Source organism: Podarcis melisellensis (genome assembly GCF_964234715.1).
Source record: "Podarcis melisellensis genome assembly, chromosome: 10".
Lineage (NCBI taxonomy): Eukaryota > Metazoa > Chordata > Lepidosauria > Squamata > Lacertidae > Podarcis > Podarcis melisellensis.
The window spans coordinates 15,750,338-15,894,516 of NC_138542.1; the positions used below are offsets into that span (position 1 = coordinate 15,750,338).

The 144,179-nt window shown below is 45.0% G+C and overlaps 1 protein-coding gene and 1 long non-coding RNA gene across 6 annotated transcripts; both read right to left on the reverse strand.

The window, feature by feature from the left end:
- Positions 1 to 1,513: 1,513 nt before the first annotated feature.
- On the reverse strand, positions 1,514 to 111,917 carry GRAMD4 (GRAM domain containing 4). Of its 5 annotated transcripts, none has more exons than XM_081929144.1 (20): positions 111,898 to 111,917; positions 78,281 to 78,491; positions 65,439 to 65,559; positions 45,510 to 45,630; positions 32,295 to 32,356; positions 28,042 to 28,174; positions 26,632 to 26,657; positions 24,330 to 24,421; positions 22,822 to 22,913; positions 21,591 to 21,639; positions 20,648 to 20,719; positions 18,937 to 18,980; positions 18,725 to 18,834; positions 17,109 to 17,263; positions 14,591 to 14,608; positions 9,408 to 9,555; positions 8,801 to 8,894; positions 5,886 to 5,970; positions 3,453 to 3,521; positions 1,514 to 1,691 (listed from the first exon to the last, which is right to left on the reverse strand). In XM_081929144.1, exons 1-20 carry the CDS (start codon positions 111,900 to 111,902, stop codon positions 1,590 to 1,592), a joined length of 1,809 nt encoding a protein of 602 aa, XP_081785270.1. In that variant the 5' UTR covers positions 111,903 to 111,917; the 3' UTR covers positions 1,514 to 1,589. The 5 variants fall into 5 exon arrangements, with proteins under 5 accessions (XP_081785270.1, XP_081785271.1, XP_081785268.1 ...); XM_081929145.1 differs by lacking the exon at positions 111,898 to 111,917 and adding an exon at positions 110,797 to 110,903; XM_081929142.1 differs by lacking the exon at positions 111,898 to 111,917 and adding an exon at positions 105,335 to 105,499.
- Positions 111,918 to 127,552: 15,635 nt separating this feature from the next.
- On the reverse strand, positions 127,553 to 136,617 carry LOC309379750. The gene is made up of 2 exons (XR_014172634.1): positions 136,287 to 136,617; positions 127,553 to 128,008 (listed from the first exon to the last, which is right to left on the reverse strand). It is a non-coding gene; the product is annotated as an uncharacterized lncRNA (long non-coding RNA).
- Positions 136,618 to 144,179: the final 7,562 nt, after the last annotated feature.

Here is a 144,179-nt window from a genome sequence, read left to right on the forward strand (position 1 = left end):
ACAAAATCCACAGAAATTCATTTTCCTGCACCAAGTGCACTGTTTAATAACCAGAACCCCTATTGCCTTTTTAAAAAGAAAAATGAATACAAATTTTAGGATGGAGCAAGTGGAGGTGTATGTGCTTAATCCTTTCCCCAACGGAACTGCTTCACCCTCTCCCTCCCGCTGGGGTTCCAGTTGCGTTTTTGCCCTTTGCTGATGAAGGACTTGGGAGCTCACAGGGTAAGCAGCCGAGGAAATGCTCATGAGATGGAAAATGCAAGTGCAGAAAGGGTTAAAGATCCCAAATTACTTCTCTGCTCACAATCTCCAAACCTGTGAAGCTGCTCGTTTAAAAGTAACAAAATTGGTCCACTGGTAATCCATTATATATATGCATTTGCACATAACATGGAGTTAGCGCTTGAAAAATCGGGAGTCCATTCCTAGTTCATCTCGATTAAAGCCTTCCGCGTCCGAAGTGTAATTGAATTAAAAAGCAGAGAGGAAGCCTGCAAGAGGCAAGAACGATCAGCAATGGAAAATAAATTGGCATGTTAGTGCATAAGGGGAAAAACACCACCCCACACTCCCAAACATACTACTATATTGAGGAGAGGGGAGACCAAACATTCTGCTGTGTGAATTTGATGAGCAAAGCTGCCCTCAGAGAGTGAGCCTGGACTACAGGAAACCAATTTTCACAACTTAAAAAAACCACCTCATTAGAACAAACGTTTTAAAAGAAGAAAGTAGAAAATCAGTGAAACTGTAAAGGCAGCACAATGCCAATTTATTCTTGGTGGGGCAAGGGAAATGAAGTTCCTAAAAATGGAGATTTGTCACAAAAATGACAAGTTTTACTAAAAGGTGCCTTCTTTTTGAAAACAATGGCTTCCTCTGATTTATCTTATCAGGGGATGAAAGAGCAGGCCAACTTTCACTGTGAGACATTATTATTATTTCTCAGCGCAACGGACTCCAAAAGATGGGAATTCTTTGATAAGGTACAGGGGTCTTAGCAAGAAAGTTTGCTCAGACGTATAACTACAGGTATTCCATATGCTCGAATAATATTATTTATATTTATCAAAAGCTCTCCAGAATTCGTTTATCAGGGCTCCCCAAAACACGCTGTTAATACGTTTTGCAAAGTCAGGCTGCCATTCTGTACCCAGTTACGTGGCATTACTGAAATCGACAATAATTGGACTGTGCGCAGAACCCTTTGCAGAGATTGTACCATCACGCCCTGGGATTTCGGGGTAGCGCAAGCCAGCTTCTATGGCCTGCCCCTCGAGCTAGCTTTGCCAAGGATCTTCCTAAGCTTTTTAATGTCCGTAAAATAAACATTAAAAGTGCTTGATGTGCAAGGCTAATAGTGATGATAGCACTTTCGCCGTGTTTTTTATTTTTCTGTTTTTTACAAAAGCTTTTTTTAAAAACAAAGACATGGAAGGCGTATATAAAATACACTTGTGTGTAACGTAAGACATATGCATCAAAGAAAATTATTGCAGAACCGATGAAGGATGTTCCACCTTTTTATTCACTACCGAGTGAGTAAAATTAATAGAAGTCTCCCCAGGAGAACCCACGGTGATCTACTAGCTTTCGCTGGTGGATGCTGCAGATGTTATCTTGATATACTGGTTGAAAATTGTCTCGAAAGCTTCGTCTCTGTGTACCATGGCACCAAACACCAAAGGCTTGAAGGGGGGGAGGAAGAGAAAAGCAGAAGAGTCAGTAACAATAATGACTGAAATACGGAGATCTCTAGTGCATCGGTAAAAATTAACTGTGCAATCCTATACAGTGGTAGCTCAGTTTTTGAACAGCTTAGTTCACAAACAACATGGAACCCGAACGCTGCAAAACTGAAAGCAGGTGTTCCGGTTTTCGAATGTTTTTGGGAAGGCGAACGTGCTCCGTTTTGCACCCCCCAGTGTCTCCTGTTGCGCTGCTAATTTGCGTCCCCCTGTGTTTCCTGTTCCACTGCTAATTTGCGTCCCCCTCCCATTGTAATTCAAGTCTTCCGTTTCTGATTGCAGTGTTCTAAGGTGATATTTGGAGCTGATGTTTGCTGCTTTTGTTGTTGCTATTTATTTTGCATTTTTTGTTTTGAGGCTTTTTCAGTTAATTTGTTTTTGTGACTGTGAGGATCCCAGTTCAGCTACTGATTGATTGATTGATTGAGCGACTTTGGAAATGGATTAAAAAAAACCCCATCTAAACAATGACTATCATCAGTGCAGATAAGAAAAAAAATAATTTTAATTTTTATCATCTACAATACTGTCTTATTTACCGTATTTTTTTCTCTATAAGACTCACTTTTTCCCTCCTAAAAAGTAAGGGGAAATGTGTGTGCGTCTTATGGAGCGAATGCAGGCTGCGCAGCTATCCCAGAAGCCAGAACAGCAAGAGGGATCGCTGCTTTCGCTGCGCAGTGATCCCTCTTGCTGTTCTGGCTTCTGAGATTCAGAATATTTTTTTTCTTGTTTTCCTGCTCCCAAAACTAGGTGCGTCTTATAGAGCGAAAAATACAGTATTTTATAGTAAAGTATATTGATTATTGCTTACATTTTATGGATCAATGGTCTTGTTAGATAGTAAAATTCATGTTAAATTGCTGTTTTAGTGGTTGTTTTTAAAAGTCTGGAACAGATTAATCCGATTGGCTCCTGCAGCCAATCGGAAGCGTGGAAGCCCCTTCGAACGTTGGGCTTCCCAAAATAGTTTGCAAACCGGAACAGTCACTTCCAGGTTTGCGACATTCAGGAGCCAAAATGTTTGGGAACTAAGCTTCCAAGGTACGACTTCCAAGGTACAACTGTATTGTTATTATGCTATAAGAGAGAAATAATAGGGTGCAGCAAGGGGGAGAAATTAAAAAAAAAAACTACCATGAAAATCAGGGGAAGTCAACAAAATAAAAGAAACAATAATATGCATTGGAGTGTATTTGTGTATTGTTGTTTTTTGAAAATTTAATAAACTATAATTGGGGGAAAGAAGAAGTCTCACTGAATTCAATGGGACTTATTCTCAGGTTACGTTCAAGTCATTCTTACCAAACACCTTCACTAAATACGTTTCTCATCATTAACTTCCCCAAATCACCATACTCTTTCCATTACTACTGACAAAGAACGTGACTCGCTATTCCCTTTCTGCTCTAAAACACTCGCTGTGGTGGATTTTTGTTAAGACGGCCCATGCATATGCAAGCTAAAAAAGGACCCGAAACGTTTTCGCTTTCCCTGAAATGACTAATGACTAAATTCCCTTTCGTTGCAAATTGCAGCACAGATGCTTGCAACAACTTTTTAAAAAAAAGTTTAGTAAAGGAATCTGTGTGGCTCAAGTTAAGTGCTCCAAAAACAGACAAGGTCATCAGAGCATTAATATTTCAGCCGGCAGAATTGATGGTGCAATACACGTTAAGATCCTTTTATTTGCTTGCTCACTTTTTGCGTAGACGGCGTTGATACCGCAATCCCCATTCCGGATCCGGGAAGGACGGAAAGCACTTTGTACTGAAAAGAAGAAAGAAAAAGGAAATATTTAAATACTGAACCGGTGGAGGCAACATGGGAAAGGCTCCAATCTGGCCAGGGCTGGAGACCTTCTCAGGTCGATAGCACAAAAGGGAGGGCATTAAAACAAGAACATCAGCAGAGGTTATATTTTCTGAGAATCCTCCGGAAAAACAATCTCTCAAAGGACCTGTTGATGGCATTCTACCATTGCACTGTGAAGAGCGTACTAACTTATGCCTTCTGTGCGTGTGGTTTGGGGGCTGCATGGCCAGGGAAAAACAATGCTATCCAGGGTTGTAAAGACTGCAGAGAGAATTATCGGGTGCACTCTTCCCACCTTAGATCAAATCTATGCTGCCAGGTGCCATAAGAAAGTGGCAGAGATAGCACATGATAGTACGCACCCCGGAAATGATCTCTTTCAGCTTCTGCCTTCTGGAAGAAGGTACAGGGTAATAAAGGCCAGGACTAGCCGCCTGAAAAGCAGTTTCTACGTTAATGCAATTCTGGTTCTAAACGCAGCATAAGGGGTCTCTGTAGTATAGTGTATTTTAAAATGGGGTTTTAGAGTTTTTAGGGGGTTTTGAATGTTTTATGTAGTTTTTATGTAGTTTTATGTAGTTTTTCAATTTCATTGTTCCACAAGGGACAATGACAATAAAGATATCGCATCGTATCGTAACATCATAATACTAGGAGAGGGGTGGACAACCCCTCTGCAGGCTTGAAGGCCACTGTCACTCCTGGACAGCCTCTCTATACCCTATACCTGGAGGTCTCAGGGAGGTTCACAGCAAGACCACAACATATAAAATCAAACCAAAAGCAATAACCCAATAACAATCCCCCCCCCAAAGAGCAACATTTTAAAATCGTATAGGATGTCAATCAGATCAACAAAAGGCCTGGTTAAAAAGTTAAAAAGTTTTTGCCTGGCACCTAAAAGTGTATAATGAAGGCACCAGGTGAGCATTCCACAGATGGGGAGCTACTGCAGAGAAGGCCCTGTTCTCATGTTGCCACCCTCTAAACCTCTCTGGGAGGGGGCACACAAAGGAGGGCCTCAGAAGATGATCTCAGGGTCCGCGTAGGTTCATATGGGAAGAGGCGGTCCTTGAGGTATTGTGGTCCTGAGCCATTTAAGGCTTCATAGGTCAAAGCCAGCACTTTGAATTGGGCCCGGAAGCTAATTGGTAGCCAGTGCAGTTGGACCAGGATCGGTGTAATATGCTCAAACTGTCTTGCTCCGGTGAGCAACTTGCACCAGCTGGAGTTTCTGAACAGCCTTCAAAGGCAGCCCTACGTATAACACATTGCAGTAATCTAACCTTGAAGTTACCAGAGCAGTAGGTGGAGCTAGGCATATGAAAGGTATCTTTTTGTATGGTAGTTTTTGTATCTTTTTGTATGGAGAGCTAGGCCAAAACTCTCAAGGAGAGTCCAAAGCAGGGCTGGTGAGGCTTGGGTGGCCTGGGAAGGAGTCCCCAGAGCTAAACAGAGAGGCCTAGATGGCTCCATTTGGCTCTCAGGCCCAAAGTTCCCCATCACTGTACTAAAAGGTAAAACGTAAAGGACCTCATGGCAGTTAAGTCCAGTCAAAGGCAACTATGGGGTTGCAGCACTCATCTTGCTTTCAGGCCAAGAGAGCCGACGTTTGTCCACAGACAGCTTTCCGGGTCATGTGGCCAGCATGACAAAACCGCTTCTGGTGCACAGAGGACCATGACGCAAGCCAGAATGCACGGAAACACCATTTACCTTCCCACTGCAATGATGCCTATTCATCTACTTGTACTGGCATGCTTTCAAACTGCTAGGTGGGCAGGAGCTGGGACTGAACAACGGGAGCTCACCCAGTCGCAGGGATTCGAACCACCGGCCTTCTCATTGGCAAGCCCAAGAAGCTCAGTGGTTTAGACCACAGCACCACCCACATACTTGGGTCCAGTGTGAATAAAACATTGCATAATCAATCACAAGACACTCATCATTTGAATGGCGATGGCCATCAACTTTGGGGGAGCTCTGCCCCCTCAAATATTTTATGGAGGTCCCTAGGGGATGGCTCCTAGGGCAGGATCTGCAATGGCCCAGAAATATGCTGGGAAAGGTAGTTCCTGGGTTAGTTAGCTCAGACAAGTATTTCAGAGTTGTTGCGCTAAGGAGATCCACATGATCTGAAGGTTCTACAGATCATGACAAAGAAACACAAAACAATGACCAGAAGGGGCTTCCACCTCTGTACAGAGACTGGATCTAGGTGCCAATGTGATGTTCAAATGTTTTGCCTCAAGATACAGGAATGCAACCTTCATCCTTATTATTTAAAAACAGCATGTTAAACAGACACCATGGACCTACCTTTTGAATATCTGTAATATCTGTCAACTTTATAACTTTATTTCTTTTAGATGAACCAGATTTGGAACTTTCAAAGCACAAATAACTGGACAAAAGGGAAGGAAAACATTACATATTATATAGATGTTTGAGGACCAAAATGATTCAAATCCTTGCCAACTAACTTCAATTTTTAGTTTAAATACAAACAGCTTTGCAAATCAACGAGGAATAATTAAATTGCCAGACAAATGGGGGGGAAAAAATGAAAGAGCAGTTACACCAAATCGAACAACTAAGCTCTATATAGTTTTAGAGACTATCATACACTGACATTACAACCAAAACATGTGCAAACACAATGCTAGAAGCAGCACATATTAAATAACCTTCCATAAGGAATTCCACACAGATATATCGCTTCCATTCATCAGGAAAGATTCAAGTCTCAGGAATATCCTCTTTCTCACCACTAGGGGCTTTTAGTTGATTTTTTTTTTAAAAAAAAGGATTGACATACCCACAGAAATCAATTGGCCTGCCCTGAGTGTGACAATGTTTGGTATCACCCATAACTTGAAGCTCTGTCTGTTTTGTGGAATATTGAAGATTACAGATGAGGTAAAAGTACACCCCCTTTTGCAATAAGGGGATATTCTCACCCCTGTGAAGGCAAATAACGACCCAGCACAAAATAAGGCTCAACTGACTACAGTTTGGGTGCTGCTTTTTTGCTTTGAAATGCTCTTTTTCCTAGCAAGAGTGACACCGTAAATAAGTTCTGGCTAAGGGGTGACTCTAGTGAGAGCAAAAATAAGCTGTTTCTGTTCCAAATTAGAAGAGGCCTGGTTCAGGGCCAACGAGGCTCATGTGGTGGCCTTGGGAGGAGCCGGTGAGGGGGTTTCAGCAAGTTTATGGGGTGAGAATATTGGGGCTCTATGGTGTGTACTTTAATCTATCATATAGAGGGGCAGCCAGGAGAACAACTCACTTGCCCTGGCATTAGCCAGCAGAGGAAAAAATCCCAGGGGAGGAGATAGGTTTAAGATTCCCAACTCTTCTATGAGTGCAATTTGCAGAGCCCTTGGGATCGAGCCAGACATATAACATGTCACTTTAATAATACTTTAGAATGGCAGCAACACTTCCTGGAGAGCTTTGTCTGTCACGTAGCCTAACACCAGCACACAGGTGTAACAAAGAAAGGCTTCTGGAGAAATTATTTCAGCTTCCCAGAATGCCCCCTTTCACGCCAATAAATTTTTCTTATAAGTTCATTTGGCTCAGCCCTCCGTCTTCTGATTCTGAAGTATATGAATGTGTAGAACTCCGAGATCTGCCTAACATGTGCATGGAATGGCACCAAGAAAACGTATTCTAGAAACACATCACGTTCACCGAGTTCGAAGTCTGAAGCACTTCTCCTCAGACTGCAGAAATCCAACCACTACAGGTCATTTCACTTTTACCTGTCTACTTTTGAGAAAGGTAAGGAAAAGCTAAAGGACCCCTGGACGGTTAAAACCAGTCAAAGGCGACTATGGGGTGCGGCACTCAACTCCGCTTTCAGGCCAAGGGTGCCGGCGTTTGTCCACAGACAGCTTTCCAGGTCATGTGGCCAGCATGACTAAACCGCTTCTGGCACACAGAGGACCGTGACAAAAGCCAGAGCGCACAGAAACGCTGTTTACCTTCCCACCAGAGCGGTACCTATTTATCTACTTGCACTGGTGTGCTTTCGAACTGCTAGGTTGACTGGAGCTGGGACAGAGCAACAGGAGCTCACCTCATTGCAGTGATTCAAACCGTCGACCTTCCGATCGGCAAGCCCAAGAGGCTCAGTGGTTTAGACCACAGCGTCACCCGCATCCCATCAAAAAGGTAAATTTCCCTTGGACAGTGAAGTCCAGTCAAAGGTGACTATGGGGTTGCGGCGCTCATCTTGCCTTCAGGCCCAGGGAGCTGACGTTTGTCCACAGACAACTTTCCGGGTCATGTGGCCAGCATGACTAAACCACTTCTGGCGTGGTCAACCACGGCTGCGCAGATGTTACTGGCCCAGAGATGGAAAAAAGATAAAGTCCCAACCAGAGAAGAATGGCAGATTAAGTTGATGGATTATTCTCAAATGGCAAAAATGACCGGAAGAATCAGAAATCAGGAAGACCAAAATTTTAGTAAGGAATGGGGAAATTTTTTAATTTAGCTTAGACCATTGTAAACGGTTAAAATCGTGAGTAGGATTGGAATAACACTTGCCATTTAATGATGATTTTTGGATATAATGGAGATGTAAAAGATTTGGATTATTATAAAAGATGCAGGAGGATTAACAATAGGACCCACAAAGGGGAGGAGGGAAGTCCAGGAGATTCCTTGGAATCTTGTTTTTATTATGTATGTTGGATATCTGATTGTAAAACTATAATTTGAAAAACCAAATAAATAATTATTTTTTTACAAAAACCCCACTTCTGGCGCAATGGAACACCATGACGGAAGCCAGAGCGCACAAAAACGCTGTTTACCTTTTGAGAAAGAACTTCATTGCACCCAGGATATTACAGCTACACTTGGGTGACCTTTCTGACCCATTAAATCCAACTCTCTTATTATTTCTTGAGGAGACGCCTACTATTTAATGAGTTGGTTCTACCTCATGTGAACAGTGAATGAATCCTGTTGCAACAAGTTCTGGCATTCTCATGAGGGGGAAAATCCACTGAGGGCTAGTTTGCACGCCGTGTATATTTTTCTTACATTTATTTACGGTGACACGTGTGAAATACCTTTAACCTTCTCCCTTGGTTTAATGGCACTTGCAAAAGGAGTTGCACTGTGTTTTTCCCTTTGAAATTTACAAAACTGCTGGTGCTCCCAGTTAGTCAATTTTTTCTCAGGCTGAAAACTCCGTTACAAATCGCATAAAGACTTACTTTTCTGTGACGTAAAGCACTCCATTTCTAATGTAGTCTGTGGGCATCTTCCTGTCTCTGTTAATTAAGCAGCAGCGCCAGCCATTCTCACACACTGTCAAAAGAAAACAAACACATTATACTTCATGCAAGAAATCGAGGGGCCAAACCTTCACAGTGGCAGCCCAGGAAAAAGACATTTCCCCCCCAAAAAAGAAAACGGGACACGGACATGTTTTGTTCAATTATGGTGACAAATCTTTCTTTAAAAGCAACAAGGCCATGTACCAGAATTCCAGAATGCGTACCAAAACTTTTTCTAAACCCTGAAGTATTTGTTTCAAGAACTGGGTTAAGTTACTTCTCTCGCAGGATTATGAACCTTTCCTGCCCTCTCAAATTCGTGCTACCACAAAAGGCAAACCAAGCGGCAGGCATCAGGTTCGCTCAAAGAATCTTATGGATGTCAGATAAAAAATTAATTTGGCCTCTTGCTCACAGGACCTAACAGCAGATAACATTACAGGGCAGTTCATTTTCTCAGTACCGCCGCACTGCACGCAATTCTTTTTTTAAAAATGCGCTTCTATTTACGGCCAACGCCCGTGTATTACGTATGCGCCGCTACCTGACAAAGGACGTTCGTTTTCCGACAGATTAAATACTTCATAGAAGTTGCCTCTCTTGGTGGTGTGAAATCGGCTGCTGTCGTCGTCTCTGCTTACTCCCGTCGGGGCGCTGGAGCCCACGCAACTTCGCGACGTTGCCGTTTGAAGCTGCAAGGAAATAAAATTGGATTACCGTTAATGCACGGCAGGTGCATAAAGCGCACGGGGCGGCTTTGCAATTTTATGCAATCCTTATAAAAACAACAACATCCTGCCTTTAATCTTCAGTACGTGCATTTATGGCAGGGGGAAAAAACCAAGGCTTGATACCCAACACAACTGTGTGTCTTGCCCACGTAGACCAGTGTTGTAAAAGGTCGGGAGTGGTGTTCATCAAAATGCGGATGATACCCAGCTCTACCTCTCTTTTAAATCAGAACCAGTGAAGGCAGTGAAGGTCTTGTGTGAGTGTCTGGAGGCGGTTGGAGGATGGATGGCGGCTAACAGATTGAGGTTGAATCCTGACAAGACAGAAGTACTGTTTTTAGGGGAGAGGAGGCGGGAAGGTGTGGAGGATTCCCTGGTCCTGAATGGGGTAACTGTGCCCCTGAAGGACCAGGTGCGCAGCCTGGGAGTCATTTTGGACTCACAGCTGTCCATGGAGGCACAGGTCAAATCTGTGTCCAGGGCAGCTGTTTACCAGCTCCATCTGGTACGTAGGCTGAGACCCTATCTGCCTGCGGACTGTCTCGCCAGAGTGGTGCATGCTCTGGTTATCTCCCGCTTGAACTACTGCAATGCACTCTACGTGGGGCTACATTTGAAGGTGACTCGGAAACTACAACTAATCCAGAATGCGGCAGCTAGACTGGTGACTGGGAGCGGCCGCCGAGACCATATAACACCGGTCTTGAAAGACCTACATTGGCTCCCAGTACGTTTCCGAGCACAATTCAAAGTGTTGGTGCTGACCTTTAAAGCCCTAAACAGCCTCGGTCCAGTATACCTGAAGGAGCGTCTCCACCCCCATCATTCTGCCCGGACGCTGAGGTCCAGCGCCAAGGGCCTTCTGGCAGTTCCCTCATTGCGAGAAGCAAAGCTACAGGGAACCAGGCATATGGCCTTCTCGGTAGTGGCGCCCGCCCTGTGGAACGCCCTTCCAGCAGATGTCAAAGCAATAAACAACTACCTGTCATTCAGAAGACATCTTAAGGCAGCCCTGTTCAGGAAAGTTTTTAATGTGTGATATTTTACTGTATTTTTGGTTTCTATGGAAGCCGCCCAGAGTGGCTGGGGAGGCCCAGCCAGATGGGCGGGGTATAAATAATAAATTATTATTATTATTATTATTATTATTATTATTATTACTCCACGTGAGCCAGAATTAGATGAAATCTAGCCATTCAGAATTATCAGGTGGTACAATAAAACTTTGGGATGCGGGTGATGCTGTGGGTTAAACCACAGAGCCTAGGACTTGCCGATCAGAAGGTCGGCAGTTCGAATCCCCGCAACGGGGTGAGCTACCATTGCTCGGTCCCTGCTCCTGCCAACCTAGCAGTTCAAAAGCACCCCTAAGTGCAAGTAGATAAATAGGTACCATTCCGGCGGGAAGGTAAACGGTGTTTCTGTGCGCCGCTTTGGTTTGCCAGTAGCGTCTTAGTCATGCTGGCCATATGACCCGGAAGCTGTACGCCGGCTCCCTCGGCCAATAAAACGGCCAACCCCAGAGTTGTTCACGACTGGACCTAATGGTCAGGGGTCCCTTTACCTTACCTTTACCTTACTCTTTACAATAAAACTGGACTATACCACTTCTTACTGCAGACATGTGAACTGCGTACAGTGGTACCTTGGTTTTCGAACGTAATCCATTCCGGATTTCCGAAACATCTGAAAACTGAGGCACAAAGGGCGGCCTGCAAATTCAATAGAGAAAACTGGGGGAAAATCTCAGCGGGAGCTGTTCTATTTCTGAGGCGCGTTTGAAAGCGGAAGCATCGACTTCCGGGTTTTCGGCGATCGAAAACCGAGCTACCACTGTATTAGAAAGCTCCTGTACTGTCTGTGTGGAGCGTGTCCATGTGTCACAACTCTTGAGAAATCTGGTGCATCGGGAAGAGAAGCTATTTTGCAGAAACTTTTTTTTTCTAAATGCAGAAAGGTCTTACAAAGTGAAAAGAGTGAGAACATGCAGCGCCAGACGTTCAGTCAGAAACAGCGCCATTTCAGGTGTATTGTATTTTACTAAAGGCTGGCTGCGATCCTAAGCGGCACGTGCAAGCAAGGGGCTGTTCAGGCGTGCTTTTATTGTAAGCCACCCTGATAAAACGGGGCCGAACCGCAGGGTGTCATCGCAATAAATGATAAAAAGACGTTCCCATGTGGTCTGCCATCCTGGCCCTGGCAAGGAAAGAGATCTGCTCAGCTTTTAATAAAATAAATTGTGTAATGAACACTCAGGCTGCTATCTCGATGTTCACTCGTATATTACGCCCTCAAACTCTAAGGAATGTGAAAGTTTTGTTTAACCATTGGCATCTTAAAAGCTGGCGCAATAACTCCTAATTAAGTAAATTCTGCTCGAATGTTTCAGTTATGCACTTTAAACCCTGCTGATTTCTTTGCTGCGCAGGGCTCCTCTGAGAGAGAGGGGTGGGGGATAGACATTCATTTCATCAACATCATATGACCATCTCAACTTGTCTGGACTGCAATCTTTAACGCAAAGCTTTTTTTAAAAAGTTCCAGTAGAATTGCAACTGAGAAATGAGAATATGGTGAACAGGTCATTCCACGCCAAATCAAAAACCACAAAAAACCACCCTTCTTATTTTTAAAACATAACAAGTTCATAGTAGCCCATTCTAAAAAAAAAGTATGATACATGTGTTAGTTTGCGTGTTATGGCTTATTGAACCTACCAAGGTACAAAATGGCTAAAATTCACTTTGCATGGTCGGCGACCCTTTTCTGTAGCACTCAATACAATTTTTGTACATTATTTTGAAAGAGAACAAAATTAGCTTTATTTTGATACCAAAATAAGCGCAATTGGTTCAAAAATAAAGCGAAACAGGTTTTTTTTTCTAAATTGACACAGAAATTGCACTGGCTTAACTCACGCAAAAATAGATTTTTTTAAAAAAATTCTCCTGTGCCCAGCTTTGGACAAAAAAAAAATCTTTAAAAATTAATTTGAGGTTATCTCATAAATTTCTATTGAAGAAAATCTGGGTTGTGAGAGCACAGCTGAGTATTAAAATCAGGTGATTTGGCATGGAATGACCCAAACACATCCCCCAACAGCCATATTGGGGACAACTGGGCATACCATTAGTCTACTACAATGTTGCTGTTCCTATTGATTGATTGATTGATTGAGTGAGTGAGTGAGTGCCCTTTGCCCTAAGGTCCTAGGGCAAGTTAAAACGATTAAAACACCATCTCAAGAGCAGCCTAAAACAGGAGGTCATCACGGAAATAAGGTGGATCCTCAAAACGTGCTTCTCACGATGCCAAACGTCAGGCGTAAACAAGTGTCCTTCCACATCGTCACAAAGCGTTTTCCAGAAGGTTCTGAATCCTTTCAAGCACTCCAACCCCTCATTATGGGCATTATGGGCACATGCACCCGCCGGACAACTGGAGCTCCGGACTTCCTGGCAGCGGCATTTTTCTCGCCGCCTCCCCTTGTTCTCTCAGAACGGCAATGGCGCCCACCTGAGAGGGACCGGAACTGAGTTCCGGCGAGTTCCGCCTGAAAAAAGCCCTGTCCCTTGGATGCCAGCCAGAGGAGGAGAGGACATGAACAAGCATGTGGCCCTTAATTATTGCCTCCTGTTTTGGATTCTCTCGCTTGGATCCCCTGCTTGGTTTGTCCTCCCAAAATTGGAGGGCTAGCTCTGAAGCAAAAACCTATAATCGGTGCAATTCAGAATGCTGATCTTCCACGGTTCCAAATCCTGTACCTCAAGGACCACCTCTCCCCATATGAACCAACCTAGACCATGTGATCATCTTCTGAGGCCCTTTTTCATATGCCTCCTCCACAAGAAGTCAAAAGTGGTAAGATTCTATGCACCGTATTTTTCGCTCCATAAGATGCACCTGACCATAAGACGCACCTAGTTGGTTTTTTTTTGGGGGGGGGGATGCAAGGAAAAAAATATTCTTTAAAGGGAGCGCTGAGCAAAGCCTGTATGCATCCCAGGCTCTGATCAGCGCTCCCTTTCACGAGCCGCGTGGAGCATGTGTGTGGCGCTTGCAGGCCCCCAAGGGCCACACACACACTCCACATGGCTCGTGAAAGGGAACGCGGCTCTTGGGGGCTTTGGCGGGAGATGGGGGAAAGGACAGAGCCATGTGCTCTGTCCCTCCCCCCACCTCCGCAAGAGCCGCACGCTCTTTAAAGGGAGCACGGCTCTTGGGGGGTTTTCCATTCGCTCCATAAGACACACACACATTTCCGCTTACTTTTTAGGAGGGGGAAAATGTGTCTTATAAAGTGAAATATACTGTATTTTTGTGTTTTGATATCGTATGAAAGGTGGCATAGAAATTTATATAATAATAATAATAATAATAATAATAATAATAATAATAATAATAGAGAGAGCCTTCAGGTGTAGGACAGGCTCTGCACTGAAGAGTGTCACTTCCAACTCCCCATAGCTCAGTGGTGGCTAAACTTGTACCTCCAGCTGTTTTTTGGACTACAACTCCCATCATCCCTAGCTAACAGGACCAGTGGTTAGGAATGATGGGAGTTGTAGTCCCAAAACAGCTGGAGGGCCAAGTTTGGCCACCACTGCCATAGCTGGAGATAGCATATCTGTCCCCAATCTCCCTCACATAATTCTGTCTGACTCTGAACATCAGAACAGGATCCTTTCGCTAGACGGCATTTAACAAGCACATCAAAATAACTCCTTCGACTAGATCTGGAAATATTATTGCACACAATTAATTCAAGATCATTCAGCTAGCAGGAGCCACACTTACTATGCATTTCCAAGAAACTACAAATTAAAACCAAGCCATTAAATATATGCAACACACACAAACATACAAAGTAGCTGTTAACTAAATACACAAGCTTACACACACACACAAACACACAAACACACAAAAGGCATCAGCTCATTATGAACACAAATGATCCAATTGAAAGAAAGAAAGTGTTGCACGCTAAGATCCGTACCTTTTCATGCCCTGACAGCTAGCAGGAAAGGAAAAAACAAACAAACACAAATGTGACAGTGACAAAAGAAAAAAGCGAAATCTATTTAACTGTATAATATACAGAATAAAAAACATGAACTGAGTGAAGTTGCAAGGTTGTACATTCCAAAAGACTACACACAATGATTGCAATCTTAAAGGGAAAAGGAAAAAAAAAATTACTCCAATGTATCAGTGGTTAGAGCATATATTTTCAATCCATTAAAATTAAATTAGCCCTTAACTAGATTTACCATTTCTGGCTCTTAATCTGTTTAACAGTGGGTGTAACTTTGCACTTCATTTTGTTTATAATTTGGTATTAGCTGAGAAAGTACGGCAGAAGGTTAATTCGGTGTAATGTAGATAATGAGTTCTCCATAGATTCCTTTGATAGACCAAACAAAAAGAATATATGCATATCGGCAAAGCAGCTCAACTGAAGAAAAGCTGAACATTCAGAAAAAGAGTGCGATACAACCCCCTCGTGACTGGACCACGTAAAATTATGGGTGGGAAAAAGCAGTTGAAGGCTCTGTCAGATCAAAAGTGTCGCTGGAATGTAGAAGGCTTGCACCTTTGAGAAATTCAGGGAGAAGACTTTGAATGAAGTACTGCGCACTCCGTATGCAAGAACATGCTGGATTCTTTATTGTAGGGATAGAGAACTGGATCCAGCCAGATTCCAGGGGCCGTTTTTACATGTGACGTCAGGCGATTCGAAGACAGGGCAGCTGTCTACCTGCTCCATCTGGTACTCAGGCTGAGACCCTACCTGCCCGCAGACTGTCTCACCAGAGTGATGCATGCTCTGGTTATCTCCCGCTCGGACTACTGCAATGCACTCTACGTGGGGCTACCTTTGAAGGTGACCCGGAAACTGTAACAAATCCGGAATGCAGCAGCTAGATTGGTGACTGGGAGCGGCTGTCAAGACCACATAACACCAGTCCGGAAAAACCCACATTGGCTCCCAGTACGTTTCCAAGCACAATTCAAAGTGCTGGTGCTGACCTTTAAAGCCCTGGAAGGCCTCGGCTCAGTATACCTGAAGGAGTGTCTCCACCCCCATCGTTCTGCCCGGACACTGAGGTCCAGCTTTAAGGGCCTTCTGGAAGTTTCCTCACTGAGAGAAGCAAAGTTATAGGGTTCCAGGTAGATGGCCTTCTCGGTGGTGATGCCCGCCCTGTGGAATGCCCTCCCATCAGATGTCAAGGAGATAAATAAACAGAAGACATCTGAAGGCAGCCCTGTTTAGGGAAGTTTTTAGTGTTTGATGTTTTATTGTGCTTTTAATTCTATTGGGAGCCGCCCAGTGTGGCTGGGAAAACCTAGCCAGATCATCATCATCATCATCATTTTTAAAGTCACAGCTACAAAGGAAGATTCTTTTTTAAATTCAAACTGAGATGCAAAGGAAGAACCGGCAAAAGAGCAGGCAGTGTTTTTCTCTTCTGCAATCTTAGCGCTGTGGCGCTTTTCACACTAAGATTGGAGATAAGTGCCTGCCTGCTCTTAGACCACAAGCGGCAGCAGGCAGAGGTTTATCTCAAATCTCAGTGCTAAGCACCACAGCGCTAAGATCAGGGACAAGAGAGCCTTTATCTCAGATCTTAGCACTTAGATGGGAAATGACCGCTCTCTGAGGTTCTCCACAGCTGCTATGTTTTCAAAACAAGAAAACCTGTCATCTGATTGGTAAAATTCTGACAGGCCTGCTGCTGTATCTCTTATTTTTTTATCCGAATGTTTTGAATCGGCCCTTGATTCAACTGAGGTCTCATAAGAGGAGACTTCAAAGTTCAGACACTCAACGCATAATACTTGGGGTCAGGCGACGTTTTAAATCATGTAATTGCCTTAATCTGGGTTTCAAAATTGTACTTAACCCTCCCTGGTATCTTTGAACGAAGGGCAAGCTGTAAATCTCAATAGACGAATACACACTGCTAGAAACTGAGCAAAAACAGTTGACCTGCCCCTGTTCCTTTACCATGGTCATAGTAGAAGAAGAAGAAGAAGAAGAAGAAGAAGAAGAAGAAGAAGAAGAAGAAGAAGAAGAAGAAGAAGAAGAAGAAGAAGTCTGCCATTAAGCAATGGCTGTGGGCAAGATCAGAATTCCTGAGGGTGTGTACAATCGCTAAGGACTTGGTGGGGATTATATTTGCTGTGTTATATTCTCACGACTGAGTGAGACTGGGATCACGACTACTATCCTATGCTGTGAGTGATTTGCAGGGGGTTGGTCTAGATGACCCTTGGGGTTTAGAACGTCACCCGTTAGTCTTGGAGCACCCAATATCTACATTCACGGGGCCTTCTGCTTTTTAAGTGGGGGAGTTGTCAACTATTCAAATCCAACTGGTATGTGCATATTGGGTCCACAGCCTTAAAAGCCAGCCAGCCCCTCTATGTGCTCTAGTCACTGAAGTCAAATGGATATCGTTCGGTTACGTGAAAACAGAACAGAACAAAACAAAACATCAAACTCTATTTACCCGTCTTGATACTGTAGCATTGGCTCTCTCTTTGAGCTGGGGATCTGTGGGCAAGTTTAACCATATGATGTAAGGGGTATCGTACTTTGCTCGTAGCCTCGGGCACCGCTTGAAGACAAAGTCGATAAGGAAAAATTTGATTCCTGCATAAAGTCCTATGTAATTGGAAAGAAAGAAAGAAAGAAAGAAAGAAAGAAAGAAAGAAAGAAAGAAAGAAAGAAAGAAAGAAAGAAAGAAAGAAAGAAAGAAAGAAAGAAAAGAAAAGAAAAGAAAAGAAAGGTTATCAGCGAAATATCAGCTTAACCGGAATTGTGCTATCGATACAGTCATTGTACAACCAAAACGAAGATACAGTCATAACTCATGTTATGTTTGCTTCATGTTACGTTTATTCAGGTTGCGGCAACCCGCGGCGACCCAGAAGTACCGGAAAGGGTTACTTCTGGGTTTCGCCACTCGTGCATGCGCGGTAGCGCTAAATTGTGCTTTATTCATGTGCACAAGCACCAAATTGCGCCACGCACCTGTGCAGTTGCGGGCTTTTCACGTTGCGAATGGGCCTCCGGAACGGATCCCGTTCGCAACCAGAGGTACCGCCGTACTTCAACCCTTGAATAAAAGGCCAGAAACTATAGGGTCTGCAAGAGATGTGAGCCTTAGAAATTCAAGTGGCCACACAACTGCAAAAGCAGAAGTTAAGGCTGATTTACAGCAAAGCAGCAGCAGCGGTGCAGCTATGGACCTCTTTACCTTGGCCATCTTGACAGCTGAAAAATAAGGTTTCCATGACCTATCTGGAAAGAGTTAATTAATGCAGGCCTGTTTGGGGTGGGTGGTTTTAAATTGTATTCCTTACAATGTTATAACCCACCGTGGGCAGGCAAAAAACCCAAAACATAATTGAAATTACTAGCTGCCCTCTATCACTTCAAGTTTGGATATTGCTGTGTACTGTATGCTAGCATTTTCTGTGCTGTATGGTTGTTTATATGGCCAGCTTAATGATTTTATGCTTTAATTTTATTTGTAAGCCATATTGAGAGGATGGTTCTAGAAGCATTTAAAATAAATTATTCTCAGAAGGGGTTACATGCATCTATGGGACGCGGGTGGTGCTGTGGTCTAAACCACAGAGCCTCTTGGGCTTGCCGATTGGAAGGTCAGCAGTTCGAATCCCCGCGACGGGTTGAGCTCTCATTGCTCTGCCCCAGCTTCTGCCAACCTAGCAGTTCGAAAGCACACCAGTGCAAGTAGATAAATAGGTACTGTTGCAGCGGGAAAGTAAACGGTGTTTCCGTGTACTCTGGTTTCCGTCAGGTTGCGCCAGAAGCGGTTTATTCATGCTAACCACATGACCCGGAAAGCTGTCTATGGACAAACACTGGCTCCCTCAGCCTGAAAGCGAGATGAGCGCTGCAACCCCATAGTCGCCTTTGACTGAACGTAACCATCCAGGGGTCCTTTACCTTACATCCATCTCCAAGCAAGTCTGGCACCACGCATGTATTTTTTTAAGCATGCCCAATTAATGGCTCATAATGGAAACTTGGTCCTGGTCAAGATAGATGTGAGCTTCTAGGACCACAGAGAGCGGCAAGAAATCTGAAAAGTGTTACCCATTGAAAGGCCGATGATCCTGTACGGAATACAGCAGGATGCTATAAACGCCGCCCACAGAGCAATGTACAGCTTTTGCGTAACTTCAGGCTGCACCCACATAAACAAGCTGTGAAAGGGAAAAGGAACAGAGAAATAAGTGAGACATTGCGGCACTTTGTTCTCTCTTCCCCATTCAAATATGCTGAAAATAAATACATTTAAAACTCACTTTTTGATTTTTTCCAGTATATCTGACATCTTGCCAAACAAATTCTGCAATCGAAATAGGCGAATGTCAGCTCAGAATATATCGCAGTGCAACTTAAGTTAAAGTTCTATTCTGGGTATAAAGCCATCGTTTTAAATTTTAAATCAGTTCCATCTCATTGCAAAGGTGGAAGAAAATCTTTATTCCAGTCACAAGTATGGCACTCATAAAATCTTCACATTCCAGAAATTGCTGCTTGCTCCCCCCCCCCCCCGGTGCCTTGTATTTTAGGAACCATAAACTACAGATTGCCCAATGGGCAGAATTGCGAATCCTGTGTAAAAAGATTGCTGTTTTGAGAACGCTGAAAACATCCCTTGAACACTGGAAATGACTGCAGGGAAAATGACCGCATTTACACTAACGTTGAACTCCCCCCCCCCTTTTTTATTTAGTGGTTGTTGGTTTTTGTGTCTTGTGTTTTGTTTTGTTTTTACAAAGTTTGCACATTTACCAAAATATCAATCATACATTTGGCATCAACTTCCTCCGCACCCCCACCTTCCATGGTTCATTTTAGTTACCCATTTCTGCTGCATATTCCAATTAAGCCGTATTATTTCCATTTTATATCAGTTTTCTTTCTGCTGCTGAATTTACTCTAACCCTGCTAACGCCTTTAATTGTTCAAGTATCCTACAAACCTTTTCCAATCTTCCTTTAAAAAAAGCAAAAAACTTTCTTCCTGGCCTCTTATTCTACAAGTTAAGTTTAGCCACTTCTGCATATTCCATCAATTTCATCTGCCACTAACATTTCAAACGCTGTACGGTCTACGCATTGCAAGAGGCAATATTGCGGCATGAAGACAAGAAGAAAAGAGTCTTCTGAAACTGATTTTTCACGTGGGCCAAGCTAACTCTCTTCAATGAGGGTGCACAGGTCAGAGTCACCAAAAGATTTGGGTTTAATTCTCAGTTCAGAAATGAATTTACTGGGCGGCAGCCCTCAGTAGCTAAGAAATACATATACAGTACATTTACGTGTATAAGACAAGGGTTTTTTTTACTCTAAAATCATGTTCAAAACTGTGCCTCGTCTTATACATGGATAGTGAATGGGGTGGACGGTGTGATTGGCTGCAGCTGCGAGTAGGAGCTTGTCAGCGATGATTGTTGGCTGCTAGAAGAGCTGCTTTGGATTGGCTGCTGCTTCTCTAATTGGGTTGGTGATTGGCTTCTGCAGCAAACACTGCTGTGGATTGGCTGTCGCTGCCGCGATTGGCGGCTGCTGTTCTGGGAAGCGCGCGATTGCCAGCGGACAGCTTTTCTCAGTCTTTTCTCAGAGGTTTTTTTGCTGGGGAAGGGTCTGTTTGCGATTGGCTGTTCCCGTGGCAAGCGGGCAATTTTTGGCAAACCCCCCCCAAAAGCCCGAGCCATCTCCCCCCCATATTTTCTAAAATTTGAGTCCCCAAAAATAGGGGGTGTCTTATACATGGGGGCATCTTATAGACGGAAAAGTACGGCAGATAGCAAAAGCCAGGCGTCTGACTAAGAAGCCTGCTGAGAAAGATGCTCCTCAGAGGTGTTTCATGGGATGCAACTAGGTTGGCACCGGCAAATACAGACCACAAAGAACAGATCTGGGAGCTGACAAGAAAACTTGTGTTATGCACCAATCTGAGATCTTACCCACAAATCCTTCCAGCGGGAGGCGCCAGGGGTTACATTACCTGTGCTTTTTGTGCCACGTCCAGAACAAGCTGGAATTTTTCTGACACTGTTAGATCTTCCTTTGGAGGTTCCTGAAAGAAGACCAGAAACGAGGCAACAAGATTTTTTTACATGCCCTTCACCTTTTAAGCAAAAATCAGCTTAGGGCTGTGCCTGTGCTTGGGGCTCGCGTGACTGAATTTTCCACCATGCAAGCATTCTCTCCCCATAAAGAACCAGATGTCCAGTTTTCTACGGAAATATATCTATTTTTTAAATGGAAGTGCATTCCATTACATGGACCACAAGCCTATAGTCTATACTCGGGACTGGGAACCTGTGGCCCTTCAAATGTGATTGGACTACAACTTTCATGAACCCCAGTTGGCATGGCCAATGACCAGGGATGATGAGAACAGCACGGGCTCTTGGCTGAGGGCAGCAAAGTTTGCTTGGAGAACTGCCTCAAGGGAATTAACCTCCCCAGTTATAGACTTTCAGAATAAAGCAGCTCTGGAAAACTATTCACAGTCATACCTCGGGTTACAGACACTTCAGGTTACGTTTTTCTGGGTTGTGGACTGCCAAAACCTGGAAGTACTGGAACGGGTTACTTCTGGGTTATGGCGGTCACGCATGTGCAGAAGCGCTAAATCGTGCTTTGCGCATGCACAGAAGTGCCGAATCGCAACCCGCGCGTGCGTAGATGCGCCGCTGCAGGTTGCGAACGTGCATTCCGCACGGATCACGTTCGCACCCCGAGCGTCCACTGTGAAAGCCATTTTCTCATGACTCGATGCCTTCAGTGGTGTGTTGCTAAGTGCAATATTTGAGTTTTCAATGAAAAGCATAAAGGGAAGTTTGTGGCGCAACATCCCTGAATACTAATCATAAAAAGCTGGTAGAGTCAATGATTACAATGAGCAAAATAGATAAAACGTATCTAGAATTATTTGGACTTACAATGGGCTCAGAAACTTCAGGCACAATACTCCACTGTATTCTCCACCCTCTAAAAATAAAAAGAAAAACACTTTAATTAAACGGACTAGCTTTTCCATAAGGCTCAGTTCACAGAGTAAAAGTAATGCTTAAAAAAAGCAACTCGTGTGGGTAGCAGACAACATCTTTTCAGATCTATTTTAATTATTTCCCCCAAATGCAACCACCCAGTTTGTGTCATGCAGCCTCACAGAATCATATGGTCTTGAATATTCAAAAGACTACCATAGATTACAAGTATGTAAATAATGCTTATGTTTGTTCTTAACCAACCAAACACCCTATCAACTACACAAAGCCATAATTAACATTAAAAAAAACAACAACCCACACTCATCAATCCTTTGACAATCGGCAGTAATTATGGCATTGCAAGAACGTTCCTACACAAATAATATCCATTCTGTGTAGATTACTGCATTTGGCTTTTTAATTAGGGATTAGCATTCTGCTGGTTGTTAACAAAAAAAATATGATACTTGGCATTTTAGCCTTCCTGCATGTAAATAAAACTAGCCCACTTCACAGGAGGCGGGTTTCGTCGGTACAAAGTTCATCAGGAGCACAGTGCTGGGTCCTGAATGTCCACATGGAACTGGGAACCCTGCAAGAGGTTCCTTTCTGCAGACATCCACCTTCTCCAGAAGTGGAGAAGACATGCAAAAATGGAGGTTCCCTAAGCACAACAAACGTGTGAAGAGGGCTTCAGGGACTCAGTGAACAGGATGAAATGTGCTTGCTGATGCTGAAGCAATTTCAGTTCCTGCACAAGTTTATTAGACCTGTGTTGATGTAAGAATCTGATGGCACACAGGCAGAAACTGTCATGTTCAGTAGATTTGCATCGTCACTTTTCCTGCTTTTAGAATAATGTTCTGGGTGGGGACTTGTCTCAAAAATCAACGTTCTGTAGAGTTCCCTTCCCTCTGCTACAACCTGCAGAGGAGCTGCAGTTGTGGCAAATTGCTTCTCCCTAGGAAGTCTGGCAGATGATATAGAACCACAGAATCATACGAGTTGGAAGAGACCACGAGGAGCATCTAATCCAGTGTTCCCCAAACTTGGGTCTCCAGCTGTTTTTGGACTACAACTCCCATCATCAGAAGGACCAGTGGTCAGGGATGATGGGAATCGTAGTCCCAAAACAAGCGACAAACTGAAACCTCAATACAGAAGAAAGTTGAGATATTACCTGGCTATGAGGTAATTTAGGGATAACCTCAAAATTGCTAAAAATAAGAACATAGGAATGGCCCAGCCATGCCATACAGCATTCATGTAGATCTATAGTCAGAAGAAGAAATAAAGAATTACAAAAGAAATAATAATGATGCTTTCATGCAATACCCATGCCGAAAACAATCTCCCAGGACATCTGTACTGATCTGAGATGAATCAGACTCTCTTACATTGCAATTCTATGCATATTTACCTGGAAATGAGTCCAGCTATGTTCAATGGGGTTTACTCCCAGGTAAACATGTATAGGAGAGATGGGGAACTTGTAGTGCAGTAGAATCTGCAGAGCCCTAATTCCATTCATCCCTGGTTGGGGTTCAGCTGGAGTCTGAAAGGCTACAGGTTTCCATCAAATCAATTTATACTTTTGAACTGGCATCAACGCTCTGAAATCATGCAGATGGCCAATCATTTTCACTTGGAAACACACACACACACACACACACACACACACGATATTATACTGACCCTACAAAGTGACATTCCTGCTTTTTCCCATTCTGTAATTAATGCCCCTTGAAGAAAATGCAGGTTTCTGACATTTTTTCAGCTTCCACTGCAACAAGCTCTCCTCACAAGCAGGCCCAGAACGGCTGCTGATTATCATGAAATGCCATTCCCTGCGCAACAATTTACCCTCTCAAAATCTCCATTGCTTCATTGAACTAATATTCTCAGTGTATTCTGAAGTCTGTGGTTACTTAAAGGCTTCTGCACAAAAATCGTGCAATTCGGCTTTGCTTGAACAATGGAGTGCAAGTGAGAATTGCAGATTAAAACTAGTTGCATAAAACTGGTATGTACAAGAGGCGGCTACACCTTGAAATACTCTCCCAGATATGTTAGGTTTCTAGAAGCAGGATAGTATTTCTGTTTTGTTTTGAGGGGAAAGACACATTATTCTATCAAGAGGCACAACCTGGCAGGAGACCCAATAAGACCCTGCAAACTCTTAAAAACCATGCCAAACCATATTCTTAAACCCACATTTAAAGTATATTTGAAACAGGGTAAACCAGCCCAGGTGGCATTCTCCATAAAAGCTCTTTGTTAAAGTGGAAGACAATCTGCTCTCTCTATATTATCAGCCCCATCGTGTTCCTTTAACGGATGTTAAGAGATGTTGTTACAGTAATCTGGAAAACTAGACACTACGAATGAACCAGAACAGCAAACAGGTAAAATCAGTGTATCTTTTAAAAATGGGCAAGCATTGACAAACAGAGAAACTTTTGCAACTCTACACAACCGACACTCCAAGAGGCACGTTTGGTGTCACAACACACGACACTGTAATGCTGATTTGTGTATGTCATTCTGAGTGTTGTTGACTTCCAGGATTCATATTTATCAAGCCAGCTTTAACATTTAGAATTGGGTAGAGTTGCTTCCCCCCCTCCCCCAATAAACTGAGCCAAGTTCATGTCTGTAAGTTCACCTGAACGAGAAAGGACAACTTACAATAAAGGCAATAGCAGAAGTATAGATAGAATACCAGTCTGATAAGGCAGAAAGATTCTTCACAAAATTTGTGACGGGTTTGGCACCTCTCTCTAGGCAGAAGAGAAAATAAACATACTCTAAGCAGACAGCAATGCTTCCAAAGACATAATACTTTGAATTGGAAAGGGGAGAGGGGACCACCCACACGGGCCCAATAGTTGCCTGAACTTTTTAACATCCCTTTCCCTTGGGATTAAAAGCAGAAGCGATGTGTGTCATTGACTTAGAATGTTTCCGCAGATAAGTGGTGTATCTTGTTATTAAACACATTCTCCCATAGTCCTTATTTAGGCATGGCATCTTGCGGTTTCTAGGAATTCAGGAAGCTAAGAGCTGATCAACACACGCATGAGCATCACTCGAGTTATCGCTCTGTGAGCAGCTGCTGTATACGCAAACAGCCTCCCTGGGAAGGATCACACTCGAGGTGAAATAAGGCCGTGTGGGTTTTTTATCCGCTTCCTACATGCAAATCACACCTTCGTGTTCTCCAGAGATGAATCTGCCCGTATGAAGCTGCTTTCAGGTAAGGTAAAGGTAAAGGGACTCCTGACCATTACGTCCAGTCGTGGCCGACTCTGGGGTTGCGGCGCTCATCTCGCTTTATTGGCCAAGGGAGCCGGCGTACAGCTTCCGGGTCATGTGGCCAGCATGACTAAGCCGCTTCTGGCGAACCAGAGCAGCGCACAGAAACACCGTTTACCTTCCCGCCAGAGCGGTACCTATTTATCTACTTGCACTTTGACGTGCTTTCAAACTGCTAGGTTGGCAGGAGCAGGGACTGAGCAACAGGTGCTCACCCCGTCGCAGGGATTTGAACCGCCGACCTTCAGATTGGCAAGTCCTAGGCTCTGTGGTTTAACCCACAGGGCCACCTGCGTGCCTTCAGACTGCACCCTAATTTAGGAAAGGAATGGCACAGTAGCAAAATATTGTTTTGCAAGAGGTCAAAGGCAGCTCAAAATATGGGCAGGACTGCAACCACAGATCCTGGTCAGTCCAATTTCATCTCCATGCCTGTATTAAAAGGGGAGGTTACAAACAAGGGCAAAGGCTGCATTCTGGCCATTCTTGTGGCGTGAGATGCCTCTGTGTGAGGCCTGCGGAATTTCAGATTAATCTTAAGCAACTCTAATTCTCATATACTAAAAAAACCCAACCCCACAAACATTTGACTTGCAGAACTGGTCCAGCTCCATTTGCCTGATAAGGAGCTTTATAAAACTAGACTGAAGCCAGCACATAAATCAACTCAGCGTGATCATTTTGGAATCGAAAAATAAACTGATTCTGCACAATGAGTCTTAATGGCTTGGCAAACAGTAACAGAATTACTTAACGATGGAACACTTGATTAATTAAACTTTGTTCCATAGTTAAGACTCATTTGGGCAGAATAAATCAGAACAAGACTGCTGCTCCCTCTTCACCAGGCCCCTCGACTCTTGTTCAATGACTAGGTATGGTGTGCCTATCCTTAACTCAGTTTCCCGTGACAGCCACAACATGAAACTGTGGTTTAATAGCTCCTTACAAGCTAGGATAAACCATGGTTCACTGACCCAAAAGCATGACGTCTGAATTGGGCCTATGAGTCCAATTATCACTCTAGTTGTCAGATAAATATATTCAAAAGAGTTCAAGCTTCTATTTCTGTTCAACAGAGCACAACAATAAGCTACTATTGGGAAAACGTTAAGTTCTAGGGATTAGCTTGAGAGCTATTTTAAATTAGACAATTAATTAATCCTGTGAATTAGATACACTGCAAAAAATGAATATTCACAGTTGTCACATCATGCTTGTTACATTTTAGATTTCTGTAACTTTGAATATTAATAATATACTTTATCTAACTCCATGTTATATGTGACACTGAGGTAACAAAATTATATGGGTTTTATTGCTACAAGATCCACTTAAATACCGTATTTTTCGCTCTATAAGACGCACCAGACCACAAGACGCACCTAGTTTTTGGAGGAGGAAAACAAGAAAAAAAATATTCTGAATCTCAGAAGCCAGAACAGCAAGAGGGATCGCTGCACAGTGAAAGCAGCAATCCCTCTTGCTCTTCTGGCTTCTGGGATAGCTGTGCAGCCTGCATTCACTCCATAAGACGCACACACATTTCCCCTTACTTTTTAGGAAAGAAAAAGTGAGTCTTATAGAGCAAAAAATACGGTATTTCTCAACACTGTTTGCATTTTATATACAAATACCATATTATATACACGTAAGAGCAACGTTAGATACTTACTTAATCGTCTCATATTTTCTGTGAGCCTGGAAAATGAATAGTAGATCATATGATATGTTATCTTTGAGGGACAAACATATTTCTGTTACTACCCCATATTCAACACAGATTATTCAAAAATTGTGTGTGTTGTGTCAGAACTTCGGCATGTATATTTTTATCCAATTTCAATGCTGCCCTTCACCTGAAAATCACAGAGCAGTTCACAACATAAAACTACAAAATGAGAACACAAAATACATTGAGAAAGAATGAAAACAAAAACCAAAAACCCTCCTCCCACAAACACATTAAAAAAGGGCATAGAATGCTAATCAGCCAAAACAAAAGGGCTGGTTAAAAAGAAATGTTTTGGCCTGGTGCCTAAAGACATTTAATGAATGTGCCAGGCAAGTCTCCCTGGGGAGAGAATTCCACAAGCAAGGAGCCACCACAGAAAAGGCTTGTTCTAATAATAATAATAATAATAATAATAATAATAATAATAATAATAATAATAATTTATTATTTATACCCCGCCCATCTGGCTGAGTTTCCCCAGCCACTCTGGGCGGCCCCCAATCGAGTGTTAAAAACAATACAGCATATTACACTGAACCTGGTCCGACTGCACTGGCCACCAATTAGTTTCTGGGCCCAATGCAAAGTGCTGGTTTTAACCTATAATACAGATCAGGACCGCAATACCTTAAGGACCAGCCTTTCTCCAAATGAACCAGCTCAGACCCTGCAATCACCACATGAGGTCCTTTCTGTGCGCCTCCTTCACAAGAAGTCTGGAGGATTGCGACCAACCCTGAAAACTATTGGTATAGGGCAGTATACACATTTAATAAATAGCAATAACACAAAAACAGACTTATTCTGCGGTAGCTCCCCGCTTGTTGAATGAGGCTCACCTGGGGCCTTTGTTACAAATCTTTGTTACAATCTATGGACTTTTAAACTGTGGGGCTTTTATTTTTTGTTTGCTTGTTATTATTGTTTTTTGTGACTTTTTTTTTACTGTAAAGCACCCTGTGATCCTCAGATGAAGGGCAGAATATAAGTTTAATAAATATATTTTTTTAAAAAAAATGGCTAGAGAAATTTATACACGCTAGAAAATCATTGAAATAAGTCACAGAGATAAGTTTCACAGCTATCCTACTGAGTGTTCCCCACTCCCACCCCAAAGTTGGATTTCCCAAGCTCTTAAAAACAGCAGAATATGGAAAACCTGAGAGGGCAATATTTTTGTGTGGATGCCCCATAAAGGGTGAGTGAACGAATCGCGGCTACTCCACAGTTAATTCCCAGAGTTGAAGCAGCCTCTAACCCTTTAGCAATTGTCCCTGTTAATTTGTTTTTTTAGCAGATGGTATCATTCAATTTTTTTTTTTTTTAAACTGATACTCCCGTGTGACTTACCTTCTAGCACTAAGTGGTTCTTCTGTTTCAACAGTGTTTTCTTCGGGCTGAAACCTGAAGTCTTCAATATATTCCCCAAATTTGTCATAGACCCACTTTTGAACCCGTGAACACATCATGTTGCTGCGTTTATCTGCCGATAAAAAACCAACGTTTTAGTTCTAAGAGGTCAGTTGAGTACAACATATGCAAGCTAAAGCAACCGTATTAACAGGTCTTCACCGTGATACGATGCCCTAGAGCCAATGGGGTAGCCAATGGGGTATTGCTGGACTACAATTCCCATCAGTCCCAACTCCCATCAGCCCCAACCTGCATGGCCAATGGTCATGGATGAAGGGGGTTGTAGACCAATAAGATATGGGGGGCCTCCTACAGATTCCCCATCCCTACTCTAGGGATTGAACTCTTCCATCGATGGAAGGTCTGGTCACATGATTAACTGGTCCCACCCATGACTGAATGTATTCACACACAGAGAGTCCAAAGAAGATTGGCAGATTAAGTTGATGGATTATGCCGAAATGGCAAAATTAACTGGGAAGCTCAGGAACCAAGAAGACGAGAAATTAAAAAAGAACGGGAAATGCTTATAATATACCGTATTTTTCCATGTATAAGACGGTGCTGTTTGTTTTTAAGAATTAGGCAAAAAATGGGTGTTGCCCTATACACGGATAGTGAATCCACAGGGGAGGACGTGTGATTAATGGCAGCAGCAAACAGGAGATTGGCAGCGTCGATTGGGCGGGTGATTGGCAGCCGTGGCGAGGCAGGCAGGTATTGGCAGCTGCGTCAAGTGGGCGGGTGGGCTGTTGGTGGCGGCGAGTGGGCAGACAATTGGCGGCTGCGGTGAGGAGTGTGATTGGCAGTGCCTGTCGCAAGCGATTGGCAGTGGAGGGCAGGCGAGTGAGTGATTGGCGGAAGTGACCTCCCCCCAAAAAAGGCTAAACAACTTAATTTCTTAATTTTGGGTTAAAAAAAAATAGAGGTCATCTTATACATGGAAAAATATGGTATATACAGAATCACTGTAAACAGTTTAAAACATTAGCAAGATTCTAAATACACTTGCAATGTAATAGAAACTACAGATAATTTAGATGATGAAAACTTTGGAGAAGTACTGTTATGCAGATGAAAGTAAGAGGACCTATGGTTGGGATGGGGGGGAGTCAGGCAATTCAGAGCAATCACGATATGTATGACATTTTGATGTAAATTTATTCTCTTTTTTCTTTTCTTTTCTTTTTGAAAACCAAATAAATTTTTTTTTAAAAAAACCCTAGTCTATTTCCATCTGAATCCTAGAGACTCATCAGTAGCAATAGCCTGGGGGCAGTTTTCAATGAGGAACCTGTCCCATAGCCTACAGCGGTAGCCAAATAGTTGGCAATATTGTGTCCTACCAGCCTTGGATCCTGGCATCTTGCCACAGTTTCGAGACTTGACCCTTCTGTGATCCTGTAAAGGTAAAGGGACCCCTGACCATTAGGTCCATCGTGGCCGCCTCTGGGGTTGCAGCACACATCTCGCTTTATTGGCCGAGGGAGCCGGCATACAGCTTCCTGGTCATGTGGCCAACATGACTAAGCCGCTTCTGGCGAACCAGAGCAGCTCACGGAAACGCCGTTTACCTTCCCGCCAGAGCGGTACCTCTTTATCTACTTGCACTTTGACGTGCTTTCAAACGGCTAGGTTGGCAGGAGCAGGGACCGAGCAACGGGAGCTCACCCCGTCACGGGGATTCGAACCACCAACCTTCTGATTGGCAAGTCCTAGGCTCTGTGGTTTAACCCACAGCACCACCATTTCTGTGATCCTGAAGGCAGGCCTAAAAATATGCCTCTAAACCTATCAATGAGTTAGGTTCCCCAGAATGCAAAGGAGGCACAAATGCAGAGTACGATGCCATGGGGATTTCTCTAATATGGTTCCATTTACAGCACCAATGAAAAGAGGCCACACAAGGCAGCGTATTATATGAAAGCACATTGGTAAACTGGGAGAGAGCATCTTGCTTTGCAGGCATGCCTAGCAGGGTCAATACAGATTTCAGGAGAAACCATGGTTTGTGGTAGCTTTTAGAACCGAAACCCAAATGGTTTAGGGTGGTGTGTCTTTTCAGCACAGAGCTTCGTAAGTTTCACTTCCATCTCCACGGCACAGCAGTTTCCGAAGTCTATGAAAACAACTTCTCAACCGTTACCATAAACTGCAGCTCGCAAAACTCAGAATTTGTCAATGTAAACATCATGAGAAACCATGATTTGATTTCCTTAACCATGGTTTGGTGTGATGTCTGAACTGAACCTCTGTATGGCACAATGAAGCAGTCAAAACAAAAATAATTCCATGCTACGAAATACCTTGTTTTCGCTTTTATTTTAATGCATATCAAATTTAAGCCGTAAAATTGAAGTTGCAATGAATGTTTTCACCTTCATCACACCAAAGCAAGCCAACTCTTAAAAGTTTCAGACGCAATCTATTTTTTCCTATACTTTCAAATTTGATTTTAGAGAGCACAGTAGGCAGGGGAAAGGGTTTTGTTCCAAAAAGCAGCGGGAACATATTTCTTAAGGCTTGCATAACTAGTGTTTACAGAGAAAGCAAGTTCTAGAGAGAATAACACATTAAAAGATTGGGAAAACAAAAAAGGGAGCAGCTGTAAAAAGAGAATCACAGGAAAGAGCACAAGATAGGAATTTAAACAGCTTTGCACTACAGCTAATTTAGAGGGGGGAACTTGAAGCAATAACTCATCCATCAATCCGCAGAGGAGTACGTAATAAATATCAGGAATTTGGGGTGGGGGAGGTACTCTGATGTACTTTGCAAGGATAATAGATCTTCCCATTTTCCAAAGATCATTTGTGGAACTTATTCTTCAACAACTGTCTATCGCTAGCCATCTAGAAGTGTGCCATCTAGTAGCATGGAACTCATAGAACAGTATCTGCAAACAGAGAGAATTACATTTTCTGCCACATCAGAGGTCGGGAACCTCCAGCCCACAGACCAACTCTGGCGCACTACAGGGTGCAGTTTTGGCCCACAGGGCCAATGCTCCACCATCACACCCGTCTGGTGATCAGCTGGTGTCACCAGGCGTGGTGGGTTTCAATCCTGCCTGGCGCAGAGTTGCCTACAGGGAACATGCTGGCAAAGCAGACTCCTCTCCCCAAGTGGGGTCAACTTTGGCAGGTGGACAGTCACCAGCTGTCAACATTTTGCAGGTGACTGGCAAGGTGAGTGCTCCCGCCCACCTGTCAAAGTTGGCCCATGGAGTGGGGAGATACAGAACTGGCTCACTAGGCCAAAAAAGTTACCCACTCCTGCACTAAAAATATCTCCTCAAAGGTTACACTCTCTCTCTTCTGGCCAATCTCTCTAGGCCTTTCTCTCTCACACGTTCCTCTGGCTCAGGTGAAAACCTAACCAAAATCCCTAAGCCAGGTGCCTAGTGAGTTTTGTTAGAAATTAGCCAGGTGCCAGGCACGTTTCACGACTGGCACTTGTCCAATTGCAACCACATGGAGATCTCTGGATGCAAGTTTGGCGATTGGGGAAAGCAAAATGTCACTTGGAGAAGGATCTGAACTATTTTCCTTGAAGATTGAATTTGTCTCATTCTGGATTGTTTCAACTGATGTTTTAATGTGCTGTAAACCAGCGCGGGTGGCGCTGTGGTCTAAACCACCGAGCCTCTTGGGCTTGCCAATCGGAAAGTTGGCGGTTCGAATCTCTATGACGGGGTGAGCTCCCGTTGCTCGGTCCCAGCTCCTGCCAACCCAGCATTTCGAAAGCACGCCAGTGCAAGTAGATAAATAGGTACCACTCTGGCGGGAAGGTAAATGGCGTTTCCGTGCGCTGCTCTGGTTTCGCCAGAAGCGGTTTAGTCATGCTGGCCACATGACCCGGAAAAACTGCGAACAAACGGCGGCTCCCTCGGCCAGTAAAGCGAGATGAGCGCTGCAACCCCAGAGTCGCTCGCAACTGGACTTAACTGCCAGGGGTCCCTTTACCTTTTTAAAACCATTTTGAGATTCTCCCACCAACCCCCCCCCCCTTTAAAATATAAAGCCGTATATAAATGATGATGATGATGATATCCCATTGCAAACAACAACCCAGTGCCCAGACATTCCACTGTGGCAACCGAAACCTAGTTTTAAGGGGCCATTGGCAATTAGAGTATATCTGAGTTTCTAACATTGTCCCTAGAGAGCTAGTAATGAGTCAAAAGGAACCTGTTCCATTGGCTTGTGTCTGTGCTTTTGGGGGTTGCGGAGGTGGTGGTGATTCTTCTGTTCTGCAACAAGACAAACAAACAAAAGCAGTAAGGTTAGCATAGCATCTCCAATTCACAAAAACAAAATGAGTATTTATTTCGTATGTGTGTGGGTGTATCTTTATTGGCTTGCTAGAAGAGGAAAGATAATAATAATAATTAATAATAATAATAATAATATAAATAAGTAAATAAATAACATGATTTAAAACGTTGCATGACCCCAAATTAAAAGTATTATGCGTCATCTGTCTGTGTCTGAACCTTGAAGTCTCCTCTTATGAGACTCAGTTGAATCAAGGGCCGATTCAAAACATTCGGATAAAAAAATAAGATAGGCAGCAGCAGCCCTGTCAGAATTTTACCAATCAGATTACAGGTTTTCTTGTTTTGAAAACATAGCAGCTGTGGGGAACCTCAGAGAGCGGTCATTTCCCATCTAAGTGCTAAGAGCTGAGATAAAGGCTCTCTTGTCCCTGATCTTAGCGCTGTGGTGCTTAGCACTGAGATTTGAGATAAACCTCTGCCTGCTGTCACTTGCGGTCTAAGAGCAGGCAGGCACTTATCTCTAATCTTAGTGCGAAAAGCGCCACAGCGCTAAGATTGATGAGAAAAATGCGGCCTGCTTTTGCAGTAAAAGGCAATAAGGTTCTTCCTTTGCATCTCAGCTTGAACTTAAAGAAGAATCTTCCTTTGCAGCTATGACTTGAATAATAACAATAACAATAACAATAATAATAATTTATTATTTATACCCCACCCATCTGGCTGGGTTTCCCCAGCCACTCTGGGCAGCATCCAACAAAATATTAAAAATACAACAAAACATCAAACATTAAAAACTTCCCTAAACAGGGCTGCCTTCAGATGTCTTCTAAAAGTCAGATACAGTGGTGCCTTGCAAGACGAAATTAATTCGTTCCGCAAGTCTCTTCGTCTTGCGAGTTTTTCGTCTTGCGATGCACGGTTTTCCATAGGAATGCATTGAAAATCAATTAATGCGTTCCTATGGAAAACGCCTTCCCCCGACCTCTTCTGGCGGGCGGCATTTTAAAATCGCCCGGGACAGCGGAGGACTTCTCCGCTGTCCGGGGCGATTTAAAAGCCCCTGGGAAGGCAGGCAGGGGGGACAAAGGCTTTCTCGCCCTGCCGCTCGGCTTCGGGACATCGTTCCGATGCCGGGCGGCGGGGGGAGGCTTTCTCGCCCGGCCGCCCGGCATCGGAACGATGCCCCGAAGCCGGGCGGCTGGGGGAGGCGTTCCTGCCCCACCGCCCGGCATCGGGACGATGCCCCGAAGCCAGGCGGCTGGGGGAGGCGTTCCTGCCCCACCGCCCGGCATCGGGACGATGCCCCGAAGCCGGGCGGCGGGGGGAGGCTTTCCCGCCCGGCCGCCCGGCTTCGGGACATCGTTCCGATGCCGGGCGGCTGGGGGAGGCGTTCCTGCCCCACCGCCCGGCATCGGGACGATGCCCCGATGCCGGGCGGCGGGGGGAGGCGTTCCTGCCCCACCGCCCGGCATCGGGACGATGCCCCGAAGCCGGGCGGCTGGGGGAGGCGTTCCTGCCCCACCGCCCGGCATCGGGACGATGCCCCGAAGCCGGGCGGCTGGGGGAGGCGTTCCTGCCCCAACGCCCGGCATTGGGACGATGCCCCGAAGCCGGGCGGCGGGGGGAGGCTTTCCCGCCCGGCCGCCCGGCTTCGGGACATCGTTCCGATGCCGGGCGGCTGGGGGAGGCGTTCCTGCCCCACCGCCCGGCATCGGGACGATGCCCCGATGCCGGGCGGCGGGGGGAGGCGTTCCTGCCCCACCGCCCGGCATCGGGACGATGCCCCGAAGCCGGGCGGCTGGGGGAGGCGTTCCTGCCCCACTTCCCGGCATCGGGACGATGCCCCGAAGCCGGGCGGCGGGGGGAGGCTTTCCCGCCCGGCCGCCCGGCTTCGGGACATCGTTCCGATGCCGGGCGGCGGGGGGAGGCTTTCCCGCCCTGTCGCCCGGCATTGGGACATGGTTCCGATGCCAGGCGGCGGGGGGAGGCTTTCCCGCCCCGTCGCCCGGCATCGGGACATGGTTCCGATGCCGGGCGGCGGGGGGAGGCGTTCCTGCCCCACCGCCCGGCATCGAGACGATGCCCCGAAGCCGGGCGGCGGGGGGAGGCTTTCCCACCCCGTCGCCCGGCATCGGGACATGGTTCCGATGCCAGGCGGCGGGGGGAGGCTTTCTCGCCCCGTCGCCCGGCATCGGGACGATGCCCCGAAGCCGGGCGGCGGGGGGAGGCTTCAAAAGCCGTCCGGGGGCTTTTAAATCGCCCCGGACAGTCCCGGGGCGATTTAATAGCCCCCGGTTAGGCAGGCAGGGGGGGCAAAGACTTTTGCCCCCCGCCCGCCTTGGGAAGAGGTCCAGGACCTCTTCCCAAGGCGGGCGGGGGGGGGGGCAAAAGTCTTTGCCCCCCCTGCCTGCCTTCAAAAGCCGTCCGGGATAGCGGGAAGCGCTTCCCTGCTATCCCGGACCGCTTTTAAAATGCTGGCGGTGGGGAGCAAAGCCTTTCGCCCCCGCCGGCCTTCCTGGACCTCTTCTGAAGTCCGGAGGGGGGAAAAAGGCTTTGCTCCCCACCGCCAGCATTTAAAAAAAGGTCCCCGAGATTTCCCTATGGGCTTTCGTCTTGCGATGCAAGCCCATAGGGAAAATCGTCTAGCGAAGCGTCGCAAAACCCGAAAAACCCTTTCGTCTTGCGGGTTTTTCGTCTTGCGAGGCATTCGTCTTGCGGGGCACCACTGTAGTTGTTTATTTCCTTGACATCTGATGGGAGGGCGTTCCACAGGGCGGGTGCCACCACGGAGAAGGCCCTCTGCCTGGTTCCCTGTAACCTCACTTCTCACAGTGAGGGAACCACCAGAAGACCCTCAGAAGAGGACCTCAGTGTCCAGGCTGAACGATGGGGAGATGCTTCTTCAGGTATACTGGGCTGAGGCCGTTTAGAAGATGTACCCTTCTAAGTATCCCTCATCAGAAAAACTAGAAACAGATATGGAACACACCATATAAAATAGCATGCAAGCATTTGAAAAGTACATCCGATATCCAAGGTAAGCGGGGAAAATTGCTGTATTTCTCCCCCACCGATTTTCAGCACTGTAGACATGAGATAACAGCAGCTTCTTGGCAAGAATCAGACTGAATATTCACGTATTCACCAAATGCTTAATGTTCTACGGTGAAAACTTTCACAAAGTCCCTGGTTTGGCTCCACAGTGCTGAAACAAGATCCTGTCAATCAAAAAAACCCTATGTATGTTCTGTGAAGGCAGACCTGGGAAGCGCAACATCATGCTATGGGCAATTTCTATTGCTTCCCAGCACCGCTGAAAGAAAATAAAGCATGGAAACAGAGAAGGCAAGGGCTGCAATAGGAGGGGGAAATGGAGTTACAGGTGGCAGTTGCAGTTCCCAGGTTAATAGGCAGCTGGGAAAAGGAGAAAAAGGCAGGCACACTGGGGCAAAGCGGTGGGGCTAAACCATGAAGAAAGTTTGAAACAGGGAGAGGCAGTGGGTAGTTCTGCAACCCACTCCCCAATTCTTCCTGGAGAGCCCAATTGTTAGCCCGAAGCCTTCATTATACACTTTTAGGCACCAGGCAAAAAACATTCCTCTTTAACCAGGCCTTTGGCTGATTAGACATCCAGTGCCCTTTTAGAATGTGTTGGGGAGGGGGTATTGGGTTACTTTTGTTTTTATTATGCATTTTGTGTTTTTAGAGATTGTGATTTTATGCCCTGAAATCTGCTGGTACAGGGCAGTATAACAACAACAACAACAACAACAAACCTTTATTGTCAATGTACAACCTGTGTACAATGAAATTAACAGAGCCTCCCCCCCAAACACTCAATCTCATTGCACTCTGTGTGCTTGTCGCACAACACCCCAACCCCGAAAGTCAGTTGCACTATATTATTTTCCGTTCAGCAGCCTAACAGCCCACGGATAGAAACTGTTTTTTAGCCTGTTGGTACGGCTGATTATACTTCTATATCTCCTGCCCAAGGGTAGAAGATTAAAGAGGTGTTGGCCGGGGTGTGAATCGTCCCTGAGAATTTTTCTCGGTCTCCCAAGGCAACGATTCCTTGCGATGTCATCTAGCGGGCTCAGGGGACAGCCCATGATATCATGTGCTGTGTTCACCACCCTCTGTAGAGACTTTCTGTCCGTGGCTTTCAAGCTGATGTACCACACTGTGATACAATAGGAGAAGACACTTTCTATTGTAGAAGGAGGTCATCAATTGCTGTTTGACATTGTTCTTTCACAAGACCCTGAGAAAATGGAGTCTCTGCTGGGCCTTCCTAACCACCTGAGTTATATTGTTTTTCCAAGTGAGATCTTCACTAAGGTAAACTCCCAGGAATTTAAAGGAAGAGACTCTCTCCACACAACCCCCTCTGATATACAACAGAACTAGTTCCCCTCTCTTCCTCCAAAAGTCCAACACCATCTCCTTTGTCTTGCTAACATTTAGGTGCAAGTTATTCTCTAAGCACCATGTAGATACTTTTTGAACCTCCTCCCTGTACGCTGATTCATCTCCACCTATAATTAGATCCATTATGGTAGTATCATCTGCAGACTTAATAATTACAGTGGATGGATCAGTTGAAAAACAGTCATATGTATACGACGAGTACAGGTACACATATCCCTGTGGGGTGCCAGTGCTGAGCTTCAGGGAGGTAATGGTTTCAACTGGGACCTACTGCAGGAATATAAGAGCTGGTGCCAAGACAGCTTAAGAAGAAGAGTTTGGATTTGATATCCCGCTTTATCACTACCCTAAGGAATCTCAAAGTGGCTAAAATTTTCCTTTCCCTTCCTCCCCCACAACAAACACTCTGTGAGGTGAGTGGGGCTGAGAGACTTCAAAGAAGTGTGACTAGCCCAAGGTCACCCAGGAGCTGTATGTGGAGGAGCGGGGAAGCGAACCCGGTTCACCAGATTACGAGTCTACAACTCTTAACCACTACACCACACTGGCTCCTGAACACAACCAAATCTTCCATACCTCCCCTAGTTGACCTGCATTTTAAAACCAGGAAGACTCCAACCCATGACGTCGCATCTGCCTAACGTCTTAATTTTCTTAATTGATAAAACGATGTTTCTATCAAGTGCGCTGGTAGCGCCGGCACAAGCCCATTTGTATTTAGTCGCACGGCAATTAAGAGTGGCGGGAAACGTCGCTCAGAGCCGGCCGTGAGCGGCTAATGGCATGTAATTTCACGCAGTAGCAAAGTGCAGGTTTGCAGACTTCCATTCAACTCCAACCCACAGAAACACCCGAGAATCACTGCCAAGGAATTAGCAAGCTTTCTTATTCTTACAGCTGGCGCCCCTGGCGCACTAGCTGAAAAGGAAACTTGACCCAAGATGCACTTGTTATTTACGCGGGCAGGCAGCCTTCAAAGAACACCACAAACAAGGGTCCCAGGCAGGGGCTGAACGACAATCTGCTCTGTTAAGAATGTCCTTTCTAACCTCTCTATCTTTTCAAAACCCTAGACCAGCCTTTCCCATCCTGACATCCTTTGGATGCCGATGGACTCCGACTCCCATCAGACCCAGGCAGCATGGGTCTCTGGGTCAGAGATTATGGGATGTGCAGTCCCAACAACATCTGGGGAGCTAAGGAAGGCTGACCTAGATTCATCAGATGAAGTTAACTAAAATGCAGCTAGCAATGACATGCAAAATGTAAAATCTCTACCGTAAGTGACAGCAAATTCTGCCAATAAGCTACTGGTGGGTTTACTATTTCTGTCCAAACAAAGTTCACTATTTCTGTCCAAACAAAAAAAGAGTGGTCACGTTATATCCAAGTTTTTATTTTTATATTTATTAATACTATTATTATTATTATTATTATTATTATTATTATTATTATTATTATTAATTTCATTTCTATACCACTTTGGGATGCGGGTGGTGCTGTGGGTTAAACCACAGAGCCTAGGACTTGCCAATCAGAAGGTTGGCGGTTCAAATCCCCGTGACGGGGTGAGCTCCTGTTGCTTGGTCCCTGCTCCTGCCAACCTAGCAGTTCAAAAACACGTCAAAGTGCAAGTAGATAAATAGGTACCACTCCAGCAGGAAGGTAAACGGCATTTCCGTGCGCTGCTCTGGTTCGCCAGAAGCGGCTTAGTCATGCTGGCCACATGACCCGGAAGCTGTACGCCGGCTCCCTCGGCCAGTAAAGTGAGATGAGCACCACGACCCCAGAGTCTGCCACGACTGGACCTAATGGTCAGGGGTCCCTTTACCTTTACCTATACCACTTTATATTTTTAAGTTTGTGTATTTGAGGGCACTTACAGTTTCAAGCAGGGCTTTCTTTTCAACCAGAACTCCCCTGAACTCAGTGTCCGGCACCTCTCAGGTCGGCGCCATAATAAAGCAATAATCATAAATAAATAAGAATAAAAATGTGCACCCCAACACCATTGTAACTATCCAACCTCCCAAAATTTCAACACCTCCTGCAATGGGTTGATCCCTTTCCGTTTTAACATTACAAATTTTACAAACACCCTCCACATCTCCTCAAAATCACTTCTCCTGCATATTCCCCATCTTATCTTAATGGGACATGTTAATTTATCATTAATAGCTATATCCCATACCTCTTTATACCATTCTTCCATTTTATATTCTGCTTGCCCCTTCCATTTCCTAGCTATAATAATTTGTGTAGCTGTCAATAAATTCGTGAGCAAGTCCTTCATAGCCTGCGAACTTTGCCATTGCCTTTATAACAGAACAAGGGAGTTCCGGCACCTCATTTTCTAGAAAAACAGCCCTGGTTTCAAGGATATTTCAGCATTTAAATAGGTGCAGAAATAAACTCTGACAGACATGAGTAACCAGAGAAACCACTCCCAAACGTTTTGTACTAAACACATTTGTGTGCTATAGAGGAGCTGATTTTGCCTGGATTTTGAAAGCAAAGTTGGGCCAAATGCTTGTCAGCTTTAGCATCTGCTAGGTTCTGCAAAAGGACCTTTAACCGGTAAAGTTTTAGGGCGGAAATAGCAGACTGCACCAGTGTTGCATTGTGAAAAGCATGGTTTTTAGTTAGGGCTGGGTGATATATTCATATATCGTCCAAAACCGGTTTGAAGTCCATATCGTGATATCAGATTCATAATTTTTGAACTGGCAATATTTCGCGAATCATGGGGTGTGGGTATGTGTGCGCTATGCAAAAATCACGATGTGGGGGAAACCATGAAGCCAGCCAATGCCTCACCACAGTTCCATCCTTATTTCAGAAATTGTGATATATCAGTATATCGTGATGTTTAGTTGGCGATATATCACAGTGTTGAAAACCAGGTATCACCCAGCCTTATGTCAGGGCCTTGTTAGCCCATTTGAGAATCCAGCTCTGCTGAAAACATCAGAATTTTATGGGGTTTTTTGGGGGGTGTGGGTTCAAAACTCTCTGCCAACCTTTTGGCAGACCACCTAAAAAGGAGCTCATGGGCCATAATTGGTTTGCGGACCCCCATATGAGAACCTACTCTCATATTTTTAGCTGTGCAGATTACCTTGTACTAGGTATTACGTAAACAGCCCACAAAAATAACTGAACCAGCATTTGTTTACAAATTAATAACTTGCCTAGGAAATATGGGGATTACACAAAAAAGACCTATTATCCCCCCCCAAAAAAAGTACGCAAATTTAGTGCCTTATCTTCCCCTAATCTACATGCCCATGTAGGTTAGAAAGCTAATGGGATGTTAAAAATATCTCATTACAGGACAAATTATTTCTCAGGATGAATTAATTCTCAACAGTAGCCGTTCTACGTGCAACATCAGTGTTTAATGGCCTGCCAGGCTATAAATAAATGAGAGAGAGAAAATCAGCCAGCCAAGGGTCCTGCTGATTAGTGCTGCAAATTGCTTTTTTTAAAAAAATGTTGAATTTAAATTATCCTGTTCAGCTAAACTTGCATATGGACAAAAGACAACATAAAAGCAAGAAAGCAATTCACTGAAAAAGTGAAATAAAAATAAAAATGGATGCTTCATGTGCTTATCCCACTAGGCAGGAAATGGCACTGTTCCTAAAGTCACAAGAACCAAAACAAGAATATATATTGCAAATACAAAATGGAAAGGTAAAGGACCCCTGACAGTTAAGTCCAGTCGTGAACGAGTCTGGGGTTGCGGCGCTCATCTCGCTTTACTGGCCGAGGGAGCTGGCGTTTGTCTGCAGCCAGTTTTTCCAGGTCATGTGGCCAGCATGACTAAGCCACTTCTGGCAAACCAGAGCAGCGCACGGAAACACCGTTTACCTTCCCACCGGAGCGGTACCTATTTATCTACTTGCACTTTGATGTGCTTTTGAACTGCTAGGTTGGCAGGAGCAGGGACCGAGCAACAGGAGCTCACCCCGTTGTGGGGATTCGAACCGCCGACCTTCCGATCAGCAAGCCCAAGGCTCAGTGATTTAGACCACAGTGCCACCTGCGTCTCAACTGCAATTGCCCCAAATGCAAAGCACAGCTCTGTACTGGCGGGTGCCATCAACCCAACCCCTCCTTTAACTACTGCATTCCAGAATCCAGGCTTTTCAGCTAGAGTATAGAAGAACACTTAGCAATGGTCAGGCAACTGGAAAGCATATTAACATCGGGGAGATATTTTATTGATCTTTCTAAAAGGATGCCCGGGCCACTTAATATTTTAAAAAATATCTGCTCAGCGCACGGCATAAAAACAGCAAACATCTTTAAAGCGAAAGTACAACACATAGCCAGTAAAACAGCACTATAAAAACAGGGCTGTATGCCGAATTTGGCCAAGGCTTGAGCCATGGCACGTCTACGGGGAAGGCTTGGATGAATGGACAGCTGTGGGTCTCTGCAAGTCCAGCTGGGCTGGACCAGAGTGATCTGCAGCTGTCAGTGAGGGGTATCAGGCAGGAAGAAAGGCAGACAGGATGCAAAAACTGTGGGAGGTAATCCACTGGAGCACTCAGGTACAACCAGGGGGCAGGCAGGTGTGGAGGACTCCCTGCTCCTGAATGGGGTAACTGAGCCCCCTGAAGGTTGGGTGCGCAGCCTGGGAGTCATTTTGGACTCACAGCTGTCTATGGAGGCGCAGGTCAATTCTGTGTCCCGGGCAGCTGTCTACAGTTCCATCTGATACGCAGGCTGAGACCCTACCTGCCCGCGGACTGTCTCACCAGAGTGGTGCATGCTCTAGTTATCTCTCCCTTGGACTACTGCAATGCACTCTACGTGGGGCTACCTTTGAAGGCGACCTGGAAACTACAACTAATTCAGAATGCGGCAGCTAGACTGGCAACCGGGAGTGGCTGCCAAGAACAAGTAACATCAGTCCCGAAAGACATACGTTGGCTCCCAGTACGTTTCCAAGCACAATTCAAAGTTCTGGTGCTCACCTTTAAAGCCCTAAATGGCCTTGGCCCAGTATACCTGAAGGAGCATCTCCACCCACATCGTTCAGCCCAGACACTGAGGTCCAGCTCCGAGGGCCTTCTGGAGGTTCCCTCACTGCGAGAAGTAAGATTACAGGGAACCAGGCAGAGGGTCTTCTCAGCAGTGGCACCCACCCTGTGGAACGCCCTCCCATCAGATGTCAAGGAAATAAACAACTATCTGACTTTTAGAAGACATCTGAAGGCAGCCCTGTTTAGGGAAGCTTTTAATGTTTGATGTTTTATTCTGTTTTTAGTGTTCCATTGGGAGCCGCCCAGAGTGGCTGGGGAAACCCAGCCAGATGGGCGGGGTATAAATAATAAATTATTATAATATTATTATTATTGGAGGCAAGTGCTTTCTCGCTCGGACTTGGAAGGTGCAAGGCAAGCAGTCTGCAGCAGAATCACTTACAAACCTCACCCTGCCCTGATATTCTCTCTCTCACACACACACATTTCTAGACTGCCACATCATAAAACATCAGGCAAAGCACTACAACAAAGCACTAAAAACTATGCAAATAATAATTAAAAGTGACTGGCTAATTAAACAGCTGCAAAGGCTTGTTGGCGTGGACTTCAAGAGACAACTGAAAGCAAAAAAAACCCTCAGGATGCCTGCTGAATCTCTGTTGAAACAGGGTAACACTGGATAGTTTTGGTGACACTAAATGCCTACATTCCAGCCGAAGCCGGTAGGGTCCCTATACAGTGGTACCTCTGGTTACAAACTTAATTCGTTCCAGAGGTCCGTTCTTAACCTGAAACCGTTCTTAACCTGAAGCACCACTTTAGCTAATGGGGCCTCCCGCTGCCGCCGCTGTGCGATTTCTGTTCTCATCCTGAGGTAAAGTTCTTATCCCGAGGTACTGCTTCCGGGTTAGCGGAGTCTGTAATCTGGAGTGTTTGTAACCCAAGGTACCATTGTAACGCAAGGAGCAACCAACAGCACTCCAGATATATATAAGGGAAAGGAACTGGAACGAAACCAATAGCTCATTTGTAAAATGTCTACATTGCCTTTCCAAAGCAAGTCACTTGAAGTTGGCTCTTCAGTAGGGTTGCCTTATGTTCAGAATTTCCCGAACATGCTGGAATACTGCAGTCGGAAGCAGTATTTTCTGCAAAAGCCTATAATTTGTTTGTGATTTTGCCAAAAAAAGAAAAAGAAAAAGCTCAACAGCTTTGGCCAAAAATAAAAGTACAGTGGTACCTCGGGTTGCAGACGCTTCAGATTACAGACTCCGCTAACCCAGAAATCGTACCTCGGGTTAAGAACTTTGCTTCAGGATGAGAACAGAAATCATGCGGCTGCAGCGGGAGGCCCCATTAGCTAAAGTGGTACCTCAGGTTAAGAACAGTTTCAGGTTAAAAACGGACCTCCAGAACGAATTAAATTCTTAACCCGAGATACCACTGCACTATCTTCAGCAGAGGCATGTTAGTGACAGCCTTCTCAGTGGTGGCACCCGCAATTTGGAACTTCCTTCCGTCATATAGCTGGCGCCTACCCTTTTAAGTAAGTTTTAGAAGCCAGCAGAAGACCTGGTTATTCACCCAGGCTTTGAGTGGGAATCCAATGCCAGTACTGATGTTTTTAGTTGCTTGGTATTGCAACTTGCCTGCCTTGTTTTTCAAAATAATAAGCCCATTACTAAAAAGTTTTAATTGCAACCCACTCCAAAACTGTTCTGTGATGAAGTGCAGGTGATACAGAAATGCATAAAAGGTTGCAAACCATCTTAAATAAAAGCAAATGAGAGTGCTTATGCGTGGCAGCAAAATAATCGATCCCGAACACAGAGGCTATAGAGCAGGTCTGGGGGACCTCCCCCACCCCCGGATATGCCTAAACTACAAGTCCCATCATCCCTAACCATTGGCCATGCTTGCTGGGTCTGTGGGTGCTGAAATTCAACAACATCTGTAGGGCCAAAGATTCCCCTTGCTTGCTACAGTGGAAATACAGTACTTTTCTGTGTATAAGACTATGCTTTCTTCTGTAAAAACCATGCTAAAGAGTTGGGGTCATCTTATACATGGGGAGTGCATAGGGTGGACGTTTGATTGGTTGCTGCCGAGGCTGTCAGCAGCTATTGTGCACGCTATTGGTTGCTGCTTCAATGGGTGGTGTTGATTGGCTGGTGCTCCGGCAGTTGGGCGGGCGATTTGCAGCTTCTGCCGGCAATGGGACAGACAGGAGTCAGATCTAAACCACAGAGCCTAGGACTTGCCGATCAGAAGGTCGGTGGTTCAAATCCCCGCGACGGGGTGAGCTCCCGTTGCTCGGTCCCTGCTCCTGCCAACCTAGCAGTTCGAAAGCACGTCAAAGTGCAAGTAGATAAATAGGCACCGCTCCGGTGGGAAGGTAAACGGCGTTTCCGTGCGCTGCTCTGGTTCGCCAGAAGCGGCTTAGTCATGCTGGCCACATAACCCGGAAGCTGTACGCCGGTTCCCTCGGCCAATAAAGCGAGATGAGCGCCGCAACCCCAGAGTCGGCCACGACTGGACCTAATGATCAGGGGTCCCTTTATCTTTACCAGGTGAGCGATTTTTGGCAATCCCCCCCAAAAAAGCTCAACAACTCTGGGTAATCCTTTGCAACTCTGTGCTATCTCCCCCCATTTTCTTAAATTTGAGTGCCCAGAAACAGGGGTCGTCCTATACATGAGGTCGTCTTATAGACGGAAAAGTACGGTAGCTCCCATTTGCAAGGAACGCACTGCTAGCAGTAATCACAGTTTTGCTATGCGATAAAACTAGCTCACAACTTGTAAAACGCAGAAGTGACAGAATGCAATTTGCATCAGACAAATGGCTGATCGGACCATTTCAAATCATTTAGACATTTGTTTCGTTGGCAACGTGCCTCTTGCAGCAGATGCTATACCCAGCGCTAGACAATCCCTGAGCATCCTTATAGATAAATCTATGAAAATGATGCTACCGGGCTTGTTTAGTATGTCTTCTTTACATGGGCGTGATAGGAGCTCTTGAAAAACGCAAAGACAAGAATTACTTTCCACTGGGGCAGCCTGTTCTCCCTGTCACATAATATAGGATTCACCAATGCTTAATATATAAGTTGTCTCACAGGCAGACCAATTCATTAGTCTCTGCTTTTCCTACATAGAGGAAACATGAAACCACCCAAAAACACCATGGACTTCACCTCTCTGTGAAGAGAGGATATGCCCACCAAATAATAGATTTGAAGCCAATTGTCACTGCTTAATTAACGGTTAGCAGGCTTTCAATGAAGATGGATTCGGTCTGGTTAACTGCTTTTGTGGCTTCTGACACTACGATGTCCGAATTCACCCAAATGTCACTAATAAGGGCAAAAATGCCACTTAGATGGGAGAGGAGGGCAGCACTTTGAGACCCAACCATGAAATAAATGACACAATGCATCTCAGCTGCTGAATATGACCATGAAAATGTTTTTTTAAAAAAATGAAAGAGATTGGATTTCTATACAGCCTTGTATGGATTCTAGAAATGTCACTGCTTCAAAATCACCGAGTACCAAAATGAAGAAATTTCAGGTTTTATTATTCATCATTCCCAGGGCGAAATCACCTAGAGAACAGCCTGGTCTCTTTTTTTAAAAAAAAAAAAAACCCACAACGCACACACACAGCTGTACTGCACCTTGCAGGTTGCCTTACCTGGTTTTAAGTATTTCATTGACTTTTTGCTCCAGTTCTATCCTTCGTAGACGTTCTTTTTCTAGCTCTTGTTTCAATGTTTCAGCATTCGTTTCTTCTCGCAGCTTCCTGAGCTCCTCCTCTGTTAAAAAAGGGAGGAAAGATAAAATAAGGGAATTGTCCTTGATAAAAAGGTAAAGGGACCCCTGACCATTAGGTCCAGTCGTGGCCGACTCTGGGGTTGCGGCGCTCATCTCGCTTTATTGGCCGAGGGAGCCGGCATACAGCTTCCGGGTCATGTGGCCAGCATGACTAAGCCACTTCTGGCGAACCAGAGCAGCGCATGGAAATGCCGTTTACCTTCCCGCCGGAGTGGTACCTATTTATCTACTTGCACTTTGACGTGCTTTCAAACTGCTAAGTTGGCAGGAGCAGGGACCGAGCAACGGGAGCTCACCCCGTCGCGGGGATTCGAACTGCCGACCTTCTGATCAGCAAGCCCTAGGCTCTGTGGTTTAACCCACAGCGCCACCCACGCCCTTGATAGCCAGACTAAAATCAAGCACCAAACCTAGGAACTTAAAGGCTGAATGGGTTGTTCATGTTCCCCAGGGCTGTACTCAGGGAGAGGAATAGGCATGGACGGTGGAATCAAATACAGTGGTACCTTGGTTCTCAACTGCCTTGGTTCTCAAACGCCAAAAACCTGGAAGTAAGTGTTCCGGTTTTCGAATGTTTTTTGGAAGCTGAACATCTGATGCGACTGTTGGCTATTGTTTCCCAGACACCTGCACCAATCAGAAGCTGCGCCTTGGTTTTCGAACATTTTGGAAGTCAAACGGACTTCCGGAACAGATTAAGTTTGGCGCTTTTGTTTTTGCTATTTATTTTGCATTTTTGTTTTTGAGGCTTTTTCAGTTCCTTTGTTTTTGTGGCTGTGTGCAACCCAGTTCAGCTACTGATTGATTGTGTGACTGCGGAAATGGATAAAAGCCCCCCCATCCAAACAATGACGGATCACCAGTGCAGGTAAGAAATAATAATAATTTAAATTTTTATCATCTGCAATACTGTCTCATTTATTTTATAGTACAGTACATTGATTATTGCTTTCATTATATGGATCAATGGTCTCGTTAGATAGTAAAATTCGAACTTCCTGAATGAATTAAGTTTGAGAAACAAGGTTTAGCCCAAAGATGGAAATTACAAGAATTACCAACGATTGAGGAGTGGCAGATGAAGAAGATCGAATATGCAGAATTGGCCAAAATGACTGTGAGGATTCAGAACCAAGGCGATCAGAAATTCCAGAGATTGGAGTAAATTTATTGAGTATTTAAGAGATTATTGTAAAAACTACACTAGCAGTGTTAAGTTGTGGGTGAACATATCAGACGACACAGTGATTCTTCAAACAGCTCTTGTTTATTCACAGGCCAGAACAGAACTGAACTGAAGGGTTCAGCCAGCCTGCTTATATAGAGCTCCACTAGAACGCAACAGTAACCATTTTCTGTAACTATCCAATCACTGAATGTCACTTTCAATCCCTTATTTGCATATGTGGACCTGAGTGAAAACTATCTACAGTATCCCCCTGCTGGCCCAGGATGAGAACTTCAGTACATAACAAGCAGGACTGACATAAATCCTGCAACATAGGGTAATAATTAGTATTGGACCATAAACAATAGGACTCGATATGTATTAAAGGACATAAACTGACATTAGAAAGGCGTGCATAACTTATGAGGAAACAGAAAACCAGTTGGAGGGAGGGAGGGAAGTCACGAGCTCAGCGGAGCAAATGCATTTGATTGATTATTGTAATGTGGTTATATGTTTTATTAATTAAAATAATAAAAATTATATCAAAAAACATTTGAGAACCAAGGTACCACTGTAGTATTATGTGGGTCATACTTGTGAAGTGAATATTCCTTCACATCTCATAGATAGCTTGCACGCACCCAGCAAAGAATACGATTGGTAATGCAAAGCTCATTCTACAGTAAATGCCTTTGCCATTCTAAAGCCGTGCGCACAGGATTTTTTGTTTTTGCTTTTTGCTTTTTTTTCTAGGAAGGAAAATGCTTCTGACAATACTGGCTTACTAATAATGCAAGCTATTATTGCTTTTAAAGGTCTAGCCCACCGGATTAACGTAGTGCAGTGCTCACGCTAGGTTTATGAAAGGCTTCTTTTGTCCATTTGCCTTCATTTTATTTTTAATGACCTTTTAAGAATTGTTTGCACAGTCACTCAAACTAATGCAGGTGGGTGGGAAATGAAACAGTGGGCGGGTGGGGAATGGAGGATAACTTTGAGTCATCCGAGGGTTTGTACACTCTGGTTTTTAAGGTAATTATTCGGATACCATGCTGGCCTCAAAAGCTTTCCTCATTGTTCTGTGGAGGAAGCTCTTAAAAAAACCTCACAAAAACACCAGAGGAAAGACATCAGGTGATTTTTATGCTACCGTATACTGTGTACCTAATTTGTTTATTATAACTACTTTATTTATTAAATTTCTAGACTACCCTTCATCTGAGAACCACAGGGTGGTTTACAATATAAAAACACAAAAATGTGTAACGTAGTAAGAAACCAAAACAATACACACACCCAGTTTGAAAGATTGTTTAATTAACCAAAGGACTGGGAGAAGAGGAATATTTGTGCCTGGTGCCTAAAGATACGGAATGAAGGTACCAGGTGAGTCTCCCTGGGGAGAAATTTCTAGAAGACATCGCAGAAAAGGCCCATTCTCTTGTTGCTACCCTCCAGGCTGTTCATGGAGGAAACACCTGAAGAAGGGTCTCAGGTGATTATATCTCAATTCTTCAGCGAGATCTGGAAAGGAGATATTCTACTGAATACTTGAACTTCTTCAAGCTTCACATCAGGATAGGATTCTTGTTGGGTTTCTGATAACTGGAGATTTTCCACACCTTTGATAGCTTTTCCTCCACCATTCTAGTTCCAGATACTTTATAACACTGGAACATATCCTACAAATAATGGTTTTTACCCTGGTTCTTCTTGCATTGGTACTGTATTTTACTTTAAATGTTGCATCGTTGCTCCTGAATTTCAGAAGATCATACACGGAAGCTAGATTTGTGTGACATCTAACGTGCAGATTTGCGATACTTAAATATTCTTATATATTCCAAATGATAAGATTTAGTCTGAATGTCAAGGGGAGTCCACAATCTTTTCTCTCCAAACGGGTCACCACTTTCTGCCCTGATGGATCTGGAGTAATGCTTGAAACTGAAAATAATAGCAACCCCCTTAGTCGCCCACAGAATTTCATGTGCTCGCTCTTCCTTAAACCATAGCATGGGCTAAGCAGTTGCACACATACAGAACTCTTTCTGAAACACTTAAGGCAGCATTTCAGAAAGAGGCACCCACATGGTTGTGATGGGAAGAGAAGAAACACTTGTCTTTTGCGCTTAATGCATCTGTGATGAGTAAAACTCAGTGTTTCAACTTCTCCAAACGTGCGCCTTCACCTTCTTGCAATCTGTGAGGTCAGAAGTGTTTAGGAAACAGTAAAAAGCCCCTTCCTTCCCTTAATTTTCTGACCTTTTTACACTAGTACAATGGTACCTTGGTTCTCAAACTTAAACCGTTCCAGAAGTCCATTCCAAAACCAAAACATTACAAAACCAAGGCGCACTTTCCCACAGAATGTAATGCAAAATGGATTAATCTGCTCCAGGCTTTTAAAAACAACCCCTAAAATAGCAAATTAACATGAATTGTACTATGTAATGAGACACTAATCCATAAAATGAAAGCAATAAACAATGTACTGAAGTCACACAATCAATCAGTAGCTGAACTGGGTTCCACAGACACACACAAAGCCGCAAAAATGCAAAACAAATAGCAAAAACAGACAGACCTCAGAGTAACACTCAAAACGGAAGCGTAGCACTCAAAACAGAAGTGTGGCACTCAAAACGGAGCATGTCCAGCTTCCAAAAAAAGTTCGCAAACCAGAACACTTACTTCCAGGTTTGCACTGTTTGGGTTCCAAGTTGTTCAAATACCAAAGCATTTGAGAACTGAGGTGCCACTGTACTGAAGTGTATTAAATTTCAGATAGGAAAGACAACCAGAAGCACTTTGCATGATCTCTCCCCCCCCCCAAGCAACATCAACACAGAACTGTGCAAATCAACTTTCTTGAACCAGATGCCTTCGAAATGTTGCTGGACTATGGCTTCCTTTATTCATGACCAAGTTGGTTGTGGAAGGCCTCCCTGGAAGACCAGACATTGGAGACAAACAGGACCATTATCACCATGCTTTCTTTGTGAGCTGCCAGTAGGCATCTCATTGCCCTTCAACATGAACAGAATGATGGACTGTTGGGCAATTGGCCTGATATAGCAGAGCTTATCCAATCAAACCTCTCCATTCTGAAGGAAATCAGCCCTGAGTGCTCACTGGAAGGACAGATCATGAAGCTGAGGCTCCAATACTTTGGCCACCTCATGAGAAGAGAAGACTCCCTGGAAAAGACCCTGATGTTGGGAAAGATGGAGGGCACAAGGAGAAGGGGACGACAGAGGACGAGATGGTTGGACTGTGTTCTCAAAGCTAGCAACATGAGTTTGACCAAATTGCGTGCTCTGGTCCATGGGGTTGTAGGAGTGCAAATATCCAGAGTGTGGGGTCAGGTGGGATTACTATGAGGAATTATAAAATATGCATCAAGCCATTGTGTCCACGAAGAATGCATTGTGTTGACTGGGTTTGATATATTGACAATAATTTCTGATCAAATCCCACAACCCTCTGCATCTCTGGCCATTTCCTCTACTGCACATATCTCTTGCCTGACAAGTCACGTACACAGCCCAGTTGCTTTGCCAGGCCATCAAAGACAGTGAAATAGCTGTACATTGCGTCCTACACAGGCTGGAGCAGACACTTCATACCTGTGCAATGTTCTGACCAGAATGAAAGATGACAAGATAATTAGCCGTCCACAAACTAATTGAGAGTCGAACCCATAAGCTTAAATTGAGAGTCACCAAAGCAGAACAGCCGGTATGCTATGCATGCAGAGGCCAAGTTAAATAATGAGGCCACTGGCAAGTTTAATGCCGTCAGCTGGCTGCGCGGATCAATGCTACTATTTCCTTGTGTAAACACAAGACAGAAATAGCTTTACTAAGCCCGTGTTAATTATGGCAAATCTCTTTAGAGGCTCTTTCCAAAATAGTATTTTGCATCAAGAGCATTGTATAATTGGTACTGAGCTGACTGATCAAACCTCACACACTGTCCGACTCGTGGGCACAGCCTTCACCTGTAATCAAAGAGGCATTTGCTACTTTTGTTAATGCCATTTACATTCAGAACTAGCAAATGGACATAAGATGATTTCTCATATATGCACCGCCAAATCATAATTTAGCACCAAACCAAAAAAACGAGCCTATCCCTCTCCCCTCATTTGGCATGACAATGAAAAGGAGCGTAAAGGTAAAGGGACCCCTGACCATTAGGTCCAGTCGTGACTGACTCTGGGGTTGCGGCGCTCATCTCGCTGTACTGGCCGAGGGAGCTGGCGTACAGCTTCCAGGTCATGTGACCAGCATGACTAAGCCACTTCTGGCGAACCAGAGCAGCGCATGGAAACGCCGTTTACCTTCCCGCTGAAGCGGTACCTATTTATCTACTTGCACTTTGACATGCTTTCAAACTGCTAGGTTGGCAGGAGCTGGGACCGAACAACAGGAGCTCACCCAGTTGCGGGGATTTGAACCGCCAACCTTCTGATCGGCAAGCCCTAGTCTCTGTGGTTTAGACCACAGTGCCACCCGCGTCTCTCACTTTAAATATATACTCTTATAAAACTGCAGGTTATTACAGTAACCCTGCCAATATCTGTTTACAGTTTATTTGTAAATATCCAATAAACCATTTCCATTTTTTTATTTTAAAAAATTGTTATCCTGATTTCTTATTTTTCCAGTAAGTTTTGCCATTTCTGCATAAGTTTTTGCATCCATTCTTCTTTTGCTGGGATTACTTCTTATTTCCATTTTTTGGCAAGTAGTATCCGTTCGACTTCCAAAAGGTTCGGAAACCAAAGCTCCTGCAGCCAATCAGAAGCCGTGCCGGACGTTTGGCTTCCGAAAATTGTTCGAAAACCGGAACACTCACTTTGATCATTCGGGAACCAATGCATCCGAGAGCTAAGGTACGACTGTATATGTTTATGCTTTTAATTCATTTGTTTATGTAAAATAGAAAACGCAAAAATAAAATTTCTATCTATATTAAAAAATTAACCTTGCAATGAAAAGGGGGTGAATGGACAGGCAGAACAGCCACCATGGCAACGGAGAAGCTTAGCATGGATGGGGCAGAAAGTTGCTGCTATTGCGATGCTTCAATATGAACTGGGGCATACTCAGAGAAAAATCCAGTATGCCAACCATTGTACAGGGAACAGTTTTATTTATAATAATCATAATTTATTACTTATATCCCGCCCATCTGGCCGGGCCTCCCCAGCCACTCTGGGCAGCTTCCAACTGAACATTGAAAACACAATCAAACATTAAAAACTTCCCTAAACATGATAAAACTTCCCTATTTAGCATTTCTGCTCCTATTTCAGGATGTGTCGTGATGCATTACTGGGTTGAATTTTGCGTTAGGTCCGAGGAATACAATGGTCTCAAATGAACCACCAACTTTTCTACGGCCCTCAAGTGAAAATTCCCATGAAGCAAAGCAATCATCCTCTGGGAGGTTAACAGGACTCCGTATGGCGAGATGCCAAGCATTAGGGAGCCAAAAAAGTTAATGTAGGTCAGCACAGCCTGTATCATTATGATTGGTCTCTTCGAGACACTTAGCCTGTTTAACCAATCCATTGGAGAGCAGCATAGTAGATTTTAGCAAAGCCATCCAGGAATCAGCTGAAACAAAGGGAACTTTGAACAAATAAAATGTAATTGGACAGGGCTGAAAAAACGTGCTTACCAAGGGTTGAGGGGTTACGGTGGGGAGATCAGATTTGTATGCCGGAGGAGGATGGAAAATTTATGAAGGTTATGTTATTTATTTGTTTGTAGGATGATACATCCCCTCCTTTTGGCTTAAAAGGAGACCTTGTGGCAGTTCACATAATAAGTGTGTGTGTGTGTATCTTAACCTGAAACCGTTCTTAACCTGAGGCACACTTTCGCTAATGGGCTCTCCAGCTGCCGCCATTGCATGATTTCTGTTCCCATCCTGAGGTAAAGTTCTTAACCCAAGGTACTACTTCCGGGTTAGCGGAGTCTGTAACCCGAACTGTTTGTAACCCGAGGTACCACTCTCTGTGTGTGTGTGTGAGAGAGACGCAGGTGGCGCTGTGGTGTAAACCACTGAGCCTAGGGCTTGCCGATCGGAAGGTTGGCAGTTCGAATCCCCGCAATGGGGTGAGCTCCCGTTGCTCGGTCCCTGCTCCTGCCAACCTAGCAGTTCAAAAGCACATCAAAGTGCAAGTAGATAAATAGGTACCGCTCTGGAGGGAAGCGTTTCTGTGCGCTGCTCTGGTTTCGCCAGAAGCGGCTTAGTTATGCTGGCCACATGACCTGGAAAAACTGTCTGCGGACAAACATCGGCTCCCTCGGCCAGTAAAGCGAGATGAGCGCTGCAACCTCAGACTTGGGGGTCTGGACTTAACTGTCAGGCATCCTTTACCATGTGTGTAACCTACACATAACCTACAGTAAAAATCAGCATAAAGGAAAAGTGTTTTACTAATATTAACATGGCTGGATTTTTTAGTAATAAAAAGGTAACATTTTGGTAATATTATTATTGATATTATTTACACTTTAGTTAGAGATCTTAAAAAACACACAAATGCTAGAGATTGCTTAGCACGCCTTCTTAGGCAGGAAACTCAATGAAAGTGCAGCCACTGAGAATGTCCTCTAGAAAGATGGCGACGAGAACTGCACTTTCAGCACTGGGGAATTTCTCCAAGAAGATCAAATCGGAGCTAACCGAAGACCCCCTAACAGATCAGACTCTCCTAAATGACACAGAAAGATGTGGCCTTTCCCTATCTCTCAGGAGACACCCATGTCCCTTGTCCTACAATCTTCACACCGAAGGTCAGAGTACAAATTTCTTCAGCAACCTGTCCCGGCTGCTACACTTATAACATACGCAAATGGCAATCCCACTTAAAGCGGTGGCTTTTTTTGGCAGGCTGCCTCTTCACACTCCAGGAATAACACGGGTTACGACCAGCACACACAAAAAACAGCAGCAGCGGAAAGTGTCACGGCAAACGTCATTCTGCTCGCCTGCAAATGGACAGGTGGAAAAGCACTATAATGTTTATATGGGCAGACTCCCCGCTAACTGCCATTCTCCTCCCTCAACCGCAGTTGCCAACTCATCAGTGCCAACGTTCACCACAGTCTCCTGAAAGCCAAGGCCTGAAATGGAGTTTGAACTGGGTTTTGTAGCTACGGGAGGGCTGCCTGGGCAGCAATCTTGCATTTATCACGTGGGCTTTGGGGGCAGGGACAAAGGGCAAGACAAATTGCCAATTTCCCCCTTACGCGGGAAGGCTCAAACGCTTAAGAAAATGCAAGGTGCTGAGATATGTGGATTATTATTTTTTTCCAAATTTCTTTATTCTTCCTAAACCAAAGAGAATTACAAACATCAAATTCAGAATCCATATTCGTTTTCTAACATAAACCTATTACATAAATTACCTGAATTAAAATATACCAAATTACTCTAAACTTCTCTTTGCTGTATATAAATATAACACAATTAGAAAATGTATATTATAAGTGATATTATAAATTCCGATATACCCTCCACTTGCCTTCACCCATGTGTGATCTCAATTTTTTACTTCTTCCATCTTGTGTTGTTATAGTTTAATAATCGTTCAATTAATTCTGTTGTTATTTTCTTACTTAGCCCTGCATGTTTTGCACATTATTTATTCATATTTTGATTCCGGAACCATATTTTTTATGTATTCCTTCACTCCATTCCACTCTTTAATTATTCTCTGATTGAGTGGCCTCTAATAATTGCCGTCAATTTTGCCATTTCTACAAACTCACAGGGTTTATTTTGCCATTCTAATACTGGTGGGATTTTCTCCCCTTTCCAATTCATTGCAATCAATATCCTGGCTGCTGCTGTTGCGTAGAGGAATACATTTTTCTTGTCTCTGGCGATGTCATTAGCTAATATCTAATATCTAGAGATATGTGAATATTTGGCCCCCTCCTGACTGTGAGATACTTACGATCGACAGGTTCTCTGGGGCGGTTTAGCTCTCTTTCCCCTGCCAATGGAAACAAGCTCTCTAGTTTAGAAGAAATGCCAAACTGTAAAATAAAGCACACAAACTGAGCTTATTCATGGGGTCCAAAGGAAAGCAGAGTGATACGTTTGGCACCAGCTTATTTGCAGGAGTTGCCGAAGGAGCCATACAGGGCACCATCCAACCATTTTAGTGTTAGAATTCCTGCTCCATGGTTGCAGTCATGGGATTGTTGTCTATCACATGACAATATATGTTTTGACTCCACAGAGTGGGATGCGACGGAGACAGGATGTTTGTGCTACTGTGTTCCGTGAAGTGGGACGATTGTCCTTTGTTCTTTTTTCTCTTTGCTGCCTGATGCTAGAGAGAGAGGGAGCCATGTTGCAGTGCTCCGTGTGTGTTTATATGTAAATAAAGTAGACTAGCCAAAATGCTGAGTTGCTGGGGGCTGTTACGCAACTGCTCCTCACACTTAGGGACTCTGGATTTGGCCCTCCAGATGTTTTGGACTACAGTTCCCATCATCCCTGCCCACTGGTCCTGTTAGCTAGGGATCATGGGAGTTGTAGGCCAAAACATCTGGAGGGCGCAGGTTGGGGGTGCCTGGTGTCCTCCTTAGCCTCTTCTTCTCCTGAAGATGCCCTGCAAGGCAGCAGAGGTTTAGGAGCAGAGCTTTTCTTCAGCTTGATGGGCTACCTTCCCAGGTTGACGAGCCCCATCTGCCCTTAAATTAAGCTGGCTCCCCAAATTTAGCACTGTTCCCTTGGTGAACGATGCAGCAATCTACAGACCACATTCCCAAACTACACGCATTTATATAAAGTAGCTACACACAGGCAAGCGCTGCCTTATTCTCTCCAGTACTGAGAAATGTTGAGGAATGAATAATAATAATAATAATAATAATAATAATAATAATAATAATAATAATTTATTTATACCCCGCCCATCTGGCTGGACTTCCCCAGCCACTCTAGGCGGCTTCCAAAAAAATATTAAAATACTATAATACATCAAACATTAAAAGCTTCCCTAAACAGGGCTGCCTTCAGATGTCTTCTAAAAGTCTAGAGGAAGGCTTATTGGCTTTTGCCATTAATTTGCAAAATTATACAGGATTAGAGGACGCCTCCTGATCACAGTCATAAAAACCAAACTGGTCATGCCACAAATAAGGTGTCGTGATAGAATTCGGACGTAGCTGGTAAGGAGCTATTCAAATTCCCGTGCTTACAAACCACCAAGCATTACTTTTATTTTTTATTTTCCTCACAAGGTGTTTCACTGATACTATTTTACTCATGGGCTATTACAGGAATGATGACAGGTCTATCCCGGAACTTCAGCAAGTCTGGCATCTTTTATACACTAGAGATGTCGCACAAATCCCTCGCCTGTTAAGGGTTTAACAGAGTTCGCGGTGACTGGCTAACCTCTGAAAAAAACCAAGACGTGCTGTTCCCAAAGAGGGGTGAAAAATTTATCAATATAGGCATGAGTACGTGAGAAACAACCTCTGCAAGGGGGCTGGGACCAGTTTTTATAGATCAGTCATCAGAAAAGCTCACTGTAACTGGGAAAAGTGACTGGTGAACATAACACCAAGGCCTTGTTAGCATTGCATGCTTTCTCTCGTGCAAAATAAAGGCAGGCTGTTTTGCCTGTGATGCTCAGAAATCCACATGGGAGTGTTTTGCGCTGGATGTTTCAACAAGCAGCTAATTGCATTGTTCTTCTCAATGCAACAGGAGATTTTGTTTATTTTAACAGAGAACTGTTTGAAAGGGTGCAGAGCGCCCTAACTCACATTTTACTATTGCTAACAACACCACTTGACAGTTGCAATTATTCATCCCAGTGAAACGTCTCCTTTCAAGATTCCTGGTTTTTTTAAAAAAATGGTTTATTAAGGGCAGAATCAGGAGAGCTTTTTCTGCTTCGCAATGACTTAGTTGGAGGCATACAGCTAGCTTCTCTTAAAACAGCAGTATCAGAAGAGACCCACATTTTATGGAGCTTCCGTTCTAAGTACATGCATCCACCAAGATTTCTGCAAGGCAGCCCCCAACAGAGGTTTTGACTTGCAGGTTTCTGGCACCCGGGTGGCGCTGATGGCAAAGCTTTTGGTCTATTTTTGCGGCTGAAGTAGGTGGGAAGAACACTCAGCCCACTCTTACTCAAGGTGGGAGAGGTGTAAAAGGAAGAGGATATCGGAACAACCTTCCACATTTCCCCTTGTGGTGCTAATTTTGCAACCACTAACACAGCATCTTCAGTATTAGGGCTGGGCAATATAGCAATATATCATCCAAAACCAGTCCATATATGGTGATATCGGTTTGACTCCCCCCCCTCTCTTTTATTTTTTAAAAAATGTTTTACAATTTAGACTATTCATTTAGACAACCTTAAAATATCAATGACTTCTTCGCTTTCCATGGTTCGTTTTGCATAGCATAAGTCCCAGCATATTTTATACACAGTGGTACCTCTAGTTGTGGACACAATCTGTTCCGGGGTGCCATTCGCAACTACAGCAGCGCTTCTGCGCAAGCGCGGAGTGCAATAGAGCGCATGAACGAAACATGCAGAACACTTCTGCGCACACGGCGAAACCCGGAAGTGTACACTTCCAGGTTTGCCACGTTCGCAAGCCAAAGAGACGCAACATGAACCTAACGCAACACGAGGTATGACTGTAAATTAAACCATGCAGTATTCTATTGTCACTTCCATCAAAACTTATTTACACTGTTGAATTTATCTTAATGCTGCCAACGTTTTCAAAGGTACACAATTTCCCCTCCTATAATCAATAAACATTTTCCAATCTTCCTTAAACGAATGTTCTTCTTGTTCTCTTATTCTATACATTAGAGCCGGTCGGTTTGACCATTTTTGACCTGGCAATAGATTGTGAATCATGATGTGAGCGGGTGTGTGCTAGGCAAAAATCACGATGCAGGGGAAACCGTGAAGCCAGTGGATGCCTCTACAAAGCTCCATCCTCATTTCAGACATCATGATATACCATGATGCTTAGCTGGTGATATATCATGATGCTGAAAACGAGGTATCGCCCAGCCCCATTCAATACTAGATGGCCTCCGAAGGGGAACAATAGAAGAAGAATGCATGTCTGTTTCAGATCCTTAATGGGCTGTGCAGCTCAAAAAAAGAACACATGCAGAATTAAAACGATGCTGATTTAATTCTGGGAACCAGTGGGAAATGAATGGTCCTGACCCTCACTTTAATACATAGGTGGGGAGCCTCAGGCCCAGGGCCCAAATGCGGCCCTTCAGACCCCGCAAATCTGGCCCCCAAAACTCTCCCCAGACCACGCTCCTCACCAGCCCTGTTTCTTGCCCCTAACTGCAATGTGTCCTGCAATGCGGCAGCTAAAAAAGCCAATGCAATTCTGGGCTGCATCAATAGGAATATAACATCTAGATCAAGGGAAGTAATAGTGCCACTGTATTCTGCTCTGGTCAGACCTCACCTGGAGTACTGTGTCCAGTTCTGGGCACCACAGTTCAAGAAGGACACTGACAAACTGGAACATGTCCAGAGGAGGGCAACCAAAATGGTCAAAGGCCTGGAAACGATGCCCTATGAGGAACGGCTAAGGGAGCTGGGCATGTTTAGCCTGGAGAAGAGGAGGTTAAGGGGTGATATGATAGTCATGTTCAAATATATAAAAGGATGTCACATAGAGGAGGGAGAAAGGTTGTTTTCTGCTGCTCCAGAGAAGCGGACACGGAGCAATGGATCCAAACTACAAGAAAGAAGATTCCACCTAAACATTAGGAAGAACTTCCTGACAGTAAGAGCTGTTTGACAGTGGAATTTGCTGCCAAGGAGTGTGGTGGAGTCTCCTTCTTTGGAGGTATTTAAGCAGAGGCTTGACAACCATATGTCAGGAGTGCTCTGGTGGTGTTTCCTGCTTGGCAGGGGGTTGGACTCGATGGCCCTTGTGGTCTCTTCCAACTCTATGATTCTATGATTCCTTGGGCTTCAGTGCTCCCTCTCGCTTGTCTGGAGGGAGGCGAGACAGTGTGAGTGTCTGCAGAAACCAGCCTTACTGTACAAAGCTGAGAAACAGCTCAGTTGGTACAGCATGAGATTCTTAATTGCAGGGCTGTGGGTTTGAGACCCATGATGGGCGAAAGATCCCTGAATGAAGGGGGCTGGATTGGATGACCTTCGTGGCCCCTTCCAACGCTACGATTCTACAAATGTAGCGTTTACATCCATTGCTCCGCCCGGTTTTGTCTCTGGCTCCACCCACCGCTGGCATGCGGCCCTTGAAAGATCGCACAGAGAGGAACACAGCCTTCGGACAGAAAAAGATTCCCCGGCCCAGCTCTAATGCAAGAAATGTTTCTGCGAGGTGACTAAATTTGGCCCGTTCCAGGACTGCTGGTATGTCCTTTGATCTACAAAGCTCTCAGTCTTTCTCTCTGAACATTAAAGGCTTCCAGTTTTCTATGAGCACCAGAGGCAAAATCATACGCCGCAAACTCGTTCTCAAGAGTGAATTCTTGTGCAGCCAAAATGGCAAAGCGATGCAAAAGAGGATTGCATAGGGCATAGTGCTTTCTATTTTATCTGTGTATTTTATCTATAAGCCACCTGGGTTACCGATCTTGGGGGAAAGTGGGATTATGATGATGATGATGATGAAGAAGAAGAAGAAGACAGAAAAAATATTCAGAGAAAAAAGCCCTAAGGGTGAAATTGCATAGAAACAAATGCATTTTCTATCTTCCACAACGAGTTGCATTTCCCCCCAAAATACAACCTCATTTTTAGGTGGCAATGCAAGTTTCCAATTTTGAAAGGAGGCTCATAACTCTTCAAAGTAATACACTGAAGTCATGTCTTATGAACTTGCTGTTTACTTCCTCTTTATCATGAAAATACTCAAAAACCAGACCAACCAAATCCTGCACCCCCCCCCCATAATACACTAACAGGCTTTCTTTGTTTTCGTTTTTAATGCTGGCTGAAAAATATTAGCACACATGACTCCCTCAACACAGCACTTCACACATTCTTTTCTGCTAAACATTTCCAAGACTTCTCAACAGCTTTAAACACATGCAAAACAAAAAATTTGCTGGATTATATTATCCTACAAAGCTTTTTTCTATCGAAGCTAATCCCTTATGTTCCTTAATATAGGCATTTTTTAAAAAACACGAGGCAGCAGTTTTGAAACACTCTTATAAATAAAATTATAAAGTAAGTACTATACCATGAAACAGGGGGAAATTTCCCTCCTTGCTGCAGTCTCAAGCGTAGTGTTTTGTTAGCATCCTAATTACTTCTGTTTTCTAGCTCGCTTCCCTTTTGGTTCCACAAACTGAAGTAATGGATTTGAACAGCTACAGGTTACCAAATCTCAGAACTCGGGCAGACGATAAGTGACGGTTGCTAGTGAAAAGTGACAACCCGGAAGCAGAAGGGTGAGTGTGAGCAGGCAACTGAAGCTCTAGCGGGAGAAAAGGAAAACAAATATACCCGAGGTAGGCGAATCGCCTCTCTTTTTCCCCTCTCTGTTAAGAAGGCTTTAGGCAGGGTGCCTACGATTTTTCGAGAATGCTATTTTAACACGGCGGCGGTGGCGGATAAAGTGCTGTGTCAAGCTGTCTTCAACAACTGTATATATTACTAGGTCATGCATGGATCAGGTATCTAGACCCGTAGCTGCTCTGATGATATCTGTCAGGCATTTGTTACAGCATTAGCCTAGCACCAAAGGTCCAGAGAAGAGCAAGAGGCAGACAACTGCAGATACACACTATTTACTGGCTCAGAAAGGAATGGGGCAGACCCAAAGCACATCATTTATAGGCTTCTGAATCACGTCGTAGCCTTGAGCAGGGCTAGAAAACTCAGAAATATAGGCTAGGTTCCTTAAACTAAGGTCACAGTCACCGAAACGAAATGTCCAGTTGCTATTTGGGGGGCTTTAAAGTCTTATTTTTCAAACAATGGACTGATTGGGATTTGATTCTAAGTTAATAATATTAGTAAGAATTTTGTTATTTATACAACGCCCATCTGGTTGGGTTTCCCCAGCCACTCTGGCGGGTCCCAACGGAACACTAAAAACAGAATAAAACTTCAAACCTTAAAAACTTCCCTAAACAGAGCTGCCTTCAGATGTCTTCTAAAAGTCAGATAGTTGTTTATTTCCTTGACATCTGGTGGGAGGGTGCTCCACAGGGTGGGCGCCAGCACCAAGAAGGCCCTCTGTCTGGTTCCCTGTAACCTCACTTCTCGCAATGAGGGAACTGCCAGAAGGCCCTCAGCACTGGATCTCAGTGTCCGGGCTGAATGATGGGGGTGCAGACGCTCCTTCAGGTATACTGGGCCGAGGCCGTTTAGGGCTTTGAAGGTCAGCACCAACACTTTGAATTGTGCTTGGAAATGTACCGGGAGCCAATGTAGGTCTTTCAGGATTGGTGTTATGTGGTCTCGGCGGCCGCTCCCAGTCACCAGTCTAGCTGCCACATTCTGGATTAATTGCAGTTTCTGGGTCACCTTCAAAGGTAGCCCCACGTAGAGCACATTGCAGTAGTCCAAGTGGGAGATAACTAGAGCATGCACCACTCTGGCGAGACAGTCAACGGACAGGTAGGGTCTCAGCCTGCGTACCAGATGGAGCTGGTAGACAGCAGCCCTTGACACAGAATTGACCTGCGCCTCAGGCGAAGAACGTCAAGAACTTAAAGAAGAAAGGTCACTTTGATCCAGTGACAGTTCACATACTATATTGGCCTATTCCGACCTCTTTTTCTGTAGCAGCTCAGGCTGCACCGAAAAAGCAATTTGGTTCCATAAATTCAATCCAATTGGGCAGATAAAATACTGCTGATGGAATTCTACAGTGTGTGAAAACAGTCCCGATCCAATGATCCCCAGGCATGTACCTCCAGATGGTGATGACAGGCGCCAGCTTGGCACCCAGACATCTTTACCTGGTGGGAAACGCACCTGGCGCTTGGCTAATTTCAAACACTGGTTGAGGAAACACAGAGGTTAGATTTTTCTTCGGCACCATGGGGGAGGTCTTTGGTGTACACAAAAGGCCTCTACAAATCCACAGGCCAGCAGCTGTCGAGAAACGCCTCTGCTTACGAAGTGTGAAAAACTCTCCTCCTTGCAAAGTACAGTGGTACCTCGGGTTAAGAACATAATTCGTTATGGAGGTCCATTCTTAATCTGAAACTGTTCTTATCCTGAGATACCACTTTAGCTAATGGGGCCTCCCACTGCTGCCACGCCACCGCCGCGCCATTTCTGTTCTCATCCTGAAGCAAAGTTCTTAACCTGAGGTACTATTTCTGGGTTAGCGGAGTCTGTAACCTGAAGCGTCTGTAACCTGAAGCATCTGTAACCCGAGGTACCACTGTATTACAATTACAAGAGCTCTAATTCAAGGCCAAGCGAATCACTTCGAGTGAGGTGACAAAATTCAAAGCACACACAAGTCTAAACCAACATTGTCAAGCTACGCTTTGGCTTGTTTATCCGCTGAAAAGGGAGAAAAAGCAGGCCTTCAACTCAAGGCCACTAGGGCAGCAGCAGACAGAAGGCACAATACAAAGACTTGTTTGAACTAAGCCCATGTGATACAGGTAGAAACTTTCCAGCCCGGCTAGAGACAGCATGCAAAATCCTCAGTTGGATTAGGAAGCATGTGTGCAAAATTTGCATAGTTCAGCTAGCAGACTGGAACATGCAAATCCCCAGGTCGGTAAAGGGCTGAAACTCAGTGGGAGAGCATCTCATATACATGCAGATGGCCGCATGTCCAAACCCCGACATCTCCTGGCAGCAACCCCTCTCCCAAAGTTCAGGGGGGTCCCTGCCAACCAGTGTAGAGCTGTTTCCCAAACTTGGGTCTCCAGTTGGTTTTGGACTACAGTTCCCATCATCCCTGACCACTGGTCCTGCTAGCAAGGGATGATGGGCATTGTAGTCAAAAAAAAAACAACAGCTGGAGATCCAAGTTTTGGAAACTCAGTCCTAAACTAGGTAGAACAATGGTCTGACTCTGTACAGTGGTACCTCTGGTTGTAAACGGGATCCTTTCCGGAGCCCCGTTCACAACCTGAGCAGAACGCAACCCGCGTCTGCACGTGCGCTTCTGCACATGCACTTGATGTCATTTTGAGCGTCTGCTCATGCGCAGGCGGCGAAACCCGGAAGTAACCCTGCTCCTCCCCACTTGCCAAGTCAGCAATCGGTGGGATTTTGTCATTCTATGAAGAGCCGTATGTGTGCCACTCCTACTAATCACCATGCCCTCTGCTGGATTGGAGCCAGATCGTAACTGCCTTGGGTTTCAGGACCAGAAGGGTCAAGCCAGAGGGTTTTTATTATTGTTGTTGCTGCTGTAGTTTTATTAGTTGCTTGCTGCGTAGCGTGCCTCCAAGCAGCCTGCAATTGTAAAACACACACACACCAGAAACCAAAGGAAACAAAGCAGCATTATTCACACACACATAAAAGCTCACCCTGCACCGTGGAGCAAAAGCGAGCAGGGTTAAATCAGAAACACCCTCTTCAAATTGCTCCTCACCTCGTGCTTAGTCACTGTGCAAACTGTTGCCACCCAATGTGTGCACAAGAGGGCGGGGGGAGCACCTTTTCACCCCCCCTGGCATGTTCCCACACCTGACAGGCGACTCTCGCCACCCTAGCCATGTGCCAGGATTGTGTTTATTAAGCAGAGAACAGAGTGCCACAAGCCTCGAGGTCACCAGAATCATCATCATCATCATCATCTTGCCTTGCAACAAACAGCACTCCGTGCTTCCAGGGAAGGGGCCCCACCCCAACCAATATTTCTTGATTGACTGGCAAGCAGAAAGGAAGCTCTCCTCCTAATCGCTCAGTATCGAAATTTGTCTCCCCTACTCAGAACAGGCTGATGTAAGAAGGCGCTAGCTTTCTGCCGCCAGAAATTGGAGATGCTTCCTCACATTTGCCTTGATATGCTGAGCCCGTGGGTTGTTTCTTTGGCTTGCAGCGAGGCAGTTAAAAAAAGAAAACTTGCCTAGTACTCCTACCCATGTAAACAAGCCCTCAGAGGATCTAATTTTATGTACAGTCGCTGCTTTTCACCTTAATTGTGTCTTGTTCAGAATGAGCTGAACAATGGCTACGTAGACGCGTTAAAGCCAAACCATGGTTTAGTGTTACATGCACCGTCAGGAAGTAGTCTTACGGCTCATGCATTTTCCCCTCTCCCCCGCACCCTTTGGCAAGGAGGAGGACTCTGCCGGAGTTTAGTTTTACCTTCCACCTGGGATCGTGTTTTAAAACGAACTCTGGTTGGTTAAAAAAAAATCAACCTTCAGAAAGCGTGGTTGACGTTTCCTTCTTTTGAAAATGGCCAGTTTGTTTTTAAACTATGATCCAATGACATCAAGCTAACATTTTAGGAAAGTCAAACTAAATTCTGGGTCATAGCAGCTCCTTTCTGCTCATGCGTGTAAAGCTGTATCCGTTTCCAGTTTCCACAATCAGACAACTAATGGTGAGCAACTATTTTTTAGATGTTACTTGATTAATTCAAACCTACAGTGGCACCCACAATATCCATCTGTCTTTAACACTGGGGAGAACAGATTATTATTATTATTAATAATAATAATAATAGCCCGCCCATCTGGCTGGGTTTCCCCAGCCACTCTGGGCTGCTCCCAGCAGAATAACAACAACAACAGAAACATCTGTTCACATGTGACACAGTTCTACAGGCTGCTTATTCTGAACACATATACCAATGTGACTTCAGATTGAAACCAAAATACTTTGGTTTTAGTTATCGTAATATAACTGAAGCAGTTTGACCACATTATAAACAGTTTTGCATTATAGTTATCCAGCTTACATACTTCGAGCAGAGGGCTGTGTCCTAACACTTCCATCTTCCATTCACACAAAGGAGTTTCTATTCTTCCCCGCCCCTCCTGCAAGATCCCATGTCACCAAAATCTGCACTGGGAAGGTCCCCTGACTCACTGGAGTGGATGCGGGTCGTAGGAAAGGAAAGGGCACAGAGTAGAAATTCAATATATGCACATGCACACACAATAGAATTTGAAAGCAGGCAGCCACTGTGTTCATAGGACTTGATAGAAAAACCTTGCTATCCCGAAAAGAACCACACTGAGGATTCCATTTGAAAAGGAAATCGTTCTTTTCCCTCCCTGCAAAGCGCACCTCCATCTGACCATCAATAGTTAGAAGCTTCCGAGCTGCAAAGCGCCTGACTTGCTGAAAATAAGCTAGTGTTTGCCATCATCCTTTGCCTAGATAAGACATTTCATCACTCCCTCTCCACAATTAGCCGATTCCTAAACACCTCATCGCTCCACATTTATAAATCTGAACTTTGAAAGAGTTTGCAGCTATCGAAACGAGTGAATTCACGCCAGGTGGTTCTTTTACATTAACAGCTTGTCATAAGATTAGCCAACATTTTAAAATCCACGTTTCCTACACTCCTTCGCCCCCACCCCCTTCCCGGCCATGCACCAGATCATTGCTACATGGGCCACTATCATGCCATAAAAACATTCCTCTGTACTTACGTAGAAAGTGTTTTTCCAGTAAGGCAATTTCCAGATGGCCTTTGATCTCATTTAATCTATCCGACTCCGTTCTGTTGTAATCCTGGACTCCCGAAGCCATGTTGATGGTCCCAGGACCAGCCTACACAGGGGAAAGGCAGAGAGAACAAAAACGTTGGTGGATAAGAAAGCAGCCTCTCTCAAGGGGGTCGTCTGCACACTCCAAAAGGAAAAAAACTCAAAGCGATTCATAAAACGTGGGTGCGGATTATTGTATATATTTTTTAAAAAAAGCAAAGTGCAGAGCAGATCGACAAACCTCTTATTCAGCATTAGCTCTCTGAAACAAATCAATAGGAGCTAAAGAAAAGAAACCGTGCCTCTTCAGTCAGCCGTCTTCAGACACTGCGCATGCTCAGGGTCTCAGAGAGCCATAAGGGAAAGCATTTGAGTTCTGCAGCAAAAATCATCACCATCAAAACTCTTTTCTATTGGGTGGAAAGCACTTTTCAAATTATGGGCATTCCAAGTCAATAGACCTGGTTTCTTTTTCCCCCTCCTTCAAAGAAAGTATTTAAGCAATTATCAGCAATGTAAATTAAAGCATTTGCTGAACACTAGCTGACGCTGCATAAATCCCGTCTCATGTATATGCTAATATATGATGGAGCGAGCTGTAACAAAGAAGGGACTGCAGTCCTCGTGCAAGGCAGACAATAGAGGGGAGCACCCATGTTCGGAGCATATGAGAAAAACCTGGGAAGTTTAAATACCTAGCACGCATTGGACATAACCAGATTCCTGTGCAAAAATAAACAGGGGGAAAGATGCGGCAGTGCAAAGTTCAGGAGGCAGACAGCATTAACTTCCTAGAAAAGAGAGCTATTTTCAAGGAACTGAGAAGCTACATAAAGAGTAAACAAAGGAATATATATATATATATATATATATATATATATACACACACACACATATACATACACACACACACACACACACACGCACACACAAAAACCAGAGGTATGCGTGCAGATATCTTTGATAAAGTGGATTGCTAAACCGCATAAAAATGAGTCGGCAGGCTTTTTTTTCTCTTTTGTTTTTTCTTCTCGTCTTTTAAAAGTAATAAATAGTATTTTTTTAAAAATGAGTTGGCAGGGAGCTAATAAACACATCACTGGGTAAAAAATTATCAAACTACAGTGGTACTTCAGGTTAAGTACTTAATTCATTCTGGAGGTCCATACTTAACCTGAAACTGTTCTTAACCTGAAGCACCACTTTAGCTATTGGGGCCTCCTGCTGCTGCTGCCGCCGCGCCACTGCTGCACGATTTCTGTTCCAATCCTGAAGCAAAGTTCTTAACCTGAGGTATTATTTCTGGGTTAGTGGAGTCTGTAACCTGAAGCGTAAGTAACCTGAAGCGTATGTAACCTGAGGTACCACTGTATGTCAGGATGCAGAGCACCACTAAGGACTGCTTTTATAGTTGTATATTGGTTATCATTTGCCCTGCAACAAATGACATTTCTGGATGCGCACAGTCAACACATATTGCTTGGAAGTAAACAAGGTGAGAATAAAATATTTTTTACAAAAAGAGTGGCTAATTAACTTGGCATTGCCAGAAGACACGCGATGCAACAACATGCTAAAACTAAGCAGGTCAGGGGACAGAAGACCCATTCCTTTGCCCATTGAGTTCCATGGAAGGGAGGAAGGGCATAGCTGTCAATTTACAGATTTGAAAATAAGGGACCAGCAGCCTCGGAAATAAGGGATCAGCAGCCAAAATACAGTGGTGCCCCGCAAGACGAACGCCTCGCAAGACGAAAAACCCGCTAGACGAAAGGGTTTTCCGTTTTGGAGGCGCTTCGCAAAACGAATTCCCCTATGGGGTTGCTTCGCAAGACGAAAAAAATCTTGCATCCCCCCGCGGGGTTTTTTCGCTTTTTTCGCCCTTTTCTTAAGCCGCTAAGCCGCTTATCAGCTGTTCCGCTGATAAGCCGCTTAACAGCTGATCGCTGGAAGCCGCTTGACAGCTGTAGCGCTAATCCGCTAAGCTGTCAATGGGCTTGCTTCGCAAGACGAAAAAACCGCTATACGAAGAGCCTCACGGAACGGATTAATTTCGTCTTGCGAGGCACCACTGTATGGGATTTTCAGAGCACAGGTATGTTCGACTTCTGAGCCCCTCCGAGCCAAAGGCAGAAAGCCCAGCTAGCAGCCAAACGAAGCCTCAAGTGGTGGTTCCCACAGCGCAGCAACCCGGCAAAGGGGATGCAGCAAGGAAAACCACTGTCACCTCTCCGCTGGGAAGCGCTGAGCAAAGGCGAGTCCCCAGGCAACGCGGCCGATTTGATCAGCACAAGGCATGCAAGCTCCACCCCCCAGTCATTCTTAGACTCCTTATTGGGTGAGCAATGCAGCCAAGCAACACAGTTGGAGCCTCCCTCCTCCCTGGCTGGCAGGGAGGGAGGGAGAGGAGCTGCTTCCTGTGAAACCCGGGAAATTTAAGGGACATCATCAATAAGGGACAGCAGCAGGACAGGGCGCTGGGATAAGGGACTTTCCCACCAAATAAGGGATGGTTGACAGCTATGCTCACGGGCCAATTTTGTCGCCAGTCAATTATGTAGCTCCCCTCCAAGCCAATTTCTAATCTGTCTTTCCAACACAAGTTTGTGTGATAGCAGCTACGATCGGCTCGCCACCTTCACTCAATAATAGATTCTGAAAACTTTGGCAGAGTCACATGCAAAATTTACAGATGTAAATTATGCACTGCAAGACAATGCAGGCGTCAAAAATTATAAAATCCCTGCTGCTGACAACTAGAATGGAAGGTATACACTGGGCATGGAGCAAATCTGAGCAACAATCTTTAATAACCCAGAACAAGACAAACAGTATTACTTGTGGAACGATGCCAACGTATGCTAAACCAAATGTAGTTAAATAGCATCGCAGGCATGACTAAAATGCTCTCCGTCAGGTATTACTACAATACAGTAGCTTCTTTCTGAGCCACTCCTCAAGAGCCTGTTCCACAATTTTAAAAGGGTTTTCTGCCATGACACAGTCCCTGAAAAAGTTTCATCCGCATCCATCAGAGTTTTCATGAAAAATCGGGGGGGGAAGGAGAAGAATGCAAACTTTTCTCTCTTAAAATTCTTGGCTCCAACGTCTCAAAGCACATCCATGTTTCGGTTCCATCGCGAAGTTTCCAAAAAAGCAAAAATCCCGACGACGTCACCAGAATTTCCCTGCGTACTTTTTCCTTTCTAATATTTACACAGGGCACAAAAGGCAGGCTTTTTATTGCTAAACACCAGCTGTGTTGCAAAATATTGTAAACCTCCCTTAAAATGTGCACGCTCCTCTAGGGAAGTCACATGGCAATTAAATATAGCCAAGCTGAACCCAGAGCTAAGTGGCAAGGCTTCAGCCACAGAAGGTTTTCCATTAATCATAACACATTTTGTCAGTGCATACTAAATGGGTTGTGCCTATCTTTGGTATTTAATCTTCACAAAAATTGTACTCGATTTTCCAATAGAGTGGTGCCTCGGGTTACATACGCTTCAGGTTACAGACTCCACTAACCCAGAAATGGTGCTTCAGGTTAAGAAATTTGCTTCAGGATGAGAACAGAAATGGTGCAGAGGCGGCAGCAGCAGGAGGCCCCATTAGCTAAAGTGGTGCTTCAGGTTAAGAACAGTTTCAGGTTAAGTACAGACCTCCGGAACAAATTAAGTATTTAACCTGAGGTACCACTGTATTAGAATAGGAATTTGTAACACCGAATGCGATTACAATATTTTCCATCGACAAGCAGCATTGAGCATGCTCACATACTCATTGTCTTTTCAACTGGATCACCTAAGCATATAGTAACTATAAACTCCAGTAGTTTTCTTTTCTTTTCTTTCCAATTATAGCCGTTTTCTAAAAGCAGCTGTTCATCTGCTCACCTGTGGCGAATAATGCTAATGTCTTACAAGGTTGACACGAAACAGTGAGCAGACAAGGTCGGCTAATAGGTTCTTTACAAGGCCGTGTAAAATGGTGCTGTAACTACAGACTTGGCCGAAAAACCGGAACCGCAAATTCCTATTTTGCTGGAATCTGTGTTTAAAGCAGCAAAGGTCGAAGAGTCACCTTTAGAAAACTGTGTGCTCTACACAATAATCTAGAAAGAACTGCATAATGAGATATAATCTCATGAAACTGGATACCATTCAGTTAGCCTGCTCAGGTTCCAACATGTATTAACTTCAATGAGAACAACTTGCATCTTATAGTTGGGCCTTTATTTCTATCCATGTAATGTACATAGTTATGCACCTGAAATAACATTTCATTTCATAGGTAATGCAAACAACAACATGGCCCTTTGTATCGTGTTTTCTAGATGCAGCAACAGATGAAAGAAAAATTGTTTTGAATTATAAATGATCCCAACAATTTGGGGGAAAAACGCACCAACAGTGTGTTCCTGTACGTGTCTACACAAAAGCCAGCCCCCTTGGGTTCAATGGGATTTACTCCCAGGTAAGTAGGCACATGGGACGTGGGTGGCACTGTGGGTTAAACCACAGAGCCTAGGACTTGCAGATCAGAAGGTCGGCGGTTCGAATCCCCGCGACGGGGTGAGCTCCTGTTGCTCGGTCCCTGATCCTGCCCACCTAACAGTTCAAAAGGACGTCAAAGTGCAAGTAGATAAATAGGCACTGCTCCAGCGGGAAGGTAAACGGTGTTTCCATGCACTGCTCTGGTTCGCCAGAAGCGGCTTAGTCATGCTGGCCACATGACCCGGAAGCTGTACGCCGGCTCCCTCGGCCAATAAAGCGAGATGAGCACCACAACCCCAGAGTCGGTCACGACTGGACCTCATGGTCAGGGGTCCCTTTACCTTTAAGTAGGCACAGGATGTCATATGATATGCATCCACACCGGGGAAAGATGTGGACAATGTATAGAACTGTGATAAATATATGTTGGAAATGTAAAGGGAAGGAAGGCACCTTTTATCATATGTGGTGGGCGTGCAAGGCAGTAAAAGCATTTTGGGAAATGATATACCATATTTTTCTGTGTATAACATGCGCCCTATTTGGGGGGACTCCTAATTAAGAAAATGGGGGGAGAATGTCCATGGTTGTTGAGCTTTTTTTAGGGGGATTGCTGAACATCACTGGCTCGCCACTCACACGCATTGGAAAAGCCACTTGCGTGGCGGGTTCCAGCCCCCCCCAGTGGAAATAATGACACATGACACAATTATTAAGGTTAATGGGCTTAATAAGGCCACAACTTTATTGGTTACAGGTGATGAGCGGTATTGGCTTAGGCATTGGTCCTAACCGACTACAGTGGTACCTCAGGTTACATACGCTTCAGGTTACAGACTCCGCTAACCCTTGGGTTAAGAACTTTGCTTCAGGATGAGAACAGAAATCGGGCTCCGGCAGCACGGCAGCAGAAGGCCCCATTAGCTAAAGTGGTGCTTCAGGTTAAGAACAGTTTCAGGTTACATACGGACCTCCAGAATGAATTAAGTACTTAACCTGAGGTACCACTGTATATCCAACTTCAGCCCGTCCGTGTGAAGTCCAGGAAGGGTTAACTACCAGTAGGGGGAGTCCTGCTGATGCACATAAACTAGGAACTCCCCCCAGGGTCACCGCTCGGGGGCGTGCCTTAGGCCCTCACCTCCCCAGGCTTTGGACAGGGCTACGCCCCACAGAATCCTTTATCAGACTACCCTTCAATATGTGGGGCAGGTGATAGTGCTACCTCCCCTCTCCCATCTACAGAGCAATACCAATGCCTAACCACCAATACCAAGAAAGTTGTGACGATTTGCTGCGAGGTAGGCGAAAACCAAGTGGCTGGTGCCAATTTGCCAAGTGGGAAAATTCCTACCAGGCCCCTCAACGGCGACCAACCAAAGTCCATAGCAATGTCAAGGAATGGAAACCTTATAGGGCGGGAGGGTGGGAAAAGCAGGAGCAGCTGGCAGGCGACAAAGAGGGAGATCCCCGGTCGCGTCCTGGTTTAAATAAGGCAGGCCACACCCCCAGAGCCAGCCAATTGGCTGGCCAGGAGGTGACGCGGCTGGGAATCCCCTCACTTGTGAGGGGGCTGAGGCCATGAAGCCCGCAATTTCACCTCCTCGAAATGGCGGAGGGGCTCTATCGTCTGTCCCCAAGCCGGCGGAAGCCAACAACCGCCCGCCCAATTGACGCAGCGACAACCAACCAAGAACGGTCTTTGCTGCCAATAACATGCCCAATAGCCGCTGACAATCTCCAGCTCGCAGCAGCAACCAATCCCATGTCCCCCCAATGCGCTACCCATGTGTAAAACGACCCCCAATTTTCAATGTAATTCTTTGAGAAAAATACATCGTCTTATACACAGAAAAGTAAGGTATGAAACAAAAAAAATGTTTCGAATAACGTTTGTAAAAAAAAAACAGAAGTGTTTTTATTAGGTCTTATAGGTGCAGAAATACCAAAGGAGCAGAAAATACTACTCGTGACAGCAGCGTGGATACTTCTAGCCCAGAGATGGAAAGAAGAAAAGTTCCCAATAAAAATGAAGGGTTAATGAAGATGATGGACTACGCCAAAATGGCGAAAATGATGGGGAGGATCAGAAACCAGGAAGATAAGAACTTTAATAAGGAATGGGGGGAATTTATAAGTTATCTTGGAGAACACTGCAAACAACTGAAAACATTGACAGGATTGTTATAACACTTGTAATTTAACAAGAATATGGTAAAAAAAAAAAATAGGGACGCGGGTGGCGCTGTGGGTAAAACCTCAGCACCTAGGACTTGCCGATCGCATGGTCGGCGGTTCGAATCCCCGCAGCGGGGTGAGCTCCCGTCGTTCGGTCCCAGCTCCTGCCCACCTAGCAGTTCGAAAGCACCCTTAAGTGCAAGTAGATAAATAGGTACCGCTTTATAGCGGGAAGGTAAACGGCGTTTCCGTGTGCTGCTCTGGTGCCGGTTCGCCAGAGCAGCTTCGTCACGCTGGCCCCGTGACCCGGAGGTGTCTGCGGACAGCGCTGGCTCCCGGCCTCTAGAGTGAGATGAGCGCACAACCCTAGAGTCTGTCAAGACTGGCCCGTACGGGCAGGGGTACCTTTACCTTTTATGGTAAAAATAGAGTTTTAAGGGGAAATGGAAGAAGTTATAAGATGCAAATGAAAAAGATTAACAATGGGACCCATGAAGGGGGGGAGGAAAGTCTAAGGATTTTGTTTAAGATTATGATTGATATTTCAATGTAGATATTATCCGAAAAACTGAATAAAAACAATTATGAAAAAGAAAAAAGAAAGTTGTGGATATAACCAGGAAATAAGGTAGGAGCAGGACAGCAGAAACTAACCATACTACTGGAGGAAACATGCCTCAGGCACCTTGTTAAGAAGGATTAGAAAAACCATCTTAAAAAACAGGTCAATTGGCAGCTCTTACGCATGGTGGCTAAACGAACCTCCATTCTCAGAAGCGATTGTAAAATCAGAATTACGGAATGGGAGCCTATGAACCAGGTTATATTAAATGACCAGGGAGAAAAAATAACATTATCAAACCTATAGGACTATAAGTTTATAAGTGGACGGGCAATCGATATTTAGAAAGCAAACTTGGTTTGAACCCCTCAGGAGCTCCTTTGCACTACAGGTGAACTGAAATGGTTGCGACTCAGCTGCCTTGAGCCGCGTTTTAATTCACACGTCAAGGTCACGCAGCAGAGTCAATATAACAGCTCTAGAATCCACTCTTCTTTTTTGTGGCATGGCACAGAGCAGGTTATTTTTAACTCAAGAGGCTGGAACAAGCAAGTCTACAACACTTGAGGAGGGGCCATCAGCAGTCACCAATATCTGCTTATTGTTTTCACCACGTTGCAAGTCTCTGACTTGATTGCGTTAGTGAACTTCAACGGCCTCCAGCAATTCCAGACTTAAGGCCCACCTTCAACACAAGGTCCCTTTTAATCTGCCATGCATTGTGCTTCATTTTACTACATCTGTTTGTCGAGATCTGTCCTTCTACAGAGCTGAATTTATAGAAGCTGCCAGTTGCAGAAGTTTGATGTCTAAACTCGGGTGCATGGAGCCTCTCTGTATTAACTTGTGGCCAAAACAATGGAGACATGAAAGACCCAGAACCAGATCGCCTAACGTTTTTGACATGAAAGCTGCCCTAGAAACCTTCCCGTTTGATCATAGGAAAGGTAGGCCTAGGGCAAACTCTAGGCATTGAGCTCCAGTGCCTCTCCAGCCCCAGGTACTGACCCCCGAGATAGAAAACATACAGACTCTTAAGGGGAGATTTATGTCAGGAAAATGGTGCAAGGAGGAGGGTTAAATCTACCACCTCCCAGTGCATACATGCTCTGATCCCATTCAAAAAGCCTTTGTAGTTGCTTTTAAGTAAGAATGAAAACTATGGAAAATCCAGCCAGGGATTGCCTAGGTCAGTGATGGCCAACAGGCAGATTGTGAGCTACTGGTAGATCATGGATTGGCTGTGGTAGATCGTGGGATCTACCCCTCCCACCCCACCCCCCCAAAAAGTTCAACCAATTTTATTTCCCAAAGAAAGAAAGAAAGCTCAGCAACTTTGACTTTCCAAAAAAAAGCTCAACAACTTTGGTCAATCCAGTGGGTACATCACCACCAGTTATTTTATAGTGGGAGAAGATAGCAGACTCTTGGAAGTTGGGCAAGCCTGGCCTAGGTCTTTCTTATCTACTTCATTCATTCCTCAGTGGGAAAAATGCGCTCTGCAACCAATCAGGGTGATTTTTAATATACTCTTGTTATATTCCAAGGCTGCCCTGGTTCCCTGTGGCTTCTTCTACATTGGACATTATTATTATTATTATTATTATTATTATTATTATTATTATTATTAATTATTATTATTTCCTGTGAAGCATCTCAAAGCAATTTCATAATGCAACAGAAACGTATATAAAATAAAACAATTGCATCTTTAAAACCACTTAAAAGCAATTTCCAATCCATCACAGATACTTGAGTAGGATAAGAATCTCCACGGAGATGGCTTTCGACAGGCACCGAAAGGACAGGGAAGATGGCGCCTGCTTGATCTGTAACAGAAGACCCATTCCATAGGGTGGGTGCTGACACACTAATGATCCTTCATGTGGAGAACTCCAGGCAAGATGGCGCCTGAATGAAGCCCTCTCCTGCAGAGCAAAGTGCAGAGCTTTCATTTATGCTGGTTCCAAGTTGAAGAGGGCTTTGTACATGAATCAACCCGTGTTGGGAAAAGGGACCCTGTCAGATCTTGGAGAGCTGTAGCAAGCAGGGTGGATTTGATTTAAGTCAAATCAATTTAAATCATGATTTAAATCACTAGTCAGTAAGATTTGATTTAAATAATTTTTCCCCCGCAGAAAGACTCATTCTTGCTGGTAGCCTCTTAATATTTGCAACCAGATGAAGGTTTTTTTGGAATAATAAATTTTCAGAGTAATTTTTACAGTTATATCAAAAATTACTGATTTGGTTATAATATTAGAAATACATAGACCGATAATTATGAAATGATGGCGAGGTTTAGTAAGTTAACTGTTGATATTTGGACAACTTTTCTGCTGTACTTTATTGGAAGGAGAAAAGTGATCATTTCCTTAATAACAATTTAATCAATTTATTTAACTAAAACAATAACATTATAGCATATATATCCATGTTTGTTAACTGGTAAACTTTTTTTTAAAAAAAGACTGAGTTTTAGCACACATGAAAAACTTAAACAAATCCTTATTTCGTGATGGACTATAATATAACTTGAAATAGAAAACTATCTTTAGAAAGATTTTTCCTCCAAAATCATTTTATTTTAAAAATCCAATTTAAATTATAAAAAATATGATTTAAATAAAAAAAAAAATCTTATTAATTTTTTTTAAATATGCTTTTTAATTTTAAAAAAATCCATTGATTTTTATCCAGCCCTGCTAGCGAGTCAGAGTAGGCAGCACACAGCTAGGCCAACGAAAAGCTAGGCTTTTCCTCTCCCCCATCTTTCCGTCATTCTTCCCCCTCTTTTCATTCCTCCTCCAGAAGAGGATTACACAGCACCACTAGGATAAGCCACCTCCAATAAGGTCATGACACAGTTGCTGTTGTCAAAATCTTGAAGGCTAAAGGCAACTAGGTTGGGCTCTGATCAACAGCATCCAAATTCATTCCCAATCTGTCGTCCTGCCTACACTGTCAGTAGCTGCCTGAATTAAAATGCCAACCCGCCCATCTTAAAATACTGGGTTAGTTACAGGGTAGTCACATGGGTAACAGGCCGTTTGTATAAGCTGAACACACAACACGCCAGCCCCAGGGATTAGATACCGGCAGGAGCATCTAAAACAAAAGCTGGTGCTGCGGAAGAAGCTAGAAGACCATCTTGGCTGCGAGACCTGCTCCCTGCCTTGCTGTGACTGACTCCAGCTGAAAAAAACTGAGGCTGCTGAACAGACTTTGGGGCTGGGTTGTTCTTTTGGGAGTTTTGTTGGGGGAGGTTGTTGCTGTTAATCAATACTAACTTTTTGTATTTTTATTTTTAGATCTAATTACGATTTATGTGGAAATGGTTCAATTTGGCTGTGCACTTTTCGATGTGTTTTATTTATTGTTTACGACTATAGTGGTACCTCAGGTTAAGTACTTAATTCGTTCCAGAGGTCCGTTCTTAACCTGAAACTGTTCTTAACCTGAAGCACCACTTTAGATAATGGGGCCTCCTGCTGCCGCTGCGCTGCCAGAGCACAATTTCCGTTCCCATCCTGAAGCAAAGTTCTTAACCCAAGGTACTACTTCTAGGTTAGCAGAGTCTGTAACCTGAAGCATATGTAACCTGAAGTGTATGTAACCCGAGGTACCACTGTACTTTTGTTATGTTTGTAATTAGGTACAGTGGTACCTTGGTTCCTGAACTTAATCAGTTCTGGAAGTCCGTTCTTAAACCAAAGCGTTCTTAAATCAAGCGTGCTTTCCCATAGCAATGGGGGACTCAATTTCCAAATGGAACACACTCAACAGGGAGCGAAACAAGTTCTGCTTCCAAGGCAAAGTTCACAAACCAAAACACCTACTTCCGGGTTTGCAACGCTCTTAGTCCAAGTTGTTCATAAACTAAGCTGTTCTTAAACCAAGGTACCAGTGTAGATATTTTTATGTAAGCAGTCCTGAGCATGGCTTTAACGCTTTGAAATGCAGCAAAGGACAAAATGATGATGATAATGAAAACAACGGATCAGATTTAACTCCACTTCCCAGTGGCCTGGTTCAGATATAACCCTGAAATTTACACCCTTCTCTGATAAGGATCTCAAATGTCTAATGAAATCATAGTTAAGCTCAGAGGATAGGTACACAGAGACATGAGTGACAGTAATTTCTCACCCTGCAGACAAGGAGGCAGAAGAGGGAAGTATATTGCCTTCACCATGGACCACTTTGGTCCAGAAATATTCCTGAACAATGGTTGACAAAACTCAAAAAAGCTCTTGAAACATTTCACATCCTGATTTGTGGCTAATTTTTAACTATGGGTTAAATGTGGTGGTGGGGATCTGCGGCCCTCCAGATGTTGTTGAGCCACAAATTTCCTTTTCCCTGATTACTGCTGGTTGCCGGGGCTGATTGGAGCTGGGAATCTAACAATAATGGGAAAAACCACAGGTTCCTCATCACTGAATTAGATGTTCAGATATCATCCGTCCAGAAAACAATCCATAGTTAAAGCATTAAGTGCACATGGGACTAATAAGAAAAACCAAATAGAGCATAATTTTCACTTTACAAACACTTAAAATGTTTTTCAAAATAAGAAAGTGACCACACACAGACACACATCATTAGCGCTAGACAAAAATTCCTTGATTACATCCTTTGCTCTCTTTCCAACCGAACTCCCCTTGAGCAAATCTTTACAGTGGTACCTTGGGTTAAGTATTTAATTCATTCCGGAGGTCTGTTCTTAACCTGAAATTGTTCTTAACCTGAAGCATCACTTTAGCTAATGGGGCCTCCCGCTGCCGCTGCGCCGCCAGAGCACGATTTCTGTTCTCATCCTGAAGCAAAGTTCTTAACCCGAGGTAATATTTCTGAGTTAGCGGAGCCTGTAACCTGAAGCGTATGTAACCCGAGGTACCACTGTATTTTGCTGGCCGGAAATAATGTATTTATTACGGGTTGCAAAATTTGCCTTGGCTGCAAGTAAGTTGAGAGCTAGGCACCAAGACAAGTATCATAAGGGGGAGTGTGAGACGTGGAGTGCTTAACTTATGCAGGTGTGATTTTTGCATTTTTGTATGCTTGCTTTGCTGTTCTTGTTATTCAGTTTTAAATCCTACAGATTGTGACCAATTGTGACAGCTTATAGCTTTTAGCAATAAAAATTCATTCATTTTCATTCATTCATTCATTCAGCCAGGAGTGGCATCTTGCCAGGGCACAGAATTTTGTGGGTGCCCAGCCCCTCCATGTGGAATTTTGTGGGTGCTCAGGCACCCAAGGAATTGGCATGTACTGTATTTTTTGCTCTGTAAGACTCACTTTTTCCCTCTTAAAAAGCAAGGGGAAATGTGTGTGCGTCTTATGGAGCGAATGCAGGCTGCGCAGCTATCCCAGACGCCAGAACAGCAAGAGGGATTGCTGCTTTCATTGCACAGCGATCCCTCTTGCTGTTCTGGCTTCTGGGATTCAGAAATATTTTTTTTCTTGTTTTCCTTCTCCAAAAACTAGGTGCATCTTATGGTCTGGAGCGAAAAATACAGTATGTCAATAGCACAGATACTTACAGGGTCTCTCAATTCATCGCTGTCTTTGCCTGTCGTACGAGGTATTTTCATAGGAATTTCATCTCCACATTCAGTGTCGGAAGCATTAGGAGACTCTGCTAAATCGAGGAACTCATCTCTCTTGTGACCTCTGAACCTTATTTTGTCTAACCTCTTTAGCATGTTCAGCACTGCTCCTTTCTGCTTTATCTTAACATGACGGTTGGAGTCCCTGCAAAACACAAAAGGAGAGACAAGGAAAAGATTATTTTCGGGGGACACAAATGATAAATATTATAATTATACAGAGTGCTCTTATAATCACGCATTGAACGCTTGCGGCAGAAATAGTAATCCCGTTTCTGAAAGAAAGAAAAAACACTCTAGCTTACATTTCAAAATCCTTTTTAAAATTAAAAAAGTGACTATTAATAGAGAAAGCATTTTGTGGAACAATCATTTCCACCAGACGGACAGTATGAGAGCACTGAGGAATAGAACATCACAAAGTTTTGTGTCATTTGCTCGCGGAGCAAAACCCTTACCAATTCTACGTTTCAGAGAGGTTGACAAAATAAATTGTTATTTAGGAAACAGAGCTCTGCAAATCAGCTGGGAAATGCCGGGTTCAAATTTCAACAGTAATGAACTCAATACTGGGACTTTGAATACAGAGATGATGATTTCAACCTTACGGGCTACTTGGTAAAGTTTACTGGGATAATGTATATGGAGTTACTTGATCACTTGAACAAGCTATATATAAATACAAATCATTTTTAAACTGCATTCCCCCCAAAAATGGCAGCAAGGAAGCCGGAAAACTTAGGAAGCAATAACCCTGATACATATTGAATCCTAATACAGTCGTACCTTGGATCCTGAACGCCTTGCAAGTCAAACGTTTTGGCTCCTGAACACCACAAACCCGGAAGTGAGTGTTCCAGTGGCGAACATTCTTTGGAACACAAACATCCAACACGGCTTCCGATTGGCTGCAGGAGCTTCCTGCAGCCAATCAGAAGCTGTGCCTTGGTTTCCAAACGTTTTGGAAGTCAAATGGACTTCCGGAATGGATTTTGTTCAACTTCTGAGGTACCACTGTATTACTAAGCTAGTATGACCTAGAGTGAAACATTAACAATTAGCAATGCACTGGATCGGTAATATCCCCTTGAAACTAGTTAACGTGTTGGAAATACAGCGAGAAGCGTCCCCACCAGTAGCCATTGCAACCTCTTATATTAAAATTGTTAATTGCAACATCTTATATTAAAATTGTTAAGAAAGGAAATTAACGCAAATCAGGGGTGGCTCTTCCACATTTACAGATCTGTGCAAATGTTTTTGCTGTGCCCACGTTGGAGAAGAATTCCCACACTCCCCAACTTACATAAACACACACATGCAAGCTCCTATTACCACAGCATTCCTATTACCACAGCCACACCATACAGAGAAACTCTGCAACCCCTAACGGTGACTTCATCCTGTCTGCCAACTGTGTTAACAGATTCTTGGAAGGGGAAGATTTGAGATTCGAAGAAACAATGCAGAAGTCAACAGATGGAAAAGTCTGCCTTGCAACATAACCACGGAGAAGCTCGCAAGCCGATTCCGTCAGGCTAAATTTGCGCTTCTCCTTCTGGAAGCGGAAACCACACCAAGATTACGACACTTTTGGTGTAAAGGAAATCTGTGCACACTTTAGCTCAGAGGTTTTCAACCTTTTTGCGTCCACAGGTCCCTTGACCAACTACATTCTGGGGGGGTCAGGGGCCCAGTTACGTCACCCCTTGCCTGCAGAGCTGGCAGCCTCTCGCACTTTTTTGAACACACTCCCATGTGGAGTTTTCCTTCAGCCTCCTCTCCAATCCCCTCTCCTTGGGAGTCCTCTGGGCAGCCGCTGTCGCTGCCACTGCCCCTAGTTTTTGAGATGCACCCCACCCCAAAGAGAAGTGCCTTCTCACACTGCCCCACAGGGACCTGGGACTTGTCTGTCCATGGGCAAGGGATGGAGGACTGGCTGGCTGGGCTCCCTTGCCCGCTTACTCCAAGGTCGCCTCAGTTCCTGGAAACCAGCACCCCCTGGCCAACTCCAGAGGCACCATTCGCCTGGGAAGCTTGCACAAACAGCTGTGCAAGTCATTGGGAGGTGAGACACAAGAGGGCATCAGAGGAGGGAGGGAAGGAAAGAGGGACAGAGGCCAGGGTTGCCCACGGCAACCCTGACCATCATTTCAGGCACTCCAGGATTTCCTGCGCTGCTCTGGCTTCCTTTACCTTTACCTAGGGTGCCACGGCACACTGGTTGAAAACCGCTGCTTTAGCTGGTTAACATAAAAGTTCCAAAGGTCGTAGCATGAGCACCGAGGAAGGCAACATGGACGCTGACATGAAACACCACAGCCACAGCTGATAAAGTTGATTTGGGAGGAAACGGAAGAAGAATAAAAGTTAACATTGTGGCTCAAAAACTACACATTCTGGCAACTAGCTTCTGCTTAAAACCAGGTCTCCAGGTCTGACACAATATGTATAAAGGAAGGCGGGGTCCAATATTTAAACCAGAGGTCAGCAAACCTTTTCAGCAGGGAGCCGGTCCACTGTCCCTCAAACCTTGTAGGGGGCCAGAGTACATTTTGAAAAAAATATATATGAATGAATTCCTAGGTCCCACAAATAACCCAGAGATGCATTTTAAATAAAAGCACACATTCTACTCGTGTAAAAACATGCTGATTCCCAGACCATCCATGGGCCGGATTTAGAAGGCGATTGGGCCGGATCCAGCCCCTGGGCCTTAGTTTGCCTACCCATGATTTAGACTATTAAATGAGGCATATTGGTAAATGGGGCTGCATCTGCTACCAGTGTCGAAGCAATGATTCTTCAACATCAACTTCGTTGAACTGGTCGTGTTGTTCGGATGCCTGATGATCATCTTCCAAAGCAACTACTCTATTCCGAACTTAAAAATGGAAAGCATAATGCTGGTGGTCAACAAAAGGGGTTTAAAGACTCTCTCAAGGCAAATCTAAACAGATGTAGTATAAACACCGACAACTGGGAAACACTGGCCTGCAAGCGCTCCAATTGGAAAACAGCCTTTATCAAAGGTGTCATGGGCTTTGAAGACGCTCAAACATCAGTAGGCACTGCTTGGTTAAAAAGAGAAAATCATGTTGTGAAGGCCTAAGCAGTGCGGTTTTCAGAAGGGTGGTTCCTGCCGAAACTCTAGTGGCAGGGAGTTCCACAGGGCAGTGCTTGTCACATTAAAGCCTTCCTCCCCAGGGAAGGCCAACTGAACCTCAGGAGTGTGAGAGAGCTCTTTGGATCTCCCGGGAGATGCAAAGAGCATCCAATGACTATAATATCAACAGACTTCACAAATAAGACACTACACACAGAGAGAGCTTTGAATATCCATCTCACTTCAAGCCATGGTTTTTGAAGACATTGAGCCAAGACTCACCAAGTAATGTGGCAGCGAGTAATGAGATTATCTATCTATACACACACATATGAATCAGCCCTGAACAAAGACGCAAGGTGACGTTCGCTGAGCTCTGAGAAGTGTGGTGCGTTACTAACGTCATCAGACGTGAAATTAAGAAGCAAAACACCATAAGAAATGCGGGCAGGTACCTGCGCGTTTGGTTTATTCCTCAAATAAAAAACAAAAACACCTGAAGAACTGTCTCTCGTTATTTCTTTTTAATCAACTGTCACATTCATGCATACAGGCTCCCATCACATTTACATGTCAGCTAGAAATCGTGACTTCCTGTGAACAAGTGAGTCACAACTGTCTCACACATATATGGATTCACGTCGGGAGGAAACAAACCACAATTCCTGGCTTGCTGTTATCTCCAAGTCAATGCTTGTAGTTTGTTCTCGCTCCCCACAAACCACAATTTGTTCCGCCAGCGAGGAGGAGGCAAACCGCCCATGATGGTGGATGTGTGTTAACTGAGACTTATACCCATGACATGCGAACTAGGCTTCCAGAACGTTGGACAGCTGTTGCGTGGCAAGACCCTCAAGCTGACCCCCCATTAAGATAAATAAATTCACACGGACACGGATATTTTGTTTAAGGTTTTGGGGCAAAAATTTGGCCACAATTTATTGATTACAGGAATGAGAGCGGTATTGGCTTAGGCATTGGCAAGACTATATCTGACTCCTGTCCCCTTCACAGGAAGTAAGGGTAAACCACCCAAAGGGAAATTGCTTCGGGGGAACCCGTCTGCATCTCCCCTGGTGCTCCCAGAGGCCTGGCATGGCTCTAGCCTCTCAAGCGGACTTCGGACAGGCACCAGGCCCAGGACTCCTTTAATGGAATACCCTTGACAGTGGAGGGGCAGGGTATGGCCGACCTCCCCTCCCCCATTCACAATAAGCCAATGCCTAACTGCCCAACCTTACAAAGTTGTGACGATTGCTAAGAGGTAGGCAAAAACCAAGTGGCCCATGCCATTATGCCAAATGGAAAAATTCCTACCTGGCCCCTGACTCAAGCCAGGCAACCAACCAAAGTCCAAAGCAGGGCCAAAGCCTTGTGACATGTCGTGCTTCTGCTTTTATACTTTCCCCCACTATCACCCTTTGACATGATTGGGCAATAGCCCTGGCTAATTGTGGTGCCACCCCGGCGTGCGTGCGATAGTTCCACCCACGCCAGGGTGGGGGGTACCAGGTTGAGAGCCTGCCCGCAACTAGGACCATCTATTAAGATGATCCCAGCTCCCGTTGCTCGGTCCCAGTTCCTGCCAACCTAGCAGTTCAAAAGTGGGTTAAACCACTGAGCCTAGGACTTGCCGATCAAAAGGTTGGCGATGGAATCCCCACGATGGGGTGAGCTCCCGTTGCTCAGTCCCTGCTCCTGCCAACCTAGCAGTTCGAAAGCACGCCAAAGTGCAAGTAGATAAATAGGTACTGCTCCGGCGGGAAGGTAAACAGTGTTTCCGTGTGCTGCTCTGGTTCGCCAGAAGCGGCTTAGTCATGCTGGCCACATGACCCAGAAGCTGTACGCCAGCTCCCTCGGCCAGTAAAGCAAGATGAGCGCAGCAACCCCAGAGTCGGTCACGACTGGACCTAATGGTCAGGGGTCCCTTTACCTTAATCTCTCACCCTCTGTGATAGCCCAGAAGAAAAGAAGTCTCATTTCCAGATAAACAGCTCCTTTTCCGTTTCTTGCAGGCTTCTCCAGATCACAAGTCCCATCTCCTTTGAAACTGACACGGTTTGTGAGTAGCATGTGCACAGCGCCTCAGAAACCCGCTCCACCTGTTGCTTGGTGTGCCTACCTAAATGCTAAAGGCAAACTAGGGACGCGGGTGGCGCTGTGGTATAAAACCACTGAGCCTCTTGGACCTGCTGACTGGAAGGTCGGCGGCTCGAATCTGCGCAGCGGGGTGAGCTCCCATTGTTTTGCCCCAGCTCCTGCCAACCTAGCAGTTTGAAAGCATGCCCGTGCAAGTAGATAAATAGGTACCTCCGTGGTGGGAAGGTAAACGGCGTTTCTGTGAGCTCCAGTTTCCGCCATGGTGTCCTGTCATGTCAGAAGTGGCTTAGTCATGCTGGCCACATGACCTCGAAAGCTGTCTGTGAACAAACGCCGGCTCCCTCAGCCTGAAAAGCAAGGTGAACACTGCACCCCATAGTCACCTTTGACTGGACTTAACTGTCCAGGGGTCCTTTACCTTTTTTAAATAGGTAAAAGGTAAAGGACCCCTGACAGTTAAGTCCAGTCGCAGACGACTCTGGGGTTGGGCGCTCATCTCACTTTACAGGCCAAGGGAGCTGGCATTTGTCTGCAGACAGTTTTTCCAGGTCACGTGGCCAGCATGACTAAGCCAATTCTGGTGCAACAGAACACCGAAACCAGAGCAGCGCACAGAAACGCCGTTTACCTTCCCGCTGGAGCGGTACCTATTTATCTACTTGCACTTTGACGTGCTTTCAAACTGCTGGGTTGGCAGGAGCAGGGACTGAGCAACGGGAGCTCACCCAGTTGCAGGGATTTGAACAGCCAACCTTCTGATCGGCAAGCCCAAGAGGCTTAGTGGTTTCAACAGAAGCCACAGAATTTAATTTGCTGATACGCATCCAGGAATTGACCCCCCCCCCAAAAAAAAGAGTTAGTTTGTTTTTTCAATAAAGTATATAAGATCATAGAAAACTAGGGTAAAATTTATCCAAGGCCACTTTTCATAATGCATACATCAATCATAACCAAATTAGGAATTAGCCAGGTGCATTTTGTGAGTGGCGTGCGTCCAACTGCGACCACATGGAGATCTCTGGATGCCGGGCCAGCAACTGGGGGAAACAAATGTCACATAGAGAATAATCTGAAATATTTTCCTTGGAGATTGAATTTGTTTTGATTCTGGATTGTTCTATTTGATGTTTCAATGTGTTGTGAACTTCTTTGAGATTCTTCTTTGTAATATATAGCAGTATAGAAACGAAATTATTATTATGGTAGTAGTATTTTTATTGCTAAATCCCATTGCAAAAAAATAATAATGCCCAGACACTCCATTGTGGTGATCATAACCTAGGTTTAAGGCGCCATTTGGCAACTAGACTATAGTATACCTGAGTTTCTATCACCGTTCATTAACAACAAAAACTGATTTAATAAACATATATCAGTACAGTCCCCAATTTAATTATTTTATGTAGGCTGCTCTGGAGATCCATCCGGGCCACGAGGCAAGGTAGAAATATTTAATGGAATAATACAGGAAACCCTCTTGTGCAAAGGAGCCTTTATAGGGTCAAGGTTAGGAGTCCTGTAAAAGTGTTCCCTGATCTATTTTTAGGGTGCAAAGGGATCCCAACAATTAAGAGAAAGCCCTTCAGGGAAGCTGCAAGAGGATGTGACTCAACTCGATTTAGCACAGCAGGAGAGCAATAGCAACAGTGGCGTCTCAGTGCTTCTTAAAAAAAATAAATCTCTCAAGTCTTCCCACAAACATCCTACACACAGTCTATTTTGGTCTTCAAAATCTAGAACTTTTACCTATACAGATTATTAAGAGTCATCCTAGCTTATATAAAACATTCATAGGAAGCCATTCAGATATTTGAGAACATCATTCATCTCTTCTATAACACAGAGTTGGTCCAATGTCCATGCAACTGAATCACTGGTTGTACCAAACAAGCAATTTCCTCTTTTAAATGATAAATCCTCTTATTATTATTGTACGTGGTGGCGTATTTGCTCCCTCTATTTCCCCTTTACCTTCTGAAATAGCTTTTTTTTAAAAAAAAAAAAAAGGCGTTGACCTTTTAACATTAAAACTGTCCTACAGAACTCATGTGATGACATGTGGTTTAAATAAAAAGAGTAAAGCCATCTTTGGCTCTTTTATCCTTTTAATAGCACCCAAGTGACAAGCCGGATAAGTGATGAAACTGAGCCATTTTCAGCCTCAAAAGGAGATGGGGCGGGGAGGAAAAGTTCAAATTTCCATATATCATACCAGCAAAAAAAATAAATAAATCAGTACTTCTACACTTAGGGACGCGGGTGGCGCTGTGGGTTAAACCACAGAGCCTAGCACTTGCCGATCAGAAGATCGGCGGTTCGAATCCCCACAACAGAGTGAGCTCCCGTTGCTCGGTCCCTGCTCCTGCCAACCTAGCAGTTCGAAAGCACGTCAAAGTGCAAGTAGATAAATAGTTACCTCTCCAGCGGGAAGGTAAACGGTGTTTCCGTGCGCTGCTCTGGTTCGCCAGAAGCGGCTTAGTCATGCTGGCCACATGACCCGGAAGCTGTACGCCGGCTCCCTCGGCCAATAAAGTGAGATGAGCGCCGCAACCCCAGAGTCGGCCACGACTGGACCTAATGGTCAGGGGTCCCTTTACCTTTACTTCTACTCTTTGGGTATGGACTGCTAGGTTTTTATATACGAACGTTGCTGTTCTGATCCTAAAACGATTTTTGTTTCTGCCAGAAGCACAACACAACACAAATCTCTAACAGACACAACAATTGAGCTGAATTTTAGACTGAAAACCAGTACAGTGCTACCTTGGTTCTCAAATGGCTTAGCTGTCGAACAAATCGGCTCCCAAACGCCGCAAACCCGGAAGTGAGTGTTCCGGCTTGTGAATGTTTTTCGGAAGCCAAACATCTGAAGCGGCTTCCGCTTGAGTGCAGGAAGCTCCTGTAGCCAATTGGAAGCCACGCCTTGGTTTTCAAACAGTTTCGGGAGTCGAATGGACTTTCGGAACGGATTAAGATCGAAAACCAAGGTATATGGTCCTCATAGGCTTCCATTCATTGTTACGAATACCAAAACGATACATGGCCTGTGTTTTGAAGCCCATAGGTCATATGCAGAAGAAATGCTGATGACAGAAGGAATTTTCCCTCCTCCAAGGTAAGGTCCTGGTGGTACAATCTGCAGAAGCCTAGGTTTGGTTGGCATTGCAGGATGAGAAGGGCACCGGTGCTAGTCAGCTCTTGGATTTCAGCAGCAGCTGCCAACGCCATTGTCGGCTGAGCCATGCCAAGGCAAATCACTTGCATTTTGGCAACAGCAGCACACTCTGTTAACAGTGGGAAGCAGAGACTCGCAGTGGAGTCTTCGAGTCACATGCCTGAGCACTGCTTTGCCACTGCTGTGCAGCGCCGAGACATGCCAAAACTCTCAGACGTGTCAACCAAGAGAAACACAGAGGCTGTGCGCGCACACAGGCAATGGGCAACACGATAGTATCCTCACAACAAGCAAGACTGGCTAAGAGACAAAGACAGGCCCAGCAGTGTTAGAAACTCACGATATACGGTATAAGCTAGGTGCCAAATAGCTCCTTTAACCAAGTTTGCAGTCACCAAAATGGAATGTCTAGTTGCCATTTTGGGGCAAGATGGCGGTAAAGTCTTATTTTTCATGACCGTGATGGATTCTCAGTTCAACATCTGGCTAGTTCAGATGACAACACTGAGAGAACTTAAAGAAGAAGGTCACTAGAACCATATATTGACCAATTCCAGCCTCTTTCTCCGAATGGTGACCGCTCCTGACTCAGGGTGCACAGAAAAGGCATTTTGCTTCCACAAATTTAGTCTGATTGTGCAGATAAAATATAACTGACAGAATTCTACAGGATGGGGTATTAGTGTGTAAAATCAGTCCAGATCCAATGATCCCCAGATGGTGGAGACGTCAGGAGCCATCCTGGCAGCCGGGCATCTTCACTTGATTGCAAGAGGCCGACAGTCAGGTGCAAAATGCGCCTGGCCCCTGGCTAGTTTTGAACACTGAGGCCGAGGGTCACACAGTGAGCTTTTCAATAGATGTACCATATTAGCCCGAATATAAGCCGCACCCACAAATAAGCCACAACTTTAACATTCAGCAGCTTGGGGGAGGCTTGGGAGCCGCGGACAGGATGGGCGCCATTACTGGGGGGTTCCTGGGCTGCTTCCAGGGGCGGGGAGCCGCGCCACTTTGCCAGTGGCATAAGGTCTTGAATATAAGCCACACTTTAACTTTTCACAATCAGAATTGGGGGGGAAAGTGTGTCTTATATTTTGGCCAATATGGTACTCATGCTACGACCTTCCAATGTCAAGTTCCCGTCAAAGTTACTCCTTTGTAAGAGGACCTTAACATAAATCAGCGGCAAATGGTATGAGCGAGGAATGTTTTGGCTCAGGAAAAAAACCCCACACGGTGCTACCAAGAAGCAACAGGCAATGTTAGCGCCGTCACAAATTTGGTATACGAAACAAAACTGGCCAAAGACCCATGTCAGAACTGGCAATGCTTGATGCCCTCAGAATTTCAAGGAACAGAGCTCAGGCAGGCAGACTCCTGTAAGTGTGACTTACGTCCAGGAGAAACCCTAAGATCAGCACATGCTCAGTAACAGATGTTATAGGGCTGGCATCTCTGATCCTTGTGCTGACAACCTGTGGTCAAGGTAACAAAGAATGTGAGAGGATGCGACTCAGGACATGGACCAAGCACCTAGCAGCCAGAGCACCTAACCATGGTTAACTATGCTCAGAGATTACAGTCAAACCTTGGTTCCCAAACGTTTTGGAAGCCGAACAGACTTCTGGAACGGATTGTGTTCGACAACCGAGGTTGGACTGTACTCTCATGTTACTTTGAACTATCAACAAACATGATGTTCTTTCCTCCATGCAAGATTCTCCCCTAAGTTATTCCTGAATAGCAGGAGATTGAACTAGACGGCCCTTGGGTTTCCTTCCAGCTCAATGAGTTATTTAAGGCTGAGCTTTCATGTATGAGGGATGCAGGTGGCGCTGTGGTCCAAACCACTGAGCCTCTGGGGCTTGTCAATCGGAAGGTCGGCGGTTCGAATCCCCGCGACAGGGTGAGCTCCCGTTGCTCGGTCCCAGCTTCTGCCAACCTAGCAGTTCAAAAGCACATCAAAGTGCAAGTAGATAAATAGGTACTACTCCATTGGGAAAGAAAACGGCGTTTCCATGCGCTGTTCTGGTTCGCCGGAAGCGGCTTATCGTGCTGGCCACATGACCCAGAAGCTGTCTGTGGACAAATGCCGGCTCCCTCGGCCAGTAAGGCGAGATGAATGCCGCAACTCCCGAGTCATCTACAACTGGACCTAACAGTCAGGGGTCCTTTTACCTTTTCATGTATGAATTGCTCGCTTTGATAACAAAGCAGCCAAATAAATGTACGCTGGTTTTGAGAAAATTCAGCTTTAAAAGGCAAGAGCCAGTCCACCACTCACAGTTTAAAGCTGGTGTCCAACCAAGTCACACTCAGAAGATTTAAGTTAGCCGTAACTTAAGCCAGCTGTTTTCAACAGTCCTGCTCCGAGTATACCATCTTCAAATGCAATCTCTAGGTTACAACTCACCTGTAAGCAAATCCTACTGCAGTCAGCAAGGCTTACTTGCAAGTAGACATGCAAAAGGTTTGCACATACCAACTTCTAATTAGGCCACTCTTTCCACAACCGACGACATTGAGACTTTCTTCTTGGCCGATGCGAGGGCAGACATGGAATTTGAGAAGCTTTGTCTTCTTAGCAGAAGTACCTCGCCACTTCCTTACCCACAAAACCCCACAGGTCATTTTCTTAGTAAAGGATTATGTGTTTCACTTCTTCCGCCTTCTTAGAAGCACCAACGTTCTTGCAGGCCTTTCTCCGGACAAATTTTATGAGCAAACCGCATTAGGAAAACAGCCAGAAGGCTCTCAAGAGAGTTCTTGAGACAGAGAAATCTGAAGGTGTGGAGGCCTAGCTTATTTTCAAAACGTGCATGCACTTTGACAAGGGATTCCCACATCGTGTTTTATTTTACTTGCGTTCATCATATAGCAGCTGAATAGCAGCTTGGGGGGGTGGGGTTAGTGTGTACACTCAGCACCAATACAAACCCTCGCAGCTGCTTTTAGGCAAAGAAAAAGCTATCATGGTATCGTATTATAGATCTTACACATAGTTTGGCCCCAAGACAAATCATGTAAAAGGAGAAGGCTGGATGCTAACTAAGTGCTTATAACCAGGGCTGCAAACACCCTGGACCTTTAAAACACATTCAAAGCACATCCCCCGCCTGCAAAGAATTGTGGGACCTGTAGTTTAAGGGTGCTTAGACTTGTAGTTCTGTGACAGGTAAACTACAGCTCCCATAATTCTCCTTTTTGGGGGAGGGTGCTTTGAATGTGCTTTAAAGGTCTGGTGCGTACGCAGCCTAAGTTTCAACAAAATGCTTTTTCCTCCCTTAACCAGTGCAAATACTGTGAATATTGGGCAAATACTCAGAGTACAATCAGTGAAAGAAATTTCAGTTACTCAGGTTTGCTGATTTCTTTTTTTATACATATAAATTTTTTATTGGGTTTTACACAGTTTATATAGACACACACAATACACAATACAAACATACAAATATAGGGACAAACATGTATAATTTCAAATCCTTAATTTCTTAGCCATTTTCCCTGACTTCCCCACAATGGGCCCACTATGACTATGATTATCCGCATTGAGATCACATTGTTATGTCGGGCTTCATAAACATTGCTGCTGAAAATATGCAAGATAAAGAAATATTACAGAGTGCATCGTTGACTCTGGGTGGGACTGGCATTCTGTCCTTCCTCATTCAGCCCAGAGTTGTCAAAACTTGAATTTTTTGCCTCCTTCCCACACACATCGCTTGTCAAATATGCTCAGCAGATGGAAAATAAATGGAAGAGAATGGCAAGTTACTAGAATACACCTGCCACCCAACTCTGCTGCACACAGAAAGTCTTAAAATAAACATATTAGGGTGTTGTTGTTTTTCTTCCTTGCAACCAACATGCCTGCAAAGTGCCAGGGGGCAGATAAGTGCCCCATATGTTGTTGTTTAGTCGTTTAGTCGTGTCTGACTCTTCGTGACCCCATGGACCAGAGCACGCCAGGCACTCCTGTCCTCCACTGCCTCCCGCAGTTTGGTCAAACTCATGCTGGTAGCTTCAAGAAGACTGTCCAACCATCTCGTCCTCTGTCGTCCCCTTCCCCTTGTGCCCTCCATCTTTCCCAACATCAGGGTCTTTTCCAGGGAGTCTTCTCTTCTCAGGAGGTGGCCAAAGTATTGGAGCCTCAGCTTCAGGATCTGTCCTTCCAGTGAGCACTCAGGGCTGATTTCCTTCAGAATGGAGAGGTTTGATCTTCTTGCAGTCCATGGGACTCTCAAGAGTCTCCTCCAGCACCATAATTCAAAAGCATCAATTCTTCAGCGATCTGCCTTCTTTATGGTCCAGCTCTCACTTCCATACATCACTATTGGGAAAACCATAGCTTCTACTATACGGACCTTTGTTGGCAAGGTGATGTCTCTACTTTTTAAGATGCTGTCTAGGTGCCCTATATATTGTGGCTTAATTCATCCAGGCTGCTGTCTACTGCCCATCCTAGAAAGTTTGGCATCTGTTAGTATTTTCAGCAGCGTAAGTTAGAACTAGATTTAACGGGGGGAACAGAGAAAGATTGGGGAAACTAGGAAGAGGCGAGAGGAAGTGGAATATAAAACGAACCAAGGAAGGCAAGGAAGGGAACCCCCTCAATGATTGTATTTTTGTTTTGTTTTTATTTGATTTTACAAATATAAATTTGCAACAAAACCAAGTACATATCCATATGGAGAGATTTCTCTGAATCGCAAGACTTCTCCTCATCCCCTCCAAGGGTCCTATTGCGAAGGTTCTCAACTGCATATTATTTCATACAGTGGTACCTCGGGTTACATATGCTTCAGGTTACATATGCTTTAGGTTACAGATTCCGCTAACCCAGAAATAGTGCTTCAGGTTAAGAACTTTGCTTCATGGTTTAGAACAGAAATCGTGCTCCAGCGGCACGGCAGCAGCAGGAGGCCCCATTAGCTAAAGTGATGCTTCAGGTTAAGAACAGTTTCAGGTTAAGAACGGACCTCCGGAACGAATTAAGTACTTAACCCGAGGTACCACTGCACTCTATATTTTATATCTGTCCATATTATCCATAGTATTTATTATATTACAAGTGACATTAAAATACTGCTTACAGTGGTCTCCAAAATAAATTATAATTTTTTCTCCATTCTTTCTTGAAGTTTTTGTGTTCTTGGTCCCTGAGCTTTCCAGTCAGTTTTGCCATTTCGGCGCAGTCCAACAGCTTGGTTTGCCATTCCTATCTGGCAGGGACTGTAATTTTGAATGTAATAGAATATGTGATATGTAACTCTCTCTTTTCCTATTTTTCATTACTTTCGGGTTTTACTTCTGTTGAAATGTACCAGAAAAGAAAGTTTAGCATCTACATGTGGGGAGGGGGAAATCACTGGTGCTTGTTAGCTTCAAGATGAGACAGCTACTCACTCTTGCCTGTAGGAAGGTAGACAAGCTGTGCTTGGAGCATGCAAATGAACCAGAATCAAGTTAGTGCCATTCTCCTCCTGCCTGGTCCAGGCTGACTTCTATCAGCTGGGCCCTTCGCCAGTTGAGGTAATCAATGTGTCCCCTCAGGGAAGGCAGGACGCCAGATGGATGCTAATCTGCAGTCATTTGGAACCTACTCAAAACTCGATGCCAATTACCCAGCCAGTTATCAATCTATTTCCAACCTTCTCTTTTCTGGGGGAGATTTTCAAGCAGGTGGTCATTCCACAGCTCCAGGCACCAGTTCAGCCAATACTGTCCCTCTGGTGCCAGACATTCTGGCGTTCAACCAGATATCCATCCATTTATCCAACTGGTCCTTTAAGGTCATCCTACAGTCTTTGCTAATAGGGACGTGGGTGGCGCTGTGGTCTAAACCACTGAGCCTCCTGGGCTTGCCGATCGGAAGGTCAGCGGTTCAAATACCTGCAATGGGGTAGTTTGCAATTGGCACAGGCGCCCCGGAAACAATAGCCGTCAGCCACATCAGACGTTCGGCTTCTGAAAAACATTCAAAAACCGGAACAATTACTGCCAGATTTACAGTGTTTGGGTTCCAGGTTGTCTGAGTACCAAGGCTTTTGAGAACCAAGGTACCACTGTACAGTGGTGCCTCGCTAGACGAAAAGAATTCGTTCCGCGATTCTCTTCGTCTAGCGGTTTTTTCGTCTTGCGAAGCAAGCCCATTGGCAGCTTAGCGGATTAGCGCTACAGCTGTCAAGCGGCTTCCAGCGATCAGCTGTTAAGCGGCTTATCAGCGGAACAGCTTAGCGGCTTAAGAAAAGGGCGGGAAAAGCGAAAAAAAACCGCGGGGGGATGCAAGATTTTTTTCGTCTTGCGAAGCAACCCCATAGGGAAATTCGTTTTGCGAAGCGCCTCCAAAACGGAAAACCCTTTCGTCTAGCGGGTTTTTCGTCTTGCGAGGCGTTCGTCTTGCGGGGCACCACTGTACTAGATACAGTGGTACCTCAGGTTAAGTACTTAATCCGTTCCGGAGGTCTGTTCTTAACCTGAAACTGTTCTTAACCTGAAGCACCACTTTAGCTAACGGGGCCTCCCACTGCTGCTGCGCCACCACTGCACGATTTCTGTTCTCAACCTGAAGCAAAGTTCTTAACCTGAAGCACTATTTCTGGGTTATCGGAGTCAGTAACCTGAAGCATATGTAACCTGAAGTGTATGTAACCCGAGGTACCACTGTAGACTCAAATGATCCTACATACCAAGAGACAAACATATAGCACTAATAAATTCAATGCAGTCGTCCCTCCCCCTGCCACACACACACCTCAAATCTCAAAAGAAGAGGTACATCACCAGCTAAGCTATAAAATAGTAAAACAGCAGTTATTTATTCCAGAGAGTGTAAAAAATTAATGGATGAAAAGCACAGGGTGCAAACCCACTATGAAAAGAGCGTTTAGAAAATGAAAAGAAAGAGGCTCTTATAACAATGGGATGGGACAATAAGAGGAACAAAGTAATTTTGGCCAGACCGATCATGCAAAAGCATTTTGCACGGGACAAAATTAAAGAAAGCAGGACACAAACTCTGGCAGATTCCATGATGCACGACTGTGATCACTGGTCTATAGAAAGAAAAAAATACCAGGGAAATCAAAGGGTCTCACTCCCAACTAAACCTGTTTGGGACTGGACTGCACATCTATGTTACACTTTCTAAATCATTTTAGTTTACATTTAACACTGTTCTGATCCACTGGATTTTAATTGCAGGCATTTAAATGCATGTTGTCATTCATTCTGAAACTGCATGATAAGGGTGGGGGGTGGGAGAGAGAGATGGAATCCATAAATACAAGTATTGCTCTGCCCCTAAATTGCCTGCACATAATTCTGGCATGCGCTCTCTCACTTACAGCATTAACACAGGGTAATGGAATGCAAGTAGCTTTCTTCACTGGTGCCATTCAGAACCGTTTCCAAAGGAATTTTATCTAGCAGCATTCATTTGCAGGCAGTACATAACAGCACTAAAAGCACGCTTTTAGACTATTGAAAAATCTCCATCATTAGTCAACAGGAAAAAAAATAAAACAAGCAGCCTAACAAAAAAAAAAGCGCTAAATGGATGCTCTTGTGGCTATGGGACCTGAAGCTCAGTTATATGAGCTGCTCTTTGTGTTCTTCCACACACAGAGTTTCAGACCTTGTGGCTACAAAAAACGAAAGTGAGCAACCGAAGAGCTTACATAGGGAGGAGACAGCGGCTGCACATTAAGCAAGGTCAGACCAATGCTACTCTTTCGATCCACGGCTTTGGTGCTGAAGCCTCTTCTGCAGAATCCCCCTAATAGTCCCCCAAATGCAGTGGTACCTTGGTTCTCAAACACCTTGGTTCTCAAATGCCTTGGTTCCCAAACGTCAAAAACCAGGAAGTAAGTGTTCCGGTTTTCGAACGTTTTTCGGAAGCCAAACGTCCGATGCGGCTGATGGCAATTGTTTCCGGGGCACCTGCACCAATCAAAGGCTGCTCCTTGGTTTTCAAACATTTCGGAAGTCAAACGGACTTCCGGAACGGGTTAAGTTTGGCGCTTTTGTTTTTGCTATTTATTTTGTGTTTTCGTTTCTGAGGCTTTTCCTGTTAATTTGTTTTTGTGATTCATCTTATGGATCAAAGGCCTTGTTAGATAGCAAAATTCATGTTAGATTGCTGTTTTAGGGTTGTTTTTAAAAGTCTGGAACGGATTAAAACATTTTGCCTTACTTTCCCTGGGAAATCGCACCTCGGTTTTGGAATGCTTTGGTTTGGGAACGGACTTCCGGAACGGATTAAGTTTGAGAACCAAGGTACCACTGTACGAATCCCCCAAATATGAACACTTGTATTCACAAGTGTTAAAATTATTGTTTTTATTTTTATATATACAGTGGTACCTCTGGTTATGTACTTAATTCGTTCCGGAGGTCCATTCTTAACCTGAAACTGTTCTTAACCTGAGGTACCACTTTAGCTAATGGGGCCTCCTGCTGCCGCCGCGCTGCTGGCTCACAATTTCTGTTCTCATCCTGAGGTAAAGTTCTTAACCCGAGGTACTACTTCCGGGTTAGCGGAGTCTGTAACCTGAAGTGTTTGTAACCTGAAGCATTTGTAACCCGAGGTACCACTGTGTGTGTGTGTGTGTGTGTGTGTGTGTGTATTTTGGAAGGACCCTGAGGGTAATCTAGTCCACACTCCTGCAATGCAAGAATCTCAACTAGATCATCGACAACAGACGGCCAACCAACCTCTGCTTAAAAACCTTCAAGAAAGAAGAACCCATAACCTTCCGGGGGAGACCATTCCACTGCTGAACAGCTCTTACTGTCAGACAGTTTTTCTGTATGTTTAGTTGGAATCTCTTTTCTTGAAACTTGAAGCCACTGGTTCCAGACCTACACACACGTGAATTTCCTGGATACCAAGATCCAAGTCTGGAGCAAGTACTCTGGTGAGAGAACCGCAGCGGTGGTTTGAAGTCACAAAACATGGAAATACAGTGGTACCTCTGGTTGCGAACGGGATCCGTTCTGGAGGCCCGTTCGCAACTTGAAAAGAACGCAACCCGCGTCTGAGCACGCTTGGGACGCGATCTGCCGCTTCTGCGCCTGCGCATGACATCATTTTGCGCATCTGCACATGCGGCGAAACCCGGAAGAAACCCTTTCCTGTACTTCTGGGTCGCTGTGGGATGCAATCTGAAAACGCGCATCCTGAAGCAAACGTAACATGAGGTACGACTGTGTAGGCCGTAAGACCTTCAAAGTATACCTTTTCAAGTTATTTCCAAAGTTCTCCTCTTTTAATCAGGAAGAAGAAGAAGAAGAAGAAGAAGAAGAAGAAGAAGAAGAAGAAGAAGAAGACTTGTGTAACTGACATGTCTGCTCCACCCCTCAACCCAGAAAGTCAGTGGCTAGAGTCAGTTACAACAGCGTCTGTGACGTGAGCAAAGGCTTGAGGCAGCAGAAGCTTAGTAGCAAAAGCTCTACTCATCTGGCAGGCCGCCTTGCACACAGCATTCGAGAGAACAACACAACTGCATTCAGGCTTGCCTCATGCGCCCTTTGCGGCCTTCTTATCTAAGGGGGAAAGATATAGGGAGCAGCTCAGCTATGCAAATGCAGCTGTGACGCCCAGTTTCACTGTGACACCCAGTTGCAACAAGCTGTGCCCCTGGGATGACACATCTGTTCAGGAGATAGAACAGCTAGTAGTTGAAGCAGAAAAAATAGCCAAGGGACTGGAGGGCAGAGAAGAGACCCTGGAAATCCCCCCACTTCACAACTGGAAGCAAAGGGCCCTTGCGCCTGCCATTGCTAGGAGAAGACTCCGTGCTGCGATTTTAGTTATTTAATTAACGAATTTGCATACGGGCCTTCACCCAAAGATCTCAGGATGGGTGACAGCCTAAAAATGCAAAATTAAAGAACAAAGCAAGAACAGAAACAAGAGAAACCCACAAACACCCCAATTTCAGAAAAGATGGACAGCCATTTTTACAGAGTTGTGAATGGTTCCAGAGAATCTTTGATCGGCATGCCATTTCTCATCCCAAAATCATACTGTATCTCAGGCTTAAAAGTGTTGCGTTGCACCCAATTCTTGCTTTCTACAGTGGACCTTAAGGGGATGCAGGTGACGGTGTGGTCTAAACCAGTGTTTTTCAACCTTTTTTGGGCAAAGGCACACTTGTTTCATGAAAAAAATCACAAGGCACACCACCATTAGAAAATGTTAAAAAATTAAACTCTGTGCCTCTATAGTGACTATATATAAAGTAATTATCTTGAATAGGAATCAAATAAACACAAAGAAAGTATTTTATAATTACTTTATTATGAAATAGTAAGTAAACAGAAATACAGTGGTGCCTCGCAAGACGAAATTAATTCGTTCCGCAAGTCTCTTCGTCTTGCGAGTTTTTCGTCTTGCGATGCACGGTTTTCCATAGGAATGCATTGAAAATCAATTAATGCGTTCCTATGGAAACCGCCTTCCCCCGACCTCTTCTGGCGGGCGGCATTTTAAAATCGCCCGGGACAGCGGAGGACTTCTCCGCTGTCCGGGGCGATTTAAAAGCCCCTGGGAAGGCAGGCAGGGGGGACAAAGACTTTTGCCCCCCCCCTGCCTTCAGAAAAGGTCCAGGACAGGCGGGACCTCTCCGCAAGGAGTGGGAGCGCTCCTTGCGGAGAGTTGCAAGCGCGCCCAGGCTTTCCCGCCCCGCCCCCGGGCTTCGGGACATGGTTCCGATGCCAGGCGGCGGGGGAGGCTTTCCCGCCCCGCCGCCCGGCATCGGGACATGGTTCCGATGCCGGGCGGCGGGGGGAGGCTTTCTCGCCCCGTCGCCCGGCATCGGGACGATGCCCCGATGCCGGGCGGCGGGGGGAGGCTTTCCCGCCCCGCCGCCCGGCATCGGGACGATGCCCCGATGCCGGGCGGCGGGGGGAGGCTTTCCCGCCCCGCCGCCCGGCATCGGGACATGGTTCCGATGCCGGGCGGCGGGGGAGGCTTTCTCGCCCGTCGCCCGGCATCGGGACGATGCCCCGATGCCGGGCGGCGGGGGGAGGCTTCAAAAGCCGTCCGGGGGCTTTTAAATCGCCCCGGACAGTCCCGGGGCGATTTAAAAGCCCCCGGTTAGGCAGGCAGGGGGGGCAAAAGTCTTGGGAAGAGGTCCAGGCCTGCCTTCAAAAGCCGTCCGGGATAGCGGGAAGCGCTTCCCTGCTATCCCGGACCGCTTTTAAAATGCTGGCGGTGGGGAGCAAAGCCTTTCGCCCCCGCCGGCCTTCCTGGACCTCTTCTGAAGTCCGGAGGGGGGAAAAAGGCTTTGCTCCCCACCGCCAGCATTTAAAAAAAGGTCCCCGAGATTTCCCTATGGGCTTTCGTCTTGCGATGCAAGCCCATAGGGAAAATCGTCTAGCGAAGCGTCGCAAAACCCGAAAAACCCTTTCGTCTTGCGGGTTTTTCGTCTTGCGAGGCATTCGTCTTGCGGGGCACCACTGTATGAAAAATTCTAAAATACTTTATTTTTAAATCTTTCAAATTTTTCCCACGGCACACCAGGCAACATCTCGTGGCACACTAGTGTGCCACGGAACAGTGGTTGAAAAACACTGGTCTAAACCACTGAGCCTAGGACTTGCCGATCGGAAGGTCAGCGGTTCGTATCCCCGTGACGGGGTGAGCTCCCGTTGCTTGGTCCCTGCTCCTCCGGACCTAGCAGTTCAAAAGCACGCAGTGCACGTAGATAAACAGGTACCGCTCCGGTGGGAAGGTAAACGGCGTTTCCGTGCGCTGCTCTGGTTTCGCCAGAAGCGGTTTAGTCATGCTGGCCCCATGACCAGGAAAAACTGTCTGCGGAAGCGGACAAACACCAACTCCCTCAGCCTGTAAAGCGAGATGAGAGCCGCAACCCCAGAGTCGTTCACGACTGGACTTACCGTAATTGTCAGGGGTCCCTTTACCTTTATAGTGGACCTTGTGTAATCATGGACCTCCTAGCTCATGGGTTGGCAAACTAAGGCCCGGGAGCTGGATCCGGCCCAAACACCTTCTAAATTCGGCCCGCAGACAGTTCAGGTATCAGCGTGTTTTTACATGAGTAGAATCTGTCCTTTTATTTAAAATGCATCTCTGGGTTATTTGTGGGGCATAGGAATATAGTCCGGCCCCCCACAAGGTCTGAGGGACAGTGGACCGGCTCCCTGCTGAAAAAGTTTGCTGCCCCTGTCCTAGATCTTTTCCGTTCTCTACCGGATCTGCTGGCTAAGCTATAGAGTAGCTTCTATGGCTTCATTCATTTCTGAAACATTTCTGGCACAAAAGGTATTGACCCTATTTCCCTGCACCAGCTCTCCGCTTTCAAAAACGCCACGTTCTTATTGATTCTGGAAGAGAACCAGTGGACTGAGTGGTATCATTCCTAAGTATTCTCATGACACTTGTGTCCCAGCTGTTGGCAATGGCATTGACAATGACTTGAATTTATTATGACTAAATATTGGTTCTGCTGCTCTAGAGTGGATGGATGGATGGATGGATAGACAGACAGACAGATAGATATAGATGATAGATAGATAGATGATAGATAGATAGATAGATAGATGATAGATAGATAGAAAGAAAGAAAGATAGATAGATGATAGATAGATGATAGATAGATGATAGATAGATAGATAGATAGATAGATAGATAGATGATATATAGATAGATAGATAGATAGATAGATAGATAGATAGATAGATAGATGATAGCTAGATATAGATGATAGATAGAGATAGATGATAGATAGATAGATGATAGATAGATAGATAGATAGATAGATAGATAGATAGATAGATAGATGATAGATAGATAGATAGATAGATAGATAGATGATAGAGATAGATAGATAGATAGATGATAGATAGATAGATAGATAGATAGATAGATAGATAGATGATAGATAGATATAGATAGATGATAGATAGATATAGATGATAGATAGATGATAGATAGAGATAGATAGATGATGATAGAGATAGATAGATAGATAGATAGATAGATAGATAGATAGATGATAGATAGATACGATAGATATAGATAGATAGATAGATAGATAGATAGATGATATAGATAGATAATAGATAGATATAGATGATAGATAGATGATAGATAGAGATAGATAGATGATGATGATAGATAGATAGATAGATAGATAGATAGATAGATAGATGATAGATAGATATAGATGATAGATAGATAGACACATACACACACACACACCATTTAATTACTATACTTCATGTGATGATTGGTGTGGCCAATCTTCCACAGATTTAGTATCAGAGAAGGAGCTCTCGGCTATACCCAATCTCACCTCAAACAACCCTTGCCAGCTTGTTTGCAGTCAGCCATCAGTCACCAAGCACTGAGTAATAGTGACATGCAGGTGTAAAGGAGCTGCATGTGAACCTTCCATATCAACAAGCAGTCGCGAAAAGGCTGCAGGGAACAAGCCATTTTCAGAACGTCGCTACTTCTTTCAGGAGACAAAAGGGCACAAGTGAAGGAGAGTGTTTATTCTATGGGACACACAACCTGGTGCCTTCTGAATTCCATCATCTCTTGACCCACTGGCCATGCTGGCGTGGACCGATGGGTGTTGTAGTCCACCAACACATCTGAAGGGCTCCAGGTTGCCTACTACAGAGATTCAACCCAAGAGTTGAAGTACTCCCACATTATAACAGAATGTGTGGCACATCTCATAGGCCTGCAAAATTTACAGTCTTATCAAGCTGAATACAGCCCCTGTAAATAAACCTTCCATCTCATCACACGCCTAAGGGGACTGTCAAGAACCTGGAAGGCACGGGAACATGGCTGGCAGGCTGGATTTGGCTTGATCCTTCGCAAAGGACGTAGGCTTTGGGCACAATATTACAGTATTTGCAACAAGAGAAATTAAACATCAGCCTGGAGGTTTGTGGAAGGTGCCACCACCCTCAGATTATGTCAAGGTGGAAGTGTGGTGGTACAATGCAGTGCATTAGCAATTGCTAATTCTCTCTTGAAGATCCTAGAGCATGACAAGAGAGAGCAATGGGCCTGATCCCTCCCTCTCCCATCCGCCTGCCTGGCCCTGTGTTAGCCGTAAACTCTCAATCCCAGTTCATTAGGTTCATTAAAGGGACCCCTGACTATTAGGTCCAGTTGTGGCCAACTATGGGGTTGTGGCGCTCATCTCGCTTTATTGGCCAAGGGAGCCGGCATACAGCTTCCAGGTCATGTGGCCAGCATGACTAAGCCGCTTCTGGCGAACCAGAACAGCGCACAGAAACTCCGTTTTACCTTCCCGCCGGAGCGGTACCTATTTATCTACTTGCACTTTGACGTGCTTTCGAACTGCTAGGTTGGCAGGAGCAGGGACCGAGCAACAGGAGCTCACCCCGTCACGGGGATTCGAACCGCTGACCTTCTGATCGGCAAGTCCTAGGCTCTGTGGTTTAACCCACAGCGCCACCCGCGTCCCTAAAGCAGTACAAAAGAACTGCCCAGTGATAGTGTGGGGTGGGCGGCAAATTTTCCAGCGCTGTGTTTTTCCTGTGAACATTTTTGCATTGCTTAAGTTCATCGGTAACAAATGGATGTCGGCTGCAAATACAGTATTAGACAAGCTTGGTGGTCACAAAGATTTTTAGCTTTGCTTACTCGGTACAAATAAAACGTAACGAACTACGTCAGAGAGCTCTCCAAGACACCATAACAACATCCTATGCAAACTGCCCAAATTTCCAGAAAACCAACATCACTGGGGAGGCCAAAGCCATTTACTTCTTGGGAACGCTCCATTTGACAGATATTAAGAACCCTGCACCAAATCAGCCTTTGTGAGAAACAGACAGAACCCCACAAAACTCTGCTCTTATTCTCACTGGGGGTTTTTGCGTTGTGTTTTTATTTTGCAGGTGCAGGAGCACAGTATGACCTGGTATAAATAAGACAGTTTTTATACTCATCCCTCGAGAACAGCACTGTCTACTCTGACTAAAACCAGCTCTCCAGAATCTCAGGCAGAGATTCTTCTCCATTGCCTGCCACTTCGTACGCACACATGCTTGCAACACACACTTTGGCCCTTCAGAGAAAGAACCTATGGGGTGGTTGTCTACCAGAGCAGGGTTGTGTGAACACTTATATAAGAGTGGGGCGCAAATCTCCCTCCAAAGACAATGCAATCTGTTAAAATGCTGCTTCTCCAAGTTGACATCTTCTTCCACTGCACCCGGTCACATTGTGTATCTCCTGGTTCAGCTAAGTCAACATTTTATCTCCACCAAGCTATTACATAAGTGTCCATTTCCCCTTGACTCCAGAAAAGAACACAAGCTCCAAAGAAAAAGCTCAAAGGAATCCAGCAGCGGCAGCGGACTCACATACTCACATGATCGCAACGTGTGAAATGAAGGATTAGGGAAAACAAGACCAGCAAGATTTAACACACAGCTTTCCAAACCGGCTAACCCCCCCATCAGGGACATTCCCCCCCCCCAGCTTTTTGTACAGCACTGCAATATTGAAACTAACACTGGACTAACCATGGGTAGAGAACCTGCAAGTCATGGGTAGGCAAACTAAGGCCCGGGGGCCGGATCCGGCCCAATCGCCTTCTCAATCTGGCCCGTGGACAGCATGTTTTTACATGAGTAGAATGTGTCCTTTTATTTAAAATGCATCTCTGGGATATTTGTAGGGCCTGCCTGGTGATTTTAGAGGAGTAGAATGTGTGCTTTTATTTAAAATGCATCTCTGGGTTGTTTGTGGGGCACAGGAATTCGTTCATTTTTTACCCTTCAAAATATAGTCCGGCCTCCCACAAGGTCTGAGGGACAGTGGACCGGCCCCCTGCTGAAAAAGTTTGCTGACCCTTGCTGCAAGTCCTCTGTATGCATTCATATTCCAATTCCCATCAGTCCCAGCCAGCAACGTCAGAGAAGTTAAAGAGCTGTGATCCTACAAGGTCTGAACACAACTTCCCCATCCCTGCCCCTCGCTACAGTGCCACAGGTCCTAGAATTGTCACCGATGTGTAGAAAGCACCATTTCAGCCCTAAACCCTGGCAGGCTGGACAGGATTAAGTAGCCTTTCTCAAACTTGGGTACCCAGGTGTTGTTGGACTACTACTCCCATAATCCCTAGCTACCAGGGCCAGTGCTATGGATGATGGGAGTTGTAGTCCCCAAAAATATCTGAAGAGCCAAGTTTGAGAAAGGCTGAATTAGGCAAGCCCATTGCTGTAAGGAGTGTATCTGCTCATCATGCTGGGAGTTGACCAGGAAAATAAATGTGTCCCTCCAACTTTAATTGAGTAAAAGACTACAGGCACGTATGGCAATTATTTAAAGCTTCTAGATTAATCCAGCTGCTAGGGCCTGTGTCTCACTTGCTTTGGTTCTTTGCTTTACCACCAGACAAGAGCAGAGGAGTCTCTATTTAAAATTGACCATGTGAATGGAAAGGAGTCTATCCTGTCTTTTAACTGGTAGACAGAAGGTCTGTTCACTCTTATGGGAACAAAACTCTGAACATACAACAAAGACATGCCAACTATGAGGCTGAAGAATGTAGGAACTCAGTTTCAACCCAACAAGTCTGCTAGGAACTCCATCAGCAATCCACTCAGAACTTTTTCTTTAGATCAAGGCAGAGTATGGAACTGTGTTTTAGAAGAACTTTGTGCAGACAGTGTTTGTGATGGAAATCCTATCCACTGTGTGAACTTATCTGTCAAGAGTGCTCTACTGTACAAGAAGACACTTTTTTAAAAAAAAAAAACATTAACCGCAAAAGAGCATTACAAAGAACGTCATCCACCAAAGGTTCAAGCAAAATCCTCTCCAACAGTGCACACACACACACAAATAAATTGTTCAGTCTGTAATCATGTGACTACATCTGGCAAGAGGGATCAAGCAGCTCAAGCTTGCTAATAACTGTTAATTATGTGTGACGTTACTATTCCACTCCTCCTCCAATAAGGCTGAAAGATCACAACAACCTTGTGAAGCAGGGAAGGCAAACTAGCAGTGGTTCTGCCCAAGGCCAATGAGCAGCCTCCATTCATGCATGCATCCAGAATCCTTCAAGCTATCAGGGGATAGAAGGAAGAATAGGAGGGAATACTTATCTACAAAAGGCATTTACAACTTTGATATCCAGCTCATGGGACACTGTTCTCTTAAGTCACTGGCTCATAGGCGAGATTTTGCCATCACGTACAAGCTGTGGCAAAAAAGTCCCCTTGCTAGTAATGCGGAAAGTGACGATGTCACACCCCACGGGGAAACAAAGCAAAACAAAATGCAACTTTTAATGAAATGGCACGCCGGCCTTTCGTGTTGCATGGGGAGCGGAGGAGAAGGCCCCTTCGACCAGGAACCAAATCGAAATAAACCAAAGCGCCACTGACCACAGCATGCCTTCCCTGACACGGATTGAATCTCTCTAACAAGTAAACAATTCCCATGCAACCCACAAGAGTGTCCTCCCTCATCTTATTCCCTGGAGCAAAATTCAAAATAACCCCACATCTACCACTAGCCCTTTACACACACACACACACACACACACACACACACACACACACTCTTAACCCTTCCTATTCCAGAAGAGCACAACCTTATTAACCACATGGCAAAGCAAGGGGGTAATCACAGAAGAGAGGGGGGAGACAGCTAAGAGGCACAAAATATGAACAAAAGGCATTATTATTATTATTAATACCCCACGTATCTGGTTGGGTTTCCCCAGCCACTCTGGGTGGCTTACAGCACATAAGAACCAGTGCCTCCACTAAAAGGAGAAGAAATGGCATTCCCTCCTGAAAACTGTACCATCTCTCTGGACAAGATATTGTCCATCATTCCTACAGGGGTTCAGGAATGTAATTATTTTTAAAGAGGATGGTGGGGAGGCGGAAACTCAGCCATAGGAAAGGCATAAGCGACAATAGTAACAAGGCAAAGAGAAGACTATATGGCTGAGAAGAGGTCAAAGGAGAAGGAAAACAGAAAAGCAGTTCCCAGGGAACCGATGAAGCTCCTTGCTTCCGACAGAAAGAGGATTCAATCCTCTGGAAAAGCCGAGGCTTTTTTTAAAAGATGGTTAGGAATGGGGTCTCCCCTCCCCAACCTTAATAATGGAGGAAATGGAAGAAAAAGGGAGCGTAGCAGCGGATTAGAAAGGCTTAGCCGAGAGCCGTGCGTAAAAGCAGGGGGTGGAGATTGCTTCCTTGAGCCGACCTAAGGAACTTCGGGAGACCCACAGAGCGAGGGGGGCGATCCCAAGACAGATATGGGGATAAGAGTCAATCGGAGGGAGAAAGGGGGGGTCTCACACTAGCAGGCTCGGTTTTGGGGGGCATTAAAATGCGGGCCTCTCCAAAACTGCCACGGTGCGCATTGGCGCTTAGGGAACAAAAGGTGTTGGGGGTACCAAACAAGGGGGCTCCTTTGGGGTCGGGAAATATTATGGGGTGGATGAGGAAGGGGCTGCAGGGTCCTTCCCACATCAGGAGGAGGCAAAATAAAACACAACCCAGAGAGACGGGGGTGGGATTGGCGGGCGAAAGTGGGAAACAGGAGCGCTTTGTTCCTTACCCGGCGCGCAATTCGGACCAAACTTTCATTCACGCTGCCGCTCCGGCCAGGTCCGCGCTCTCGGCTCCGGCTCCGCTTCTCCGGCTCCCGCTGTGCCACGGACCCCTCGGCGGGGACAGCAGCAGCAGGTGCCCGCCCGCCTCGCCTCCTGCTCCGGCCGCCAGGCCCGCCGCCGCCGCCGTGCCAAGGCCGTGCCGTGCGCCCTGCGCAGCCGCCGCTGCCGTCACCGCTCGCCCCCTTCCTTCCAGCGCTCGCAGCGGCAGCAGCATCCTCGGCGCGCAAAGGGGGCCGGCCGGCCCGCGCGCCGCTCCGCCTCCTCTCGGGTGATTGGCGAGGCCGCGCGCCTCCGCTGCGCGCCGCCGGGAGGAGGAGGAGCTCGCCCAATGCGCGCCCCGCGCGCGCTCCAAGGGACGTCTGGCTTTGGAGGGAAGGGAGCGGCGGGGGTCGGTGCTGCCCAGTGGCGTAGCGTGGGGGGTGCAGGGGGGGCCGGGCGCACCGGGCGCAACATCTGGGGGTTAGGGTTAGGGGGCGCAAATCCACGGGTTAGGGGGCACAAATTACTTGCCTTGCCCCGGGTGCTGACAACCCGCGCTACGCCACTGGTGCTGCCCCATGCCCGTGGGCGGGTGGGGGGAGTCGAGGGCTGCCCCCCCCATTAAAGGAACCCCAGCCTGTTAGTTGCATGAGTTCTCAGTCCTTTAATTAAAAGGCTGTTAAGGGACCGTAGGACAATGCATAGGAGCTAGGGGTCTTCGGTCCCCCCCCCATAAAATATTTGAGGGGACTGCCTTCCCCAAACTTGATGGGCGTTGCCATGCAATACGGCGCGTGATCGCTTGTGCAGGGCGGGGCTTACCTGGACACAGCCCCCCCATATCCAAGCACAATTCAAGTGTTGGTGCTGACCTTTAAAGCACTAATCGGTCTCGGTCGTGTATACCTGAAGGAGCGTCTCCACCCACATCTGTGTATCTGAAGAAGTGTGCATGCACACGAAAGCTCATACCAAGAACTAACTTAGTTGGTCTTTAAGGTGCTACTGGAAGGAATTTTTTTTGTTTTGACTATGGCAGACCAACACGGCTACCTATCTGTAACTCCACCCACATCGTTCTGCCCGGACACTAAGGTCCAGCGCCAAAGGGCCTCCTGGCGGTTCCCTCCCTGCGAGAAGCCAAGGTACAGGGAACCAGGCAGAGGGCCTTCTCAGTAGTGGCACCCGCCCTGTGGAACGCCCTCCCACCAGATGTCAAAGGGAAAAATAACTACCAGACTTTTGGAAGACATCTAAAGGCAGCCCTGTTTAGGGAAGCTTTTAATGTTTAATAGATTATTGTATTTTAGTGTTTTGTTGGAAGCTGCCCAGAGTGGGTGGGGTATAAATAATAAATAATAAATTATTATTATTATTATTATTATTATTAATTATTATATTGTATTCAAATTGGCACCCCTGGTAGTGTGGGCAGGGCCCCACCCTAAATCAAGTAACTGATTCTGTCTGATCTGCAGTAATTTGTAAAAATCGATAAAAAATCATTGGCAAAAATGAATAAATAAGTAAATCAAGTGACTAAATAAAAAAGTAGAAATAATCAGAATGCTGTATTTGAAATGTTTTCACCGATTTTTCTGAGCTCTTGAGGTCAAAAGAAAGTAATCTGAAATAGCTGTTGTTGAGATAGTTTGTTCCAAATCAGCTAGGCAGAGCCAGGCTGGGGGAAATACAATAAGTCAGACAGTATTAGATTTTATAACAAAAGAGAAAAAATCCCCATGGAAAATCGCGTATTAAAATTTCCTGCTCTCTGGCGCCATCTGGTGTTGCCTGCTTATAGCGCATTCAAATTGCTGTTTCTTTACTATTGTAGCTGAGTCCCCAGACAAAGGGTTGACGACAGGTGTGTGTCCTGCTCTCCTCCCTAAATTCTGTCTACACCCATGGGTAGTACCTGTGGTGGGGGACACGTCCTGCTAATGGGCTCACCCTGGAGCAAAATGCAGGCCAGCACAGGACTTTTAATTTTGCCGCCGTATCGACCCAACTAAAAGTACTCATGGTGTATCAAGGGGGGAAAAAATGCAAGCCAACTGTCCCCCTGCAGCCTCAGTCCCAGAGTCATGTGGCTCTCCCAGCCCTTGTATGTGGCCCTTGGAATCCTCTCCAGGCCATGCCCCTAAGTGGTTCTGCCTGCCAATAATGCCTCTTCTTGTCTGGATGGAAGACAGGAATGTGAATGTAGAAACTAGCCTATGGGGTGCTATGGGGTGTTAGGGGACAGGTACTGTCTCTGTGTAGGACATGTCATGCTCCTTCTGGAGTAGTTTGTCCTCCTTTGGTCCCTACCCTGCACACCCAGCTCTCACCTGTGGTTCCTAATAATAATAATAATAATAATAATAATAATAATAATAATAATAATAATATTTTTTATTTATACCCCGCCCTCCCCAGCCAGAGACTGGCTCAGGGCGGCTAACACCAGTAAAATTACAGTAAAAACATAAGGGGGGATTTAAAATACAGGTTAAAATGCAATTTAAAATGCAGCCTCATTTTAAAAGTAGCCCATAGATCAACCATAAGGGAAGGGAAACATAAGGGTCAGACTGAATCCAAATCAAAGGCCAGGCGGAACAGCTCTGTCTTGCAGGCCCTGCGGAAAGATGTCAAGCCCCGTAGGGCCCTAGTCTCTTGTGACAGAGCGTTCCACCAGTACTGAAAAGGCCCTGTCCCTAGTTGAGACCAATCTAACCAACTTGCGACCTCCAAAATGTTGTCATTTGTGGACCTTAAGGTCCTCTGCGGGGCATACCAGGAGAGGCGGTTGCGTAGGTACGTGGGTCCTAGGCCGCATAGTACTTTAAACGTCAAAAGCAGCACCTTAAACCTGACCTTGTACTCCACCAGGAGCCAGCGCAGTTGGTAAAGCACGGATGAATGTGATCCTGCGGCAAGGACCCCATAAGGAGCCTTGCCGCGGCATTCTGCACCCTCTGGAGTTTCCGGGTCAGCTTCAAGGGCAGCCCCGCGTAGAGCGAGTTGCAATAATCAAGCCTGGAGGTGACTGTCGCAGGGATCACTGTGGCCAGATCAGGGCAAGAAAAGTAAGGGACCAGCTGCTAGAAGCTGTCAGCATGCGGCAGCAACCACAATCCCGGGAATGGTTTTAACTGGCTGCAAAGACGGGCTCTGGTGGATTGAGTGGTCAAGACCAATAGCATGTCCAACGGTCAAGAGGGGCTTTTCTGCAAATGGGGCTCGTCAACCTGGGAAGGTAGCCCATCTGGAGGAAGGAAAACTCTGAACCTAAATGTCTGCTGCCTTGCAAAATCACTTCGGGAGAAGGAAAGGTTAAGGAAGAAACTCTGCACAAATCCAGAGTGGAGTCCCTAAGGTAGTTGGGTGGTGCCTTGTGGGCCCTATTCTGGCAACTTCTGCAGCCACGCTGGCGCCAAATGTATTGCTCTGCTTTCCTTTGGACCACATTAGTGAGGCTGAGAGGGGGGTCTTGTTTTCTGGGCAGCCCAGGAGCTCCATACAAGGTCACTCAAGTGCTGGTTTGACTTCACCCCAGAAGGCGCACTCCATTGTCTCTCCAGACAGACTGATGCCAAGCACTGCGACTATATCAGTGTGCATATCTCAAGTGGGTGGGGCAGCCCTTCAGTTTCGGATGGCAGCAGGTATTATCTTAGAAGAAATCTTTCTACAGGGGACCACATGAACTTGTGTCCAAAGTACATGAGCTTTTCAAAGGTCTGCCGTCCAATTAAATGGGAAGTGCATCTTCTGAATTCAGAAGGGTGTTAGCCATTAATGAACTTATTAGACTTGCAGCTGCCCTAGAGCCATAGTCCTCAAGCATGATTGATGGAGAGGGTTATTTCGGGGGGCGGGGAATGAGACAGATTGAGAATACCTCCATTTGTAGATCCTAACCATTCGTTTTCAAAGCTACCTCAGCCCAGGTATGTGAAAGTGAACTACCAAAAAGTTCTACTTACCAGAAAAAGGGCAACAGCGAGCAAACGATAAATCATTTTATTATTCCAAGTGTGGAGAATGAAAATTATTAACAGGCAGGGGGTGCTGGCATCTCGAGGTTTGCAGAAACCAGCGATTATGTTTTCCTATTCTGCCCTGGAGAGGCATAAAGTGTTCCAGGTGTGTGACCTCTAAATACAGATTATTTTGCTTAGTCATGAAAGAGCAGCACAACCACATGATACATCATTTGCATTTTCTGGATGTGAAAATAAATGATTTCTGGATAGGGAGGGCATGTGTTCTTTGAGAAAGCTAGCTATCCTATTTTCCCATGCCTCTTTCCTAAGCAATCTAGATTAGCCCTGCTTCCTGCTTAGTCACAGTGACTCCAGGATAAATGGGTTTATTTTATCTAATGCAGGAATGTGGAACCTGTGGCTGACAGACGTTGCTGGACTCCAACTCCCATTAGCCCCAGCCAGCATGGCCTTGTCTCATGCAAGGGGCAGAGAATTCCAAGAGCAGGCGCTGGCAAAAATCACATTGTGGGAGAAACCGTGAAGCCAGCCAATGCCCCTACATAGCTCCATCCTTGTTTCAGACATCGTGATATATCACGATGTTTAGCTGGTGATATAGCATGATGATGAAAACCAGATATCGCCCAAAACAGCCATCAACTCTTAGGATGAATTCTGTTCCCTCCAGCAACTTATCTGCCCTTGCTTTCAGATGACAAAGGAAGTTGTATGAAATACAGTGGTGCCCCGCAAGACGAACGCCTCGCAAGACGGAAAACCCGCTAGACGAAAGGGTTTTCCGTTTTGGAGGCGCTTTGCAAAACGAATTTCCCTATGGGCTTGCTTCGCAAGACGAAAATGTATTGCGAGTTCCTGCAGGTTTTCCCCCCTTTCCCCCCTTTTTCTAAGCAGCTAAGCCGCTTATCAGCTGATAAGCCGCTAAGCTGATAAGCCGCTAAAAGCCGCTAAACCGCTAATAGCGCTAATCCACTAAGCTGTCAATGGGCTTGCTTCGCAAGACGAAAAAACCGCTATACGAAGAGCCTCACGGAACGGATTAATTTCGTCTTGCGAGGCACCACTGTATATATGCTGCGCTGTGCTTTAATGTGAATTCAAAAGCCATTGTCCTTTATCTTTTATCCAGAGGTTGCCTACAGGTATATGCTAACAACACCAACCATCTTGCTGGTCCCACTGAGAGAGAACATGCTGTCCCCGCTAGCAACGGAGAACTGGAAAGCTGACTGCATAAAACTATCACCCCCAAAGTCTTCCCACTGGGCTCCCAACATAGCTCCTGAAATTTCCACCCCACCACCAAAGAACTATTTCCCACCTCCGCTACTCAGCCAAGATTCCCCTCTTATTAATCCCCTCTTGTGCCTGAAGTCAAGACACAAACAGAAGGATGAATGAGCCCGTCAAAGAGATAATTTGGGGGGGCGCACCTGTTGCTGTTCTCCCTTCGCTTGCATCTTGGCTCCTACGGGAACTGCCCAACATCTTCAGAGATGGAGGGAAGCACACTGTGGCCTTTGCCACTGACCCGAGGACCTCCTACCTCCCAAAAATAGCATCACGGCAAGGGGAAGACCGACCTGGCCCCATCCATCGACCACACGAGGAGCAACGGCTTCGCTTCCTGTGCCAGAGAGAACACTCAGCTCCAACTGTCAGTTGTCCCTGCCAGAAGCAGGAGGCAGGGAGAGAGATAATCTGGCCCCATCCCACCAGCCAAAGGAGAAAAAGGCACCAGCAAGGGGAGATCACCCAGGAGTAGAGGCCAATATATATAGATCAAGACTTCATACCAGCTTAAAGAACTAATTTCCCCCCTGTCTGCCTTTCCCTTCTACCCCTTTCCCCTTTTGTCTCTTTCAGTCTTCTTCTCTCTCTCTTTTATTTATCTCTTATATAAATGCATCTATAATAGATGCGAACAATAATTGTCTGGAAAGCGGCATAAAACATGCTAAATAAATAAATGAGAATGTGTTGATTGGGGCAGGGGAGCCAAAGCTGTTCCAAATGTTGTTTTAAAATACTGTATATGCCCCCCCCCAATGAGTTGCCAACTAGAAATGCCCCAGTCCAGCTCAAGTTTGTTGTTGTTGTTTAGTCGTGTCCGACTCTTTCTGAGTAAATCTACAAGCCTGTACTTACTTCTAAGTGGACATAAGCTTGCCCTGTTGATGAGACTAACTGTAACTGGATCCAGGGCCCTGCTGCATATTTATTTGATGTTCTATATTGCATAGGATGACACAGTGTCCAACTGATCATACACAGACAAGCTCAATTCAGTCTAAATCCCGGTTGCGCATTTGCCATGCAATATTTGCCGCTTGTTAAAATACGCTGCATTTCTCCTGCCCCTCTCCAGCACACGCTGCTTAGGCATAGACAATATATTTCATCGTTTTCACCTGCAAAATGTTCAGCTAACAGCTCAGTCCCACACACGCCTACTCGGAAGCAATGAGTTCAGTGGGGCTGGCTCCCAGGTTACTTTGATTGCAGCCTGAATTTGAGTAAACAATAAGCCATACCTCATTCTTGGGTTAGATTTAGCCTCTGGTCCTGCTTGTTATCTGAAGTGATGGATCCTTCTGTCCCTATGCAGGAAGTGGTCCTGTCATCTTTATATTTCTGCTTTCTCGTGGTAGTGGGGATTTCCCGTCCCCACCCACCCACCACCACCACCGTGACGCTGACTCAAAATGTTCCCGTCCTCGGGAACGCTGTCGGCTTTCATAACACATTGTGTCCTTTGCTCACATAAAATCCTTGCGTAGTAACTTCATAAGGCAGTTACGAATTAAGCGGCAGTAAGAGAGTGAGGGCAAGCAGGCTCTGAGCTACTGGGGAAGAACAAACACAGAGAGGGAACGTTGGGAACACCACCTGTCACTTACAAATATGTTTTCCTTTGGTCTCCATTTGCTGTTAGTAAAGCTCACGTTTCTTAAACTGGCAAATCAGCTTATTTGGACGGTCTGGATCTTCACTCCAATGTTTCAGCGGCTGTTTTCCTCCCTCCGATTTGCTTCTCATATGTCACAGAAGCTGTCCCCCTTGTAGAAAGAGCTTACTAATGTCCCTTCTGCATTTCCCACACCCTTTCCCTTTGTTCCCAGGGTCTGACATGCAGAGAAATGACAGCTTATTTGCCTAACAGCGCATTACATCTATTTTTTATATAACAGAGCCTTTCTTCCTTTCCTCCTTATTCATTCACTCATTTAACTCTGCATTTCTGGCTGCCCAGCAGCATAAGCCGCCCACGTGACTCCCGGAAATGTCAAATAATAAAATACAATACTAAGTATTGTTGCACACTGTCACAATCTCCGAGCAGCGTGCTATTTTGGGGTTCCAAGTGCTCATCTGGGGTTCATGCTTCCTTTTCAAATAAGGCACAGCGGAGACAGTGGCGTCTTTATAATAGATGGTTTATTTGCACATATACACATACAGCCTGAACCTACGATGGAGGTGTTCACAGCATCAGCACCCCAAAAGGTTATTGCTTCTCCCGTAGCCACAACCTTGGATTCAGACAGGAATTCAACACTGCTCTCTGACTCTCTGCTTGCTGCTTTGGTTCTAGGTTGTGCCACAGCAAACTCTGCTCTAAAACTTTGTCCTTCTAATAAAGAGTTGAAGGAGGGGCCCCACCCATTTCGCATCTGGCACAGATCCCCCCCATTCCCTTTGTGGGATGTGAAACACATAGCAGTCAAGTAAAACATTCCTAGAGTGAACATGCTAGGGGATGCTTTGTACCAGCCAGGAGGAAACTTCCTGTTTCCTCCTGAGCTGGGACAAACTTCCTCTGCATGTGACTAAAGGAGGATGTGGTCTTATCTGGCCCTCTCTCTGCCCGGGAACAAGAGCAAGACAGGGAGCACACCTCTCTCTTTTGGCACTTCTCCATTTTGTTTTTCTGTGTGTGAGGAGAAGTGACTGCTTGTTTGCAGTCACTTAGGAACTAACTCCCTTCTGGGATAGTTCCACATGTGTATATACTTTTGTAACATAAGTCTGCCTTCAGGGATCTAGCTGTGAACTGAATGAATGTGAGTAAACTACTTTTATATTCACTTTAATAAGATTGCTGTGTATATTCTTTTTAAGAGGGACAAGAAGGGATCTTACCAGGAATCTTAAATAGAGAGCTTCGGACAAACCTGCAACAAGCAAACCACTGTGCGTTTAAAGGGGAATCTTTAAACTCTGCTAAGACATAGAACTTGCTAACACAAGTTAGGAAGGATATCATTATACAATATATCCTCTCCTGCCTCCCATAACATTCCCACGCCCTTTGTTCTTTTAATGGCCCATCTTCCAGGTGACCATCTCAACAGGAAGCTAGCTTGGTTTATATGTCAACGCTTGCTGGATCCAAGAATTAGAGAGGTCTGGCACCCACAAACTCTTAACATAGAACAAAAACAGTAAAAAGCAGCTCAGAAATGGTTTTTTTAGCAACAAGACTGAGGTGCAATATAAATGGGACTTACCACATCCCATTTATGGGGGTGGGGAAAGGGCAGAGTGTATGTGTGAGCTGACTCACACACTGAATAAATTTCTCTGGATCTTATCACGTTCTAAGAATTGTCATCAATCAAGCCACAGAAAACAGTCTTCTTGTTTTTTTAGCAGGCCAGCCAGACAGAGACAACGTGACCAAGCGACAGAGAGTATTACTACAAAATTTTAGCAGTATGTCAGATTTAGCCAACTGACTTATTAGAATTTACCATATTGTGCAAGTGCTTTATCAGAAAAAATTGATCTATATTTTGCATTAGCCGATTAGCATCTAGATAAGCTGCTATTTTAGGGGCGCGGGTGGCGCTGTGGGTTAAAGCCTCAGCGCCTAGGGCTTGCCGATCGAAAGGTCGGCGGTTCGAATCCCCGCGGCGGGGTGCGCTCCCGCTGCTCGGTCCCAGCGCCTGCCAACCTAGCAGTTCGAAAGCACCCCCGGGTGCAAGTAGATAAATAGGGACCGCTTTCTAGCGGGAAGGTAAACGGCGTTTCTGTGTGCAGCTCTGGCTCGCCAGAGCAGCGATGTCACGCTGGCCACGTGACCCGGAAGTGTCTTCGGACAGCGCTGGCCCCTGGCCTCTTGAGTGAGATGGGCGCACAACCCCAGAGTCTGGCAAGACTGGCCCGTACGGGCAGGGGTACCTTTACCTTTACTTAAGCTGCTATTTAAATGCCATATCTTTGGAAGAAGCATATCGCATATCTGTTTGCATAGCTCAAATTTGTTGAGTATGCCAACCAATTGGAAGATTCTACTATACAGAAGTAAAGCTAATGGTGAAACCCTAGAAATTAATCCTTTCTTATCCCAAATCCGGGGGGTTGAAACAAGGTATTTTCTCTGAGAAGGAACCTGAAAACCTCCAAAGGTTCTTACAGTTCCCATCGTCTCTGACCATTGGCTGTGGCTGGAGCGCGGCAACACCTGGAGTGTCATGGCTGCCCTAGGGTTAAAGGTCAGGATTTGTTACTCAACCACAGAAGTACTCCGACCATATTACATTGTTCAAGATACTCATCTCACCTCTTAGCTGAGTCAAGATTAAAGATGTTAACAAAGATCCATAATAATATAGTATTATGCTCAGAAAACCGATCCCATATTTTTCTTTTTCTTTCTGGAAAACCTATGTAATTACCGGGGGTTGGGGGGGGAAGGATCCTGCTGTAATAAATTGTGATATGCTATGTCATTATCACAGCGCCCTTCGTGAAATAGAGAGAGAGAGAGATCAGCTTTGGTGTAAACCTCATTTTTGCTTTCCACAGCCATAAAAATGCTGCATTGGTTCTTCGCATCAAGAGTCCTTCTGATATTCTGAATGACAGATATATTATTTGCTGATACATTATCAGGGTTTGAACTGATTTTGATCTATAGATAACTTTACTGGGGAGTCCCTTCCCCATGATATATACAAGCACACACATACACACATTTTTAAAGAAACATTTGCCACAGGGGGGAAAAAATTCTCCACAAGCTCTTAAACAAGTAATGAGTTAAAAAACAACAACCATCCTATACATCTCAAACTGGACTGAAAATTGAGGGGGTAAGATTTAGTTTTATTCACAGCACGTGGAAATTATATGATTTCTTCTTTCCTTGTTGGCATCTGCCTGTCTCTAAATTCTATCATTTTATGATTCTGTGTGTGCCTTTGACTTGTCCTGGGGATCAAAGACTACCTTGTCTGTAGCGGCTCCATGCTGATGAAATTCCTTGCCCCGGGAGGCCTGCCTGGCACCAGCTTTGCCATTGTTTTGGTAACAGGGGTAATTATGCTATTGTTTACGTGCACATTTGGGCAGCACCAGGTATTCGTTGCTTTTACTTTGGTACAGTTCAATGTTTCTGTACTACTATTACAGTATTTTATTTGTTCTGGACTAGTTGTTCTGGACAGCATCTTAAAAAGCAGAGACATCACCTTGCCAACAAAGGTCCATATAGTTAAAGCCATGGTTTTCCCGGTAGTGATGTATGGAAGTGAGAGCTGGACCATAAAGAAGGCTGATTGCCAAAAAATTGATGCTTTTGAATTATGGTGCTGGAGGAGACTCTTGAGAGTCCCATGGACTGCAAGAAGATCAAACCTCTCCATTCTGAAGGAAATCAGCCCTGAGTGCTCACTGGAAGGACAGATCCTGAAGCTGAGGCTCCAATACTTTGGCCACCTCATGAGAAGAGAAGACTCCCTGGAAAAGACCCTGATGTTGAGAAAGATTGAGGGCACAAGAAGAAGGGGACGACAGAGGATGAGATGGTTGGACAGTGTTCTCGAAGCTACAAACATGAGTCTGACCAAACTGTGGGAGGCAGTGGAAGACAGGAGTGCCTGGCGTGCTCTGGTCCATGGGGTCACGAAGAGTCGGGCATGACTAAACAACAGCAGTTGTTTCAAGAAGCAATACATCAATTCAATAAACCAGGGCACCCCGGCAGAAATGGTCCAGTTTCTTTTGAGTGACAATAATAGCTTTGTAGCACAGAGATTTCTATGCTCTGGCTGCAGAAAAGAGAAAAGAAGTCAGAATAAAAGCAGTTAGAAAAAAATCTCTATAAATTGTTGTGATGATTCAAGAGATTTAATTTGAAATCAAGTTGGATGTGAGTTTGTTGGTGTCTCGGGTAACGTCACTCTTACATCATGGATGTTGGCTCATATTGTGGATGTATGAACTGTATTGTTTTATAGGTACTGTTGCTACGGGTTTGTTATGGCTTTTTAGCAGAACAATAAATTCACGTTCTTAAAAATAAACCTAATTATTGGCATGCTAGCTGGGGCTAATAAGAGCTGGGGGGAGGTCTAACAACATATTGAGGGCCGCAGGCTCCCCACCCTTGTGATAAACATAACCTAACCTCTACCTTTTGGTATGAATCCACACTAATTTCTGCACGTACATATGAAACCAACAAGAGGTCTCCCCCCTGACCCACGCCCCTGAGACGGAGAACGAAATCATTTACAGGGGGGGGGGGATGATGACTTGTAGGGCCTCTGAGGGTGGATCTACACATAGCAGAAAAACACTATGAATAAGTCAGAAATTATATCGTTATAACAAAATAAAAAAACCCCTATGGAAAAATGTGTATAAAAATTTCCTGCTCTCTGGCGCCATCTGGTGTTGTTGCATGTTTATAGTGCATCCAAATCATCGTTTCTTTACTAGTGTAGATGAGTCCTGAGAAAGCCTGCTGTTTTCCTATCATTTTTATTTACTTATACCCCGACTTTTTCCCTGGTGGGACTCAAGGCTGCTTACAGTAAAAAAAACAAGAATGGTTAAAAACCTAGGAAAAACAACAACAATTTAGCTTTAATGGAATTAGAACTATGCACAGATATAAAATCTGTCTGGAATAGGCATAGGCAAACTCGGCCCTCCAGATGTTTTGGGACTACAACTCCCATCATCCCTAGCTAACAGGACCAGTGGTTATGGATGATGGGATTTGTAGTCCCAAAACATCTGGAGGGCTGAGTTTGCCTATGCCTGGTCTGGAACATACCAGTAATTACAACAAAAGCAGCACGGCACCAGCCCTTCCATTAAAAGCAGTCAGTTCCCAAAAGCCTGTTGGAACAAGGTGGTCTTCGCCTGCCGGAGGAAGGACAGGGTGGGAGCCAGTCTGGCTTCTCCAGGGTGGGAGTTCCAAAGTCTGGGAGCCGCCACCGAGAAGGCCCTCCATTGCGTCCCAACAAAGCATGCCTGTGAGGGGGGCAGGAGTGAGAGAAGGGCCTCTGCTGAAGATCTCACAACCCAGGGAGGTTTGTCTGAGGGAATACGGTCTTTCAGGTATCTTGGACCTAAGCCATTTGGGTTTTAGAGGGCAGTGGAGCTGCTTCAGCAGGGAGTTGTATGCAGTGGGGCTGAAGTTCTTTGAGCCAGTCGAAATTCCTGAGCACTTTCCAAAGGCAGCCCCACGCAGAGCGCCTTATAGTAATCCAAAAGGGTTGTACGTGTCGCTGTGGCAAATTTAGACGCCTCAAGGCGCAAGCGCAGCTTGCACACTAGATTTAACTATGCCAATGCACTCCCATGCCAGGCCCAGAGACTGCAGGAGCATCATCACTGGCGTTATTCAAATTTCTGCCTACCGTAAGTGACACACGCAGCTAATATATCACTTCATGTATTTATTTTCCGATGAGCAAATGAAAACCAGCGATATTATTTTCCTACACCTGGCCCAGGCAGATGAGGAAAGTCAGGTCATGTTCCAGGTGTGCAGTCATTTCTGCTTATCCAGAAGAGTAGCACAAACACCTAATAAATCAGGATTCTGCTTTCCACCCCATGATGTGGAGGATAATATGATATATTGGGAGATGCTGGCCTACAAGACAGAGAAATCCAGCTATTACGGTATATTTTCCTATGGTTGGCCCAGAGATACCCCAAAAGGCAGGAAGTGATGCAGGTTTGTTCTCAATTCACAGCAACTTTTTCTTCCCCTCAAGAGCAGCATAATTAATAATAATAATAATAATAATAATAATAATAATAATAATAATAATTTATTATTTATACCCTGCCCATCTGGCTGAGTTTCCCCAGCCACTCTGGGCGGCTCCCAATAAAATGTTAAAAACAGTACAGCATTAAATATTAAAAACTCCCCTGAACAGGGCTGCCTTCAGATGTCTTTTAAAGATAGGATAGCTGCTTATTTCCTTCACATCTGAAGGGAGGGTGTTCCACAGTGTGGGCGCCACTACCGAGAAGGCCCTCTGTCTGGTTCCCTGTAACCTCACTTCTCACAATAAGGGAACCGCCAGAAGGCCCTCAGCGCTGGACCTCAGTGTCCGGGCAGAACGATGGGGGTGGAGACGCTTCTTCAGGTATACAGGACCGAAGCCGTTTATATGCACAAGCATATGATGGCTGGCTTGGATCTAGTGTGCTGGTCCCGTGGGTTACCCAAAAGGTGGGGTCCAGTCCGGACCGTGGTCAAAGGTGCAACGCGGAGGCAGTCCGTAGTAGCTGAAGCTGGATGCTGGGCAGGGAGTCAGGTGAAGTCAGGAACAGGCATGCAAGCAGGGAGCCAGGGCAGGTCAGGAGCTCTGGCAGAAAAGCAGGATAAGGTTCAGGCAGGAACTAGCAACCAACAATGTTGCTCCCACAACTTGGGACTGGGGCTAGCTGGCTTTTATCTGCCCCGAGGCATAGGGCAGCCCCAATCCTCTGGTGACTCGCCTCTCCTGGTCTGACCTGGAGGCGAGCACTCCTCCTGCAGGAACTTACAGTAGTTCACTCCACCTCTCTGCCCTGAGCCTCTGCAGCTCAGGAGAGGCTGGAGGGTTACCGGACCTCAGCTTCCTCTGATGGGGCTGAGAGTGGAGCACCTGCAGGCAATGGGTCCTCCATCACCTCAGGAGCCAGAGGAGACTCAGCTGGTGCCTGCACCTGAGGATCCAGCACAGGTGAGGACCCTTCAGGCTCCTGCCCCCAGCCCCGGCTCAGCTTGTTCTGGAGGCAGGGAATCCTGTGCAGGCTGGGATCCCTCAGGTTAAGCATCCGAGTCCAAATCCCAGGCCATCACAGCTAGTCATCTAGATGTGACCAGTCTAGAACAATGTCATATATTCACACATGCAGATCCTATTTTCCAGGGACAGTCCCAGTTTTACAGAAGCTGTATCAGTTTCTGATTTGACCCCAGAATGTCCCACTTTTCCTTAGGACGTCCCTATTTTCATTGGAGAAATATGGGTGAGTATGGTAGGACGGCCCTATTATCAACAGAGAAAGGTTGGAGGACGTGCACATGCAAACACACATACTTTTGAAAGTCCCCAACAAAATTAGCAGGCGTTTTGGTGACTTTCAGGGAGGTCAATGCAGAATCTGATTCCACCATATGTCTTCTTTGGTGATCACTCATAGCTGAGTAAGCTTGCCTTCCATTAACACGGTCTTAATAGTGAGTCCGTAAGTGACTGTGGAGGCCAATTCTGGATCCACACGTCCTTCCACAGTAGGGACATTAGTTTCCAGGCGGAAGTTGATCATGGTGTGGATTTGCCAAGCATGCCCTCCTCCTAGCACATTTCTCCCTTTCATCCTGAGTTCGAGTGTCTTCAAAGCCCATTACACCTTTGAAAGACTTCTGGGAAAAGATTTATAATGAATTGAAAAAAAATGTTGAAATATACATTTATAAAGAAACCAGAGGCCTTTCTTCTTGGAATAACAGGTTTGGAATTGCCCAAGAAAGATGTTAAATTATTTTTGTATGCCACAACTGCTGCTCGTATTTTGTTAGCTAAAACGTGGAAAACCCAAGAATTACCAACAATAGAAGAATGGCAGATGAAGATGATGGATTTTTCGGAGCTAGCCAACCTAACCGGAAGAGTCCGTGACCAGAAGGAGGAAGAGTATCAGAAGGAGTGGAATAAATTTAATGATTATCTAGTTTACTTTTTAAGTTAAATTAATTGAAAATAGCTTGCAGATACTTAATTGGCTTAGGATTTTATTTATGCTAAGTGATGAATTAATATGTTTAATTCCATAAAGTGAAGATTTAAGGATGTTAATGTTTAAGTTAAATTTCATAAGAATTGTGATTTGGAAAACCGTTAAAAGGACATGCAATGAAATTCAACCAAGGGGAAGTGAGGAAGTCACTTAACAAAGTTAATTAAAGTGTAATTTTCAATAAGGCTATGATTTATGTTTGTTTGTCTTGTTTGTTTGTTTGTTTATAATATTGTGAAAACTAATAAAAAACAAAGCCCATGACACCTTTGGTAAAGGCTGTTCTCCTCCTTGGGCTGTTTGGGGGAGTTTTTCTGCTCTAGGCTTTAAAACAAAAGAGATTTTTTCATATTTCTGCAAACCTTGGGGTTGTCCCGAGCGTGTTAAAACCACCTTCGTGTTTTTCAGGTTTGGGTCCATTTCTGAAGCCATTTATTCTAATTCCCCATTTGAAGAAAGTGGTATTTTCGAATTAGAAAAAAAGGCCTGTGGGAATTTATCCTGGTGGCTATTTGTCCTTGGTCAGGCTGCGCCCTTCATGGATCCTTGAGACTTCTTCCTCAGGCACTTGACAATAAGCTTGAGCAACCGGGACTCATTGTGACATGAATTAGCACAAGATATGCCCTCAAAGAACTACTTAGTGCTCCTTAATTGGCTGTTTACCCTTTGGAGCTTTGTAGGGCCATCCTCCCAGGAACAATGGCAGGCGTCCCAGTTGTGCAAAGATACCCTGGGCAAATATTAACTTCCTCTTTCTCCATCGACTTAAAACCTTCACTCAAGCGAAAGCCAAGGATATCCATACGTTTTCCAGGACTCGCCGCTGTGTCTGATTCACGGCGTTTCAAGCCAGACTCAAAGAGCTCAACGTTAAATGGTGGGTAGACATAGCAGACGACACAGCGATTCTTCATACAGCTCTTGTTTATTCACAGGCCAGAACAGAACTGAACTGAAGGGTTCAGCCAGCCTGCTTATATAGAGCTCCACTAGAACGCAACAGTAACCATTTTCTGTAACTATCCAATCACTGAACGTCACTTTCGATCCCTTATTTGCATATGTGGACCTGAGTGAAAACTATCTACAGTATTCCCCTGCTGGCCCAGGGTGAGAACTTCAGTACATAACACTCAAGCTGCGGGGTGAGAAGACCTCAGGTGAGCCAGTCGGGGAGGCTAATAGGCCTGCCCTGGGGGGAAATGCCAGCCAGCCCAGTATGATTTTGCCACAGTATCGAGACAACTAAAAGTACTCATGGCATACAGAAAAAATTGCTAACTATCCACCTGCAACCTCAGAGGCATGTGGCTCTCCCAAACTTTGTATGTGGCCCTTGGAATCCTCTCCAGGCCATGCCCTGAGCGGTTTTGCCTGCCTGATAATGCCTCTTCCTTGCCTGGATGGAGAACACGGGTGGAGAACAGCATGTGAATGTGTACACAACGATGGGGTGTATAAGAATTTTAAGATAAGAATTTTAAGGTCTTAGATATATAATAAATAGGGACGCGGGTGGCGCTGTGGGTTAAACCACTGAGCCTAGGACTTGCCGATCAGAAGGTCGGCGTTCAAATCCCCGCGACAGGGTGAGCTCCCGTTGCTCGGTCCCTGCTCCTGCCAACCTTGCAGTTCGAAAGCACGTCAAAGTGCAAGTAGATAAATAGGTACTGCTCCGGCGGGAAGGTAAACGGCGTTTCCGTGCGCTGCTCTGTTTCGTCAGAAGTGGCTTTGTCATGCTGGCCACGACCCAGAAGCTGTACGCCAGCTACCTCAGCCAATAAAGCGAGATGAGCGCCGCAACCCCAGAGTCGGCCACGACTGGGCCTAATGGTCAGGGGTCCCTTTACCTTTACTATATAATAAATGTTCATAATAAATGTTCATAACAAATGTTCATAATAAATGTTCATAAATGTACTAACCAAGCACATACATAGATCAGCACAGGAAGACCGACCTGAAACCATTTTGACTCCCAAACTGACCAAATGTTTTCTCTGCAAGGAGGGAGAGAGTCAGGGAGCCTTCCCATTGTCTCAGGATTTGAGTAATCACCATTTCAAAGGGTTACAGACTACCAGGAAAGGCAATCAGACAAGGTATTATCAGATAACCTGGCAGACAGGAAAAACATTTAAATTTCTGTTTTAGGCCACCTTTTCTGTGCTGTAGGTATGATGTTTGTGGGGGGTGGTCTTGGGTTACACCCCTTCTGTGATGTATGTATGGTGTATGGATGGGTGGTCTTGAGCTCCAGGGCAGGGAATTTAAAATGTCTCTATAAGGGCAGGCACACCTTGGTTCTGGGTCCCCCTCCTTTCCTGCATGTGAGGGGAGCACCCTGTTGCAACAGATCAATAAGGATAAGGCTTACTAGCTGCTTTGCTTCTCAATATTCTCTGGTTGGCCTCTGTTATTTTCTCCTACCAATAGGGAACCTATGTAAGGACTCTATATGGGCTCTTGGATACCCCATAAGGGGAAAAGGGCAGATTTTGTTTACAACAGGGTATGTACTTTTGGTAGGGGACATTTCATGCTCCCTCTGGAGTTTTGTCCACCTTTGGTCCCCTCTCCCTGCAGCTCCTAGAAGCTTGAAGCATTCGACAGCAGCCACACCCCGGGTGTTAAATTGTGGGTGAACATATCAGACAACACAGCGGTTCTTCAAACAGCTCTTGTTTATTCACAGGCCAGAACAGAACTGAACTGAAGGGTTCAGTCAGCCTGCTTATATAGAGCTCCAGTACAACGTAACAATTTTCTAAAACTATCCAATCACTGAACGTCACTTTCAATCCCTTATTTGCATAACTATCTACAGTATCCCCCTGCTGGCCCAGGGTGAGAACTTCAGTACATAACACCGTGAATGGCTTCGACTGGCCAGCTAAACCAAGTGAGGGTGGCCGATGGGTCTCAAACCCTCAGTGAGTTAGGGACTTCCCCTGCCTGCGAAGACAAGCATTGGCAGATTGAGTGGAAGAAAAGGCACAAAGCATTTCTCTTAGGTATAATGGCTACAGATATACCGAGAGATTTGAGGAGGGTATTCATGTACGCAACCACCGCCACAAGAACAATTAATATGGCCAAAGGTTGGAAAGGAAAGAATATGGAACAAAGAACAAAAATGGAATGGCAGGTGAAATTACTGGATTATGTAGAATTGGCAAAAATGACAGGGAGAATTAGGAATCAATCAGATCAAAGGTTTAAAAGAGAATGGGATAAATATATATTTAAAAGAACACTGTAATCATGTGAAATCTTTGGCAGGCCTAGAATGACTCCTGCAAAGTCACATATATTACAGATGTATTAGAAAAACTTAAGTCAGACAATAAATAATATACAGTTGATATAGAAAACTTGGAACCCACGATGGGGAGATCGGAAGTCATAATAGGTGGAAGGAAACTCTTATATATAAAAATATTCTGGTTTTGAGAGGTTTTTTCATTTTTTCATATATGTCATTTGTAATTTGTTTCATTAAAATGCTTTTATTTGTTTTGTTAAAGTATTTAAAATCAACAAAAATTATAAAAAGGGGGGGGGGAGAAAAGGCACAAGGCAATCTCTCATGAAGACTTGCCTGTACTTGACCATCCCAGGCCCCCTCTCAAATAACGTACCTGTCTTAAGGTTGCGCTATTGCTTAGGAGTAAGCCACTGAATTCAGCACACCTACTCAGTCATTCTTCTACGGCGTCCTTATTTTGTTTTCATGTTGCCATCATTTTTAAGGACAGAGGTTCTATAATGCAGTCCGTGTAGCTCAGTACACCAAACTGGTTCACAAGACCGCATGGATGTGCAGGATCCCAGAGAGCTTTGCTCCTTCCCAATCCTTCTTACTGCCCTGCCCTGACCTAAACCAAGGATTGGCTTAGGGTGCTCTTCAAACTTGGGCTCAAGGTTAAACTCTCTCCTTCCTAACCATGAGCTGCAGTCACGCTCAGCCACCGTGTCTTGTCCATTGTCATTAGCAGCTGCACAACAGGTCAACATAAGCAGGCAAACCTTTTCTTGCTGCTTTTATCACTATTCTGGAAAATATTTAATCTGCTGATTTGTGTCGTGGCTATGCCATTACTAGAGGGTAGGATCCTTTGGCTTTGATCCACACATAGCGTTGCAGTCAAAGAATCCTAACACCACCTCAAATGTACAAAATCTCCATCTTCTTTTGGTGAGCTAAGAAGTTCAAGATGCAAGCACATCTGAACTCATTTACTTTCTGTTTCATCCTTCAAAATCTGAAGAATACGGTCAGCTAAGTTGTGTTTTGCCCACTCTAGGGTTGTTTGGAATAAGGGCAGTCGTTTTCCTTTACTGAGCAATAAAAAGGTTCTTATTGTGCAAAGAAAAACCGACAGAGCCATTAAACATGTAGCCTAATAGCATTAAGAAGGGAAATATCTGCTGGGATCTTGTCAAAGAATGGTACACTTGCTTCTGAGCAGAGCACAGAACATGGAGTACAGCTGAATGCATTATGGGTGCTTGCAGACTGCCACTATTTAGCTGGAAGGCTTCAAGTGCAGAGCAGGACTTTAGGTTTGCACAATTAAAGTGAATCAAGGTGTTCTGTCGCCTAAGTGCAACTACGCCATTTAAAAAAGAAGAAAAAAAGACTTTGGGTCATTTGAAAAGGAAATGAAAAGTGTGGGAGGAACAAATGGTTAATGAGAATATGAGTAAGCATCCTGCAAACAAATCAGTGTGAATGCTCATTGTCATATAACTGCCCTGCAAACAAATCAAAACAAATGCTCACTAATAATAAATACAGGCATAACGCCACCGTCATGCAAGTTTAGTGCTAGCAGACCAGGATGAATGCTGAATGAACAGGTTGTTCTTTGACTGGCAGAGTTAACATGCAAGAGTTGAATGCCCTTTACTGAAGGCTATTTTAATGTGCTGTGATCTATACAGAACTAATGCAATGTGGTGTGCATAGGCAAATGTCTTTTATTTCTTTTGTATTATGCAGTGCAGATGCTAGGTGGCCACGTTTACTAAAATGGTGTCATAAGGCTCTCAGCAAAATAATGCAAATCATCATCTATTTATTTTTGAATTCATTTTTATTTGATTTTACAAAAATAAGTTTATAACAATGCCAAATACATATCCATGTAAAGAGATTTCTCTGAATCTCACGACTTCCCCCATCCCCTCCATGTGTCCTAATGTGAACATTTTCAGCTACATATTATTTCCCAATCTATATTTTGTATTCATCCATATTATCCCTAATACCTGTTACATTACAAGTGATATTAAAATCCTTCTAATGTTTTCATCTGCTTACAGTAGTCTCCTAAGTAAATTATAAATTTTGCCCATTCTTTGTTAAAGTTTTTGTCCTCTTGGTTCCTGAGCGAAGTGTGGTGTAGTGGTTAAGAGCAGTTGACTTGTAATCTGGTGAACCGGGTTCGCGTCTCCGCTCCTCCACATGCAGCTGCTGGGTGACCTTGGGCCAGTCACACTTCTTTGAAGTCTCTCAGCTTCACTCACCTCACAGAGTGTTTGTTGTGGGGGAGGAAGGGAAAGGAGAATGTTAGCCGCTTTGAGACTCCTTCGGGTAGTGATAAAGTGGGATATCAAATACAAACTCCTCCTCCTCCTGAGCCTTCCAGTCATCTTTGCCATTTCGGTGTAGTCCATCAGCTTCATTTGCCATTCCTCTCTGGTAAGGGCTCTTTCTTCTTTCTATCTCTGGGCGCAAATCATCATTAACTGCAGGGAATGTATCCCTTGTGAGATGGACATTTCTCTCCTGGAGAAGGTTCCGAGCCGTTCTGAGCAGCGGGATGGGCAGAAAAATGACTTGGACTTAGTTTGGGATTTGGGAGCTGATAAAACATGGACATGCAAAAATACAGGCACGGTCACCAGAGACTGAGTTTCGTCTCTAGTGGATGACACAAGTTTATCTCACAGTGGCCAACCAGTTGCATCTAAGAAAGCCTATTGATAGGGTAAAGGTAAAGGTAAAGGGACCCCTGACCATTAGGTCCAGTCGTGGCCGACTCTGGCAGTGGTGTAGCGTGGGTTGTCAGCACCCGGGGCAAGGCAAGTAATTTGCACCCCCTAACCTGTGGATTTGTGCCCCCCAACCCTAACCCCCAGCTGTTGTGCCTGGTGCGGCTGGCCCCCCCTGCACCCCCCATGCTACGCCACTGGACTCTGGGGTTGTGGCACTCATCTCGCTTTATTGGCCGAGGGAGCCAGCGTTTGTCTGCAGACAGCTTCCGGGTCATGTGGCCAGCATGACTAAGCTGCTTCTGCCGAACCAGAGCAGCGCACGGAAATGCCGTTTACCTTCCCGCCTGAGCGGTACCTATTTATCTACTTGCACTTTGATGTGCTTTCGAACTGCTAGGTGGGCAGGAGCAGGGACCAAGCAATGGGAGCTCACCCCGTCGTGGGGATTCGAACCACCAACCTTCTGATCAGCAAGTCCTAGGCTCTGTGGTTCAATCCACAGCGCCACCTGCGTCCCTATTTAGGGTACAGTGGCAATAATTCTCTCTTGCTGTGCTCCAACAACTGGCATTTTAAATCCTGACTAGCAGCCACTGGCAGCCTTATCCTCCATAAATCAGGCCCGTTTTAGAGCCATCTAAACTGGGGGCAGTCGGCACATCTTGTCAGAGCAAAAGCCACAGTTTAACTCTGCACTGTGTGAACAAGGATCTCTTCTTTACATGCCCTGAGTTGCCCACCGTTCAGTTTCGTTGGATGACCCTGCCCAATTATGTGTGTAGCACATTAACTGATTTACCTCATGAATGAATAATATATACATTAACCTATATATTAGACATAATACATATATGTTTAATTATGCATTAATAATTTACCCCATGAATATCCTTCAATATACTACAGTGGTACCTCGATTTAAGAACAGTCCTGTTTACGAATGATTCAGTTTATGAACTCCGCAAAACCGGAAGTAGTGTCCTGGTTTGCGAACTTTACCTCGGTCTAAGAACGGAATCTGAACGGTGGAAGGGCACTGGTGGGGGGAGGCCTCATTAGGGAAAGCGTGCCTCAGTTTAAGAATGGTTTCAGTTTAAGAACGGACTTCTGGAACAGATTAAGTTTGTAAACTGAGGTACCTGCACTGCAGGGGTTTTACTAGATGACTCTCACAGTCCCTTCTATGATTCTGTCTGGCAACTTACGCCAGTGAAGCAGATTAGCCAGGAAGGAAGGCTCATCGTCTTCAGAACACTTGTTACTCATTTACACAAAAAAGCACGATGGGTGGCTTAGCCAGGCACCAAACTCAGCCAAGCAAAAGATGCCTTAAGCAAGTCATGGGTGTTTCGGGGAAAAGTTGGAAACTGGTTCTGTGCAACTGCATTCTGACGGATCAGTAGTTGCTGACTATTAATCATCTCGGCTTGTGACCTCTGCAGTTCCAGTTGTGCTCATGCCGCTATAAATAGAGATCAGATGCCTGTGCTATGCAGATGAATGTAGTTGCAGGTAATCTTCCCAGATCCTCCTTATAGTACAAGAATGTGGGGAAATTCAGCAGCCAGAAACATCCTAGCCAGACACTGGAGAGACCTGTCAGGAGTAAGCATGGACCAATGGTATCAAATGGTATGGGAAACAGCCTTATTAGAAAAACTAACCAATAAACCAGGAGTCGGCAAACTTTTTCAGCAGGGGGCTGGTCCACTTTTCCTCAGACCTTGTGTGGGGCAAGACTATATATTGGGGGAAATGAATGAATTCCTGTGCCCCACAAATGACCCAGAGATGCATTTTAAATAAAAGCACACATTCTACTCATGTAAAAACAACAGGCAGGCCCCACAAATAACCCAGAGATGCAATTTAAATTAAAGCACATATTCCACTCATGTAAAAACACACTGATTCCCAGACCATCCGCTGGCCGGATTTAGGAGGCGATTGAGTCGGATCCGGCCCCCGGGCCTTAGTTTGCCTACTCATGTAATAAACTGACACAGGGATAAATAGAAGAAGATGCCTTCACCCCGGTATGGTTCCCCTTTATCACATACGCAGCCCAACAAGACAACAAGAATCTGCCGACAGCATACAAATCAATCTGGCTAACCCGATTAAAAAATACACATTCACACGCCGCTCACACATAAAAACAATTCTCAATACAGCCAACCAAAAACAACCAACCACACCTTAAAGGTAAAGGGTAAAGGGATCCCTGACCATTAGGTCCAGTCTTGGCCGACTTTGGGGTTGTGGCGCTCATCTAGCTTTACTGGCCAAGGGAGCCGGTGTACATGTGGCCAGCATGACTAAGCCGCTTCTGGCGAACCAGAGCAGTGCACAGAAACTCCGTTTACCTTCCCGCCGGAGCGGTACCTATTTATCTACTTCCACTTTGATGTGCTTTTGAACTGCTAGGTTGGCAGGAGCAGGGACTGAGCAACGGGAGCTCACCCCATCGCGGGGATTTGAGTCGCCAACCTTCTGATCGGCAAGTCCTAGGCTCTGTGGTTTAACATACAGCACCATCCGTGTCCCTCAACCACACCCTAGGTTACCCATAATCTCTCTCACCACCAAGGAAACACAACGAGCGAATAGTATGAGAACCCATACAAGTAACGCTGATACAAAACCCCACACATACACTAAGGAGAAGAATAGAAGCATAACCACCTGACACCACCCCACTTACCATTCCCCTCTCTTTTCTTCCTAATTGTTCAAACCAATTCATGAACCAGGAACTTATACACTGACCACTAATAATGAACCATAGGTTGTAGATATTGTTGTTGTTGTTGTTTAGTCGTTTAGTCGTGTCCGACTCTTCGTGACCCCATGGACCAGAGAACGCCAGGCACCTCTGTCCTCTACTGCCTCCCGCAGTTTGGTCAAACTCATGCTGGTAGCCTCGAAAACACTATCCAACCATCTCGTCCTCTGCCGCCCCCTTCTCCTTGTGCCCTCCATCTTTCCCAACATCAGGGTCTTCTCCAGGGAGTCTTCTCTTCTCATGAGGTGGCCAAAGTACTGGAGCCTCAGCTTCACAATCTGTCCTTCCAGTGAGCACTCAGGGTTGATTTCCTTCAGTATGGAGAGGTTTGATCTTCTTGCAGTCCATGGGACTCTCAAGAGTCTCCTCCAGCACCATAATTCAAAAGCATCAATTCTTCGGCGATCAGCCTTCTTTATGGTCCAGCTCTCACTTCCATACATCACTACTGGGAAAACCATAGCTTTAACTATACGAACCTTTGTTGGCAAGGTGATGTCTCTACTTCTCAAGATGCTGTCTAGGCCTGTCATTGCCCTTCTCCCAAGAAGCAGGCGTCTTTTAATTTCGTGGCTGCTGTCACCATCTGCGGTGATCATTGAGCCCAAGAAAGTAAAATCTCTCACTACCTCCATTTCTTCCCCTTCTATTTGCCAGGAGGTGATGGGACCAGTGGCCATGATCTTCGTTTTTTTGATGTTGAGCTTCAGACCATATTTTGCGCTCTCCTCTTTCACCCTCATTAAAAGGTTCTTTATTTCCTCCTCACTTTCTGCCATCAAGGTTGTGTCATCTGCATATCTGAGGTTGTTGATATTTCTTCCGGCAATCTTAATTCCGGCTAGGGATTCATCCAGCCCGGCCTTTCGCATGATGAATTCTGCATATAAGTTAAATAAGCAGGGAGACAAAATACAGCCTTGTCGTGCTCCTTTCCCAATTTTGAACCAATCAGTTGTTCCATATCCAGTTCTAACTGTAGCTTCTTGTCCCACATAGAGATATAGTTGTAGATATTACTCCACATTTATTATGCTGTATTTGTGACATGAGAAAACTTGGTATGTTTGTATAACATTATTCTTGTTTATAAAACCCAATTAAAAAAAGAATGTGGGGAAATAAAATGGAGGAGGGTCTTTGCTAGTCCCCTGCTAAATGTATTCTTCCGCATGCAAAAAATAAAATGCAATCAGTATTTTCCACATCCTAGTTTCTGTTGCAATCCTATGCTCATTTAAATGGGAGTTAGCCCCAGCGCATACAGTGGGGCTTCAGGGAAAATGTTATTTTTACTTTTTACTTTAATTTTTGTGCCTGACTAGCTGGACCCTGTCTCCTGGCTGAGCTCTGCCAGTTGTCTGCAGCTCAGTCTTGACTGCCTAGCAACTCTTTCCAGCAGCACAGTTTTGCTTTCTTCCCTCTCAATGAAGCCGTATTGCCTAGATTCTCCTATTGGAGAACAGGAATAGGAACACATAAAGGAAATAAATGCCAGCTGTCATCACAGCAGTTCACATCATAATTGCTCAGGTGTCAGGACTGTCTCTGAGTCCGATGTATTTTCTGTGAGGACCAAAATGCCCAGTACAAGAAAGTATCATTTTTCTTGGGTAGAAAATATGCAAAGATTTCCAGCTTTAGCCTAATTTTGCCATTAGCTACACTCTTAGGAAACGGAATTAAAGCTTTCTTTTAAATGCTTGGCTATTGTTTGACAATTCCTAAAAGCTTTCCTTTTTACCAAAGCAACTTCTAACTCCTATTTATGGAATTAATGTTTCTACCTGTGGTTTTTGTTAGTTTTAAACATGTATATTATTTGACGGAGGAATTGTTTTGTTGCTGATTCCTTAAATTGATTTTTGTGCTGAGAAGGGAGCTGGGAATGAACAAATAAGATTTGTTCCGTTCTCCTTTCTGAACTGTCAAATGCCAACCCTGCCTCTTCATCTCTAATGATCCCAACAGAAATACATCCCATTGAGTTAAATAGGGCTTATTCCTGTGGATATATAAGATTTCAGCTTAAATGTTTAACTGTGTGGTCCGATGGATTTTTACTCTGAAGCAAGTGCCAAGTGAGAGTGCAAAGAATGGCGGCACCTGACGGTTAGATGCTCTGTTTCAAAGCCGAAGGTTGCTTGCAGCTTCTAAACGGATGCTGAGTAGAGGTTAACATGAAACTCCTGTGGTTAGAAAGCATTTGCTGGGTTGACAGGCCTGTAAATTCCAAGGTGATGACTCCTGTCACCTACATTCTCAGCTGCAACTCAATCTGCTCCAATTCCTCATTGGCCTGGCTTTAGCTTGTTGACAACTGCTGACTCATCGCTGTCATTCATATTATTTGGAGCGTCTCTCCCTCACCTCCACCCCTCCATCTTATCTATGGAAGCAGAACAAAACGTAAGAAGCAACTGTTCAGATCTCCAATAGCAATAAAACAGTCACAATGGAATTAAATTACCATTGTCAAAAGTCCTGCAATCGTGACCGGAACATCACCGGAGCTTTACACTAGACCAGCTCCTTCAGACAAGGTCGGTTCTCAGATTGATCATAAAGGTCGCAATACAGTTCAATGAACCCAGCCATTTGGGCGAAACCTTCCTTTAGGAGTTATGAGTTAGCAAGCTGTAATTCTATGTATAACATCATCCCCTACTGATTTGATGGGAAAATAGGTTTGCAGTGCCATCGACACCAAATGTTGATCGTGCATTTCTCAGCTCAGAACAGGCAAATATTCGGAGGGTACCATGCTGAATAATCAGAGGTAGACAACATGGTCCCCTCTGGATGTGACTGGACTCCCAACTTCCTCCGTTCTTGACCTTGGGCCATGATGGCTGGGGCATTGGGAGTTCAACAACAACTTCTGCACAGAGCCATGTTGCCTACTGTTTATTCTGTTTGCGGCATTTATAGTTGTCTTTCTGCCAATGCAATCAAGGCTGTTTGCAATTTAAATTATTTCGTGAAAAAGCATTTTCTTTTCTTTTCCTGTTAAGGCAGAATTCTCTCAGGCTGTTTGGTAGTCTTGCCGGATACAGATGGCAGGAATTTGAAGGCCCGGGCCTCTGCTCTTGCTGTCCTCTCAAGGTGTACACTACAGCCCATAATTTTGCTGGTCTCATTACTACAGTGCGGGGAAAGGTCATTACTATTTCTGTAACTGCCGATGAGGGAATTGACTCATTGGCTCCATTTGGACAAGCATACCATGGATGAATTTAAAGTTGGTTTCATATCCTGACTTGTTTGAGGGCCATTAACCACAGTTCAGATGTGATGGAAAATGGGGGACTATAGTTAACTCAAGGCTTCCTGGCTTCTTTCCCAGCTTCTGCAAAAGGAGCAGCAAGGTAGCACACAAGGCTTATTCCTTAAAGCACTTTGCTTTCCCAACAGAAGACTGGGAACTGGAGTTTACCCCTCACTGAGCTACAATTTCCAGCACCCTTAACAAACTACAGTTCCTAGAAGTTGTATGCTTTAAAAATAGGGTATGTCTGCAGCTCATAGCTTGGTTTATGAAGCCAAATAAGATTGTCCAAGTCTGCAGCTCATATCTTGGTTTATGAAGCCAAAGAAGATTGTCCAAGTGGCACCGGGAGAAGTCTCAAATATGTGGAAGATGCTCTTATGGAAAGCCAGTACTGTATATCACTGGTTTCTTGTAGAGTATACCTAACAACAGGGCTGGCCCTATGTTGAGGCAGCTGTCTCAGGTGGCAGATGCTAAGGTTCAGGGAAGCGACAGAGCTGTGGGTACCATGTGGCCTGCCCTGACACTCCTATGCTAAAAGGGGCTCCTGGGAGGCCACTGGGACGTTGCCGGAACAACTCTTGGGTTGGGGCAACTTGCTAAATTTTAAAATGGTTTAAATGGTTCTAATTTTGGTTCGTCTGTTTCATTTTGGTCGGGTTGGTGTTGGTTTAGTTGGGTTTGGCGGTTACTTTAATTTGGGTATAACTGTAACATGTTTATTATTGTGGTTAATATTGTTGATATTGGTGTTATTGATTTGTTGGTTTGTTTGTTGCTTGTATAGGATATCTTGTTTTTTAATGTTTGATATTTAGTTGTGCTTTATGTTGTAAGTCGCCCAGAGTGACTGGGGAAACCCAGCCAGATGGGCAGGATATAAATTAAAACATTTATATTTATATATTATATTATTATATTATATTATATTATATTATATTATATTATATTATATTATAATTATATTATAATGTAATGGTTATAGGGGTTGCTCGTGCGTAAGTTGCCGCCGCTCCTGGCTAGGTTACCTGGTCAAACCCTTTCTGTCTGGACAGCCCTTCACTCCGTGGCTGTTTCAGTCGCTGGCAGAATCCGTCAGTGGGCGTTTCTTGAACTTCTTCCAGCAAAGAAGTTCTTTGACGCCAAGTCTCCACCTACTCTCCCTGCGCGGAAGTCTTCTGCGCAGGGTGGGTGTGGGCAGCGGAGGACCCGTGCTCTCCCCGCTGGTCTCCGGTGAGGAGTCCTGGAGTCCCCTCGCCGATTCCCCCATCTGCCCCCCTTTCCCCTTGGTGTTACGCTGATTTCCTTCCCCAGCCGATGAGCTGCCTCTCTCCCTGCTGGGCCCTTCTCCAGCATCGCTTGGGAGCCTTGCCTCCGCCTCTAGCTCCAATGGCAGTTCCCTGACATATTATTATATTATATTATATTATATTATATTATATTTATAATATTGCTAGCCTGCTGCCCTCAAGTCCCGTGGAAGATACTGTCCTTTTGCCATGTTCAACTGCCAGTCAAATTGGCTTCTGCATGTGCCTTGGGGGAAGGAGCTATCTTGTCTTTGCTTCAGGCAGCAAAATGTATTGAGCCAGCCCAGCTTAACAAATTATTTTCACATGTTGTGATGATGCACACAGTTTTTCCCTTCTCCATTATATATTCCCATTAAAATATAAAAATAATAAGTCGTGTGTGAAGCAGGCCTTAGCTTTCTCTCTTTCTAGGACTCAGCTGCCATCTATAATATGGGGATAATACTACTGGCCTAGTTTATAGGGTTGTGGTAAAGATTAAATATAATACATGCAACGTGCTTAGGAAAAACATTGTATAAATACCGAGCATTCTACGCAATGGGATGCTGTTGTGGGAAGCGGCCAGAAATCCAACGTCCTTATAAAATAAACAGTATGGATACTGCTGGATATGAATGTTCCTGTACAGGAACACTAACAGACAACTCAGTCTTCCAAGGCAGGCGGGCAGAATATGTTTGCAAAAATAGCAAGAGTGGGGAAAACAGCTTCCCAACAGTGTGGCTAAGCTTCAAAGAATGCTGAAAGGTTTATCGCAAATCCAAGAGGCAAAGAGAACGAAAACATAAAACTGTTGATATCGCTGCTTTTGTTGACACAACAGAAAGTGAAAATTGCTGATGAAGACCCTGCAGTCTGAAACTTAATCCAGATTTGGATACATTAGATAATATATTTGAAGGAAATGGAGCATGTTTGAACAGCTATTATGAAACAGAACAAGGGCCGGAAGAACTGCTCATTCTGGAAATATCAAGTGCAGTTTCATAGGTTGTTAAACACTAACATGGGAGGACCATTTTAGCCTTATTCCGACATACAGGTGAAACTTGGAAAATTAGAATATCATGGAAAAGTTTATTTCAGTAATTCAACTTAAAAGGTGAAACTAATATATGAGATAGAGTCATGACATGCAAAGTGAGATATGTTGAGCCTTTATTTGTTATAATTGTGATGATCATGACGTACAGCTGATGAAAACTCCAAATTAACAATCTCAGAAAATTATAATATTAAATGAAATCAGCAAAACAAGGATTGCAAATAGACCAATATTGGACCTCTGAGAAGTAGAAGCATGCATATGTACTCAGAGCTTGGTTTGGGCCCCTTTTGCATCAATTACTGCCTCAATGCGGCGTGGCATGGATGCTATCAGCCTGTGGCACTGCTGAGGTGTTATGGAAGACACCTCAGGATGCTTCAATAGCAGCCTTCAGCTCTTCTGCATTGCTCAGTCTCATGTCTCTCATCTTTCTCTTGGCAATGCCCCATAGATTCTCTATGGGGTTCAGGTCAGGTGAGTTTGCTGGCCAATCAAGCACAGTAATCCCATGGGCATCGAACCAGGTTTTGGTACTTTTGGCAGTGTGGGCAGGTGCCAAAGTCCTGCTGGAAAATGAAGTCAGCATCCCCATAAAGCTCGTCTGCGGAAGGAAGCATGAAGTGCTTCAAAATCTCCTGGTAGACGGCAGCGTTGACCCTGGACTTAATGAAGCACAGTGGACCAACACCAGCTGATGACATGGCTCCCCAAATCTCTTTTCTGATGAGAGCAGCTTTTGCATCTCATTTGGAAACCAAGGACCCAGAGTCTGGAGGAAGAATGGGGAGGCACACAATGCCAGATGCTTGAAGTCCAGTGTGAAGTTTGAACAGTCTGTGTTGGGCTTACAGCGGGGGCAGGGAATTGGGTTTGTGAAGAGTTTATTAGAGGTTCCTCAATTAGAAGATTGCTACTGCTGGGCAAATTGCTGTGGAGGGCAGCTTGGCCAATTTCTCCCCTTGCAGGAGAGTCTTTTGTGTGCATTTTATGTTGCATGGACTAATAAAGCAGCGCCAACAATGCTCCAGGTGAACTGATTGCTTACCTAGAACATGGAATGCTTCGGAATTCTGTGGTCAAGTTTCCCAGTGCATCAGAACTGGTCATGACCCCTATATTTGCCTCTGCTTGCCACAACTATGATGCAGAATGGAAAGCGAGAGGCAAGGCGACCAAATTCCACAGGGGACCACTGCAAACAGTTGGAAAATGGAAGTGACTTGAAAAGGAGAACAACCTTGTTACATTTCAAGCTTCTAACATGCACATTGTTCAATATACAAAAGGGATCCACATCTGGTAGACTTAGGTACAAATCTACTGCAGCAATAAAAATCCACAGGCAAGTCAATCACTTTTAGTCATTCCACCTGTGCAATGGGAATAAGAGTGACCTCACACAAGATTTTCACAAAAGTCAATGAGATATAACTTATCAAATGTAAGGATCATACCGATGTACAGCTAAGGAAAGCCCAGCAGAATCCATCTAATTCAGCACCTGCTTTTCCACATTGCTCAATCAGATCTTTGGAAAAGCTCACAAGATTATAGCAGCACCTTCTTGCTTGTGTTCCCATGGAACTGGTTTGTAGAGGCATGCTGTTTCCGATTCTGGAGAAAGCATACAGCCCTTGTCCTCTGTGAATTTATCAGTCATGTCCTCTGTGAATTTATCTTTGGAACCATCTCCTGTTTGCCACACTGGCCCGCCAGATCTTTGGGTGCTCACAACTAATGCTCTAAACCACCTGCCTCACACCTGACTTCATAGGCAACATCAGGTATGGGCAGTGGCGTAGTGTGGGGGGTGCAGGGGGGCCGGCCGCACCGGGCGCAACATCTGGGGGTTAGGGTTAGGGGGCGCAAATCCACGGGTTAGGGGGTGCAAATTACTTGCCTTGCCCCGGGTGCTGACAATCCACGCTACGCCACTGGGTATGGGGCAGGTGTTGAGACGGCTACAAAGGAACAATTGGTAGCTTAACGTAAGTCCACTAGTTAAATTGGAGTAAAAAACCCAAAAACCTCTGCTTTAGCAGCAGTTTCAATTAAAACTGTTTTGCACTATCAATCACCTGATGACATAATCTCATCAGGTGATTGACATGTGGGTTGTCTCATCCACCTGTCAAAGTTGGCCTACAGGGGTGGAACCAGTTAAGGATCTGGCTCACTGGAGCAAAAAGTTTCCCCGTCCTGGTCTCTGGCACCTGACATTCAAATGTACTGTGCTTCTCAGAATGGATGCCCTCAGCGCTTTCTTTTGGCCAGAACTCACTGGCAACTATCAGATGGGAGTTATTGCCATTATAAGAGAACAAGGGAGGTGTTCGTGGTGAAGTTCCAGCATCTCTTTTTCTAGAAAAATAGCACCGGATGTTCCATTTAGATATCATAACCCTGTAACTATCGGTTTAACCAGTCCTCCATGAATTAGTAAAAAACCCCACTCATTTAAACCCTAACCATAGCATCTCATAGTGGCAAATTCCACAACCTATTAATGCAATTAGCACATTGTAGGCTCCGAATGGCACATAAAGGATAGACAATAGGCTGCCCAGGACAGCTTTGGAACTCAGGCAGAGAGATTTAGCTGGGGAGGGTGGGGGAAAGTTGGTGGATAATTTCCGCCTCTTCAATAATGGTCTTCAGACTCTGGCTGAAATCCCAGTGAAAACTGGACGTGCGTATGCACAAGCAAGTGGAAAGAGTCTGAGTGTCCATTGTCCCTCTCTTGCTTCCTCGGGGGGAATCTTTCACAGCGCTGAGTAAATATTAATTTTGGCACCGGCCCTTCTGTGATGTGGCGATTTCCCACTCTAGCTGCCTTCTTGAAGTCACAGTGCCTTTCAGTCTGTACTCCTGGGAAACGGAGAAGGTTCACCAAGAAATGAACCTCTCCTTTTCATAGCAAACAAGTTTGGAGGGGAGGTAGCCAAGAAGGCTGTAACCAGATCACTTAATATTTCGGCGGTGGTGGGGCATATCATTCAGGAGAGAGAGAGATCAGCAACTGTTCCAAAGGAGATGAAACCGACAATATAATTCCATCAGCTCTACAGGGCGTTTAACCCACTTAGCAGCCAATTAAGTTGCTTCCCCACTGGGTTTTGTTTCTTCTAGGAGAGCCCACAACCCCAAAGAAGGTGCCTGTGCATCAGCAAGCAATGCATAACATACTAGCCCAATTTCTTAGCAATCCTGTGCATAATTGGCTAGCATTGTACAGCTGAAATTCTTTTCTGAACTCCGTGGCAATAATAATAATAATAATAATAATAATAATAATAATAATAATAATAATAATAATAATAGATTAAACAGATTAAAAACACAATAAAACATCAAATATTAAAAACTTCCCTAAACAGGGCTGCCTTCAGATGTCTTCTAAAAGTCAGATAGTTGTTTATTTCCTTGACATCTGATGGGAGGGTGTTCCACAGGGCAGTTGCCACAACCGAGAAGGCCCTCTGCCTGGTTCCCTGTAGCCTCACTTCTCGCATGAGGGAACCGCCAGAAGGCCCTCAGAGCTGGACCTCAGTGTTCGGGCTGAACGATGGGGGTGGAGATGCTCCTTCAGGCATACTGGGCCGAGGCCGTTTAGGGCTTTAAAGGTCAGCACCAACACTTTGAATTGTGCTCAGAAACATACTGGGAGCCAATGTAGGTCTTTCAGGACTAGTGTTATATAGTCTCAGCAGCCACTCCCAATCACCAATCTAGCTGCCGCGTTCTGGATTAATTGTAGTTTCCGGGTCACCTTCAAAGGTAGCCCCATATAGAGCGCTACCTTTGAAGGTGACCCAGAAACTACAATTATTTCTTACTGCATGGGCCCAGCTTGTAAAACAGTGAGCTTCAACAAAGATATTAAATCAGCTGAAATGCAGCTTTGAACTGTTAGTGCAAAGGATTAGAAGGGCAAAGGATTGTTGGCAGAGAGAAGGTGTGAAGCCGGGACCCCATTTATAAAAAGGCAAGAAGTATCCAGCCTCTGTCTAATTCCCCTCCCTCATTCTCCAGCTTCCTGTATTCGAATATGTCTCAAACAACAACAACAACAAAACTCCATTATCAATCACTAGCCAGAGAAAGGAGGGTTCGTCAGTTACTCTGGTGCTGCAGCAGAGGATCATTGTTGCTCCTGAAAAATGTCCCACATTCCTCCACTAAGCTGCCCTGATGATCTTTGGATCAAAAGGCAGTGGACGCAGCTTCTGACTTAGGGATGGGGAACCTGTGGCTCTCAGATGTTGGACTCCAACTTCCATCCGCCGCTCTCCATCATGGCCAGTGCTCAGGGTTGATGGGAGTTGCAGTCTGAGAATATCTGGAGGGCAACAGCTTCCTCATCCCTGTCACTAAAACAAGTGCTGCCACATTCAGGGAAACTAAACCCTTCAGTGCCTCTCACTGCTCCTGATATCTCACCACCCTCCCTGCCTCCTCACGTGTTCAGAGAAGTGGGGATCAGGTAACGATATCTAGCCAGAGTGCTCTCCTGTTTATGATCAGAGAATGCTATAATATTTCATTGTACAGTACATACTGCTCTAGGGGAATTTTGATTTCCGGTTAATTGCTTTACTTATTTTCTTTAGCAGCTGAACCATGGTATACATCTGTATGTAAACTAAATCAATACAGGTTTTTTAATGCCTTGGATGCATAACTAGATAGCTGGAGCATGATTTATAGGAACTGTTACTACTCCCTTCTTAGCAAATTGACAGTATAATGAGATTTGGGCTGCAATTCTAGATGCACTTACCTAGGAGTAAACGTTACTGAATTCAAAGAGAGTTGCTTCTCAGAATCCAAGAGATATGTTACTTTCATTTTCCTTGCAGAGGAAACATCTGCATTGATGAAACCCATAGGGGTTTTGTGAAATGTTTGAGTTAGTGGAGCAATTTTCTAAGAGGTTTTGCTTCTACCTAGTGGTAGAAATGTGAATTGTGCAAAAGGCTGCCCCTGATTCCTTTGTTTGTAAAAGATTTGGCACCAATGAACTGTGAACTCTGCCAGCTCAGAATGTAGGAATACATGCCTTGGCTCTGAAGCCAAGCTCTGAAGAAGATTTATACTCTCTGAATCATGGTACATAAATAGGCACTTTCCCAAGCAAGAAAGAATTGAGACATGGAGTCAATGAGACAGGGACGTTTTTCTAGAGAGACCAGTACAGGCATTTGTGGGCTCGCAATTTTTGATGACTTATTTGCATTCTGGACTGACCTGAAATACAGAATCACTCTGACTAGAGATTCAGAGTTCTAGATTCTGTCCTCATTGCCAAGCTGCCTGCTCCTCCCGCTGGCTCCCAAAAGCCACTGTGGTTGGGTAGGAAGAGTTGGCATCTTTCTGTCTTGGGGAACAACAGAGGAGTGTGCCTTTGGGGGTGAGGTCAAGCTATTGGAAAGTTGCAGCGCCTGCTGTGGCTGTAGAGACCGATACAGGAGAGACATGTTTTATTGCAGCTGGGGCAGATGAAGGTGCCTAGTTGTGCTGCTGCAGATGCACCATTGTGCTTCTTCTCCCTGCACTCCTCCCAGTGGCCATTTCTCCTCTGGTCACTTCTGTGGACGCACGACCTGTCTATATCTAAGCACTGCAGTCCTCTGCAAGGGTTGATGTTGCCAGCAGGTCATGTTTGCAGACATCTTTGTAACACAGAATTGGTTTGCCAACGGGCCTGGCGCCTGAAGCCAGCTCCTCATAGAGCACGTCCTTGGGGATCCTGCCATCTTCCCTTCTGTGGGTATGACCAGGTCAGTGTAGACGTCGCTGAGATAGGAGTGCAAACGTGCTGGGAATGTGGGCTTAGGAGAGCACGTCTTTGTTTGAAACTCTGTCCTGCCGTGTGGTACCCAAAATTTTCCTTATGCAGAGCATGTGGAAGGCATTGAGGCATCGCTCCTGGCAGTTGTAAGTTGCCCACAACTTACATCCATAAAGCAGGGTGCTCAACACACAAGCCTGTTAGACCTTCATTTTGGTATTCATTGATAGCAACACATTCTCCCATACCCTTTTGGAGAGGTGAGCAATTGCAAAATGACACGGTGAAGCCAGGACCATTAAGGGCCATTGTGGACCATTGGCAATGCTAGAGAACAGTCTTGCCCCCTACCCTGAGGTGTGAACAGAGATAGGGGATTTGGAAGGTTGCCTGGGTAACTGGATGTGATGTCACAGGAAGAGTTTGGGGCCTCTGGCATGAGGCATGGGATAGCTGAGGAGAGGCCAGACCAACCTGGGCAAGCTAGTTGAAGGGAGGCTGGGAGAGATGCCTTGGACTACTGTCATCTTGAGATGACCATGCTCTAAGATCTGGACTCCTCCCATCTAAATTCAATATGTGAATAGGTCACATTTCTTAAAGCTATGGGAACCTCCACTGCACCTTCAATTCTCCAAAGGGGTGCAAACACTGGTTGAGGACCAAGACCCCTGGAATCGCATGCATGGCTCAGCAGGGATTGGGGTGGGCTTCCGCAGTGCCCTAATCTCTTAACCTGTTCCTCAGTCTAAGCAATTTGTCTGTGATGTGGAGGCACTGCCTAAGCAGCTCTTCTTTTCCATCTCCTCTATTTGGTTGCTGCTCTGGACTTGTTTTGGACCTCTCTGTTGTTGTTGTTTAGTCATTTAGTCGTGTCCGACTCTTCGTGACCCCATGGACCAGAGCACGCCAGGCACTCCTGTCTTCCACTGCCTCCCGCAGTCAAATTCATGCTGGTAGCTTCAAGAACACTGTCCAACCATCTCGTCCTCTGTCCTCCCCTTCTCCTTCTGCCCTCAATCTTTCCCAACATCAGGGTCTTTTCCAGGGAGTCTTCTCTTCTCATGAGGTGGCCAAAGTATTGGAGCCTCAGCATCACGATCTGTCCTTCTAGTGAGCACTCAGGGCTGATTTCCTTAAGAATGGAGAGGTTTGATCTTCTTGCAGTCCATGGGACTCTCAAGAGTCTCCTCCAGCACCAGAACCTCTCTGGGATGCTCTAAATGTGAGGTGGGGGGGGGGGGAACCTCTCGAAGAAAGAATAAAAGGGCATGCCTTTCTCTGCTCCTCAGCTGAGAATGATGTAATCTGGGTGTCTGTGGGTTTTTGTGGTGGGTTTTTTTTTTTAAAGACAATAGAAGCTGAAGCTTGAACCCCTTTCCCCTCAAGTCCACATACTGTCTCTCTTCCAGCCTATGTATCTGATTCCATTATTTAACAAAGACTATCCCTAAAAAAGAATAGTGCATAACAGGAAGTGCAGGGAATGGCTCCTGTTATCTTTGATGTTGCTGTGAGTCCCCACCCCCTGCTCCACAGATGAATAGGGTTGACATGGTCTGCAAATTGGGCATCCTCACTTATTCTTTTTTTTCCCTTTAATTTTTTTTTACAAATTAATAAACATAGATAAATAAGAATAAAAATGTGCACCCTACCACCAAACCATTCCATTGTTAACTATCCAACTTCCCAAAATTTCAACACCTCTTGCAATGGGTTTGACCCCTTTCCGTTTTAACAGTACAAATTCTACAAACACCTTCCATATCTCCTCAAAATCACTTCTCCTGCATATTCCCCATCTTATCTTAATGGGACATGTTAATTTATCATTAATAGCTATATCCCACTCCTCTTTATACCATTCTTCCATTTAATATTCTGCTTGCCCCTTCTACTTCCTAGCTGTAATAATTCGTGCTGCTGTCAATAAATTTGTGAGCAAATCCTCACTTATTCTTAGGACAAGAAGAGATAATGCTAAATATGGGATATGGATTCCAGGGTTAGGTGAGGAACGGGGAGAGGGATATGGTCCACCCTGCTTTGCCCATTTGGGCAAACACTCACAAAGTACTCACCCCCCAACACACCTAGCGCCACATTTCTTCTCTGGTTTGGGCTGGCCAGTTTGTTTTCATTCTGGAAAAAAACAACACTGGGGAATTTCCTAGGTTATAATTGCCCAAGATGACATAATTATAGCTAAACTAACAAGCTTACACTTTAACGCACGTAGCTGACAAGCAACGCAGCAATACCAGTTCAATTTATTAAAAGTGGGAGAGTTGCTTCCCTCTCTGTTTATGAAACTTTACTGAGTGATCCCTTTTAATGAAACGATGCAAGGTGCCTGAATAATCTGGGTAGCAAGTACAGGCTTGGATTCAGGTGCATCTATAACAACAAGAGAGAATTCCCCCAATCTGATGAGCCTGTCGCAAGCCTCTTGCTTGTGTATAGGTGGATTTTCTGGGCTGACAGCAAACTATATGGCACGTCCCAAGAATGCCCTGGATTTCCCTGCTTCTTTGGTTTCACAGGATAAAGGACAAGGAGAGAGGCTGTGCACATGCAGGGCAGTTTGAAGATGAATTTGATGCATCCCATGTATGCGTATTTTTCACATCAGCCGCAAGACATTGCCCTGCACTTTCCCCCTATTTAATTGGGATTTTCCCAATCCATGCAGTAAGGGAGGGGGGCAATCCAACACAGAATCACATGTTATCTAGGCACTGAAATGGATTGTATGGGGAGCATTTTTCTACATGTGGTGGTGTTTTCCTAGATGCCATGTAACGTCCCTTGATTCTGTTGGTGAGGCTCCTTGGTGGGTTGCTGGTGGAGTCCAATGTGACATACACTTTTAAAATCATTTTTCACCCGCTCTTTTGTGCAAATCTGATATATCAGAAAACTTGTATCTCAGTTTATTTATTTTTTATGTCTGTGCACAGGTAAACAACTACCTGTGTATATGGCCATGATGGACCTCAAGTTTCTGGAACTCAATGAGGGAGGGCAAGTTCTAACTAAGGAGAGGGGACAGAAAACAATGAGACAGAATTCAGTTGAAAGCATTTATGCGTGGATGAACGTGCCCCAAAGAGCACATGGAAAAATTGGATATGTGTGTCAGGCTGCTGCCAGCGACTCCCGGCCGGTTGCCAGGAATGTACAAAGTCAAGGAAATGATTCTTACCGTCCGCTTTTTATTCAGTATTTACAGAGAGAGGCTATAGAACCCAGCCTCTTGGATAATGGCATTGTCCCAAGTGAATCTCCACACACCCCGTCTTCCCCACTTCTTCATTCATCACTTCTATGGGTGCAGCTAAGTGCCCTCTGCCTTTGAGCTATTTGCTCTCCTACTTTTAAGACACGCCAGGTTGTGGGAGATGGAGGGTCTGGAATGCTTTCTAAAGACACTGTGTCCATCAGCTGTCACCTCCCTGGTGCTTCCTCCTCTGCCATTATTTTCCAACTTTTCCCCTTCTCTGCCTCTGAACTGTGACCTCCCACAAATCCCTGCTGTAAATCTCACCTGTCT

Excerpts from the sequence above, each read along its gene's own strand:
- GRAMD4 (XM_081929142.1), bottom strand. The coding sequence starts at position 105,363 with ATGAAAGTTTGGTCCGAATTGCGCGCCGG. Across the intron at positions 65,560-78,280 it reads GCGATGAATTGAGAGACCCT|GCTGGTCCTGGGACCATCAA; the intron begins GTAAGTATCTGT and ends TCCCCTGTGTAG. Across the intron at positions 45,631-65,438 it reads ACTGGAAAAACACTTTCTAC|AGGAGGAGCTCAGGAAGCTG; the intron begins GTAAGTACAGAG and ends CTTTTTTAACAG.